The sequence below is a fragment of the Sylvia atricapilla genome, chromosome 1 (assembly GCF_009819655.1).
Source record: "Sylvia atricapilla isolate bSylAtr1 chromosome 1, bSylAtr1.pri, whole genome shotgun sequence".
Lineage (NCBI taxonomy): Eukaryota > Metazoa > Chordata > Aves > Passeriformes > Sylviidae > Sylvia > Sylvia atricapilla.
The window spans coordinates 16308874-16419981 of NC_089140.1; the positions used below are offsets into that span (position 1 = coordinate 16308874).

General features: G+C 44.0%; 4 protein-coding genes across 5 annotated transcripts; 2 read left to right on the top strand and 2 right to left on the bottom strand.

Moving 5' to 3' along the window:
• Positions 1-25119: 25119 nt before the first annotated feature.
• On the top strand, positions 25120-30612 carry LOC136359265 (patched domain-containing protein 3-like). The gene is made up of 4 exons (XM_066315731.1): positions 25120-25851; positions 26085-26206; positions 26607-26752; positions 28711-30612. Exons 1-4 carry the CDS (start codon positions 25120-25122, stop codon positions 30288-30290), a joined length of 2580 nt encoding a protein of 859 aa, XP_066171828.1. The 3' UTR covers positions 30291-30612.
• Positions 30613-33807: 3195 nt separating this feature from the next.
• On the bottom strand, positions 33808-52267 carry YME1L1 (YME1 like 1 ATPase). Its single transcript, XM_066315744.1, has 19 exons — positions 52078-52267; positions 50385-50516; positions 49395-49560; positions 48374-48472; positions 46828-46937; positions 45672-45822; positions 45472-45579; positions 44587-44669; positions 43651-43741; positions 42672-42824; positions 41215-41347; positions 40671-40733; positions 40076-40188; positions 39583-39738; positions 38704-38855; positions 37666-37792; positions 37489-37562; positions 36765-36851; positions 33808-35590 (listed from the first exon to the last, which is right to left on the bottom strand). The coding sequence occupies exons 1-19, from the start codon at positions 52105-52107 to the stop codon at positions 35447-35449; spliced, it is 2172 nt and encodes a 723-aa protein (XP_066171841.1). The 5' UTR covers positions 52108-52267; the 3' UTR covers positions 33808-35446.
• A 2708-nt stretch (positions 52268-54975) lies between these two features.
• MASTL (microtubule associated serine/threonine kinase like) lies at positions 54976-72161 on the top strand. Its single transcript, XM_066315757.1, has 12 exons — positions 54976-55176; positions 55865-56002; positions 57525-57664; positions 58357-58445; positions 59335-59441; positions 59756-59891; positions 60489-60661; positions 61850-63070; positions 63853-63991; positions 67263-67376; positions 67462-67563; positions 68999-72161. Exons 1-12 carry the CDS (start codon positions 54982-54984, stop codon positions 69154-69156), a joined length of 2712 nt encoding a protein of 903 aa, XP_066171854.1. The 5' UTR covers positions 54976-54981; the 3' UTR covers positions 69157-72161.
• A 1046-nt stretch (positions 72162-73207) lies between these two features.
• On the bottom strand, positions 73208-103487 carry ACBD5 (acyl-CoA binding domain containing 5). Of its 2 annotated transcripts, XM_066315769.1 has the most exons (13): positions 103223-103487; positions 101958-102078; positions 100448-100520; positions 96666-96777; positions 96510-96542; positions 85969-86106; positions 85028-85228; positions 84199-84305; positions 81926-82202; positions 80509-80708; positions 78923-78973; positions 78526-78635; positions 73208-75158 (listed from the first exon to the last, which is right to left on the bottom strand). In XM_066315769.1, exons 1-13 carry the CDS (start codon positions 103296-103298, stop codon positions 75146-75148), a joined length of 1512 nt encoding a protein of 503 aa, XP_066171866.1. In that variant the 5' UTR covers positions 103299-103487; the 3' UTR covers positions 73208-75145. The 2 variants fall into 2 exon arrangements, with proteins under 2 accessions (XP_066171866.1, XP_066171877.1); XM_066315780.1 differs by lacking the exon at positions 96510-96542 and having other exon boundaries at positions 103223-103482.
• Positions 103488-111108: the final 7621 nt, after the last annotated feature.

Genomic DNA, 111108 nt, shown 5'->3' on the forward strand with positions numbered 1-111108 from the left:
TTTGTCTGCCCCCCGCACTGTCCCCTTGTGGTGTGGGTGACAGGGCCTTGTCACCGAGGGACGGCTGAGCACACTGGAAAGGGCTGGGAGAGGACGGTGTGCCCGGGAGGATGCCGCCTCCCGACGGGCCCACATCCCCTGGCAGGGTGCTGGGGAAAGATCAGACCTCTGCGCCTCAGTCCTGGGACAGCTCTGCCCGCCCGGCTCAGGGCCTTGGTGCCTTTTTCCCCCCCGCCAGGGAGATGCGGCGTGCCTTGACCCCCTTGTGTTCCCGCATCGCCCTGCACCTGCTCAGCCTGCTCATTGGGAAGCAGCCACGCTGGGACCTGCCTGCCCTGGCCTTCTTTGTGGAGGTGAGCCCGAGGGCCGGCGCTGCCTGCCTGAGCTGCCTCCCAGCTCTCTGGCCTCTCGCGGCTGCAGCCGCCCGGGACGGTGCCCAGCGCCCGGTGCTGCTGCCCGGCCCCGTGTGGCTCCGGGCTCCTGCCGGCCGGGTGCCCGTCACTGCCCTGTGTCTTTCAGGTCCTGGAGTGTCTGGACTTGAGCACGCACGGTCACAGCGCCCTGATGGTCATGTCCAGGCACCTGCCCAGCGAGTGCAGGGACAGGCTGCGCCTGGAGCTCAGAGGCCTCGTGGTGCTCAGCAAGGAGCCCTCGCTGGTGAGAAGGGGGCAGCGGCCAAAGCCGGGCTGGCAGCGTGGCGCTGGGGAAGGCAGCCCCTTGGGCTCGGCTGGGCTTCAGGAGCTGCGGCAGCTGCTCCCAGCTCTCCTGCCTCCCGCTTCAGCTGCCCCAGTGCCTCGGCACAGGCCTTCGGCCGCTGGGCCCTGCGGCAGCTGGGGTGGGGTTGAAGGGCCAGGGCGCTGTTGCTGCTGCTGCTGCTGCTGCAGCCTTTCAGGGCTTCACAGCACAACCTTGTGCTGCTCACAGGGCAGAGGAATACGCGGGGTATTTCACCACCTGGTGGAGCAGCTGGCTGATCCAGATGGAGAGATGGTGGGGATGACCCTCAACATCCTCCACAACGTGCTCCATGAGAAAGACCTCAGGATCCCCAGCGTCACCGCCCTGAAGCTGGCTGAGCCACTCCTGCCACACTTTGACAACGTAAGGCTCTGTGCCCCCGGCCACGGGCACCGGACGCTGCCCGGAAACTTTGTGCCCTGTGCAGGTCGGGGCCTTCGCCCCCGTGGGCCAGGAGCAGTTGGTGCTGAGCTCTTCTCCTTCCCTCCAGGACAACAGCCACGTGCAGCTGCTGTCCATCCGGCTCTTCAGCAAGGTGATGGAGCTGGTAGCAGAAGAGAGGGAAAACCCTCTCACAAGAATTGTGAGCCAGAGCCTGCTCCCACTCTTCTTGCACTGGCACGATGAGAACCGGCGCGTGGCAGAGGTGAGGTTTTGTGCGATGCTGCTGCATCCCTGGCACGGAGCTCGGCCGCCTCCGGCCCTGGCGCCCCGCGGGCCCCGGCCTCTCGCCGGCCGCGGCACCGGGACATGGCTCCTGTGGCCTGGGCTCCGGTGCCAGCTCCGACTCCCTGCTGCTCTCCAGGCCTCTCGCGAAGCACTGCTTGGTGCGGCACGCTTCCTGAGGAGGAGGGATCTCCAGGAGCTGCTGACCGCGGAGCAGCGGATCAAGTTCCTCGGGTGCCTGGTAAGGACAGCCTGCAAGCCGCAGCCTGGAGAAGCCTCTTGGCCCCGGTGCCGGGCGTGTGGGGCTGGCAGCTGTGCCTCTGCCCCCGGCAAAGCCCGGCCGAGGGGCAGGCAGTGCCCGCGCCGAGCCTTCCCTCCTGGCGCTCTCCGCAGCTGCTGGACGACGAGAGCCGAGCGGCCGAGCACCTGCGCCGGGCCCTGCCGTGCCTGCAGAGCCCGCAGAAGCCCCTGCGACAGGCGGCCCTCAGCTGCATCGGTGAGCCACGAGCCCGGCGTCCCCGCCCGCCTCCCCGCCCGGCTGCTGCCCCCGCAGCGGGAGCCGGGCCCGGGGCGCTGCCGCCGCCCTCCCGCAGGCCCCGGCCCTTCCTCGGCCGGAGCGTGCGGCAGGGCCCGGGCCCGGCCCCGCCGGGGAACGAGGGCGTGCGGCCACAGGGCCGGCAGCGCCCGTGTGGGGCAGCTGTGCCGCCTGGGGCCGCGACGTGCTCTGTGTTGCCAGGGCTCGCCGGAGTGCTCGCCATGGGGCAGAAGGAGGAGCTCCAGGTCCTCAGCGAGGGTGAGCGAGGGCAGCCGTGCGCCAGCGGCCGGGGGCGGCTTCGCATCCCGGGCACGGCGCTTCGATCCCTGCCCGGGCTGCGGAGGGCTCCGCTCCGCTCCCTGTGCGGACCGGGGCCGGTGTGGGCAGAGCACGGAGGGCTTTCAGGGACACGGCGGCGATCCGTGGCCAGCACCTTCCGGCCCGTGCCCTTGTCTCCCGCTCCCTCCCGGCCGTGGCAAGGGCTGCGTGGGATGGCCCCGGCAGGAGGGTTTCCTTGGATTCCCGCAATCCGGCCTCTGACCGTGGCTCTGTTCTCTCCTGCAGCCCTTCAGGCCCTGAGGGAATACGAGAGCCCCTCCTTCTTCAGCCAGTTGATCCAGCTGAAGTTCCAGCGGAGATTTGCCGAGCTTCGTCTGCTGGATCAGAAGAACTGGTGTCGTTCAGTGACCGCCGAGTTCCCACCGGCAGAGCAGAGGGGACCAGCCCGAGCTCCAGGCAGAGCTGTTGCTGGTCACAGCTGAGCCCGTGGCAAGCTCCAGGAGCTCCTGCCCTCCTTCCTCCCTGCTGGCAGCTCCCTTCCTCCCTCCCTGCAGCCCTCAGAGCCTTGTTTGCCCATCCCGTGTTTTGCCTCCCAGCTCACCCCTTCGCTTCGCCTTCCCCCAATAAACAGTTTGCTTTCTTCACTTTACACACGTCTCTGCGGGAGCTGAAGCGGCGCAAAGTCCGAGACACACACGGGGCCCTGCTGCCGTTCTCTTCCTCCCTGTGTTCTGTGCAGAGAGGAGCAAGGGCGGCTCAGGCTGTAAAGGTCCCTGTCCTGCAGCTGCTGCTGCACAACATTGTGCGCTTCAAGGCCGTGCTGAGCACACTGAAAGGGGACAAGGAGCCGAGCTTTTAGAAAAGCCAACTTGAGTGTGCTCTGGAGCCAGCCGTGAGGGCTTCCACGGCAAGCATCCAAAGAGGACAAAGGAGCTCGCAATGCTGGAAGTTTTCACCAAGAGCTTCCTGAAAGCACAGCAATGCTCCAGCCCTACTACACGGGGACAGGAGGAGGGCAGAGCCAGAGGCCGTGGTGGCCTACCGGTGAGCTTTGGCTGTGCCTCAAAGCAAACGAAGCAGCAGCAGCCGAGCGGCTGAGACTCAGGGGCGCGACCACGGCAGCGGACGGAGCGCTGTCAGGCAGCGCCCGCACGCCGGCTGCGCTTCTGGCGCTGCTGCTGCGAGCAATGGCAGCCCCTGCCTCAGAGCCAGTCAGAAACGCAGCCAAGGGAGACCAGAGGCGGGGGACCCTTGCCATCTCTCTTGGGCACGGCTGCAGAACAGCCGCTGTGTCTCCCTGCGCCTCTGGGCTCTGCTGAGCCCGGAGCCAGCCGGCTTGTGCTCTGTCGTCCCTAGAGCGTCGTGGGCGGGCAGGGGAAGGGCTGGGCGCACAGCGGAGCGTCCTGGAAGGTGCTCCGAGAGCCTCCTGCGGGAACAGGCCTCTGCTCTCTGGCTGCCAACAGCCCGGTTTGGCTGCCGAGGCCGCAGGCAGGAGCTCAGGCACGGGAAGTGGCAGCGGGCAGCTCATCTTGGGTAGGGGGCTCGGGGCTGCGGCCCGAAGCCACAGGTGGAAACACCCTCGGGAGAAGGAAGAGGAGCTGGAGCTGGAGGCCTGTGCTGCAGGGACCAGAAGTAATTCAGCTTTGCCAGAGTTTCTCCAAGTGTGTGTTGGTGTTCCCCAGGAAATGTACAAACTTGGGGAAATGCCCTGGAGGAGAGGGGCTTGCTTCTCCCAGAAAGTTCCTCCCCAAGGAGCCCCCAGTGTGAGGGACGTGCAGCTGTGTCCCTCGGCCTCCCTGTGCTCCTTTCAGTCCTTGAAAGCACCTTGCACTTGGCAGAGGGGTGTGGGAAGGTAGAAGGCTGTGAAGAGCAGCTTTGGCACCTGCCTGGGCCTGCGGACACCAACCCAAGCACCCGCAGCAGGGCGTGTTCCCCCGCTCTGAGCACAGGTCTGAGCCCGATCATCTCTGTCCAGCTGAGAGCCCCAAAGCACTCTCCGAGAGCTGTGAATTAAAAAGGCCTTTATGCACACACAAATGCCATCTTCCTTATCAGGTGTGTTTTAACACTTGGCAAGACGCCTTTGCCTCTTGCTTGCTGGAAGCTCTTCTGCTCCAGGGCCAGCACCGAGCTGGGCTGTGTGGGCCAGGCACCATGGAGAGCCCTTCCCTGAGCACTTGGCCGCTCCTGGTGTGTGCCGGGCTGTCTTGGGCACTGGGGGCAAGGGATTCCTTCCGACCTGGGCCGCGCTGGGCAGGACGGGGGCGGCCCCAGGGCACGTGGCGGCGTGTCCGAAGGCCCTTTGTGACACGGCGCAGCACGGTCACCGGGGCGCAGGGTGTCCGAGCAACCCTTTGTGACACGCGCTGACACAGGCGCTGGCAGTGAGGCGGCCGCGCCACAGTGCTCGGTGCACGCGACGGGACAGGAGGTGAGAGAGCGGCGCGGTGAGGATTGCCCGTGCAGCCAGCGCCTTCCTCGCTGACCCGGAGCTGTTCCCAGGCATTACTCCTGCGGCTGGCCTCGCGGCCACACTGCAGGACTTGGGGACCTCAATTGTCACGAGGAGTCTCCTGTCATTGTGGCAGGAGCCCTCGGGACCAGAGCGCAGGACTTGCTGTCCTGCTGCCTTCCTGAGGCTTCTGTGTCGCAGGTGCCTTCGAGGCGCCACTGCGGCACTCCTTGACCGGGACCTTTCCCGAGGCACCCGTCTCCAAGGTGCCCTCGAGGGCAGACAGCGGGATGGCGGGCAGAGTGCTCAGCCTGTCCAAGCTGTTTCGGGGCAGAAACAACAACGGCCCTGAAGCTGCCCCGGCGCAGCAGCCTGAAGAGCTGGAGCAGCTGCAGCCGCTGCATGACGGTGAGTGGCAGAGCCGGGCCGCAGGGCCGGTGCCTGCGGCCAGCCTGGCCCCATCCCATCCCAGCCCCTGTGCACCTGCCCACGGACAGGACACAACAGGGGCTGGGGCTGCCCCCCCAGTGGCCGTGCTCCGTCCCCTGGCCAGCCGGGGGCTGCCCCGTGTCCTCCGGCCTCTCCCGCGGCCCCTCAGCTCTGGCCGCGCTCCGTCTTTGCCAGATGCAGCCGTGGAACGGACACAAGAGCAGGACCCCGCCCGTGGCCGCCTCCACAGAGCAGCGCAGGTACCTGCGGCCAGCCCCACCTGGGCTGGGCCTGCTGCCCCTGCTCGGCCGAGCGCCGCGCTCGGAGCACAGCATGGAACGTTCCTCTCTTCCCACCCTTCCTTCTGCTGCAGATCTTGCGGAGGCTCCTGGGCCTGCGGCGTAGGATGAGCACCCGCCGCAGCAACCCAGGCCACAGCCCGGCCCGACTCCAGGCTGACCCAGCTGCGGGCAAAGCCTGGTGCCAGCAAAGCATCCATGGAGGGCGCAGCAAACTCCACCAGGGCGACGGCTGAGCGCAGGGCGAAGGCCGCCACCGGCAGCCGCACGCGCGGCATCTCGAAGGCGGACATCGTACCCATTCGGGTAATTCCAGCGCTCCCGCTGGAGGTTTTGAAGGTGGGTGGTTCCTACCAGCAGCAGCTAAGCAGCCTGGGGCCAGGGCTGAAGGGCTCCCAGGATCGTGTGGCCCCCTCAAGCCACGTTCTCTTGGCTCTCTCAGCCTTTGAGGCCAGCACAAAGGGCTGGGACGGCAAGTGCTTCTTGGGGCAAGCTGAGGAACTTGCTCCCTTGGACAGCACTCCGAGTCTTCCCCATGCCTCCTCCAGGTGCCAGCCATAGTGAGGGACATTCACCAGAGCCTCATGTCCCGTGTCACTGTGGATGCCAGGCTGAAACTGGACATTCTGAGACTGGCTGAAGAACACCCGGCTCACCTGGTGATAAGCCTCCTGCGCTGTGCCCCGCTGTGTGACAGGTGCGGGGCACAACCGCCTCGAGAGCTCAGGGCTCTCGGGCCTGTAGGGCCCATCGCCCTGTAGAGCCTGTCCAGTGGGGTCTGCCGGACAGGCAGAGAGCTCCAGGACCCTCGGGCCCCTCCGCTTCCTGAGCCTGCTGCCACGCTCCCTGCCTGCCCCTCAGGCCACCGGGGCTCTGGGCCCAGGCCCCGCGCAGCTGCACGGGGCGCGGTGGTGACGCACAGCTCCGCTCCCACAGAGGTGCCGCGCTGGTGTGGAGAACCATCGGCTCGTCCAATCGAGCGGTGGAGAAGGTGCTTCCAGCCCTGCTCTCGGTGATGCAGGACGGGCCGCTGCACAGCGTCTTCCTCTGCAGAGAGGACAACGAGGCCGTCTTTGCCCTGGCTGTGAGTCTCTGGGGCTGGCCTTTGCTCGCCCTCCGGTCACCTCTCCAGCAGCTCTCCGTGCCCTCCCCGCCCCGCAGCTCCCTGCCTCAGGGCCCAAAGCTGGGCCAGGGGAAGGCTCGGGGGCAGCAGGCCGGCTGCTCCCCCAGCATCTCCCCTCGGGCCCTGCCACGCGGACGCCTCGGCACTGAGCGCTGCCTCGGGCTGCTTTGTCTTTTGCAGGCAACTGTGGTGCTGTGGTGGCTGATTGCCCACATGCCCGAGGCCGTCATCCTGCATTCTGCCCACCTGTTTGTGGCTCTGCTCTTCCAAATTTTCAGCACCACGCAGCAGATGCCACAGGACGTTGAGCACTTCTGGAGAGCGTGCCGGGAGAAACACTGCCTTCCCGCCAACGCCAACAGGTCCCAGCCTTCCTGTCCTTCCCGTCCTTGCGGCCAGGGCCAGCGCTCCCAGCGTGACCCGGCCTTGTCTCTGCACACAGGTTTGCAGTGCAGGCCATGAAGGCTCTGCTGTGCCGACACGGCTGGCGCAACGGGCTGGTGGCCCTGGAGCGCAAGCGCGTCTGGGACACCCTGCTCTGTGCCGACACCCGGCACTATGCAGCGGGGCTGCTGGCCAGGTGAGAGCCCTTCTCTCCGCTGCCGCCGGCAGCCTTTGTGCCCTGCGCCCCCCGCACTGTCCCCTTGTGGTTGTGGGTGACAGGGCCTTGTCACCGAGGGACGGCTGAGCACACTGGAAAGGGCTGGGAGAGGACGGTGTGCCCGGGAGGATGCCGCCTCCCGACGGGCCCACATCCCCTGGCAGGGTGCTGGGGAAAGATCAGACCTCTGCGCCTCAGTCCTGGGACAGCTCTGCCCGCCCGGCTCAGGGCCTTGGTGCCTTTTTCCCCCCGCCAGGGAGATGCGGCGTGCCTTGACCCCCTTGTGTTCCCGCATCGCCCTGCACCTGCTCAGCCTGCTCATTGGGAAGCAGCCACGCTGGGACCTGCCTGCCCTGGCCTTCTTTGTGGAGGTGAGCCCGAGGGCCGGCGCTGCCTGCCTGAGCTGCCTCCCAGCTCTCTGGCCTCTCGCGGCTGCAGCCGCCCGGGACGGTGCCCGCGCCCGGTGCTGCTGCCCGGCCCCGTGTGGCTCCGGGCTCCTGCCGGCCGGGTGCCCGTCACTGCCCTGTGTCTTTCAGGTCCTGGAGTGTCTGGACTTGAGCACGCACGGTCACAGCGCCCTGATGGTCATGTCCAGGCACCTGCCCAGCGAGTGCAGGGACAGGCTGCGCCTGGAGCTCAGAGGCCTCGTGGTGCTCAGCAAGGAGCCCTCGCTGGTGAGAAGGGGGCAGCGGCCAAAGCCGGGCTGGCAGCGTGGCGCTGGGGAAGGCAGCCCCTTGGGCTCGGCTGGGCTTCAGGAGCTGCGGCAGCTGCTCCCAGCTCTCCTGCCTCCCGCTTCAGCTGCCCCAGTGCCTCGGCACAGGCCTTCGGCCGCTGGGCCCTGCGGCAGCTGGGGTGGGGTTGAAGGGCCAGGGCGCTGTTGCTGCTGCTGCTGCTGCTGCAGCCTTTCAGGGCTTCACAGCACAACCTTGTGCTGCTCACAGGGCAGAGGAATACGCGGGGTATTTCACCACCTGGTGGAGCAGCTGGCTGATCCAGATGGAGAGATGGTGGGGATGACCCTCAACATCCTCCACAACGTGCTCCATGAGAAAGACCTCAGGATCCCCAGCGTCACCGCCCTGAAGCTGGCTGAGCCACTCCTGCCACACTTTGACAACGTAAGGCTCTGTGCCCCCGGCCACGGGCACCGGACGCTGCCCGGAAACTTTGTGCCCTGTGCAGGTCGGGGCCTTCGCCCCCGTGGGCCAGGAGCAGTTGGTGCTGAGCTCTTCTCCTTCCCTCCAGGACAACAGCCACGTGCAGCTGCTGTCCATCCGGCTCTTCAGCAAGGTGATGGAGCTGGTAGCAGAAGAGAGGGAAAACCCTCTCACAAGAATTGTGAGCCAGAGCCTGCTCCCACTCTTCTTGCACTGGCACGATGAGAACCGGCGCGTGGCAGAGGTGAGGTTTTGTGCGATGCTGCTGCATCCCTGGCACGGAGCTCGGCCGCCTCCGGCCCTGGCGCCCCGCGGGCCCCGGCCTCTCGCCGGCCGCGGCACCGGGACATGGCTCCTGTGGCCTGGGCTCCGGTGCCAGCTCCGACTCCCTGCTGCTCTCCAGGCCTCTCGCGAAGCACTGCTTGGTGCGGCACGCTTCCTGAGGAGGAGGGATCTCCAGGAGCTGCTGACCGCGGAGCAGCGGATCAAGTTCCTCGGGTGCCTGGTAAGGACAGCCTGCAAGCCGCAGCCTGGAGAAGCCTCTTGGCCCCGGTGCCGGGCGTGTGGGGCTGGCAGCTGTGCCTCTGCCCCCGGCAAAGCCCGGCCGAGGGGCAGGCAGTGCCCGCGCCGAGCCTTCCCTCCTGGCGCTCTCCGCAGCTGCTGGACGACGAGAGCCGAGCGGCCGAGCACCTGCGCCGGGCCCTGCCGTGCCTGCAGAGCCCGCAGAAGCCCCTGCGACAGGCGGCCCTCAGCTGCATCGGTGAGCCACGAGCCCGGCGTCCCCGCCCGCCTCCCCGCCCGGCTGCTGCCCCCGCAGCGGGAGCCGGGCCCGGGGCGCTGCCGCCGCCCTCCCGCAGGCCCCGGCCCTTCCTCGGCCGGAGCGTGCGGCAGGGCCCGGGCCCGGCCCCGCCGGGGAACGAGGGCGTGCGGCCACAGGGCCGGCAGCGCCCGTGTGGGGCAGCTGTGCCGCCTGGGGCCGCGACGTGCTCTGTGTTGCCAGGGCTCGCCGGAGTGCTCGCCATGGGGCAGAAGGAGGAGCTCCAGGTCCTCAGCGAGGGTGAGCGAGGGCAGCCGTGCGCCAGCGGCCGGGGGCGGCTTCGCATCCCGGGCACGGCGCTTCGATCCCTGCCCGGGCTGCGGAGGGCTCCGCTCCGCTCCCTGTGCGGACCGGGGCCGGTGTGGGCAGAGCACGGAGGGCTTTCAGGGACACGGCGGCGATCCGTGGCCAGCACCTTCCGGCCCGTGCCCTTGTCTCCCGCTCCCTCCCGGCCGTGGCAAGGGCTGCGTGGGATGGCCCCGGCAGGAGGGTTTCCTTGGATTCCCGCAATCCGGCCTCTGACCGTGGCTCTGTTCTCTCCTGCAGCCCTTCAGGCCCTGAGGGAATACGAGAGCCCCTCCTTCTTCAGCCAGTTGATCCAGCTGAAGTTCCAGCGGAGATTTGCCGAGCTTCGTCTGCTGGATCAGAAGAACTGGTGTCGTTCAGTGACCGCCGAGTTCCCACCGGCAGAGCAGAGGGGACCAGCCCGAGCTCCAGGCAGAGCTGTTGCTGGTCACAGCTGAGCCCGTGGCAAGCTCCAGGAGCTCCTGCCCTCCTTCCTCCCTGCTGGCAGCTCCCTTCCTCCCTCCCTGCAGCCCTCAGAGCCTTGTTTGCCCATCCCGTGTTTTGCCTCCCAGCTCACCCCTTCGCTTCGCCTTCCCCCAATAAACAGTTTGCTTTCTTCACTTTACACACGTCTCTGCGGGAGCTGAAGCGGCGCAAAGTCCGAGACACACACGGGGCCCTGCTGCCGTTCTCTTCCTCCCTGTGTTCTGTGCAGAGAGGAGCAAGGGCGGCTCAGGCTGTAAAGGTCCCTGTCCTGCAGCTGCTGCTGCACAACATTGTGCGCTTCAAGGCCGTGCTGAGCACACTGAAAGGGGACAAGGAGCCGAGCTTTTAGAAAAGCCAACTTGAGTGTGCTCTGGAGCCAGCCGTGAGGGCTTCCACGGCAAGCATCCAAAGAGGACAAAGGAGCTCGCAATGCTGGAAGTTTTCACCAAGAGCTTCCTGAAAGCACAGCAATGCTCCAGCCCTACTACACGGGGACAGGAGGAGGGCAGAGCCAGAGGCCGTGGTGGCCTACCGGTGAGCTTTGGCTGTGCCTCAAAGCAAACGAAGCAGCAGCAGCCGAGCGGCTGAGACTCAGGGGCGCGACCACGGCAGCGGACGGAGCGCTGTCAGGCAGCGCCCGCACGCCGGCTGCGCTTCTGGCGCTGCTGCTGCGAGCAATGGCAGCCCCTGCCTCAGAGCCAGTCAGAAACGCAGCCAAGGGAGACCAGAGGCGGGGGACCCTTGCCATCTCTCTTGGGCACGGCTGCAGAACAGCCGCTGTGTCTCCCTGCGCCTCTGGGCTCTGCTGAGCCCGGAGCCAGCCGGCTTGTGCTCTGTCGTCCCTAGAGCGTCGTGGGCGGGCAGGGGAAGGGCTGGGCGCACAGCGGAGCGTCCTGGAAGGTGCTCCGAGAGCCTCCTGCGGGAACAGGCCTCTGCTCTCTGGCTGCCAACAGCCCGGTTTGGCTGCCGAGGCCGCAGGCAGGAGCTCAGGCACGGGAAGTGGCAGCGGGCAGCTCATCTTGGGTAGGGGGCTCGGGGCTGCGGCCCGAAGCCACAGGTGGAAACACCCTCGGGAGAAGGAAGAGGAGCTGGAGCTGGAGGCCTGTGCTGCAGGGACCAGAAGTAATTCAGCTTTGCCAGAGTTTCTCCAAGTGTGTGTTGGTGTTCCCCAGGAAATGTACAAACTTGGGGAAATGCCCTGGAGGAGAGGGGCTTGCTTCTCCCAGAAAGTTCCTCCCCAAGGAGCCCCCAGTGTGAGGGACGTGCAGCTGTGTCCCTCGGCCTCCCTGTGCTCCTTTCAGTCCTTGAAAGCACCTTGCACTTGGCAGAGGGGTGTGGGAAGGTAGAAGGCTGTGAAGAGCAGCTTTGGCACCTGCCTGGGCCTGCGGACACCAACCCAAGCACCCGCAGCAGGGCGTGTTCCCCCGCTCTGAGCACAGGTCTGAGCCCGATCATCTCTGTCCAGCTGAGAGCCCCAAAGCACTCTCCGAGAGCTGTGAATTAAAAAGGCCTTTATGCACACACAAATGCCATCTTCCTTATCAGGTGTGTTTTAACACTTGGCAAGACGCCTTTGCCTCTTGCTTGCTGGAAGCTCTTCTGCTCCAGGGCCAGCACCGAGCTGGGCTGTGTGGGCCAGGCACCATGGAGAGCCCTTCCCTGAGCACTTGGCCGCTCCTGGTGTGTGCCGGGCTGTCTTGGGCACTGGGGGCAAGGGATTCCTTCCGACCTGGGCCGCGCTGGGCAGGACGGGGGCGGCCCCAGGGCACGTGGCGGCGTGTCCGAAGGCCCTTTGTGACACGGCGCAGCACGGTCACCGGGGCGCAGGGTGTCCGAGCAACCCTTTGTGACACGCGCTGACACAGGCGCTGGCAGTGAGGCGGCCGCGCCACAGTGCTCGGTGCACGCGACGGGACAGGAGGTGAGAGAGCGGCGCGGTGAGGATTGCCCGTGCAGCCAGCGCCTTCCTCGCTGACCCGGAGCTGTTCCCAGGCATTACTCCTGCGGCTGGCCTCGCGGCCACACTGCAGGACTTGGGGACCTCAATTGTCACGAGGAGTCTCCTGTCATTGTGGCAGGAGCCCTCGGGACCAGAGCGCAGGACTTGCTGTCCTGCTGCCTTCCTGAGGCTTCTGTGTCGCAGGTGCCTTCGAGGCGCCACTGCGGCACTCCTTGACCGGGACCTTTCCCGAGGCACCCGTCTCCAAGGTGCCCTCGAGGGCAGACAGCGGGATGGCGGGCAGAGTGCTCAGCCTGTCCAAGCTGTTTCGGGGCAGAAACAACAACGGCCCTGAAGCTGCCCCGGCGCAGCAGCCTGAAGAGCTGGAGCAGCTGCAGCCGCTGCATGACGGTGAGTGGCAGAGCCGGGCCGCAGGGCCGGTGCCTGCGGCCAGCCTGGCCCCATCCCATCCCAGCCCCTGTGCACCTGCCCACGGACAGGACACAACAGGGGCTGGGGCTGCCCCCCCAGTGGCCGTGCTCCGTCCCCTGGCCAGCCGGGGGCTGCCCCGTGTCCTCCGGCCTCTCCCGCGGCCCCTCAGCTCTGGCCGCGCTCCGTCTTTGCCAGATGCAGCCGTGGAACGGACACAAGAGCAGGACCCCGCCCGTGGCCGCCTCCACAGAGCAGCGCAGGTACCTGCGGCCAGCCCCACCTGGGCTGGGCCTGCTGCCCCTGCTCGGCCGAGCGCCGCGCTCGGAGCACAGCATGGAACGTTCCTCTCTTCCCACCCTTCCTTCTGCTGCAGATCTTGCGGAGGCTCCTGGGCCTGCGGCGTAGGATGAGCACCGCCGCAGCAACCCAGGCCACAGCCCGGCCCGACTCCAGGCTGACCCAGCTGCGGGCAAAGCCTGGTGCCAGCAAAGCATCCATGGAGGGCGCAGCAAACTCCACCAGGGCGACGGCTGAGCGCAGGGCGAAGGCCGCCACCGGCAGCCGCACGCGCGGCATCTCGAAGGCGGACATCGTACCCATTCGGGTAATTCCAGCGCTCCCGCTGGAGGTTTTGAAGGTGGGTGGTTCCTACCAGCAGCAGCTAAGCAGCCTGGGGCCAGGGCTGAAGGGCTCCCAGGATCGTGTGGCCCCCTCAAGCCACGTTCTCTTGGCTCTCTCAGCCTTTGAGGCCAGCACAAAGGGCTGGGACGGCAAGTGCTTCTTGGGGCAAGCTGAGGAACTTGCTCCCTTGGACAGCACTCCGAGTCTTCCCCATGCCTCCTCCAGGTGCCAGCCATAGTGAGGGACATTCACCAGAGCCTCATGTCCCGTGTCACTGTGGATGCCAGGCTGAAACTGGACATTCTGAGACTGGCTGAAGAACACCCGGCTCACCTGGTGATAAGCCTCCTGCGCTGTGCCCCGCTGTGTGACAGGTGCGGGGCACAACCGCCTCGAGAGCTCAGGGCTCTCGGGCCTGTAGGGCCCATCGCCCTGTAGAGCCTGTCCAGTGGGGTCTGCCGGACAGGCAGAGAGCTCCAGGACCCTCGGGCCCCTCCGCTTCCTGAGCCTGCTGCCACGCTCCCTGCCTGCCCCTCAGGCCACCGGGGCTCTGGGCCCAGGCCCCGCGCAGCTGCACGGGGCGCGGTGGTGACGCACAGCTCCGCTCCCACAGAGGTGCCGCGCTGGTGTGGAGAACCATCGGCTCGTCCAATCGAGCGGTGGAGAAGGTGCTTCCAGCCCTGCTCTCGGTGATGCAGGACGGGCCGCTGCACAGCGTCTTCCTCTGCAGAGAGGACAACGAGGCCGTCTTTGCCCTGGCTGTGAGTCTCTGGGGCTGGCCTTTGCTCGCCCTCCGGTCACCTCTCCAGCAGCTCTCCGTGCCCTCCCCGCCCCGCAGCTCCCTGCCTCAGGGCCCAAAGCTGGGCCAGGGGAAGGCTCGGGGGCAGCAGGCCGGCTGCTCCCCCAGCATCTCCCCTCGGGCCCTGCCACGCGGACGCCTCGGCACTGAGCGCTGCCTCGGGCTGCTTTGTCTTTTGCAGGCAACTGTGGTGCTGTGGTGGCTGATTGCCCACATGCCCGAGGCCGTCATCCTGCATTCTGCCCACCTGTTTGTGGCTCTGCTCTTCCAAATTTTCAGCACCACGCAGCAGATGCCACAGGACGTTGAGCACTTCTGGAGAGCGTGCCGGGAGAAACACTGCCTTCCCGCCAACGCCAACAGGTCCCAGCCTTCCTGTCCTTCCCGTCCTTGCGGCCAGGGCCAGCGCTCCCAGCGTGACCCGGCCTTGTCTCTGCACACAGGTTTGCAGTGCAGGCCATGAAGGCTCTGCTGTGCCGACACGGCTGGCGCAACGGGCTGGTGGCCCTGGAGCGCAAGCGCGTCTGGGACACCCTGCTCTGTGCCGACACCCGGCACTATGCAGCGGGGCTGCTGGCCAGGTGAGAGCCCTTCTCTCCGCTGCCGCCGGCAGCCTTTGTGCCCTGCGCCCCCCGCACTGTCCCCTTGTGGTTGTGGGTGACAGGGCCTTGTCACCGAGGGACGGCTGAGCACACTGGAAAGGGCTGGGAGAGGACGGTGTGCCCGGGAGGATGCCGCCTCCCGACGGGCCCACATCCCCTGGCAGGGTGCTGGGGAAAGATCAGACCTCTGCGCCTCAGTCCTGGGACAGCTCTGCCCGCCCGGCTCAGGGCCTTGGTGCCTTTTTCCCCCCGCCAGGGAGATGCGGCGTGCCTTGACCCCCTTGTGTTCCCGCATCGCCCTGCACCTGCTCAGCCTGCTCATTGGGAAGCAGCCACGCTGGGACCTGCCTGCCCTGGCCTTCTTTGTGGAGGTGAGCCCGAGGGCCGGCGCTGCCTGCCTGAGCTGCCTCCCAGCTCTCTGGCCTCTCGCGGCTGCAGCCGCCCGGGACGGTGCCCGCGCCCGGTGCTGCTGCCCGGCCCCGTGTGGCTCCGGGCTCCTGCCGGCCGGGTGCCCGTCACTGCCCTGTGTCTTTCAGGTCCTGGAGTGTCTGGACTTGAGCACGCACGGTCACAGCGCCCTGATGGTCATGTCCAGGCACCTGCCCAGCGAGTGCAGGGACAGGCTGCGCCTGGAGCTCAGAGGCCTCGTGGTGCTCAGCAAGGAGCCCTCGCTGGTGAGAAGGGGGCAGCGGCCAAAGCCGGGCTGGCAGCGTGGCGCTGGGGAAGGCAGCCCCTTGGGCTCGGCTGGGCTTCAGGAGCTGCGGCAGCTGCTCCCAGCTCTCCTGCCTCCCGCTTCAGCTGCCCCAGTGCCTCGGCACAGGCCTTCGGCCGCTGGGCCCTGCGGCAGCTGGGGTGGGGTTGAAGGGCCAGGGCGCTGTTGCTGCTGCTGCTGCTGCTGCAGCCTTTCAGGGCTTCACAGCACAACCTTGTGCTGCTCACAGGGCAGAGGAATACGCGGGGTATTTCACCACCTGGTGGAGCAGCTGGCTGATCCAGATGGAGAGATGGTGGGGATGACCCTCAACATCCTCCACAACGTGCTCCATGAGAAAGACCTCAGGATCCCCAGCGTCACCGCCCTGAAGCTGGCTGAGCCACTCCTGCCACACTTTGACAACGTAAGGCTCTGTGCCCCCGGCCACGGGCACCGGACGCTGCCCGGAAACTTTGTGCCCTGTGCAGGTCGGGGCCTTCGCCCCCGTGGGCCAGGAGCAGTTGGTGCTGAGCTCTTCTCCTTCCCTCCAGGACAACAGCCACGTGCAGCTGCTGTCCATCCGGCTCTTCAGCAAGGTGATGGAGCTGGTAGCAGAAGAGAGGGAAAACCCTCTCACAAGAATTGTGAGCCAGAGCCTGCTCCCACTCTTCTTGCACTGGCACGATGAGAACCGGCGCGTGGCAGAGGTGAGGTTTTGTGCGATGCTGCTGCATCCCTGGCACGGAGCTCGGCCGCCTCCGGCCCTGGCGCCCCGCGGGCCCCGGCCTCTCGCCGGCCGCGGCACCGGGACATGGCTCCTGTGGCCTGGGCTCCGGTGCCAGCTCCGACTCCCTGCTGCTCTCCAGGCCTCTCGCGAAGCACTGCTTGGTGCGGCACGCTTCCTGAGGAGGAGGGATCTCCAGGAGCTGCTGACCGCGGAGCAGCGGATCAAGTTCCTCGGGTGCCTGGTAAGGACAGCCTGCAAGCCGCAGCCTGGAGAAGCCTCTTGGCCCCGGTGCCGGGCGTGTGGGGCTGGCAGCTGTGCCTCTGCCCCCGGCAAAGCCCGGCCGAGGGGCAGGCAGTGCCCGCGCCGAGCCTTCCCTCCTGGCGCTCTCCGCAGCTGCTGGACGACGAGAGCCGAGCGGCCGAGCACCTGCGCCGGGCCCTGCCGTGCCTGCAGAGCCCGCAGAAGCCCCTGCGACAGGCGGCCCTCAGCTGCATCGGTGAGCCACGAGCCCGGCGTCCCCGCCCGCCTCCCCGCCCGGCTGCTGCCCCCGCAGCGGGAGCCGGGCCCGGGGCGCTGCCGCCGCCCTCCCGCAGGCCCCGGCCCTTCCTCGGCCGGAGCGTGCGGCAGGGCCCGGGCCCGGCCCCGCCGGGGAACGAGGGCGTGCGGCCACAGGGCCGGCAGCGCCCGTGTGGGGCAGCTGTGCCGCCTGGGGCCGCGACGTGCTCTGTGTTGCCAGGGCTCGCCGGAGTGCTCGCCATGGGGCAGAAGGAGGAGCTCCAGGTCCTCAGCGAGGGTGAGCGAGGGCAGCCGTGCGCCAGCGGCCGGGGGCGGCTTCGCATCCCGGGCACGGCGCTTCGATCCCTGCCCGGGCTGCGGAGGGCTCCGCTCCGCTCCCTGTGCGGACCGGGGCCGGTGTGGGCAGAGCACGGAGGGCTTTCAGGGACACGGCGGCGATCCGTGGCCAGCACCTTCCGGCCCGTGCCCTTGTCTCCCGCTCCCTCCCGGCCGTGGCAAGGGCTGCGTGGGATGGCCCCGGCAGGAGGGTTTCCTTGGATTCCCGCAATCCGGCCTCTGACCGTGGCTCTGTTCTCTCCTGCAGCCCTTCAGGCCCTGAGGGAATACGAGAGCCCCTCCTTCTTCAGCCAGTTGATCCAGCTGAAGTTCCAGCGGAGATTTGCCGAGCTTCGTCTGCTGGATCAGAAGAACTGGTGTCGTTCAGTGACCGCCGAGTTCCCACCGGCAGAGCAGAGGGGACCAGCCCGAGCTCCAGGCAGAGCTGTTGCTGGTCACAGCTGAGCCCGTGGCAAGCTCCAGGAGCTCCTGCCCTCCTTCCTCCCTGCTGGCAGCTCCCTTCCTCCCTCCCTGCAGCCCTCAGAGCCTTGTTTGCCCATCCCGTGTTTTGCCTCCCAGCTCACCCCTTCGCTTCGCCTTCCCCCAATAAACAGTTTGCTTTCTTCACTTTACACACGTCTCTGCGGGAGCTGAAGCGGCGCAAAGTCCGAGACACACACGGGGCCCTGCTGCCGTTCTCTTCCTCCCTGTGTTCTGTGCAGAGAGGAGCAAGGGCGGCTCAGGCTGTAAAGGTCCCTGTCCTGCAGCTGCTGCTGCACAACATTGTGCGCTTCAAGGCCGTGCTGAGCACACTGAAAGGGGACAAGGAGCCGAGCTTTTAGAAAAGCCAACTTGAGTGTGCTCTGGAGCCAGCCGTGAGGGCTTCCACGGCAAGCATCCAAAGAGGACAAAGGAGCTCGCAATGCTGGAAGTTTTCACCAAGAGCTTCCTGAAAGCACAGCAATGCTCCAGCCCTACTACACGGGGACAGGAGGAGGGCAGAGCCAGAGGCCGTGGTGGCCTACCGGTGAGCTTTGGCTGTGCCTCAGTTATGGACTCTCTATAAGGATGTAAAAATACAAAAGTTGATTAGATTCTTCAGTAGAATGATGTTCATGTTACATCATGTCATCACGTTCCAGGGTGTTATGCAGTCTTCTTCGGAAACCTCATGATTATGAAATCACTGTGGAGTCAGGAATTTTTCTTTGAGGCAGCTTGGAAAGAAACATTCCCCAGAATTAAAGTAATAAAATACTGCAGCTCACCTTGCCTTTTTGGTATGCTACACTGATAAGCTGAAATTCTGTTCACCACGATAATGTTCAATTGAAACAGACAGTTTCTATCCACAGTATCACCCAGACAGTTAAAACATTTAGGTACCTTTATTCTTCCCAAAAACAAAAATGAGAAATCAAATGAACACAGTCTCATCATGCAGCAGAGAAGTCACCCATCCTGCCAGCACCCAGCATGTGACAATTTCACAGTGTCACTGTGCACTCACAGAGGAAAGGAAAAGCAGCTCCTCAACATGAATAAACACCTGTTAGTTCTGGGTCCTGGTGCCAGAATAACTTCTGGGGGTTCTTTGGAATCTTATATTCTAGACAGACCAGCCACCCGAGAGGAAACCAGGAATTCACCTCCCATTCTGCTGCCCCCATCACCTGCCCACCCTATCATTCCTTTGTGGGCATTTTCCTGAAGCCAAGGGACAAGTGATCCTTTCTTGCACGCTGGCTGGTGAAGGCACAGAGGGCACACACACATCTCCCACTGGCAGCCCCCAGCTTGACAATTAAACTGCTCCCTTTAGACACAGGGCTTTGAGGTGCTGCATTTCCCACATGCATGGAAAGAATAGGATAGCTTAGTATAGGATATAATTTCTCTGTCAGATGCTGTGGGGGGCACTGTAAAGATCAAGTCCATTAAATTTCCTTTAGAAATGGCACTGGCATAATTATGCTGCATCGTGGTCGAAGAAATGGGATAGAGGATTCCTTGATGTCACTTCGTTTTACTCCAGTGTCCAGTGTGTCTCACACAATGTGCAAAGTACTTTCCAAGGGCAGACTGGATGCATTTGGAAATGCCCCTCTGGTATTCCAAAGAGAGGGTCACAAATAAGCCATCTATGCTCTGACTGAGAAAGTGGAACTACAAACATCCATTCATGATGTAAGAACACTGCTCTGCATTTTGAAATTAAAATACACCATGCTTTCTGAGACTTTGTTGCATGGCACTTCACCACAGTCTACCACTGAGCTCAAAGACTTTATGTAAATAGACAAACAAGACTAATTCAGTCCTTAGCTTCTTGAGAGCTGCACTGGTGTTCACAGCTGATTTTACAACTTTTCCAGAGTACCTCTATAGTAAGAATCAAACCAAGACCTTTTTACAGTGAGGATTCTCAGGTACTGCAACAGGTTGCTCAGACAAGTTGTGGAGGATCCACCATTGAAGATGTTCAAAACTGGACTGGACAACATCCCAGCAACCTGCTCCAGTTGACCTTTCAGCAGGGCAGGGTGGACTAGATCTCTAGACAGTTCTTCAACTGGAACTATTCTGTGAAATTTATTTTGCTGTACAAAATTTTAATTACAACATATTTATTTCCTGTGTTTTCATCAAAGCAGACAGCTAAGAAATAAAAAAATAGCTTAAGAACAGTATTAACATAACTTGAAACAAAGCACGGAAAATTTGTCATTTCTCCTGTGCAAATAAAACATTCCAAACAAGAGAACATACAAGCTAGAATTCCTGATGAAGTTTTCAAGAAATTGGGAAAACTTATATGAAATGCTACCTCATGGCATTTTATTTCAAATAACATGACTGCAAAAGATCTTTTCAGTTGTATAAGGAAATTACTTTAGGCTAAAGGGATTTATTGAAAGGATAGAAATCACAAAGATATTTTCTACCTATGAAACACAGAGCAGACAGGGATTTTCATTAATGCATGCTTGGAAATAAATACTCATGGAGCTGAGAAACTAAAAAGTGCTAATTTTCTTGACATCCCTCCCTCCTTATTTCATAAGAGTTTACACGTCACCGTTTTATTTTAAGACTACATTCACCACCCACACAACTAAGCATGAGTTAGTTGTGTAGGCACATGAATCAACAACACAACCTTGTGGTGGCGACAGCCAACCACACTGGGGGCTGCATTAGCAAGAGTGTAGGCAGCACTTCAAGGAAAGTAATTATCTTCCTCCATTCAGCACAAGGCCCCATCATCACTGTGGTGCTCAGGGCAGGCTCCCCAGCACAAGAGAGATATCACCTCACTGGAGTGACACCAGTGAAGGGGCACCAGGATGGTTGGGTTGTGGAGCACCAAAGGGGGCAGGGCACAGGACCTAGATCTTGTCTGGAGATGACCCTGGCTAAAGAACATCTTCTTGCTGTCTTCAGACATCTGATGGGAAGGTACAGGGAAGAACACAGCCAAGCTGCTCTCAGAGGTGTCTTAGAAAAGGACAAAGACTAACTGTCAAAAATTCTATCAGAGAAATTTCCATTAGATATTGTCATTGGCAAAAACTGATTCCTCCTTCAGGGAATTTCCATGAATTTAATTTATTTGCCAATTAACAATTTATTAATTACATATTACAGGTATGAAGAGAGACTGAAAAACCCAAACAACCCTCAGGAAAATTCTTGCTTTCCTTCATACACTTCTTCCTCCCCACTCAGGCCTTTTGCTCCTCAGTGCCCTGATCCTAGGCCATGTTCAGCTCTTTTGCTGAGGCAGTGGCCAGCATAGGAGCCTGGGACCAGTGCACACTGGGCTGGTTCCTTCACTGGCAGCAGCTTCTCAAGGCTGCAGCTTTCAGCTCCGGTTCTGACAAAACCTTGGACCCAACCCTTGCCCAGGTATCCTGTTCTCTCTTCCTTCCTCCTACTCTGTTGTGGACTTCTTTTGAAGAGTTTTCAAACAAAAAAGGCAGGGAGTGAAACAGGGAGCCTCACCAGCCAGACACATGTTGATTCTTAATTTCTAACACTGTGCAGAAAGTCACACATGCAAGAAACTGCATTTGCTCTCCCTACCCCAGTGTCTCTTCAGCTAGGAGCTGGCTCAGGCCTGGAGCCATTGTGACACTCAGGCCACAACCAAAGTCATGTCTGCATTTGCAAGCTTGCCTGGGATGGCCCTGAAAGACACTTGGGCTGAATTATTCTTCTTGATTCTGGCTTCTGGCAGGGTAAAAAATGCTCCAGAGACAGATGGTGGACCCTGCTGTGGAAGAAAGAAGGTCCTGGCACTGCAGTTGCAGGGTAGGGTTGAACCTAGGTCTCCTGCTCTCTTGAGAAATTATCTGACTATAAGCTGTGCAACAGGGACACAACTCAGCCACCTGAATGGGATCTGCTTGTTCTTTTGTTTATCAGGATTTTTCTTATAGCTGTTCTTGACTGGTTCATGTGGACTTCAAGTGGACAGTGTTGGGCATATTCTGAAACCACCTAGAGATGAGGCTACTGGGGATATTAGAAATTAATTGATTGTATGGCTGCGTCCCCACAGCCTCAAGATCCCCACAGATCTTGAAAAGAGGCAAATACAATCTGCTTAAATGTGGGACACCAGCTATCCCTCTCAGCTCTCTTAGGCATGTCAAGTATCTATCAGATTGTTTGACCATACAAATAAAATGTCCCACCAATGGAGTTCCCCATCTTTCTTTACTTGCACCATCACCCTGTGGATTTCTTCCACATGATGATGAACTGCAATCAGTCTTTTGTCCTTTTTCTTGTGCTTGCTTCAGTAGGAGCTTTCTCATCAAGGTGAGATTGATTCCAGTAGGGGTAGGCTGCATAATTATCTTATATATAATTAAATCATAACAATAGATAAGTGCATAATTTAATCATAAAAATAGATAGATATAATGGGAGCCGAATACTTTAATCACATCTTATAATTTCAACAACGTTACGCACACAAATATAATGGTGATTACTTGAATCTATCATAAGGTTGTCTACAAGTACAAAGTCACAATAGGTTCTCATACAGGTACATCCATTTCCCCAGGCTCATACTCTGTACTCCAGGGGTTAGGATGCAGCTCTGTTGTGATTTAATTCTGACACAATGATTTGGTATATAGTATATATTACAGCATTGTGCATTGTTAAAACAAAAACTGTGCCCTTACTGCTGATTGCATTATAAGTGAAATTAACTAGTTAACATCAAGAGTGGAATTTGCTTTTAAATCTACTTGCATTATCTAAGGTTACCTTTTGAATTTCAGTGGACAAATTGCTTTAATCTCCTTTATAATTTCTGCCACAGTAAATTGCACCCACAACTGAGAAGCATGTGTGGTGCAGAATGTACTAGAGTTGCCATACTGATTAGCACAAATAAAGAAGTAAGGGTGCTGCATTCCAGTGTGGGAAACTGAGGAGTTCTTTTAAAAGTAGACGGTCAAGAACAAAATTAAGCCAAATCAGGCAAACATTTTATCTGAGAACCATCTATTAGTAACAAAAGAGAAAAGTAAAAAGGAGTTACCCTACTTAAGAGGGCTAGAGAGGACAGAGCAAAAGGAAAAAAAATGGGAGGGAGAGACAGAAAGAGGGAGAGATTGAAAGACATCACAGTGGTGGCAGGCTCAGAGGTGGGCAGGGTTGGATGCAGGGGGCTCAGGCAGGGATGCAGAGATGAAGCAGGCAGGGTGTTGGTCAGGGACACAGGGAGGCAGGACAGACTGAAGAGCAAGCAAGGGCCAGTGAGGGCAGGAGAACCAAAATGCAGGACTCCAAAGGCAAGTTCAGAAAGCCCCAATTCCTGGGGAGAGAAAACAGGACAAGTCCTGGAGGGGTTAGTCCAGACAGTGGCTCAAGTTGCTTAACAGCTCGGGCTAGTGACAAATGTCCTTTTTCCCACTCAGGATATCTCTGTTCTGTCTCTTTAAATGCAGCTGAATTGAATAGTAGAGATCTCTTTAGTCCGTCAGGGACAGTTTGGCCTTGACATTTCTCAGGTAGAATCTCAAGTTTCAATTCATGACATGCTTGCCATACTACTATTGCTGCTTCCTCCACCTTTTTGGTTCACGGCTCCTGCGATTAGAGTTGCCCCCCATGACTTGGATGCTCTCTGAATTTGCCTTACCAGTTTTGCAAAATTTAGCACAGCAGCGGTTAGAGGCACGGAATATCAAAACCCAGAATGTTTTCAATACGAATTTTAATTGCAGAGTGAGAAGCTGACATCCGCTTCTCAACACCTCCTGCTCTCCTCTGTTTCCCGATCGCGCTCCGCAAGCATTGTCCCGGCCGGCAGCAAATTGTCCCTTTCCCGACCCTGCTGAGCTGCGAGCAGCCCCTGTGCCTGCAGCCTCTTGGAGGGCTCCAAGCAACGCCTCTCTTCCTTTTCCTGACGGCGCTCCTCAGCGAGCAGCCTGCAGCCTGCTTTCCCTTTCACTACCGAGATCGGCAGCAACACTTGCTACTTGAAGCCTATTTCCTCTCTCATTTAACAGATCCTGCAGTCCTTTCACCAAACCCTGCAGAGATCCAACCATTTCTCCCCCTGCCTGTTCGTTGGCATACCTTTTGGGCAAAAACTAACAGATAAAACTGATTTGCTTTTCCCCTTCTATGCCTTTTGTTCGCTTAATACCACATTTCTCCATTTAAGCCCTGCCTCAGGGCTATTGAAGTTTCCATTTGCCCATTCTGTGCCCGTGGGAGTTGGGCACACCTTATATTCTTCCCATCACTACCCGTCTGGAATTCATGGGTGATATCCCAAATGGACCCCTTTAACCACAGCATCCTGTCCGTGATGCCAAAAAAGGGATGCCACACCCTTAAAAGAGAAAGGAGCAGCCAAGATTCATAAATGCTCATGGTTGAAAATACAACAAAAGTTAGAGGGTCTGCAAAAAATCACAAAGTTTTATTATACACTTGGTGTGGAAATTGGAGTGTTAGTGCTTTACCTACTATACAAGTGGAAAGAAGGAAGGAAGGCGAAACATTATTTCACTAGAATCTCATTTTGAAACTTCCAGCAAATGCAACATAACAACAAAGGGAGAGATTGTGCCTTCATCCAAAAAATACCAGAAATACTGACTTGCTGGAAGTGCTATGACCAGTTCTTGGTCCTGCCCCAAGGACCATATTTTATCTTATTACAACTCAATATAAAGTGCATGAGTAGCCCAGGGAACAAGGACAAGCATTCAGATTCTAGGAGAAGACTGGCATGCACAACCTGCTTGAACACCACTGAACTGAGAGTTGGTGGAGCCATCTTTCCATGCTGCAAGGCAGACTCCCAAACCTCAGAGTTAACCTAAAGGCACTGGCCTGTGCCCAGTGGGTACCCTGACTGGGTAGCTACTACCACCAGGTAGTACTACCACTACTTCCTAGGTTTCAACAACTCAGGAGCTACAGGAAATAGCTTCTAAGTGCCTGTCTGCCATACCTGTCTCAAAACACCTGTGCACAGAAAAGGGAACCACCAGGATCCAACCTGCCCTAGGTGCTCAGTGCAGCATTAGGTACATAACCTTGCTCAGAGCCTGCCTGGCTATTTTACACTCACAGGTGCCAAGCCTGTCTTTGCTAGATGAGAAAGAATAAATACCTACAGCTTTTCTGCAAGTACTGGCAGGAGAGGAGAGTTGCTTCTCTCAAAGGCAAGGAGAAGTGGCTGCCTGGGAGATATTGTCTGGACACTTCTTTAGCACTGTCACATCTGAGCTTAATGTTCTTCTCAGCCGGAAACCACCCAAATTGCTGTCGCTAGTTTCAAGAACACCAGGCTTCAGGATAGTTGCTGGACTTGGAAAGATCCTTTCTATTATTATTATTAGTTATTATCTTATTATTAGTTATTGCTACTGCATGAAGCTCTGGTATATCACACTGGTGATATTCTTGTGACTTGCCAGTTGGAGTTGCTAACCCTTGTTTCAAAGTCTTTTATTTCTTCCACCGTCCCTTTCCCTTTTTCTAAACCAGTACACTGGGAAAAGAAACACTTCAAAATGTGAAACATCACTGTCAGTGTTTTGCTCTCAGATGGAAGAATAATGCAGAGTAGTGAAGCAGCGACTGCATCAGCTTCGGGGAAAACACTAAAAAAGCGATGACGCCTAGAGGATGAAATGTAGCCGTGGGGCCGTGCCGGGAAGCGGCAGGGTCAGCACGGAGCTAAAGCCGGGCTCCGGGCAGCGGCTCAGCACGGCGGGAGCTGCAAACGCGCTGCACTCCGCTGAGACAGGGGGGAGATGGAGGGCAGGGGGAACACGAACCCGGGGCGGGGCGCGGCGGGGGGAGCCTGGTCTGCCCGCCCGGCCTCCACTGCCAGTCCCAGAGAGGCAGAGGAAGCCCCGCTGAGTCACGGCGGGGGCGGTTCTGCCCGCTGAAAAAGCCCGTCCGAGGTCCCGACGGGAAGAGGATGCCCTGAACTCCTCTCCCTCTTTCTCTCCTGTCCCTCTCCTCTCCTCCGGCGCCGGCACAGACCGCACCGTCGGGCCCGGCGTGGGACGCGCCCGCGGCAGGAGCTGCGGCCGGCAGCCCGTGCCCGCCTGGCCCATGGCGGGGCCGCGGGACCCCGCCGAGCGCTGCTCCTGCCGCAACACCAACTGCGTGGAGCGGCCGCTGCGCCGGCTCTTCGAAGGGCTGGCGAGAGCGGTGGCCGCCTGCCCCTGGCCCTTCGTGCTGCTGCCGCTGCTGCTGTCGGGCGGGCTGGGCGCCGGCTTCCTCTTCCTGCCGCGGCGGGAGGCGAACGACATCGAGGAGCAGTTCACGCCGACCTGGGGGCCCGCCAAGGCCGAGCGCGATTTCGTGCGCCGCCGCTTCCCCACCAACGACTCGCAGCGCTTCTCCGCCCAGCGGCTGCCCACCGAGGGCGCCTACGCCGCGCTCATCGCCGTGGCGACGGGCGGCACCTCGGTCCTGGAGCCGGCGGCGTGGGCGGAGGTGCGGCGGCTGAACGCCACCGTGCACGACGCCGAGTACGAGCGGCTCTGCGCCCGCACCGCCCACGGCTGCGACAGCCCCAACCCGCTGATGTCGCGGCTGGGCGATGCGGGACGGCCCGACTTGGAGAACATCAGCTTCCCCCTCAACGACGGCGTCTTCCTGGGGACCGCGCTGGGCGGCGTGGAGACGGAGGGCGGGCGGCTGCTCGGGGCGCGGGCCCTGAAGCTGGTGTATTACCTGCGGGAGGACGGCCCCGAGGCGCAGGACAGCCGGCGGTGGCTGGAGCGCTTCCTGCGGGACATCTCGTCCAAAGTGGCGGACTTGCGCCTCAGCTCCATTCAGGTAACGCTGGGGCGGGTTCGGCCGTGCGGAGCCGCCGAGCCCGAAGCGTCCGGGCAGCCCCGCCGCGGAATGGAAAGGAAAGGAGACGGTGGCGGGAGAAGGCGGGCGGGCTGCGAGGGCCGGGGCAATGCTCCTCTGCAACGGGATGTTTGGCCTTGCCCTGTGCGTGTGTACAAAGACCAAGAAGAGGAGGAAAAGCGCTTGAGCGTTTCTTGATCGTTGTTTTACGGCAGGTGACTTACTTTACCTCGCTGTCCAGACAAGAGGAGTTTGAAGGAAATACCAGCAGTGTGATCCCGCTCTTCTCCGTAACATATTTCCTGACAATAACCTTTGCAGTCGTCTCTTGCCTAAGGTAAAGTGTCTCGAAGCTGTGGCTGAACGAGCTGTGATCTTTGCTCTTCTTTACCTTCCTCAGCTGGTTTCTGCTCTTGCCGAGTGAAGGTGCTCTTGAAGCTGCAGACTTCTGGTGACATTTAATCAGAGGGAAAATGTATTTCTTTGCCTTTTCTTGTCTATCTGTGTGTATTTCCCAGCTGCTTAGACGGGGTTTGTGGTAAGTACCAGACGAATACCTGTACAAATGTTCAGTGGAGACATGACCGACTTGAATGCTCACCTGCTAGAGAAATTAACCTTGTCCAGTTCTGGCTGCTGGAATCTCTCATAACATCATTCATCAGGTGTTCTCTTCAGATAGGATACTGTCTGTGAAATATTTGACAAATAACTGATATTCCTTGAAATATTTTCAGACTGAGCTGTATAAGAAATAATATCTGGCTTGCATGCTGTGGAGTGCTTTCTTCTGGCTTAGCTGTATTAAGTGGCTTTGGATTGATGCTCTTCTGTGGAGTGCCGTTTGTGGTCACTGTAGCAAATGCACCATTCCTGATTCTGGGTAAGTAGAAAAAGTGAGTTGTATTGAGATACAAAGATCAGAGTGATCTTTTATGATGTGAAAGTCAGACAATATAACATTTTCTCCTGGAATGAGTGGAGGAGATACCCAGAGGTGCAGCCCCCTCAGAGCACCTACAGGTGGGCAAGTCCCTCAGCTCAGCCCAGCTCAGCTCAGCTGACCTCAGCTCAGTGTGCCCACAGTGGGACTGTGGGTGATGGGTTCTGGTGCAAGGGCAGCTTTTCCCAGGAGACAAGGCCTGAGCTAGATCCACTGCTACAGCAGGAAGACTGTAAAAGAGAGTGGCATGTTAGCACTCTTGGCATTGTTGTAGCGTCCCTGGAAATGTGGCCAGATGGTTAATCCTCTGCAATATAACATCTGTGTACTAACCAGTGTCGTTCAGCTGCACAACTGAAGAGGTGCACCATTTGTGCAAGCAGCTCCCCCAAAAACCTAAGGAAGTTGGTATCATTGCATCCTTGTTACACAGAGTGCTTACCAGCCAGTGCTGAACTTTCCAAATACTGTTAGATAATGATGCTGCAAACAAATGACTGCTTTTAAAATCCTTACTGGTCTCCTATATGATACATTCATCTGAAGTTTTCTTGGGCTTGGTCTCGTGCTAAGGTAAACACATGGAGCTCCCAGGTTGACAGAGGTTGTGCATCATCCTAAGCCGTCCAATGTAAATGTTCCTTTGGGCTGGCATTGTTTTTTTGTTTTCTGCAAAATTCCAATGCATTTTTATTTACTTTTGTTTGCTCATCAGTTGCAGTGGCTCTGACTATCAAAAAGACCCTTTTGTATCCTTGGGAAAGGGTTTAAGCTAGTCTCTTCTGATCGTCAGAAATAACACACAGCCTTCTGACTTCCTTGCATTGAACAAACAAACTCAGTACATCAGAGGATTTGTTTTGAAGGCTGCTTGGTTTCTGAAGCAGCCAGGCTCACTGCCATCCAGTAGTACCTTTTGACTTGCTGCCTAATTCATCTTTGCACGTTTACTGGCAACTGCCAGTTCAGGTAGCAGGTGATTAGGTTGTTTTAACATGATTTCATCTCTCCTTCTGTGCTTGGCTAAATCTCACTCCACTGTTGGCGCAGCCTTGCTTTCCCTCTTGTGTGATTAATTTTCAGTGAATAGAAGAGCCCTTGACAACTTGGCAAAATACTGAAAGGTGTGAGATAATAATCTTGAGAGTTAGCAGAGGTGAGAGAAGCCCATTGGCCCTTCATTTCTGAACTTCAGTTCACTTACTGTGGCATCTTAGCAAAAAACCCAAAGCCAGGATCCAGTCGTCCTGGTGGGTTTTTCCAGGGACCCAGCCCATAATATTTGTGAGTGCATCAGTATGAATGTGAACAAAAATGAATAACAAATTGTGAATAAGTGCTGGAAGATAAACTGGAGAGAAGTGGAGGGTAAAGAGCATAAAAAAAGTAGGGCAGTGGAAAACTGGAAGCACTCTTCTCCCATATGGTAGCAACTGCTCTTCCTGCCTTCTGAAGGCAGAACCAGAAATTATTGTTCCAAGTTGCTGCAGTGCTGAAGAAAAGATTCTAGAGACAATGAGGGATGCTTCCAGGAATAGTTGAGCATCAGAATATGTGATGCTTTGAAATCTGTGTCATCTGCATCAGGGGACACGTGGACATCAGCTACAAGACACTTGTCAGAGATATAGGAGGTGTGCTCAGTCCTTCAGCAGAGTCAGTGAGGGGCCAACAACCCATCAGGCCACCAGGAGGTGCTGGAAGGTAATACATTCAGCTACACACACAAAGGATCTGTTTTCCTCATTCTCTTGTAACTTGCATTAGCACTAGAACAGTGTTAGTAGCCCAACATAATTTTTCAAGATTTTATGTGGAATGAAATGTGATCAATATTGTTGTTTTCTTGGGTGGAAGCTGCCATTTGCAGTGCAGCGTTAACAGTCTCTCCTTTGCAGGGGTTGGCGTTGATGACATGTTCATCATGATTGCTTCCTGGGAACAAAGTTTAAGGAAGAAAGAGAAATCCAATGTTAAATCTCTGCTGGCTGAGACTTACGCAGAGGCAGCGCTTTCTGTGACCATCACCACTCTCACGGATGTTTTGGCCTTCTTCATTGGCACCTGGACTGCTTTTCCATCCGTGAGGTCTTTTTGCCTCTATACAGGCACAGCTTTTGTCTTCTGCTATGTATATACCATGACCTTCTTTGGGGCAGTTCTGGTATTAAATCACAAAAGGGAGCAAGGGAACCGACACTGGCTGACTTGTATGCGTGTGGATGTAGGTAAAGATGAGGCTGAGAACTCCTGCTTGTACAATGCTTGCTGTATTGGCAGCTGTTCTAGGCAGCCATCTCAGCCAGAAGGTGAGCATCCAATGAGCGTATTCTTTAAAAAGTATTACGGCCCTTTTGTTACGAACAAATGGGTCAAGCTGCTCATGGTGTTGCTGTACGGAGCATATTTGGGTGGCAGCATTTATGGGTGTACTCAGATCAGGGAGGGCATTGATCTCCGAAATCTGGCAAGTGATGACTCCTACGTTATTCCATACTATGATGATGATGAGAAATACTTCTCCACATATGGACCCAGGGTCATGGTTGTCATTACTGAGAGTGTAGAATACTGGAATGAGTCAGTGCATCTTGGCATTGAGAGCTGTGCACAGAGTTTAGAGAACATTTCCTATGTAGATAAGAACTACTCAGAATCATGGCTGAGAGTATACACAGAACTTGCCCAAAGGGTTTCAATAAATATAAACAGTAAGACTGACTTCTTAAGTGGCTTAAATACACTGTTTGAAATCGTTCCCAGTTTTGAGTGGGACATAAACAGGACTCAGGATGAAATAGAAGCTTCACGTTTCTTCGTCCAGACAGTGAACGTGACATCAGCCGTGGATGAGAAGAATCTGGTCAATCAGTTAAGAGAGGCAGCCAAGCAGTGCAGCATTCCACTGCAGGTGTATCACGCAGCCTTCATCTACTACGACCAGTACCTGGTGATAGTGCAGAACACTGTCCAGAACGTTGTGGTTGCTGCCGGGGCCATGCTCGTTGTCTCCCTTCTGCTCATTCCCAACCCGCTGTGCTGCCTGTGGGTGACTTTTGCTATAGCCTCTGTTATAGTTGGCGTTGCTGGTTTCATGACGTTCTGGAGCGTCAATCTGGATTCCATATCCATGATCAACCTGGTCATTTGCATTGGCTTTTCAGTGGATTTTTCTGCTCATATTTCCTATGCCTTTGTTACGAGTGGAGAGTCCTCAGCCAATAAAAGGGCAATTGAAGCTCTGTCCCTGCTGGGTTACCCAGTACTACAAGGTGCAGTTTCTACAATATTAGGAGTAGTTGTCCTGGCTGCAGCCAACACCTACATCTTCAGGACATTCTTCAAGATCATGTTCCTTGTAATTTTGTTTGGGGCTCTTCATGGTCTTGTTTTTATTCCGGTCTTTTTAACATTTTTTGGAAACTTTGGCAGATCACCCAATACCAAATCTAAGAAACTTGAACTTGAGAAATTTTAAAGGTTGTTTGTGACTAAGTTTAATGTGTTATAATTTATATTTATTGTATTTTATTTGTAGGTTTATATGTATTGCATTTTATTGTAATTTATATGTAGGTTCAAATGCAGGGACTGTCAGGGAATATAACATATGAAGAAAATGAAAGGCAAGAAAGAGAAATACAACAGGGGAGCAAGGCTTCAGAAAAACCAGGCAAGAAAAATAACAGAAGAAATTAAAACTTAGAAATTGCATTTGCATTTCTCATTTTTGTGTCAAAATTCTAATGTTAAATATTTTTTTGTGTTTACTGAATGTATTAAAGTTGTTTAAACACTGATTACTGTGTCAGCTTAATGGACTACATTACATGTTTGTCAGGGCATGTTCACAATGGGGAAGGGTAACTTCTACTGGACTGCATTTTCCACCTGTTTGCCTTGGTGCTGTAATTCATCCCAGCACTGAGCTGGAAAACAAATTTTGCCCAAGAGGCTCAAATCCGGATATTCCACGGAAAAATTACAAGAGGACAGAACTGTCTCAGACTGCAATAACTCATTAGCCTTCAGGAGACAAAATGTGCTTAGGTTACTAATGCAACACAAGAAGCCCTTGGGGAAGACTCACCCTAAGCTGATTCCCATTTTCTATTTAAAGCCTTTTCTTGGTGTCCTGTTTTCTAGCTAATGTTGAATATCTGGTACTCTTAAGAAGTTTGTTTGTAGCTTCCCTTGGCTGCAGTTTGCAGAGGGATGTGCAGTAGGTTATTGACCTCCTGAGAACCACCCTGGGAGATGCTGTGCCATGGTGTGGCAGGGCAAGGATTCACTAGAGAGAATCGCACCCTGATTCGAGACAAAGTGAAAAAGAAGCCCAAGTTTAAGTAGATCAGTCCTAAAACTGTAAACCCATAAATTCCATTCTTTTTGTCCTATGATCTGTTGATAGAGCAAAGGAGTTTTCACTGAATAAGAGCTAAGAGTATATGAAGTGGCCTTCTAATTCTAGGGACAAGATAGTAGGTAAAAGTCTATTCATTTTGTTGTTAATTTTTTGCCAATATCACCAACGACCCATTGGAAATAAAGTGAATTATGGTAACTGATGTAATTCTGGAAAAAGTGGCATAGAAGTTATTAAACCATTCAGTCCAAATCTGATCTCATGGAGGGTTTCTTCTGACTGAGCAAATGTGACAAGGTCTGCCTGTTTCCTGTGACTTCTGGCCCATTTCATGAGATGCAATAGACAGGGCAGGATCCTTCTGTTTCCTCCTGAACAGTTTTTGAAAGAGTCGTGAAAGACTGAAAACTCATCTTAATCTCAGAACAAATCTGTTCCTGAGGTCTAAGTCAAAACCCTGTGCTGAATCTCAGAATTACAGCTAGCAGCATTAAGTTTCCAGGACAGGGCAATAACCACAAAGCTAGATTTGGCAAAAAACAAATGCACTAGAGTGCACAAGCCCATGCACTGTAGTCCCCACTTCTCCCATTAAATGTTTCACAGTCCATACTAGTGCTCTAATGGCAAATGTTCCAGCCATTTATGCACTGATGGTGCTGTGGAAGGAGCAGATGATGCTCTCACATTGGCCAATGCCAGAGGAAGGCCTCTTAATAAACATATGTGAGTCATGGATTTGGAAAAAGGGAAATTTTCTGAGAGGAGATAACCCATTAAAAGCAGGTACTCTCACCTCTCTTTGTATTGTTTGGCCATGTTTTAGAAGCAAGAACTTCTAGCTAGCCAAAGTGTCTAAGCAGATCAATAGAGCAGAAAGTTAGGAATGGCTTGATTGTCTAACTTCACAGCCAGTTTAAAGGATTAAGATTTAGAAAACTCTTCTGACATTTCAGCTGACTCAGATCATCAGAATAGGAAGGAGCCGGCCACAACTTACACTGGAAGTTTCCATTTGTTTTGTATTAAGCTTGCTGGTAGAATTCTGGCATGCCAGTCTCAGGAATACAGAAAGTTCAGAATTATGTCCACGTTTGAATTTCATTTTGATGTGCCAGCCTGCTTGTGACCACTTCAGAGTTATTTGAAAAAGTAAAAGTGTATCTAAGTTCTGCCTCGTTTTCAACAGGACACTCTTCTACTTAAAGGGAATGGAGGTTATGTTATTCTCACCCTCCGATTTCTGGAAGCTGCTTTTGTGGTTGTGATGTGTTGACCCTGACTGGACATCAGGAGCCCACCAAAGCAAATTTCTCATTCCTTAACTAGACAGGGAAGAGAAAACATGGCAAAAGCCTGTGGGTTAAGATGAAAGCAGGGAGAGATCTCAACACTTACCATCATGGGAAAAACAGTTCTGAGTCATGAAAATTAGTTCAGTGCCAGTCAAATTAGAAATAAAACCAAATCTTAATACCACCTTCCTGTTTCCAACTTCATTTCTGCTTTATCTCCTCCCCATCAAGCAGTAAGAGCAGGGTGGGGGTAGGACAGGAACTGGGGTTGTGGTCAGCTCATCACAGGTTGGCTCTGCCACTCCTCCATCCCTAGAGCAAGGAGGACTCTCACTGTAACCCTGGTACATCTCCTTCACTGACCTTAGTGTCTGCAGAGCTGTTTCTCTCACATACTCACTCCTCTCTCTCTGGCTGCAGCTGCTCTAGGGCAGAGCTTCTTCCCTTTAAGTGTGTTGTCTCAGAGGCTTTATCACGGGGGCTGATGGGTTCAGCCTTGGACAGGAGCAGGTTCTCCTAGAGCTGTCTGGCAGTGCTCTATTGGACATAGGTAAGCTTCTGGCATCTTCTCCCTGATGTCATCCAGGTAGCCTCCTCACTACAACAACCCTGTCACACAAACCCAATCCAGTACTCTCCTCTCTCTGCCCAATAATTACGAAAGGACAAATTCTAGCTTCCTAGGTGCTCCCAAAAAGAGCACCAGTGATCAAATCTAATGCCTCAACAGACAACTTTCCTGGAAACTTCACATATATTACACACACAAAACCAACTAGGAACGACAGTAAACTCTTCAGTAACACTTATGCTGCTAAACGGGCCAGAAGGCAAAGATTGCCTTTGCACTTCATGGCTAATCTTGTAATAATCTTTAATGACCCGGTGATATATCACTTTTTTTTTTCCCCCTTTTTGACACTATCCTATGCATATAGCAAGGAGCTTTTGAATAAGTTCTGAGCTTTTGAGAAGTTTTGAGTAAGAAAAGTTGGACTTCAAGGAATTACGTCCTCAAACAAGATCATTCAATACAGATTTTAGTAACTTCAAATAAGAAAAAGGGGTTTTTGCTTCTCTTTCTAAATGCAAATTCACATTATTTAGCTGGAAAAGATCTCTTTCAAGCCCCATTACTGAAGCAGAAATTGAAAAAAAAGTATGAATTTCTAGGGAGAACTTTCCCTAGAAATCTCATTTAGAGAGAGTGCAATTTTGCCATAATTCTTAAATTTATTTACAATTTTAAATGTTTTATACACCTCAATTTACATACTAGGGAACTTAGTATTACATTTTATAGCAATTTACAATGAATAAGAAGAAAACCAATGTGCATAATTAAAATTAACCTTTATTACTCCAAAAACAGATGCCAAATATGCAGTATATTTCTGTTTCTGTTGGTGTATTTCTGAAATACATGTACATCTGTAACTAGTCAGCCTAGACATTTCCTATGCTGTTTTATAACATTTGGAAGTTCTCCCACGCTGAGAGGGATGCCACTAGAGTAAGCTGACAAAAACTGGCAAAAAGAAAGTTGATTTTGTTTTGAAACGGGGGAAAAAACCCCATGTGCTCTTAAAAAAAACACCTAGGTTATAATCAAGCATTACAGTCAGAAAATTCAAACACATTGTATTACTAATTTTAGGTGTAGCTACCAGTTTCCATTCACATTTATTTGCACCAGCCCAACTATTTTAATGTCCAAGTGTGGCAACCCTCAACATTAATATGCTAACACATGCCCTCTCTGCAACAGAAGCATGTAATCCCACAATGCTATAACTGATTGTGCAGAAGGATTATGACCAAGATGTGTTATTCCTAAAAAAACAGTTGAGATCAGAGGAATACTGGCATATAATTGCTAGCCATCACTTCCACTTGATTGGAAACTGCTCGTTTTCAAAACCTTTTTTGTATTTTCTTCAAATTTCCTAAGGTTTCTGTAAGGATTGAAAGAAAAGATTTTATTTCCCTACTTCTACCATAGAATAGAACTGGGAATGTTGTTTGAAACAACACATGCTTCAAACATTTTCTGAATTACTCTTCAGTGAGCAATGTTGTCCTTTTCAAAGACATTATCTGTTGGATTATCAAACGCCTGTACACAGTATTAATAGAAACTAGTTCTGTAGAATTTCTAGCAGTGTAAAAGCACTGTCAAAGCACTGTCATCTGTCTACTGCAGTAATAAAAATTTTAAGAAACTTGTCAGCAGCCCATCAGAGGTCACAGGTATTTCTCTTACCCCTGCTATGGTTCTACCCTAAACATGGTCCAAAGAGGCTCAGACATATTTAGGCTGTTGTTTTTGCATTAAAAGTTCTCTCCCAGCCATACACGTGTGTATTTTAACCCCAACAGTACTGGAAACATGACCAGTAACATTTTTGTCAAGCAGGGTGCTCTCACAATGTAGCTTGTTCTGTCTTTGAGATGTTTTGTTACATTTCTAAATAAGAAGTCTCTTACAGTGGTCTCTAACCTCAGAGTATGAGCAATAGCTACACAGCATACTACTGCTTTACATCTCAGTCTGTCACTCTCCATAGCACATTCTAGAGCACAGATTGTGGGGTATCACTTCAAACACACATGCAGCAGCACAGCCCAGGAAACTGTGCCAACACACACCAGCATAATCTGCATGTTTTTCCTCTCAGCTTCAACACATCTGATTGCATCAAAATGCTGAATACAACCCTGAGATTTATCCTTCTCAATAACTTCTTGTGCGAAGAGTATAAGGAGCAGAGGATGAGGAATTTGCTTTATTTTGTGTCTTATTCTGATGAGACACAACAAATAGATGAGTAACAGGAGCTCACAAGAGACAGACTAATATTAAAGTGACACTAATGCCATACACACATCAGGAAGAGGAAGAAAGGCTGCATAAGACTACTGCATTGCTAGATGTACATTCTTCAAATTATCAGTTACATATCCCAGAAGTTATCATCTTACTTCTAGTTTTTTCCCCTCCAGAACAACTTGGATTTCTTTGGCATCCAAAGTCTCATATTTCAATAAAGCTTCTGCTAAATTCTTGTGTTCTTTTGCATGAATCTTCAGGATGTTCTTAGCTCGCTCATAGGACTCCTAATTTGAAGGACAGGTAGAAGGAGATTTTAAGATGTTACAACAAAAACAACAGCAAGATTCCACTTTAAAAATTGTTTCCAGGTAAATACAACTTCAGACAAACATTTAAAGTTGTGCCTTACATTTCAAAGCTAGCACAGCTCCTGACTCACAAAGCTTTAAAATACAGTTGTCACAATTAATGAAAAACAACCAAACACTGTATGTCACCTTTGCATTTTGCAAAAGTAGGGCTAAAAACAAAATCCTGAGGCAAACCTTACTATTGCTACATATGACTTAGAAGACTTACTAGATTTGAAAGTTTCCTCATTTTTCTAACAATTTTTTTTGCACTATGAGCAAAGTTACAGCATTCACAGATTGTTCCTCAAAGACTAGCCTTTTTTAATATTTATAAAACTCAAAATACTATGCAGTTTTAGAAAGCTGAAAGCTGCTAGCTACTGAAAGTCACCAGTTGCTCCAAGTAGATGCACATTGTGAGCATTACCAGCTTCAACTTTTAGTTCTAACCTGGTAGTTCTCACAAGGCCAAGTCAGTCCAAAAACAACTACAGCAAAAGCGTTACTCATTTAAATGTTATAAATAATTCTCCTACTTGTACCAAACTAAGTCAGATTACCAGAACAGTGATCATGGAATTCAATGATTATCAAATGTTCCAAATTTCCCTAAGCATCTGACACTGATTACTGTGATGAACAGGATACTAAAGGCACCACTCTGATCTGATACAGTTATTTCTGTGATTTAATACAGAATTACTTATCTTGGGAGTTATGAAATGTCAAAGTAACATAAAACATCCACATCTGTTCTAAAAAATTTGTAGCCATACTTTCCCTGTGAATTGAATAGGAAAAATACAAATCGTGACCAAATACAGGAGAAGTGTTAAAGCATATATCATAAAGCTCAACACCACCAACCTGAGTCACACTACTTATGCATGACAATCACCAACAAGTTTTGATATGCAGAGATTCAAAGTTGGAGCTACATTAAATACCTGAGAATACTTCCATTCCTTTGTGTATTTTCACCAGTATAGGTTACTTAAATGAATTAAGCAAGCAAGCAGGTGTTCAATTCACCTCCTTGTGAACTGTATGCATGAAATACGTGAAGTATTGTGAAGTATGAGAGTAGAAGTGGAGAGGCTCTTACCCGCAGAAGTGTCCTCACTTCCTGTTCAATTGCAGACTGGGTTTCAGGGCTGACTTTCCCTGTATCGGTGTAGGTCATAACACCAAGCTAAACAATAACAAAAGTATCTTTATCTTGCCCTGTTGCAGGAATATACATAAAACACTCTACAGTTTCAGCACCTATTGCTTCTGCATGCAAACAAAATCATGAGTCAAATGCCTCCCGAAGTGCTTTAAACAGCAGCAAAACAAAACTATTCATCCACTATGTAGTTACTGCAGAATTCTGTTTCAATAGGTCACAGTACAGATCCTAATTTGGCACTTTCTTACTTTAAAACCAAAACAAAATGCCTAGACTACTAATACTTGATGGACAATCAACACAACTAAAGCTTCTAAAGAAAGTCTAGAAAACTTACTGTTGTTACCCTCTTTGTCCTCCCAGACTCAGAATTATCCTAAATTCCAAAATGTCTGGCTTTATTATAACTATTTCCTGAAGATATTAGAAATTTTCAAGGCAATGTTGAAGAGAAAATCCCGTGAGGTAGTTTTTTAAACTGTCAAATATACAGGTTTTCTAGCTGAGCTCTCTATAGAGGACCAGGTCAAAAGGCTTGATCTTTTTGTGAAAACTACTTACCCTAATCTCAGAGATCACTGACAAAACAAATAGGCTTTAGCTACAGAACAGAACCCGGATTTGCTCCATATAAATATTAAAGGAATGATGATACTACCTTCTCACTCATTCCAAATCGAGTCACCATCAGTTTTGCAATTTTAGTAGCATTGTCAAAATCACTGGAAGCACCTAGAGAGCAAAGAGATCTAAGTTACATTACTGATACCACATTAAACATGCCAGGCCATAGCCTTGATCAAAAACTCTTTTAACTACCAATCAATTGGCTGACCTGTTGTGATGTGATCACTTCCAAATATGAGCTCTTCTGCTACTCTTCCTCCCATACAGACATCCATCTGTGCGAGCAACTGGGATCTAGTTTCACTCCATCTGTCATTTTCTGGGAGCAAAGATACCTGTAAGATACAGAACTGTGGTCAGGTAACAAAAACTGAAGTAATCTCAAAAATAACCTTGTTTTTATCTGAAGCAGATAAAGATTTTATGCAACATTTCACATTCCCTGGCCTGCCTCTAGTATATGCATTCATGAGGATTGCTTGGAGGTGCTCAGTTGAACCACTGAAACAGCCTCCTCAGTCCCTGACCACTCCATCAATGTGAGCAACTTACACCTACTGCCAGAAGAAACAGAACAATCCATTCTATCAATTGCCCCTTATTTCTTACACTTGGACTGAGTACAAATCAACTTGCCCAGAGGATTCAGACCAGTGGTTTTCATTAAGTGAACACATTAACTTGAAGGTCAACAAGAAGAGACATAATAGAAGTATTTTTGTGTTCAAATGCTTGGTAGATAAAGGCAGAACAGAAAAATTTATGGATATCAGTGCAAAAAACAAGGCACGTAACCAACGAAGTTTAAAAAAGCCAAACTGGACAAAGAACAATCTGATAAAAGATGTCTGCGTTAAAAGTACAGTTGAGCTTTTATGTAACAGTTCCTTTAGATGTTCTTCAAAATTTTGCTATTGGGTGCTACTTCAACTGCAGCAGAATCATACTTACTTATATTTCTCTTTCATTGTAATGTGAATTGTTTTACTAGTGCACGGTAATGTATTACAAAATGAAGAAAGCAAGCTTTTTATCACACAGAAAAGATGACCTTGGGTTTTTCAAGAGATAGCTCATAACTGAGTATTTCAACAGACTAAAATATTCATTAACAATCACAGTAATAACATTGATACAAATTCCTCTACACCACCAAACCAATGTAAAAATAAAACTAAATAAAGAAATACTAAGAAATTAAATAAAATTAAAAAATACTAAAAAAGCCGGATGAAGAAACACTGACATGTCCCAGTGTTGTTCCTCGTGTCATGATTGTGGCCTTGTTGATTGGCATTGCATCCTTGGTGTAATAGGCAATGATTGCATGTCCAGACTCATGGTAAGCTGTGATGGTTTTGTTCTTCTCATCAATTTCTACACTTCTACGCTCAGGTCCTTAAACAGAGGAACATTAAATTAACCTTTTTGTCCACCACAATCCACACATTACATACCCACAGAGCTGAAGAACAGCACGCGATCAAAGGGAACTAATACTTAAGTGCAAAATGTTCACAAGTCAGATTTTAATGCCTAAAAATGGACCCAAACATATTCTACAGACAAGCTGCTCTTAAAGTACTAGATTTAAAATGCAGTCTAAGCACCTGAGAAAACTGCATTTCTTCTCTCAAGCGTGGGCAGACCAAATTTATAGTGGTTATGTCTAAGACTTGTGCTGCCACATGAGAAGCAAAACAGAAGTTCCAGGTTTCTGGTCAAAGGTAGAGGCAGGATAAGAAATCAAGCCAGTGCCTCCCTCCAGGCTGAAGTACGACACGCAGCATTTTTAACTTTAGCAATGGTATGAACTTCTAAAGAATGTATTCCACACTAGATTTTACATACTACTCTGTTTGCAAAAGGTTCTATTCAGAAATAACTAATAGAAAACTTTATTTGTTAAAAAAACCCCCCACAACAACCAAAAGTCCTCCCTGAACCCCACGATAAAAAAACCAAACCAAACAAAAACAACAACAAAACAAACAAAACCCACAGCGCAACAATTCAAAAAACACCACCACAAAAACCTTATCTATTTCCCTATAAATGTCTTCATCACACAAGAAAAGCTCTGCGTATTGTAATATACACGCATGTCTTTTGTATAAAATCCTACCCATTAGAATTTTGTCCTTGGAGAATTCTAGTTCTTTCATGGTTACCATATCTTTTCCATCAACAGCTGCCTTTAAGGCAGCTTGATTTACAAGGTTTTCAAGCTCTGCTCCAGAAAATCCTACTGTGCCTCGTGCAATTATTTCTGGATCAACAGCTGTAGAGGAAGAAAAAAACCAAAACAAAACCATTTCGTTTATTAGAGTCCATACTGTTCCTGAAATTTTAAGAAAGAATCATACTCTATTAAAAATTATGCATTAAACAAAACACACAAAACACAGCAAACAAACAAATCAGTTTAAAGAAATTAAGCCTAATTCTCAAGACACTATGAACTCGTAGGGACTAGCGAACAACACTACACAATTTTTCTGTTCTTTAGTGACACAGGAAAGCTACAACTGCCAATGGAATAAAGGACTAATACGAAGGGGCTGTTCCAGTATAAGAACAGTTCCATAAAAAGATACTACAGTACAATATTTACTTACATGGGTCATACTTGATCTTATTAAGGTACCACTTCAGAATTTCTGTGCGACCTCTTACATCAGGCTTGGGAACAGTAACTTGCATATCAAAGCGACCAGGACGTATTAGAGCACTAAAGGAAATGACAATTTAGTACATTGATACAAAAATGCTCCAGTAAACTTGCTAATGTATATCAAGGAACAAAAATCCATTCCTGTTTCTGAAGATACTACATAGATTATTGTCTTGTGCACAATGCAAAGAATGTTTTTCTTATCTGCTTGTTAAAAGATATGTCAAAGATATTTATTGACAACTCATTTTAAAGGGCTTTTTGCATTTGAAAACTTTGCACTGTGAAGAAGCAATGAAGCTAATCAATTTAGCTGAAAAACTCACAGAAATTTCAAATGCTTAAAAAACATATTATTTCTCCATATTTAACTCTGCAACCTATTAAATGCCAAAACCTGGTCAATAAAAATCCTTTTTAAGCTGGAAAACTCCAGTTATGACACTGTAATACTTAAAGATTATCATGAACAACTTTCGTTTTGTTGCAGGTTTTTTTTTACGACACAATCTGTAAAACAAACAATGCATTATACTCACTTGTCTAATGCTTCAGGGAAGTTTGTTGCACCAATAATAACAACACCTTCATTTGGTTTAAAGCTGTGTGGAAAACAAGGTGTGAATTTTTTCTTTTTTCTAGACACAGAATTTACAAATTTGTCAGTAACTACTGCTACTGACCTCACTGGCCAGTCAAAAACATGCTTTCACACTACAACATTGTGATCCAAGAACGACCATGTTTAACCAGGCAACTGTTTAAAAACATGGTCTAATCTCAGTATTGAGTTTCTTCCTTTAGATATACAACAAGGCTAAAAAACCTGAGAAATTATTTAAAATAAACAGCAGCTATTGTCCAAATACAACTCAAAAGCTTCTATATTCTTTACAACAAGTCCATTAATGCTACTGTAGACAGTACTAGGAAATAGCCATAAAAGCATATTAAATATGTATCTTTAAAAGCATTACCAAGAAGTTACACCAAACTTCACAGCTGTCAAGAGAAAGTTCACCCACATATCCAAAATACCAGTCAATGAAGCACCTTCTGTGCCTTCAGAAACCATATATTTACCCATCCATTTCAGCAAGGAGTTGATTAATGGTCTGTCTTGAATAGGGGTGCATTGGAGATTCAATTCTTTTCCCACCAACAGAGTCCAATTCATCAATGAAAATAACACAAGGTGCATTTGCTTTTGCTTCCCCTGACAAAAGGAAAATAGCAGAAGGAGCCTTGAACCACACAAAGAACAGACATTGTATCAGGTAGTTTAGGATTCTACTGTTTCTTTTATTCTTGGATTATAAAGTGTTCTATTAGACATCACCAAAACTGTTTTGCCTAAAAAAAGGGAAACAGACTCTTGATTCTCTTTATCTCACCATTTCAAAAATGTATCTCCTCATCAGCTTATTCTTATCATGCTACAAGAAATCACTAGTAAAATAAACAATGAAATTGTCGTATTTTGTATGAGCTTCCTACAAGACTTTATTTTATAGGCTTGGGTAGAGAATAGTTGCCTATTAAATAAAAGACAATATGAAATGTGGTGGGTCTCAACATTAACTTACTTTAATAGAACTTACTTGTCATTTTACAGTGAAGGGTTCACATTCAAGTTAACAGGTATTAAAACACAAAATAAAAATGCAGTAATAAATGTGAAGACCATCAACTGGTACATGCATACCAGGATGCAATTCATCTCATCCCTCTGACATATCTAATATTATTATTAATGGACAAGTCAGGCATCTACACTTCTGTAGTCAACAGAAGGAAATGCATTTTTAAGGTACTATATGTATTATATTTTGTATCCCATCCATGTGAAGTCACTTTTCTTCTACAAATGCAAACCACTTTGTACATTGTATCTATCTGACCCTATTAATCTTCCATTTAAGAGAGAAGCTGGATTTTCTCCTCTCCAATAATATCTTCACACTTAAAATAGGAAGTCTCTTCTGTAAAACTAATGTTTAGATTTTCTAACTTTTAAAAGTTTTGTCCTTTATTCTGAGCCTGTTGATGGGGCTGAGAAAGAAAAATCTCAACTTATTACCATGCCACAATGCCATAAAGCTTTAATTTAGAGTAAAAAAAAAATCTAAACATGGGCAATAACTGAGATGCTTAACACAACTTTTTTATCTTAAATTTACAGTTCAAATTTACAGCAATTTACATATGACTAAGTAAGTTACAACTTCAAATATTCAATTTAGTTTACAGAACATTACAATTCTAATTAAGTTACTATTTCTCTCTGGGATCATCATAAAATCAGTTATAAGTTAAACTATAATTTCATGTGATGAATTTCATGTGATGGTTAAGAAGATTCTACAGTTAACTGATGTTCACAGAATTGGGACTTCTACCTACACAATTAAAGCTTTATTAGCCTCATACACTACTACTTTTACAGTAGCCAAAACTGTAAATAATCAAGCCATTTAAACAACACTGAATACTTAATCTTGCACATGAAAAGATTTCGAACCCATGAATATTTAACTTACTGAATAGGCTTCGGATGCGACTGGCTCCCACACCAACAAACATCTCATCGAACTCCGACCCAGATGCGTAATAAAATGGAACATCAGCTTCACCAGCCACAGCCCGTGCAAGAAGTGTCTTGCCAGTACCAGGTGGTCCAACTAACAAAATGCCTAAAAGACAAACAAAAAACCCCCAACAAAATCACCACAACCACACAGTCTTCTTATATGAGTAGTTTCTTCCATGCATTAGAAGAAATAATGTACACTTGTCTCCAAAAAGCTGTTAGATCCCATTTCAGGTATGGCTCATTACTGCCAGTCTGAAGGACCTTCCTCGCAATGAATCTTAAGATACAATTTGATCCATATTTAAATAACAACAAAGACTTGCAAGACCATCAAAACAGAAGCCTGAAGTATTCTGCAGATTTACTGTCGAGTTTAGCAGCTGAATCTCTAAAAGTGTTTGCTTCAAACTGACATTTTCCTGGCTGTTTCTGTGGAATCTTTTTTTTTTTAATTAAATCCTTCCAAGTAACTGTCTTTAAAAAGTATAGAGCACTAACAAGAAGCAGATTTCTCAGGTCTACACATTTCAGATTCACATGGATTTCCACTATGATCTTGATCTTTCTTTTACATGAAAACATTTGTTTCTGAACTATCTAAAGCAGTTAGGAAGGACTGAAAGTGCAAAAACAATAAGGATGAAATAAAGGCCTTTCAAGAGTGCAGTTAATAAACTCCCCTGCAGTACAGGAAAGTACTGCTTATTAGTTCAAAGTACTACTGTTCATTAGTTCAATACTAATTAGTTCAACAATAACTGAAGAAGGAAGGCACAGTAAATTTCTTCTAACCCCAAAATTTTAAATTGCATTAATACATGAAAAAATACTAAGAAACTAGGCTGTAAAATAGTCCCTCAGTACAGAACATGCCTCACAGCCATGGCTACACAAGTTTTTCATTTCTGCTGAGCAATGATTCTTACCTTTTGGAAGTTTACCTCCTAATACAGTAAATTTGTGAGGGTTTTTCAGAAATTCCACAACTTCTTGCAATTCCTGCTTAGCTTCTTCAACCTGTACATGAAAAACATGCCACGAATATAACTAAGCATTTAAAAAATATCGCACCTTTTTTTAGGTAGGTTTTGCATTACACATTAAGTCCTTAATTGTGTATTAATCAAAAATACAAATGTAAAAAGATTAAAGTCTACCACAGAATTTGTGTGGATACCAATATGTAGTTCAACCTATCCTAAAACTGCAGGTCTAAGTAAACAGTAAACTTAGTACCAGTGAAGGAACAACCAAACAGCTAAAGACCAGATCTGACTAAAGGAAATAAACACAAAATCAAAAACTCTACATCAAGATATTAGTTCTATTAATTAAAAAGAGATTAATTATATCTATTTCTCCAAGGGGAAGGAAAGGGGGAGGTCCTCATTTTGCCATTAACAGTTAAAGAACAACTGAACAGAAAAAATAGAGGTATCTCATCAGCAGTGACATGTCCACTCCTTTCCAGGAATCTTCCTATCTCCTGTCCCAATAGCACTGCCTGAGACAGTACTAAGAGAGAAAGCATCAAATGGCATTATCGTCTTTTTATAGCAATTAACTTCTGCAAAAGGTAGATTAACATTGATATTTGTGGCTGCCATTTGCTATTTTAGCCTTTAGAAATAGCATTCAGCAAGTGCAGAGTGCACCTTTTATAAGGTATTAAATGACACAAAAGTAGAAAAAGAGTGATTAAAACCTTCCTTCATCATGGAGTGGCCATATAGCCATAAATGCACATAAAGCTTCAGTTCATACAAAGAAATTTCTTGAACAGAGTAAGACATTCATAATGATTAGTTAAACATCAGACTCATAATAGTTACTTAACACATACATTTTACTTTTGATCTTACCCCTTTAACATGTTCGAAGGTGACATTTTTCAACTGGATTGGATCGACTGCTGCATCAAAGATACTTGATGTTCGAAAGCGTACTAAGAGCAAACAGTAGATGACGAACAACAAATTTACACACAATATCATTTCATTGCAAGACTGTGCTGCGCCTGAGCTCATGCCACTAAAACATTGACCTTACACCTGCCCTTTTGACAGGGCATGTGGTCATTTACAAGTGTCCAGCAGGAATAAAATTTATGTTTCAAAAAAAAATCTTTAAAATATTTGCAATTAATTCAGTGATATACTTTTTAGGCATGTGTAGTACAGAAAGCTCTTTATCCAGAAGCATATACACAAAGCCAGAACTTCTCCCTCAATGTTTCTATACATATCCTAACTTTCTTGAGACCCAGGTGGTAACTTAGCATCAAGTCGAATGTCTCCAGTTACATTAGCTCAGCCTTTTGATTGTTCCACTATTTCCAATAGATTTCTCAAGATGGCAATTTAGCAATCCAAGTTCCTAGTTGCTATAAACTAGGCTGTGAGTACAGATTGAAAAATGCAAACCATCTTGCTGATCTAGATAATACATCATCTAAATTAAAAGTCAAATACATAATTGGTGACAAGTCTGACTTCTCTAGTTCCATGTAACTGCTTCACCAAAAGAAATGAAGTAATTATACTGATACAGAACATTGTAGTCTTCATAAACATTTTTGTCACACTGTCACCTGAAAGGCTGTAGCCAGAAGCAGTAAATAACTCTTAGGATAACTTTTCAGTGTACTAATAAAACCACATCATAATGTCAAAACATATTTAATTTATGCTAAACCTGCTGGAAGAAACAATGCAAGCAAAATAGTGTGGGGAAAAAAGTTAACTAACCAGCATCAGAAAATGAACCTTTCCCAGGTAAAAATGATGAATATATAGCAAGATAAAAACAAAGAACAACGAGAAAGAAAGAAACCAAACGTGATCTTCTTAAGGAATCTGTAAAAGAAAATAAAAACTTATTTAACATGAGAAAAAATTAACTACTTTCTGATTGCAGAGACAAAAACATGTAAATTAAAACAACTTACCAAGTGTCTTTTGTAGGAATACCTGTGCTTTCAAAAAGCCTTCTGCAAAACCAGTTTTAAAAGCATCCTGGTGTGCCTCCGGTATGTTTTTTGTTTTCATTAGTGCATCTAAGTTTTCAACATCAATTCGTCGCTTTCTCAGGATAAAACCCTGCAATATTTTCCAAAGTAGTGTTAGTATACACCAAGTTTTCATTAACAGTTAACCTACCACCTGGCTAACATGGGTGATAGGAAAAAAAAGAAAATTACAACAGCATGTAATTTGTGTGCTATTGGGTTAGTTAGAGGGTACCGGCCAGTAGCTCCAGTGTGGAATCCCCATGGTTTGAGCATGGGTGTTCCCATTTTTGCTGAGTTATTCAGTTTTGGAGCCCTCCTGGATCCAAGTTCCAAACTGAAACACAGCCTAAGACAGATCTGTACATAGCCAGCTGAGCGGCTTTGTTCACTGTATTCAGTGGGACTTACTAGCTTAAGCTTCTTGCTTTATTTCCAATTGCAAAATATCTTTTCAAGTATCATTTTGATGGAGCTTAAGCAAATACATCTCATATGCCCTGTCAAATTTCAGAGCAGCACTGCATGGGGCTAGCTCTGGTTTATCTTCATGCACAGTACACCTAGTCCATAGATGAAATAAACCACATATGCCTAGAAGAAGTGAAGAGTTCAAATATTTACACACAGTAAAATGAAAAGTCTTAATTAGCCTGACTTCTGTACAACCAATTAGAATCACAGCATACCCAGGTTAACTTGGTTTCGTTAGTGCTTTGGATAATTATCTGCTGACTAGAAAATATACATTCTTGTGTGTTAAACTAGTTGCATTTCTGCTTAAAGAAATAAACCTTTTCATTTGGGAGTTATTTTTAGAAACAGAATATAAAGAATTTAATTTCTAGAGTTAAACCCATAGTTATATGCTGAAACTGCTATCCTAAAAATTCAAATAATCTCATTATTGGTAACATATGAAGCAAATCTATGCATTAATAAGATAAAACAATACATTGCCATTTGCTCAAGTTTAAGAATTAAGAAATCTTTTCAAGCTAGTGGAAGAAAACACCCCAGTAAATTTTGAAGATTTATTTATGAGAAACAGATGGTCTGAGTAAGCCCCAGACAATTTCATGTTACTCATATTTACCTTCAAAATTGAAGAAAGTGAACTTTTTGTTTCTGTGAATTGATCAGATGTTGACTGCAGACGTCTTGCTCTTGATCTCAGTGTCTTAAAGTTCCGTGTCTGTATGTAGACTTCACACAGTAAGAATAAACAGAAGTTAAAACCTAATCATTATACCACTACAAAAAATAAGTCTTAAGAAATTTCAGAAACTATAACATGAAAGAATATGTAATATAATCTTCCCAACATATCCACTGTATTGTGAATGGATAAGTACGTGATCACAAACCGTATTTGTAGTCTGACCTTGCAAGCAAGCTACTGTTTCATATGAAATTTCATGTTAAAATAATCAGGGTTCATGTTGTAAATTACAGCTAATTGGCCAGCTTGGGGAAGAGGAGCCATTCAGACAATTAAATCCAGGCAGGCTGACAAACACAAAACATTCAGAAGCAAATCGAGAAGGATGGCAATAATGCTTTGTGAGCTCTGCTGACAAGGTGCCCTGAGGAGATCTGGAATGGCTTCAGCGTGCTTATAATTATGGAAGTGACAAAAGAAATGAGACCATTTAATCACAGTGAGCTTATGGCACTCTAAGTCATCTACGACCATATCAGAAACCTTGTGATGGACCTTTTACCATATGCAAAGAATATTTTTCTTCTTTCACTACTGTATTTTAAAATAAACACCAATTAGATTGGTTTCACTAAGCTCTTTGTTATTCAAAATTAACTCCTGCAGCTGACCCTTGAGCCCTGCACAAAAAGGTCTAACATTCGATCAGGTAGCTCTGGACCTTGTCCAGCTCAGTTTGGAAAATCTCCAAGGATTAAGATAACCAAACTTCTATAGACAATCTGTTTCAGAACTTAGCCAGTCTCATTGCGAAAATTTTCCAACAGGTTTTATTTTATATGCTTTTACTTGTGGTTGTTGCCTCTTCTTTGAGGTGTATGTGAGAAGGGTAACTGATATGACTCCAACAGCAATTGGATCAACTCCTTGCCTTCTGATCTGCTAAGACTTCAGATCCTTCAGCTCTCCCCCTATATAAAATGTTTAAAAATCTGCACCCTTCCTTGTGACCCATCACTGGGCTATTGCCATGTTGTCAGCATTTCTCTACAAACATAGATATACCTAGAGGTAGCAACAGAAGAACTGAATTTAGGACAATACTTGAACATCCTGAACTGTTGATTGTGTTTCCACTAATGCTGCCAGTCACCAAACCCCTCAGAAAATTCAACTGGATGAGTACTGAATTCAACATATTTATTGATTCAAAAAATAGTCACTCCATCTGTGGTCTTTCAAGATTGTGATCCACAAATACTGACATCTTGAAACAATATGGTGTTTACCAAATCTGGGAAACACAATACTCAAGTGCAAAAAATAACTTCATGATTTAAAGTGTTAATATAGGCATAAGTTTCTCCTGGAAGCTTACTGGTATTTCCTGAGTGATGCCTCTACAACAAATGCAAAAATACTTTTCCAGAATAAACAAATTCTATGGATACTAAAACCAGTGTAGTTTAATGCTTTATACCTGGCCAGCTCCGAACATCTGAACAGAAATTTTGGAGGGGATTAGGATGTTGTCCATACAAACAAGATGAGCGTAAAGCACTGAAAACATCCACAAAACCTGCAAAAAGATACAACAAAGTGTAAATACACCCCATCTTAAATAGCATCTCAACATTACCTCTTGCACAGAAGTTTTTTTAGTTTTCTAAATATTAATTCTATTTTACTACAGTACTCCAGGCATCTTTAATTAAACAAATCACCAGAACATCTATCAAAGCTTCAAAGCATTTCCAACAATTTGTTTGCTTTCAGGCAATTGTCATTGAGCAATTTTTTTGTATCTCACAACACAATGCAATTTAATATTTTTTCTCTAACAGCAGCCCTGCAGCATTATTCTTAACACTCCTTCTCTCTACTGCAATACTATAGAGGCACTATCTCAAATGCCAGCTCTTTACTTCTTTCTAATACATTTTTAACCATCTACAATGGTCTTACTTCTTTCATTTTAGACTAATTCCAACAAAATATCTTCACCTGCAAGGAACTACTTTTGTTTATTTCAGCAATGAAATACTCTACATGGAATGCTCACAGCTTGCCACCTTGAATTCCTTTCTAATTAATATCTTCACATAACACTGCTTCAAGCAAAAAAGTGATAAAAAGGCAAACTGGAGATGTCTGTGACATAAGCAGATTAGCAAAATCTAATGTCTTGGTGAAACAAATGGGTGGAAAACTTAACAGCTCAGGCTCATCATTAGGAGAAATGCACTTGTACTACAGCTGAGCTCAGAAACATTTAACAGCAACCAACTTGAAATCAGAAGAAACAATTTGTTGAATTTTCTAAATTTCCCAAGTTTACAGAGACAAGCTATATACAATAAAAACATATTAATACTCTTGTGCTGTAGATAATTTGTAGTTAAATGTATTTAATAAAAAGAGTATTAAACTAAAGAATAACTGTATTCACCTTTATAATTTAACTCTCACTAACTCTCCTAAAACACTCACTCAAAACATACCATGCTTGTTTTCAAAGAAGGACTGAGCAGAGATGTATGATGTGTGCCACTGTGAGGAGACTTTGCTTTCTGCACAGTAGCCAGGAAGTAGCCTGTTCACCAACTCTCTGAACTGGTTAGCTTTCAAGTCAGACAGTCCCAGTTCTCTTAAATTTCTAAATACAGACTGAAAAATAGAAATAAATGTTCAAAATTTACATATGATTACTCTAGGGGAAAATTTCCCAGTAGCATCAGAAGCAAATACAGACTGAAAAAAAACCAAACCAACCAAACCAAAAGACCCCACAAAAACCCAACAATGGAATCACAACACAGTGGTGAGCAGTACAACCCATGCTGATTGCCACGGTTCCACAGTTACTGAGAGATTACCTGGTTTTCCTCCCAAAAAAGTGCTTAGTTACCAAACTTGTAAGAAATAAATTGAAAGAGAAGTGGCAATACCTAATACTACTTGGCACTGTGTTTTAACTTTCAATGTCAAAAGCAAGAAATACCTAACGATAACAAAGGATAATTTAACAGAAAAATAAAACTGAACATGAAAATATGCCATTTAATCTCTCAAAAGCCTTCAACACATCTTAAGTTATAGTCCCCAATTCCTCACAAGCAATAATTAAGCACACTTTGCTAGAACTCAGAAGAAAAAGATAATATAGGGTTTATTAATAGAAAACTTATTGCTACTTTATATAAAGAATGATTAAACTGGAAATGAAAACAAATCCCGTCCCCATTTGCAAAGTATTACTGAGACAAGTATCAGCTTTTTTTAAAAAAATAAAATACCGTAGTTTTGTAGAATCCTAACTGGCAAAACACTGACTGCAGTACTGCCAAAAAGATACATTCTACATGTTAACACTCTGTTTTGTTTAGTCACATAACACTATTTTATAGACCAGTCAAATATTACATTAATTTAAACTATATCTACAGTTTAATATCAGTAAAACCATCACATTTTGAAAAGATTTTTTGTACCTCACTCCTCTGAGGCTCATGCTCTGGGGAGCTGTCTCTCTGGATAGGCTGTATAGATGCTTTGCTGGCAGAAGCTGTGGAGCTTTTTGGTGAATGAAAGGCATTGATAAGGTGACTCAGAGGAACAGTAGCCTGGAAAAAAATTAGATAAAGACTTAAGCTTGCTTAAACTATTTAAACATACTTCTGTTCCAAACGCTAACTTATAATTTTATATCTTGTACTTTGGCTTTTAACTGAGGACTTGATTATAAACCATATGCTCTTCAACTCCACAGTGTTAGCTGATACCTAGTTTTAAAGAGAAAAAAAAGAGAAAGTTTAAGCATGTATGACAGACTAGAAACTCCTATTTTTATCTCTAAAGCAATACTTTTATAACTTGAATTATCTAAACCTTTCTTGCATTATTATAAGCTATTCCCAAATGTTGCCTTTATGTTTTCTTCCTTTCACACTTTCAGCTTAACAATCAAAACGAAACTACACAAAGGACAAGCCAAATCTGCAGTTCAGCAACATTCAGCCAACTCCACCTCATGAAACAGTACAGAAGCCCAGGTGCACCAGGTATCAGGGCTCCTCCTCTTAACACATGACTACATCTCTTGTGAACGTATGGGACAAAGAACCCCAGCAGTTCCAAACCTCCTCAGACTCAGTACACGTCACTAGGAAGGAGCTGGGACACAACCAGCTGAAATGATCCCTGATTGCAATACCTGATTGAAGCATGATTGGGATGTCTGTAAATGTCCTTCGGATAGGACTACCATCTTTGCATTGACTAGACAGAAGATCAAAAAGAGACAATGCTGTGAGACATGAAAACTGCCTCATAATCAATTGTCCAAAGTTGTAATTAGACTCAGAATTTGTGGTAAAACCATAAAGACTCTAGAGGTCAAAGCCAACATCCCAACCACTAACCAAACTTTCCGTCTGCATTTCCCACTCTGGTTAAATGACAGGTTCCTAGAACTGTACAAATTCTTTCATTTCACTGCTCTAAAGAAAGCTTTAAATACAATCTCCACATATGGAATGAACAATCAAATCCCATTGTGGAATCAGACTATCACACACTAATACAAAACACATAAATAAAACCAAAACTACTGGTTCAGATCAAAGTCCGTAAAACTCACCAGTCCCATCAGACTCATTGTCTAAATAACGACGCCTTCCCGATTGCGTTCTGACTGTTCTGTACAACAAGTTACCGACAGTTTTCCCTCCACCAACTCTTCTAAGTAATTTCCTTTTGGCTTTCACAACAACCCGTTAAAATTAACAGCATAGTTTAACTGTAGCAACACACGTCACCACCTCTTGCTTCTACTACAAAAACAGACACTAAAAAGCGCCATCTAAGATTATTTCGTCGCTTCAGAATGCTTTTACGCTTTACGGGCTTTTACCGTACCATCCCCTCTCCTCCCTTTATGTATCTTTTTTCTCGATGCAGACCCCACACAGCCGTAGCCCCCCACCCGCTCCTCTCCCCTCCGCGGCCCCGCTGACGCCCAAAGCCCCGGGAACGTGGCAGGCAGGAACTGGGCTCCTCCCGCCGCAACCCGCAAGCCCCGGGCCTTCCAAGCGCCTCCACCCGGAGCGAGCCCCCGCCGGCGAGCGGGCCCGGGGCGCGGAGAACCGCGCACAGCACCGCCGGAGCGCCCCGCCAGCCCCTCACCTGCGGCTGCACGGTAGAGAAGGAAAACATCCTCCCGGCGGAGCGGAGGGCGGCCGCAGGCGCCCCTTCCGCCTCCCAGCCCAGCCGCAGGAGGCCGCCCGCTGTAGCCGCCGGCGGCTGAGGCCCCGCGGCTCCGCTCCGGGAAATGTCCGCCCCGCGGCCGCGCCGACCGGGCCGAGCCGCCCCGGAAGCGGCGGGAGCCCAAAGCGCTTCCGGGCCGCCGTCACCGCCCCGCGCGGCCGCCGCCTCGAGGCGGACGCGGAAGAGAGGAGCGGGCGCGGCCGGGGGCCCCGGGCGGAGGGCGGGCAGGGCCCCGCGGGGACCCGCTCCCACCCGGGGGTGGTACAGCTGCCAAAGGCACCTGCCCTTGCCCGGTGTCATCGCCCCCGGGTGTTTTCCGCAACGCGGGCTCGTTAACCGGCCCGCGGCGCTAATTCACACACCCAGGCGAGGTATTTCTGATTTTTATTCTAGTTTGCACAAAGCAGGGACATAGGCGGTGACCCACGAAAGGCTAGCTTACCAATCATAAAACTTAACACTATACATTTGAACAACGGCATTAACATTCACTGGTTACCAGTTACATAATTAGACTTCAACCCGTATTTGCTAGCTGTAGATCTTGCTTCTCGCGCTAATGAGTCTGTAGGTGCAGTTCTTCCTTCCATTTGAGTCTGGGGTCCGTTTTGAGTAGGTGGTCTGTGAGTTGGGGGTTAGGGTTTCCCATGCCAGAATTACCTTTTTCCAGTTACTGTTCAGTCCTGACTTCATTCCTGGTGGGTCTTGCCCAAACATCCTGTTTGTCTTGGGATTGTCTTTGCTTGTCCTTAAAACAAAAGATCAGCCAAGTGTATGATTTTTCTAAAGCAGTGGAGGATAGGGAGGTGAGTTGAGACAGCCAGCACAGCTCCACTACGGGAAAATCCTCTCCAACCTACCTAGTGGCCTTCTGTGATGGAGTAATTGTATCAGTGGATAAGGGAAGGGCTATGGATGTCATTTATCTGGACTTCCATAAAGCCGATTTTTGGGGGGGTTATTAGCATTTTCTTTCTTTGATCCGATCACTGCTTTTTCACTGAAAGTGCTACCCTACACCAACTTACACTGCTCTGGATGAGCACAGCCCCACTGCTGCCTCCCCCTACCTTTCTGTACATCTCTTGTTTTCCACTAGCACTCTCATGATCAAAGTCATGTAGCTCAGCTTGCTGATTTGGCAGAAACCTCACCTGACAACAGCAAAAAAAAAAAAAAAAAGGTGATGAATGTTTACCGGGATCCACTCCACGAAGCAGTTTTTCAGCTAGCTGTACAACAGCTCATACTGCCTCGAGGCAAGAAGGTGTTACCCTCTCTCCGGTGGGCTCAGGCTGTAGCGGGGTACTCGCTCCTGATCCACTGTCATTGCTGCCATAACCTGATGTCTGCCCAGGGTGCCAGCACAAGAAGCAACCTCCCCCCTTCTCTCAAGCTGCATTCTTCTACCGGCAATGCAGCCGGTAAGACACCCCTAAACTAAGGTTGCAGAGTTAAATGACAGACAATGATATTTATTGTATTTAATATCATTACGAAAAGCTAATTTGAAACACGTTTTCTGCATTTGCTCATTAAATTGCACATAGCATCTGTGTGATAGCAGCTCTCCTTCACAAGTCACAAGCAAGGCCTCTCTGATTAGGGTCAAAATGTAAGTGATGCATTTGGAGCAAAACAAGAGCCTAATGACTAATCTGCTGTGTGAAAGGAGACCCACTGTTGTGCACTGACCTCTGCAGCGATAGCTCTTTGCTGATGCACAGACTGCAATAGAACAATTACTATCAGTGTGAACAAAACATGAACAGCAAAGTATATGTGAAACAAACATAAAAGCAGTAAGGCAAGGGTTAAAAAAGTGACCTAGAACACAGCTGAGAGCAGTAAAACTGGTAAACACTGAGGGCTGTGCAGGGTAAATAGAGCAGAAGGCCTGTGTGCTGGGAACAGGAGGATGGCAGCTAGGTCAACACACTAAATGCCATCCCTGACCCTGCTGTCACAAGAGGGAGGTAGAGTAGCCATAGAGATACCCAAATTAAGGAAACAAATTGTGGAACAACCCTGCCTGAGATAAATAGCCTATGAAGTAATCAAGAATGGGTGGGAAGCAACCGATTACGTTAATCTCAACTCCTGATCAGTAGAGACCCGCCCAGGGAGCGGTTTGCCATCACTAGCCCAGAGAATGCCAAGAGACAGTGAGCGACGAACGGCAGTAGTGAGAACTGGACAGGGCATGTTCTCTGGCACACAAGCCCTCCTGCCTGTGCCATTTAGACACAGGTTTTTGAACCATCAAGTATGCAAGTGTGTGAAAACTGTAGAAAAATAGAACACCCTTGAGTTGGAAAAGACACATCAGGACCATCAGGTCCAGCTCCTGTCCCTGAAAAGGGCACCACAGCAATCACACCATGTGCCCCAGAGTGTTGTTCAAACGTATCTTGAACTTAGATGGGAGTGAAGCATGAGAAAACTACGTGGGCCCAAAGCGGTGTTTCATTCTAAACAAGTATCTTCCAGTTCCTTTATGTCTCACACCAAGCTCTCTTGAATTCTTCCACCTTCAGGCCTCTCATGGGAATGGGTTGTAACTGCTCCTAGCAAGTTACAGCCTAGAGCCAAGCAGGAAGAGCTGGATGCCCGGCCGAGCAGCGATCGGGCAGCTCTGAGGTGACTGCTCGTCACGGGCATGTTCTGAGGGCGGCACCGCACGGGAGCGGCCACCGCTGCGCTGCGCCAGGCCCGGCGCCTCCCGCCGCCGCGCGGGGTCTCGCGAGAGCTCCGCTGCCGTTGGTGCGGGCGGGGCGGGGCGGGGCCGCTTTGAACCGCGGCGGGCCCGGGGCCGGGTGCGCCATGGCACCCGAGCGGCCCGGGGGCGAGCGGGACGATGCTGCCGGCCCCAGCGCCGCCACAGCTGCCGGCCCAACGCGCGTCGAGGTCCCCCGGCCCCCCTCCATCGAGGAGTTCACCATCGTGAAGCCCATCAGCCGCGGCGCCTTCGGGAAGGTGTACCTGGGCCGTAAGGCTGGCCGGCTCTATGCCGTGAAGGTGAGGCGTCACCGGGGTCGCGGCGCTGCCGTCTCCGCCGCCGAGCAGCCCCGAGGGGAGGCGAGGCCCCGGAGTGAGCCTCTGGCCCTCGGGGAGCGGCCGCTGCTCGGGCACACTCGGTGCCTGGGGGGTGTGCTCTCCGGACGGCCGTGCCGCGCTCTCGCCTCGCTCGAGTCCTGGAGGGTTTGCTCGGGGGGCCTCTGATAACGACAGCTGCTTTTATAAGTACTTTAAGTAAGGGGAAATAACGACAAAAACCTTGCCAAGCGCCAAAGCGCTGTTAGCCTCTCGCATGTAAACAGTTAGTGGAACTGAGCGCCCTCAGCTCCTGCGCCTGCCGGGGGACTAATGCACCTCCTCTGAGAGGCAAGACGAGAATAAATTATAAACGGCGTTCTTGCTGAGTAAGTATTAAAAAAAACCCAACAAAAACCTGTTACCTTTTCTATGTTGTTGCACAGATGACTAAAATCTAGATTTGTCGTTAGTAGAGACTTTACCAATTATTTGTGTAAACTTGACTTAGTGACTAAAAGGATTATAACAAGCTACATAGTACACAAAGAATAGGAAACATAAAAACAGTCATGCAAAATACGCGTTGCTCTGCAGAGCTACATATCTCTTCACGATTTTATTATGAGCATTTTGAGGTTAAATAATTTGTGTGGTCTGTTTTGTTTTTCAGGTGATGAAAAAAGCAGATATGATTAACAAAAATATGGTTCACCAGGTGCAGGCAGAGAGGGATGCATTGGCTCTCAGTAAAAGTCCTTTCATCGTGCACTTGTACTACTCGCTTCAGTCAGCAAACAACGTCTATTTAGTGAGTAAAAACACGGCTGTGGTGTTTTATGGTAGTCTTGGAAATTGTGTGTGAACTGTAGTGATATCTCAAAACATTTTTGTAATGCTATTCCTTAGTCACTTTTACGTCTTTCTCAGAATGGTTAAACTAGTAAAATATTTCTCTTCCTCTGGTGTTTTTGGACTCTTAGCATTCATGTTCCCCTCTGTTACAGAACAAACTTTTGTAGTAGCTACTCTGTCTTAGAAATACGTAGAAATCTTAGGGAAAGCATGAACTCATTCTATCCAAGCATAAGCCAAGACTGGAAGATACTCCATGGCTCACTTAAAGGAAATCTATTTTACTTATTGCCAGTGCTCAAGTTTTGTTGCAGTTGTTGGCCTATGTGACAAGATGATAACTGTGTGGCAAAACTGAATGCTGGTCCCCATGGAGCACTGTGGAGCACAGCAGGACTTGTGTATGGGTTTATATACTGCCTCTACATAAGGATTCAGACTGTCTGTAAAGGATTTGGCACAATTTGTGTAGATTGCTGTAAGCACACAGAGGGAGCAGCTTGATGAAATTCTGAGACAAGGTTTCTATGCACTCCTCCAATGCATTTTGAGTGTAAACAAAAGGTTCTTTTTCTGGAGTTTCTGAACTGCTGCATGGAGTAGAGGACTTCAGCATGAAGGATTTGTAAAGAAGATACTAGAATCATGTCTGAGTATATGTGTGTGTTAAGATTATTGTGTATTGGAATGTAAGTACTGGTGAGATTTCTTGACCAAAACCCTATAAATGCTTTCTTAACGTCAAAGAGTGAGTTTCAGAAGCCCTGCTGACGTCTATTTTATTTTGAATATGACATGGGCCATCATAATGTGTCTGCACGATGATTTACTGGGTGTGTGTATTTTTTTGTAATCTTTTTCATGTGTCTTAAATGTACAGTAACTCTCACTGTTTGCATTTTTGACAATTTGTACTTATTCCACAAAGCTCAGGTCTGAATTTAATATTGTGTGTAAATGATTGCAAGATAAAGTATTGGGATACTTTGATTTGTATAGAACAGGTGATCTTTGGCTTCAGGCCTTGAGTTTCACAGGAATGCTTTGCACTTAATTTTCTATTTTATGGAAATATATGATATAAAGCTAAATATAGATTAATATATGAATATAAATATAGGCTAGAATAAGTAATATTCCATATAGAAATATATAGTATGTATAATATAGAAAATTTTCTGTGGTTAACTCTCAAAAGCTGTAGTCAGCTTTTTAATTAGCTTCTAAGAGTAATCTAGGCAAATAAAATAAATGAATGGTCTACAGAAAGAAAATGTTCCATGTTTGCTGTTACATGAAACTTTAATTATTTTATCCAAGTGAAAAATACTGTGTGGGAAATGAGGTTTGCATAAAGGTACTTCTATCTGCTTCTGCTCCTTGAAATGATATTTTTCTAGGAGTGAAAGTTATTTTGTATTTTCCTTGCAATTTAGAAATGTGTTTTAAATAAAAAAATTAAAATGCTTGAATGACAGGTGATGGAGTACCTTATTGGTGGAGATGTCAAATCTCTTCTCCATATTTATGGATATTTTGATGAAGAAATGGCTGTTAAATATATTTCTGAAGCAGCATTGGCTCTTGACTATCTTCATAGGCATGGAATAATCCACAGGTGAGTTTTTTTTTCTTACAAATAAGTATTTGGTAGTTTGGTTTTTTTTATTTTTTTCACTCTAACACATGACCATCACAGGCCATTCATTTGCTGGAGCTCCTGGAAGCTCTTTTTGCACATGTGCACTGCAGTAATGTTGTGAAACAATGGCTAAAATCCGATCTGTCTGTGTGTGCTGAGCACACAAACCCACGCTGTTTTCCCTGCCACCTCTTTCCTGCTCCAGTGCTGTATTAGCAGCTGTGATGGTTCAGGAGCCCTCTGGGCACTACACACAGACTGTAGGACAAAGGGACACTGACTACCCTGATGCTCCCCTGCACTGAGAGTTCTTTTTGCCTTCAGCATTGCTACAGAGAGCACAAATGACAGTTCCTACTGAAGGCTTGCTTGTCACCTGTAGTAGCTGCACTTTAGTGAATGTTATGATGGTGCCACTTGTGAAGGATGCTCGTTGAGCCTGCTCAAGCATGAAATATGGAACTCTTGACATGCATGCTGATTTTTACAAGCCTGAGACATTTGTGCCATATTTAATGCTAAATATATTTAATTCTTGTGTGTTCTTCGAACTGGACTCTTCTGCTGGCTAAGAGATGTTACTGTTAAACACATCTAATCAATGTTTTGTATTGAATGTTTCTTCCTGTTCCTCTTTTTGTTGACTTCACCTATATTCATATTTTCAGAGATTTGAAGCCAGACAATATGCTTATTTCTAATCAGGGACATATAAAATTGACAGACTTTGGGCTTTCCAAAGTTACTCTGAACAGAGGTAAGAGTTGTTTCTATTCTTTTAGTTGTATTAAAATGTATTTTTGCATCACATTTCCATATTCTTGAGTATTTCAAATCCTTGTAAAGGACACCTTTCAATTAAATAAGTTGCAGTAATACCTGATTTCTATTAGGTAAGGACTGATTAGCTATATGCTAGTAAGGGGTCTGCTCTTTGCATTGCACTTCAAAAGGTAAAATATTTATTCTTTGGGACAAGGGTGTATGAAATATGATCTAGAGCCCTTTCTTAGAAGAGATATGGATTTGAAAGTTTTCTGAAGTCCACTAAGAGATTTCAGTGGGTGAATTCTGCCTTGTTTCTGTTTCTCTGGCTATTTCTGCCCTTCAGTTCATGTGTCATCCCTATTTAAATTAATTTCCAATACTATTGTGTGTAGTTGAACATTATATGGACGCTTTAAAGCTACTTAGTGCTGGTGAGCAAAAAACAAGTATCTAAGGTTGAATTTTCACCTATGAAAAATTCTTGTGTAGCTTTTCTGAGATGTCTTTTGGATTGATGGTGGGTTTGGAATCAAATTTAGTATCTTACTCCACAAGCCACAAGCTGTAACTGCTGCCTAAAAACCAAAGCTGATGTCAAATTAGAAAAGATAGTGCTTTTAGCATATAGTATATTGGAAAAGAAATTTGAGTTCCACAACTTCTGTGAATGTGTAAGAAAAACCACCTTGTGTTAAATAAGAATGTACAGGTAAGTCTTCAATTGGTCTTTGTGGCTTCATTTGTATATTTGTTGAGTATGTGACTAAAATTTTTCTTCCTCTTCTGGAACTTAAGTAAATGTCTGCAACTTTGCCTTTGTTTAATATCAAAATGAAAACCTGAACAAATTGATTTTGATTTTTTTTTTTCTTCTGTAGAGATAAATATGATAGATATCCTTACTACCCCATCAATGGCAAAGCCAAAACAGGACTACTCACGTACTCCAGGACAGTTGTTGTCTCTTATCAGTTCTCTGGGCTTTGTAAGTAATTTTCACTGTCTTTGAAGTACTTAATCCTTTAGATTTATTTACTATCTTAAATTCAATAGTTGGCATTATAAGGCTAGTCTTGCATGTATTCTGCCAGCTTATGGAGTGACTTAAAATATGTTTAGAATACTTTGAAGTTCTGATGTGATTACCTTGGACTGTGTTTTGAATTGCTGACTCTAATGGGCATGGCCAAGCTCCAATGCAAACATCATAAAGAATGGGTGAAGTTACACTCTCAGTCCTGGATTGAGAATTCGTTCAGACTCCATTAATTTTTAACTGTGCTTCTTTCTGCTTGTTAGTATACTCCTCCTGTAGGAATGAAAGTGCCAGGGCATAAACCAAGTCAATCACCTGACAGTCCGCATGGAGTGGTTTCTCCTGTACCTATGGCCCAAAAGGAAAATACCCCTCTTTCAACTAAATTATTCAAAACATGTGAGTATACCAGGCCTTGTGCTGAGGAATACTCTGGCTGTAAGGTTGTGGTCTTTTAATATGAGTAAACTATATGTTGGACCCACTTCATAAAAGATGTGATTTTACTGGTGTCTTGCTCTCCACCATTCCTCCAGTGCTTTACATCTGACATGTTTTCACCTACACTACTTATGTCATCTTCTAAAGTGGTTTTGTTCGATTGGTTTTTTTCAAATTGTGACCCCTGAATTCAAAATCATCCTTTAACATTTTACAGAAACATTGTCAGTTCTTGACACACTATCACTGAAAAGATTGTTAAATATAGCTATATATGTTTTCTTTTAAATTGTCTTATCTCTCTGCTTTCTCATTTCTAACCTGAAATGAGAACGAAAGCAACTAGGTTGCTAATGTTTGTACTGCTTTTACATTCCTTGCAAGTTCCTAATTCAAAAATGCATGAATTGACTGTGCAGGAAAGTTGACAAGAGAAATTGTTGTCACACATAGCTTTCCTTAGCTTCTTTTGATGTACAAACTTAACATAGCATGAAGTCAGTCAGTACATGTTGCCTATTTGTATCGACATTTGAATTTTTCTTTTCTTTTAAGATCTGGATAATTCTCAATTAACACCTGTGATGCCAGCGAGGAGTTTAACTCCTTCTCTGCTTCAGTCAAGGAGCAGGTTTGGTACCTCCAGTGTCCCTGGGCAGTCTCACACATGCCTGTCCAGTGTGGAGTCAGAGAACCAGAGCAGCCCCAGGTGCGGGAACGATGTAGAGGTCAGGACTGTTTCATCTTCCACTCTAAATTAAAAGTAGTTTGTATTGTGTATGCAGTGTTGCAAATGTCTTCTACTTACTTACTTGGCTCAGTTATTTCAAGCGTTGGGAAACTTTCTACTACAGTAGCAGGAGCAGGGGTTGTAATTTGTGTTGAGTAGGATTTTGGATCAAACCAATATAACCTTTTTCTTCAAACAAGTATTAGTCATGTGCAATATAACTGGAGAAGCAGATGCTATTGAACCTGCAGCAAAGGAGTGAAAGAGAAGGCTTCACTGACCATTGCTAGTTTAGCCCTATCCTGCACAAGGAGGAGAGAGCACTGCTGGGAGCTGTGGCTTTTTGGAAGCTGACCTTATCCCTATAGCTTTATTTGCTCATTGCGGGCAAAAGAATTTCTTTAAAAGACAGAACTTGAGAAAAGAATAAAATCCACTTCAAACTTATACTAGCTGTTAAACTGAAAATTTTAAGGCTTTTATTACTGAAGGGCTTTGTATGAACTAACCTAACACAAATAATTACTGCTGATAATATTTTATCCTAAAATATTTTATCGTATTTTAATGTGTTAGTGAAATTCTGCGGAAACACAAACCTAAAAGTGAATGCTGCTGTGCTATGTAGTTCCTTGCCATGGTTCCTATTTAGAGCATACAGAACAACTTATATTTAAAACATTTGATTATTCTGTATCTATCTCTTTCTTAGGCCTTGGTTTTAGTATTGTATTATCAATCAGCAATATCAGTAATATCAGATTTTCCTTTTCCTCATCTCTGAAGTGTGATATACCACAGGGTACTGTGGTGGGGTTCTTTCCTTTGAACTTTCTTGGAAACTGAAAATTTCTGAAGCTTAACTTTTTCAAATAAAATCACAAATACAGCTTCAATTGCTCTATTTTTTGTCCTTTGGCATTTAAAAATATGACATTTTCTATTGTTTACTAGCAAGCTTATTTTATGTTTTTAAAATAAGTCAAATTATCATGTTACCCTTAATTTGGTTTTGTGTTTTGGTTTTTTGAAGTATGATTTTTCATTAGTAGTAGTTAGAATGAGTAATGCTTGCAAATCTGCATTTCATTATGGAGGTTGTAATAAAGTATTTCAAATTTAACATTTCTGTAATGCTGTAACCATATTTTTCTTGATACTCAAAACTTAACGTGCTTTTTTGCAGCAAAGTGAAGATGAACCTTGTTCTACAACATGCAAGACCAGTAACAGTGGGTCAGCTCTCCTTTCAAATGTGTTGGCAAATAGCCAAGGTATTGAAGTCTTAAAGAAAGAAGAACTTGAATCTGCCATTTCTCCCATTGCCAGCAATGATTCTGGCAGTTGGCAGAATTTGGATATAACAGACACTCCTGTGAACGCTCTGGATGTGAAAAGTGTAGTAAGAAAGTGTATTTCTGAAAATAAGATTTGGAGAGAAAAAGGCTTCTTAAATAAAAGAGACATGACTTATGAAACAGCAGAGTCTTCCAGACTACAGCAGTCACATTCAAGGCAGAATGAGCCTGTCAAAGAGGAAGAAATGTTTGAAAAGCCGGGTGTAAAAAGAAGCTTTGAATCAGTTGACACTAGTCCTTGTCAGGAACTTTACTGTGTTAAAAAAAGCAATGCAGAATATAAGCGTGGCTGTCAGATCTCAGAATTTCCAGCAAACAAAGGGACAGGTTTGACAACAGAAATTCAGTCTTTAATGCTTTGTAATGATGGATGCCTATGTGACACCTGCAAAAGCAAGGAAGAAGTTAAGGGTTTTATTAGTAACCAGGAAACAGCAGAAAGGTTGCTTACTCCAACTGTAGCTAAAAATCTTATGTGTGATCTGGATGCAGACTGTGGAAAGGATGATGAAAAGGAGTACATGAACTCGAGTTTTTTAGGCATTGATGATGAAAAACCTTTAGATGTCTTCAGTGCAGATTCTGACTTACTTCCTGAAGTGTCTGTTACAGAAAGTCATCTAGAAAAACAGCTTTTAGATTTGGACAGAAGTGTTAAAGACCTCTCCTTTGAGGAACCAAAACCTGAAGGTGTGCTAATAACATCACCAGAGTCCCAAGATGCCTCAACAAATGTAGAGGAGGCACATACAGTCCAGGACTGCAAGCCATTACATCAGAAAAAGAATAATGACCAGAAACACGTGGAAGAAACTTACCTTAACAACACAGTATCCTCTCCTTCAGAAAAGATGATGGAAGCACTGAGTCTCTTAAAAAAAAATGCTGTTGTTTTTCGGAGTTATAACAGTCCAATCAATGCATCCAATATATCTGAGCCGTGCAGCATGGCTTCTTTAGATGTAATGGATCTTTCACCTGCTTGCAGTGGCTCTTACCCAACAGCTCTCACTCCATTACAGAAAGGAAGACCATATCTGGCCTACCAGGTAGGTAAAGGAGGCAGATAGAAACTGTGCATCCAATGGACATTAGAGACCTGAAATTATTTCAGGTAAATATTTCCCTGGTAAATTTAGGGAAAACTCAAGGTTTGAGCTAGTCTGTCAGAATGACCTTTGCTGACAGGGTTTCACTTGCTGCACTTGTGTGGCCAAAATTATAATTTCTGCAAGAATTTAGCAGTAGCTTTATGTTAATTGGTTTGCCTTTGGCTCAACATGCGTTGACTGTCCATCTCTGAGAAATTTTTGCTGTTACAGTGAACTGATTAAAAAAAAAAGCCTGTGCTGTGTTGTCTTGTTCTGCTCCTAGTGCAATGTTGTATTTTCTGTGAGCAGTTATAGGTTTCCTAATGTAATGGGTAGTCTTTGTTCTTCTTGTTATCCTGCACCCTTCCCAAGACAGTCTGTGAATGCTGTTCAGCTGCTGGTAACTGCCATTGTACCTCCTACTAGTTTTCTTGAATCCTGGTAAAAGTGATGGTGTAATGTATTCTGTCAAGCGCCAGTTACAAGCCTATTACAAAGATTGATGTAAACAGTGATTGCTGCTGGATGTGACACTGTAGGAAGAATTTAGGGAAAAGTTTCTCAAAGAGTAGGCATCTTTATGCTTCAAGATAAAGCAATGGAAGCTTTTCAGGGCGTGTTTTGGGACTAGTTTTGACTTGAACTTAAGTATCAACTATTACATCCACGATTAAACCTGGAGGTGGGAATTTCTGAGCTGGTTTTGTTTGACACCTGAAGTCCTTGTCCCATCTTTTCAGACCCCTCATCGAGGGGATGCTGGCACACCCTACAGGACACCAAAGAGTGTCCGAAGAGGAGCTGCCCCTGTAGAAGGTGAACGCATCCTGGGGACCCCAGACTACCTGGCACCTGAGCTGCTTTTGATCCAGCCTCATGGTAAGACACACCACCCATCTGTCAGTACTTGAAAGGTGGCATCTTTACATTTCTAAATGTCTTAAGAACTGTAAACTCTTCAAGCAATAAGATTGGGAATTCTTCAGAAATAGCTAGTGCTAAGCTTTTGCCATTATGGATGGCTGTGTTTGCTTCAGCTGCTCCTGTTCATTTACTGCTTGCTTAGAGGTTTTGGTTGTTCATCACAGTCATGCTTGCTGCCAATCAGCATTGGAAGCTGCTTTGGCAGCCTGAGACATATGTGTGGCTTAGGAGTAACAACTTTGGTCATCCTGAGTGTCCTTAAAGAATCTTGGGATGGAAAAGGGGGGGCGGAATTTAGTTAAATTTTACAGTGAAAGGCCTAAGCCTCCAATTATTTTTAGAATGTCTTCTGTGTTTATTAATATTAAAGTGTTATGTGAAGACAGAAGATTTTATTAAGTTATCTTAAAATCAGTTATTGTGTTGAGTGAACTCATGAAACACTTCAGACATCTTGCAGATTCTTCTGTATAAGGGTGCAGTAATAGCCATCAGATTTTTGGAGGTTAGTTTTTTGGGATTGTTTGTTTTCAAAATACTGCACTAAAATAGCACAACTCTGAGGGGCATAAATTTCTTTGTTGCAGATTCTAAGATCCACTGAGATTAACAAAAAGTCTGAAATAGTTTTCTGCTAACTTGTAAGAAGCATCAACAAAAACTAAATGCAACGTATCTATCTCTAACACAGTTGTTGATGTATAATTGCATTTTATTCCCATCTCAAGAGTATACTACTATTTTGTAGAGCTGCAAGTCTTGGGAAAATTGCATGAGAGAGACACCTTAATTGAGAGGTAGTGATTACTATCCTGTGGAACAATAAAGTTCTGCTAATATAAATTAACTAAAACTCATTGAAGAGATTTAACAATTTAAACGTAAAAACTGATAATACTAAACATGTGTTGTTGTTTTGCACTTCCATTTAGGATTCCTGGTTATCTGGCAGATGTTAAAACTGGATAATATTTTGGAAATTTAATCAGTGCTACTTAAACAATGTGAAACTTGGTCACAAGGTGATTTCTCTGTGGTTACTGGATTTTCAGGACTTCAGTGAAACCTTGTAGAGTCTGGGGTTTGTGTCAGGAAATTACAAATCTCCCAGTACTTTCATTGAAGCTGGGGTTTTTGGAACTCCAAATTTTCCCCTTACTAAATATTTCATGTGTTGAGCTGCTTGTAAATGTAGTTTTAACCCTAAATAAATCATGTTACAAAACTATTTTATTTTTGTTTCTAACTTAGATTTAACATAGCCAATTTTCTTAATTGTGGAATACTACATTAGGAAAAAATCTTCATTCCTATGCCTTCAGAGAATCATACTTCATATTCAATGTCCATATTTGTTATTGTTTTTTTGGCAATAATTGTAATATTTTTACTTCATTGTCTTTTCATATGCAGGGACTCTGATCTCTGGTGAGTTTTCTATATTCTGTGCAGAACTGAAGTGTTCAGCATAACTGAACAGTCAAAGTATAACCAGATCACAGTTTCTGAGAACATTGTTTGGGTGAACAATGTTTCTATACAAAAAGCCATGTCCAATATGCCTCCACATAAAAATGTGTAATGCTCACAGAGTCAGGAAACATCATATTGGTATGAGTAAGCTATCAGAAATCACACATAAAAACATATACTTCAGAAGGAAAGTCAGCATTCTTAAATTGTGTGACAGAAGGTAAAGCCAGAGACACTTTTTCTCATTGTTGCCTTTCACTTTATTGCAATCAGTCTGATTTACTTTGCCTGTGGGTGAAGAAGGTTCAGGTGCTCAAGACCTGGTGTTACTGTTTCTTGCTTCAAATCACAGAATCATAGAATATCCCAAGTTGGGATATTTGGGACCCAAAAAGGATCGAATCCAACTTCTGCCCCTGCACAGGACAGCCCCAAGAGTCACACCATGTCCCTGAGAGCATTGTCCAAACACTTCTTGATCCCTTGCCAGGCTTAGTGCTGTGACCGCTGCTCTGGGGAGCCTGTTCCAGTGCCCAACCATCCTCTGGGTGAAAAAGCTTTCCTCAGTACCCCACCTAAACCTCCCTAGCATAGCTTCATGCTGTCCTTGGGTCCTGTTTAGCAGGGATGTGGTAGGAGTTAATCGAATTTTAGTTAGACTTTGTGTGGGAAAAATTGCTACTGAAACCTGATTATTACGTTGTTCAGGTGATCTTATTAGACTTTGACTGGAGCTGGGAGTATTTTACTGAACATCCAGGTACTCTAACAGTGGATGTGAACTCACTGCTTTGATGTGCTTAGCTTGGTGGGGCACTCTTACTGCTGTTGGGAGTTGCTAAAAAGTGTGTTCAATTACTGGTTAAACACTTTGGTTTTCAGCATTTCTAAACTTAACAGTAGTCTTGGTGAAATGGCTCAAAACATTTGTTTGCTTGGAGGTGTCTTAGGTTTTTCTATATGCCAAAAATGCCAAGAACAATTAGATTTTTTTCTTTCAAAGTTGTTTTTTTAATAGTAATTGTGGTATCTATTCTTCATATAGTGAATTGGGCATGGCTCGAAGATGCAGCAAGCTTAGAATGCATGCAGTGGTGTCTGGGATTGCTTTGCCTGCTGGTTTTGATGTAGATTGACTGGAGATATTGGCAAAAAGACATTTCCCATAATGTGGAAAACCAGAACTATTTAATAACAGAGCAGAGATAGCTAATAACTACACATTGCCCCAGTCAATTCAGTATAGTGGAAGGTAATGCCAGCCTCATGTGTGCTGGCTAATTTCTGCAAGGTGTCTTCATGATGTTCACCATAATTTAGACAAATAAAAATTAGGTCCAGTAGTCTGAGGTTTTGGGCACTTTTTAAAGAAGTGAGAGAAGGGCGCAGGCAGCAACATGGAGAGCTTGTCTGGGCTCTAGTCATGAGGCATCTATTTCTTATCACAAAATAATCTCTTGGAGAAGTCAGCTCCTGAGTGCTCTGTGATTGGAGTTGATAATCAGATTGTTACTAAGAGTCCCCTTGGTTTTATCAATAAACCCCAGTGTTACCTATAATGAATTAAGAAGCAGAGTGGCCTTAAAAAACCCTTTTAATATATTTTTTTATCTGCATGAATATTAAATACAACTTGTGTCTTCGTAATTTTCAAGAAACTTGCAGAATCTAAACACTCTTCAGTTTCTGCTAATCTTTAAGTCTTTGCAGGTATTATCTGGGTAAGTGTAATGATGTAGATTTATTTTACCAGGTTCTGCTGTAGACTGGTGGGCCCTTGGAGTTTGTCTGTTTGAGTTTCTAACTGGAATTCCACCTTTTAATGATGAAACACCAACACAGGTCTTCCAAAATATTTTGAAAAGAGGTAATCTGTTTCAGTTAATCAGTATGTATTTCCAATATTTGTTTTATAGTTTGAGTTACCAACTCAATTGCATCTTTGTCTGTAGATATTCCCTGGCCTGAGGGTGAAGAAAAGCTGTCTGATAATGCCCAGAATGCAATAGATACTCTTCTAACAATTGACACTACTAAGAGGGCTGGACTGAAGGGTTAGTATTAAAATTAGTCTTTGCAATTAATTGCAAATTTTTAAGTGGTGATCTCCTCCTGAAACTTAGACTAATAAACTTCTGTGCCTCACTAGGTTCCATGTATAGTACCACAGCACTTAACAACTTGTGGTATTTTCTGTATTTCTTGTGGGGTTTTTCCTTTCTGAACAAGGTAATTCTGGGGCTGGGTTGTTTTGTTGGTTTTTGATTAATTTTTTTAATTGAACTTCTGTTCTGCTATGCACTTTTAGTCTGACATCTAATGTACCAAAGTTCTCTCTTATCTAATGGATATTTGGAATTTTTAACCTAAATGACATGGGGAACCTTGATTAAAAGATGATAGTTTGGGATCTTCTACAACAAACAGTTAATTTCGAGAGAGCAGTTTTTTCTTAGGAACCAGCTTGTCTTTGCTGAATGCATAGGAGAATACAAAGTTGGACAATATATACTCTTACAAAGTCTACTTTATTTTTTTCCTTGTAGAAGGGCATAAATATTTGCTATTGTTAACACTGACTATGTTTTATTTAAAAAAGTTGATAATGGAAAGAAATTTATAGCGAGATACTTCGGAAATAGAGCAAGAAATCTTATGAGAACTGCTTAAGAGATCACTAGAGAAGGAAATTACTATGGAAAGGCTTAGACACAAAGAGACTAAATGCTAGAAGCTGAAATCAAGCCAAATTGAAATAGAGAAGGTGCAAGATTATGAATGAAGATTATTATGTCAACAGAAAATCCTATGGCTTTGATATTTCCCAAAAAGCAATTCAAAGGTATTTTAGTTAAACACAAGTTACTGTCTTTATTTCTGGATTTTAGAGTGAAATCTAATTGCCTGTCAAGGGCAGAATTTTAAAATAGATGACATAATGGTTTCTTCCTATCTGAGCTTCTCCAAAATTCATTCTTTGTCAAGACTTAAAGCTCTATCTGACCTCATTGTCCAGTTTTTAGTCCACTGAAGTGAAGTTGGATGAGTAGTTTTCAGGACAACCATCAAATTTTTCTTGTTATATCTAAGTTTCCATCATCTTCTCTCCCCTCTCCAAAATTTGTGCTCTCCCTTTTATTGGTATATCATGAAGCCTTTTGTGCTGGGAAATCCCAGTTTTGTTGTTGTAGTGCTGTGCTTCTCTAAATTCAATCTTTTTGGGTAAGAGCAGCTTTAAAGCTGCTTTTGGCTCAGTGAAACTGTGTGGAACAGGTACCCTGGATGGGGAGGTGGCAGCTACTTGTCCTGCCAACAGTTTGAGCCTAATAAAGTTTGGGGTAATCAAAGCCTAATTGCAATTTGCACTTTCATGAACCTTTAAAAAGGAATATAGAGCAAATCTACTGACAGTTATAGATGAGGGAACAAAGTGATTATGGGGCTTGGATATAAGAAAGTTTATAATGCTAATGTGAATTTCTGTTTCAGAACTGAAAAATCACCCTCTCTTTCACGGGGTGGACTGGGAAAATCTGCAGAATCAAACTATGCCATTTATACCTCAGCCAGATGATGAGACTGACACCTCATACTTTGAAGCTAGAAACAATGCTCAGCACCTGACTGTGTCTGGATTTAGCTTATAGCATCAAGATAAGTGAACATTCTCCATGATTTTGCACACTTACAGGTTGTCTTGTAACCCTAGTTTGGTCTTGACTAAGTTTCATTGCTGAATTTAGTGTGTTTCAAGTTACCAGCCTATTTTTATTATAGCCTCCTTTATTCTAAAGTGAAACTACTGTATGAAACTGGTATCAAGTGCCTTTGTGCTACTTTTTATGTCACTGCACCTTAGTAAGAGGCCAGAGCATTGCATTTCTTGGAGCTAATAACTCTTGGCAATAATGGGGCTTTTTAATAGCAATGAATTATTCCAGTTAGGAAGTGTGGTGTTATTTCCCAGCTAAACGTAGTAGGGAAAGGATATAAAGGAATTGTAGTTGTATCTAATTAATAGCTTACCTATTGGTGGTTCAGTGTGGTGGCAAGCTGGTTTGGGAGCAGTCATTTCTGACCAGTGTGAATATATATCCACTGTGCAAAACTGGTCATTTCTATTCAAAGTGGAAAATTGAAATCTTAATACAGCATTGAAATGCCTTGTCTTCTGTTTGCTTATTCCCAAGAAGGGATGAGAGGATACGTGTTCCAAGTTAGTTAGGGCAGAAGTGGCACGTGAGACTGGCAGGAGCTCCTCTGGTTATTATCCTGTCCTAGAGAAATGGGGCAGGGAGAGGATACTGGGGACAAGGCTGTTAAATGCTCTGCTCAAGTCATTGTGTTGTAACCACTTGGGCTGTAGGAAGCTGGACTGATCATACAGTTACTGGTCTTACATAGAAAATGCCCGGTGTGTGTGTGCTCACTTGTGTCAGATGACAAGGGACAGGTGATTTTTTGTTTTCTAGCAAGTAGTATTCATACTGAAGCTGCCAAATATTAAGGACCGTAATATATTGTAGGCGAATAGACTGTTCTGTAAACTCACAGGCAGAGCTTGGATTTTGACTAGAATATAAGATAGAAGTGTATATTCTGTATAAACCTGAATTAGGGGGAAGTATATTTAAATTCATATTTAAATGCAATACAAAACTTGTCTGCTAGGTTTTAGAGATTTATTTGTAGATAATCCTGTTTACATAATCTTCAGTGTTTTTCTTGCATAGGTATCTCTAACTTAAAGATTTTAATTTTTCAGGTTAATACATATTAGATAAAGATCATTTGTGCTAGCTGATGCTGCCAGCCAAGGGCTACCTGCCAAAAGCCAAGCATTTTGCCAGTGATTTTTGCCAAGTGCCTTTGGTTTCATGAACTGACTCTTTGTAGCAGTAGCAAGTTGTCCCTTCATTACCCTGCTTCCTGGAAGACAAGATTTATTGATAGAATTCTGAGCAAATAGTGTCTGCCAGGCTTCCTGCTGTCCTCTCAGCTTACTGGGAAAGGAATGGGAATGGTGAAGAAAAAGGAAGTTTCCTAGAAAGACCTAAAGAGAGCTGATTCTTAATAGCTCAGAATGACCAATCCCAGCTCTTGGTGTGGTAACTCAAATTTGTGATACAGAATCTTGACAAATTGCAAAACATAAAGTGAATCTCACTCCCTTTGCAAAGGACTGCAGTTACAGAAAGCTTCTAAACTGTTCAGTCTCACTGCGATTGTTACATGATGGAAAAGGTGCAAACTAATTAATGCACTACTGAAGCAGTATTCATAGACAACATTCTCTGAAAGTGATGAGAAATTCTTTAGTGATTTTCCTGTGTACAGTTAAAATACATAAACTGGGGTAGGAGGGTACCTTAATCACTGGTATTTTATGCAATTTATTCTTCCATTTCTAGTAATACAGTTTAAGAAAGCAAGTCTTACAAGAATTAACTATGATTACATGTCGAAGAAATAATATAAACTAAACACCACAACAGCTCTTTGTCTTCAGTGCTTTACAAATGGTTACCCTTGTTCCTGTTTGGCAGTGTAAAACATTCCCATCAAGGTGGAAGAAACTTGCACTGGTAATCTTTTCTAACCCATTGAAAGAGTTCTTAATCATCTACAAGGGTCAAGTAAGCTTCTATAAAAAACTTATCGTAAAAGAAAATCGTGGAGTTTTTACCAGTTGATTAATGCAATACAAAAACATAATCTGCAGAACAGTAAATAGGCCAGTTGACAAATCTGAATATTTAATATGAAGTTATCACTACACTGCTGTCCAAAATTTAAATTTCACACAATTAGCCCTGAAAATATTGCAATACCCTGTTCTCTTCATTATCTTGCTTTATCCTGGTTAGAACAAACACAGAGTTGAATGTCAGATGTTGATTGTTGAGATGTGTGGTTTTGTTTGTTGTGGGGTGTTTTGGTTGGTGGGGCATTTAGCTTTTGTAAAGAAGGTGAATCCTAGCTTTATTGTTCAATGTAGAGTTCATTGTCAACTCAATCCCATTGGTTTTGCCCCATGTGCTGCTTGACTTGGGATACTACAGGTAAAAGTTTAAAAGGTGTAATGTACTTGCTGGAAGAGATGTAGTGTTTCTTCTCATTAGTAATGATCTACAAATAATTGTGTAGGCTGGCAAAAGTTTCTGATCTTCAGAAGCTGTGGACTACCACTTGGCAAGTACTCCAGCTGTTACATGGTGCTCCCTGAAGGCCTAAACTTATTGTGCATAACCTACATATAAGCTTTGTAGCTTCCAGGTTATCTTGGGAGACAGTTTATCACCATTAGCACAGTCCATCTGAAAACTACTGGAGAGATCAGTGTTGCACTTTGTTACACAGAAGCAGCAGTCTTGGACAGTTATGCCCAGCCTTATGTGCTGTGGGGCTCACCTGCACATGGGGCAGTGTCTGGGGGCCAAGGTGCTAAGTGCTGCCATGTGTTGTTGAGCTCAGAGGTTCCAGTTTCAGCATGACTGGGTTTACCATGGTGACTGGCAATAAAATGCATTCTTTTTCCTCTCTACTGCATTCTCCAAAAGTTCACTTTGCACTTATTCATGTTTCAAAAATTCACTTTACTTTTGTGTAAATATATAAAATAAAATAGTGAAGTTGTGCTGCTACTTCTGCATATTGTTTTGGTTGGTGGTTTTTTTTTTGTTTTTGTTTGTTTGTTTTTTGTTTGTTTGTTTTTGTGGGTTTTTTTTAAATTGGGATACTTTTTCCCCTGCTGGGAGTGTGGCAAATGGATTTAACACAAAGAAACCCTGAGTGCTTCCCACCACCTCAGCAAAGGCAGGGATTTTAAGTAAGAAAATGCCTAATACTTTCAGTACAGGTGTGTATGCCCTTCACCTAGTTCATAACTTGCTAGCCCGTGCCTGGAGGCTTTAGTACCAGCTACATTTGTGTGCTGAAATGGCAAGAGAGCAAAGGCCTGGGCAGGCCTGTAACTCATGCAGAGGAGGGGACTTGCACCTTGCAGAACTCAAATGAGCCAAGCTCATGGTGGCTCCATTTCCTCAGCACCTGCTGTGCTGCCACAGCACCAGAACAGAAGATTCAGAGCCCTGAGGATGGAACAGCTGCACCATGCACACACTTAGACCTGGCTCTGCTTCTGTGCTTTCAGCCGAGCAGCTCTGATGGGGTGGAGTGTCTAATCTGGTTTGATACAGAGCAAGCTTCTCCCTTTCAGGTGAGGCTTGATTTGCTGCAGGAAACCAGCTTGATGTTTGCTTCATAAATGCAGTTTGGGGCTGGGGCTGGCCCTTTCCAGTGCTATGGGGAACTGATTTGGCTCCCAGCCCTCCTGATGAGAGCACAGGCTGAAGCTATGTATCCCAGGTCAGAGCTCCAGCCATCTGCTTATGCTACTGCCTCCACATCAAAGCTGTGTCTCTTTGCACCTGGGCAAATGATAAAAAAACAAACCTACCACTTTTCCTTACCTTTAAGCTGAAATACTTGCCAACCTGTTCAAATTATCCTATGATACTATGAGAGAGGCCCAGTTCTGAGTTACAAGTGAATTCTTACTCAAGTGATGTTGTTTTGTATTACAACTTTCAGGTTGGGACTGATTCTTCATGATACAGCCCAGCAGGCTCTTGTATACAGTCACAGCATCTGATGTACAGCTTTTAGTAAATATTAAATTCAAGATAAAATACAAACTATTAAGGGATTGATTTATTGAAATATGAATAAATAACAAGGATAGTACAAGCCTCCCTTTATTTCAGGGGAAGGTTAACATTTAAGTACCTTTGGGAATGTTTGTCCCATCTCTAAGAGCTTGACTACTACAGGTGCCACTGTTCTGAGCTGTGGGAGGCACTCCAGGGTGGTTTGTCCTGGCAGAAGACATGCTGCTTCAGGAGGCTGTGGTTTTCATGTGATCTTCAAGCTCGAGTGTCCTTCCTGTATGATTTCTATCCCTTATGATAAGAAATCAATCACTTCAGGGATTTTATGATCAGGTATAACAGCTTCAGGTCCCAGCATAACTTTCCTTCCAGGATAAGCTTTGTTCAAACTGTATTTTCAGTACATCTCATACCAAAACTCATCTCTGGCACATGAAACCATCTGCTTCTTACAGCTGTCTTCAAAGAGGTTACAGCTATTTTATTTTTTAATTCAGATTTACAGTAAGAAAATCAGAGGAGGGGAAAAGTAACAAAAAAAAATCTGCATGTAACTAAAAAACAAGATTAAAATTTCTCTGGTAAAGCCAACATTAAATTCTGTGATTATATTTTTAAACAGTATAGCTTATATGAAAAATGTTTTCCAAACTATAAAAGATTTTCAGGAAGGACCAAAAAAACTTTCCTTAAAAATTATTTGTAGGATGTAGTCCTGGTGGAAAATGAAAGCACATCAATAATGGTGAATTTTCTGAAGATTCAGAGCTTCATGGATTATGTTGTGATATAATTCTTCATAGCAAACTGTAAATTTCCTGTCAAACCTAATTTTAGTGCATTTACATTTTCCAGAAATTTAGACAGCTTATATATTAATTTATTTTAAAATTAAGTGTAAAGCATGCTTTTGTCAAGCAAACTTCACGAGGTTGTACCTCTATCTGTATATAGATTAATAAATATTCTGTGGAGAAAAGAAAAAATATCAGCTCCAAAATTAGCTGAAAAGGATTTTTTTCTGAGAGGAAGTAGAAGGATAAGAGAGACATACCAGAATTGATATGTTTCATTTGGGGAAAATCCACAATAGATTAACTGCCAACAAAAAACTTACAGTGCACTGAGCTTTTTAAAAGCTTAGAGCTAGATTTACTGAGCTAGTTTTCATCTCATTTTAAAGCACCTTGTGCCTAAACTATGCATTTCAGTTAAAATAAGCTGTTGTCAACAAGAATACAGTTATGAAAGTTAAAAAGATAAGGTGCAGTCTCTTTACATGATCCCTTGTACCACATGCTGTTTCCAAACTTGGATTTGACAGTGTCCCTGTTATTAATGGCTCTAACTTTCAGGATATATACAAATTCCCAAATCTTCTTTACAATTTTACACAGTAAGTGAAGGATTCAACTTTATTTCTGACCAATTTATATGGAAATTGCCCCACACTAGTTTAGCAGCAAAAATAACAAGTTGAATTCCTCAGAGCTATATTGTATTTTTCCAACAGGTTACAATGTATTAAATTTATACTTTTTTAGAGCTTTCACCTGGTAGTACATAATGCTGTGAAAAAACAGGCAGGGATCTTGAGATTGTAAGATTATTTCAATGTTAAAGTGACAGTTTTACATATTTTTCACTTATTCTTTTACAGAGATGTTATTCTCTTCATCAACTGACATCAGCAAGGTCAGTAATTACTGAAGGCCCATCCATAAGCACATTCCAAAATAATTATTGTTCATATGGTTCTGAGGATGGAATTATTAAATTTATTTGTAACCTAGGAGCTGTGAATCATTCAAGTTTCAATAATATTAGTCCTTAAACTTTTAGCTCAAAGGTAGTACAAAATACTACTGTAACATAAGGAAGATCGTCCAAATTCTGAGATTCTATGAGAATTCAGACTTCCTTTGTTTTCTGGGGCCATCTTCTTGAAGTCCTTAGTCTTGACTTCTCAGTTCAGTTTTCTAGAAGAGGAAACAGATAAATTAGTTTAATGTACCTTCACATATAAGATGATTTTTCATTTGTCTAAACAAACAAATTAATTAAGGTTACATGTGAAAGGTTCCCATTCCAGTAAACCACAACGGGGCTTCACGATACCTGAAAATTTCTCTTCTTACACCAAGGAGGAGAAAATTCACTAAGAATTTGGAACTGCAGATGCAATTCCTCAGAGAAATCCCTGACCCTGTGTCAGTGGTATGCTGGCTCAGCAGAGCAACTGTTAAAAGCTGTTTTCCCCAAGACTCCATTAAACTTAAAATTAGAGGGTTCTAAAAGCATAAACTGACTCTGGACAACTTTTACTATTATGAAAATATATTTCTATCTGGATTTAGGGCCCTTAGGATTCAGGTTTTCAAGCCTTCTTGGTGAAGGCTCCAGTACAAGCACCCAGATTTCAGCATTAAGTTCCCCATACAGGAACAGGGGACAGGTTAAGAGGTGCTGGGATGGAGCTGAGCTACTACCCCTGCCCCGGGGCAAGAGCTAAACACAAAGCTCTTGGTTATAGAAGGCTGTCCCTCCACCAGTTACATGGAATTTGCTACACTGTTCAGAAGAGTTTAGAAGTCATGTCTCCACAGCTGCAGCATGGGACAACTTTGCATGGTAGCAGAGACGTTGTGGTTTCTGCTGCAGGGACAGTTAATGTAATTTAAAATTAAAACGGACAAAGTCAATGCAGACACTGTGAACAGCTATTGCCTAAGAGCTCACACACCTTAACAGCATAAGCTGAAACTGGCCACGGAACAGGAGAGAAGGACTCGTTTTGCAATTCTGTTTTCTCACTGAGTGTACTTGATCAGCTTCCTACACATCCTTAAAGGAGATAGAACTTTCCAGACAGAAATGTGCTATAGAAGCACGTAGTCTTTAAACTCTGCCTATGAGAAGACTTCTTCAAAAACAGAGAAAATCTCAAGAACACAGAAAATTCTTTAGTTGTTTCTGGTATTGAAGTTCATTTCAAAACAATACATGAATGAGTAAACAAAACATGGGGCTATGCTATCTCTGTATTTCGTACTGACACAGGTATTACCACTGATACAAATCCTGATGTCCAAAACTCAAAAAGAATGTTGAAAAACTGAAGCATTTGGCAATGAGTCACAAGAATCATTCTAAGACTGGAAAACAATTTTAAAATGAGATTCCAGTTGCTCCATTTGTTTTGTTTAAGCAAGAGATTATGAGATGACCTCATGATAGCAAATAAGTAACCATGGAAAACACATCACAGGCTCTTTGTCAACTGCATTAAGATACAGGAAAATCCAACAGAGGCAAACCGAAGCCAGACAAATCCAAACTAAAAGTAATGTACCATGTATTTATTCATCAAAGCACTGAATCACTAGGACAATATACTAGAAAAATTGCTGGAAAGGGTACTTTTCTAAAAACTGATTTCTGTCTGAACCTGTGGCTGAATTGAGGGTGCTGCAGAGGTCAGAAGAGATGATCAAAAAAGATTTTCAAGAACAGCACATTGTTCAGAGAGAGGCAGAGAACACAGCCATGGCAAGAGCAATTAGGAGAACACTGAAGTTCATAGAAGCTTCAAGTAAAATACTAAAAAAATAGTTTTGATTTAAAACACCCCAACTTTGTCCTTGCTGTCAAGGGGCAATTTCTATTTGCCCAGTGCAAAGAATGAGCAAAATGTGCATAACTGCCTGAAAGCCTCAGTACTGCAATCTCTGGTTTCATCAGACAGTGCCGCAACACCAACGCTGCTGCTGACAGCTCTGAGCCAGGGGAGCTCCCTGGCAGATTTGCAGCCTTTGTGGGCGCTGTATTGTTTACAAAGCCATGGGCTGGGCCCAAAGAGCAGTGATCAGTGACACGAGTGTAGTTGGAGGCCAGTAATTAGTGGTGAATGCCAGGGGTCCCTACTGGGGCCAATCCTGTTTAACAGCAGCGTGCACCCTCAGCAAAGCTGCAGATTACACAAAACTGGGAGTGGCTGATATGCCAGAGGGTGGTGCTGCCATCCAGAGGGACTACAGCTGGCTGGAAAAATGGGCTGACAGGAACTTTATGAAATAAACCAGGGGAAGTGCTTAGTCTGGCACTGTTTGGAGAAATGACTCCAGGCATCAGTATATGCCAGCTGGGAGGCAGCTTGGCAGAAAAGGGTCTTGGCATCCTGGTGGACACCACGTTGAACATGAGCCAGCAACATGCCTTTGCAACAAAGGCCAGTGATGTTAAAGGCTTCCCTTCCAATGTTATCCCTTCCTGCATTATCCCTTCCAACTGTGTGAGCCAGGTGATCCTTCCTCTCTATTCAGCACTGGAGAGGCCACACCTGGAGTGCTCTGTCGAATTCCGGCTAAATGAGACATGGACAAACTGGAGAGAGTCCAACAAAGGCCACAAAGATGATTAAAGTACTCGAGCATTTCTGAGGAGAGATAAATGCTGGCACAGGTTGCCCAGGAAGGTGATGGAGTTTTCTTCCTTAGAGATAATCAAAAGCTGCCTGTACACAGTCCTGGGCAATTGGCATCTAAGTGTCCCTGGCTAAGCAAGGATATTGGACCAGATGATCTGCAGAGCCTTCCTTCAACCTTAACCACTCTGTGTTTCTGTGATTTACCACAAGAGAGAAAACTATACCATGAAAACTAGCAAACATTACAAAGCTAGAGCAAATTCAGCTATTCTCCTAAGATCCACACACATGCAAACTGCAGTCTGACAGAGGAGAAAATGTAAAAGCCAAGAAGAGCGTACTAAGCTAACAAAATCCAGTGTGAAGCAGAAGTAAGCAGACAGTATCTAGAGAACACTCATTTCATCTTGTGATGCTTAGAGAGCTGAGAAAAGGCAAGATCAGAGTACAACTGTCCTTCAGCTGAAGGAAGTCAAGGTAGATGTTACAAAAATATCATAGTAAAAGTGCTAGTGGATGTTAAATATAGGTGACAGATGGCACTCTACAAAGGATGTGATAGGAAAAAAAATTCTCATGGCACAATGGGACTAAGAAGTCTAGAAACAGTGAAAATGGCTTAAGAGAATATGAGGAGTGAGAGGATCAAAGAATGTTATGGAAATGCTTCCAAGCTATCCAGCCTCACCCACTTGTGTATGCTCGAAATTATTTATCCTGTATCACATTTCATAGATTTAACATAAATTGCCACATATAAAGCCTACTACATATAAAGCCAAATTAACCAATACTTTCTCATACTGACAAACTTTCAAGGCAAAGAATTTTCTGTCCTGTCTAAATAACATGATAATATTATCTATTGGTTTAAACAGGTGATACACAGTGTATGTGTTCAATTGAATGCACATCTTTACCTTCTCTTTCTTTGGTGATACACATGTACCAACCACTGGGCAATAAACGGCCATACAATAGCAAAAGTTAAAATACCAGGAGAAATTTCAAAGGGCCACCATGATGGTTTCTAAGGAAAACAGAAAAAAAAAACCCAGTCAGCAATCTGTGTGCACATACTGAATACCACCTGTAAACTTCTCATCACTTCAAATGCTACAGTACCAAAGAAAATAATAGTAAGACTAGAAGAAAAGATTAATCTATCAAGTAATTTTCTCAGACAGATTATTTTTTATCTCCTAGTCAAAGAAGAGACAATACAAAAGGCACATACCAAGATCTAGAGCTAAAATATTCAAATTCATCTTTTTTCACAGTTCACACATTTTGCACATCATGAAAACAGTATTTTACCTTGACAGAGGAGGCGGGCTGGTAATTTGACTGTAGTGTTGCAGATTTTGCCTTTAAATACAAACAAAGGCTGGTAAGTATAGAAAAGGAAACTTAAATTAAATTTTTTCATCCTCACAAAACAAGAGTATGAGTTTTTTTCATCTTGTGATGGCGTTTCAATCTGTATGTATCACAGTTTAATGCACAGAACCACCCCCATGTGACCACACATAGCTGCTAACTTACCCCTCATGTTTCCACTACTCTTTATAGTAATTTTATCACTTCTCTGTGTCTTAGAAAATGCATCAGTGCCACTTACTGGACCTCTTTACAGTTTTTGAAGGCTCCCCTGCTCAACCTGTCACTGCAACTTTCTCAACTGTGGTCTAGTCCCAGTCCCAACTCGGAGCAGAAAGTGCAGCAGCTTAATTTGCCTGCTTGCACGTCTTAACACCAGTCTCTACTAAGGTCAAAAATGCTGTTTTAGTTTGCCATGGGCTACAGCTACAGGCATGTCTAATACCATAAAGGAAAGAGAATACTCTGTTCCATGTCTTCCAGGCAATCCTGAAAATGAAGTACCAGAATCTTTTCAAGACTATTCCCATACACTATTGTGGTGCTTCCACAAAAGCAAATCAGCTGGTTTTCTAGATCTTTCTTAATTTATGTAAGCATGAAAGAGAAGCTTCTGTTTCTCCTTAGGTAAGGACAGCAAGCACAGCATGAACTGCTGGAGAAGAATCTTTTACTACTTCTTGTATTGCTCAGGCAAAAATAGAAAATCAATCTATTTAACCAAACATTAGACTCTTGAATATCTGTGATGCAGCAAAATTATGGTTTTAACAAATCCTTTTCTGTGGTTGCCTTAGATTTGGAGTATGTGCATCCCATAGTATACTGCTTGTACAGCTTGCTGATTTTCACACAGATCAAAATATATCAGCAAGTCAAACAAAACCAAACATTTCCAGGTTGCTGGTTCAACTATACTCACAACATGTTCTATTGAAACAGAAGGGAAAAGAAACACTGTATGAATAATGCCCGCACTTGCTTAAGAGTTCTACTGGGTGGATGAGGACATGATGTACAATTCCAATAAGGCTGGATTCCTTCACAAGGAAAGAAAGCTATGAACAATCAAGTCTTTTACTAAGTGAAAAATGGAATCTGAAGTTCTGCCTGTGAACATTTACCATCTGAAATAATAAGATAATTTCTCATTTCTTTTGAGAATGCTTCGAATTCTCTGGGATTGTGCACTACTGACATTAACTGTGAACTCTCCCTATAGAGCTCATTTAATGTGTATCAATAACTATGGCTAAGATCAGTCTGATGGAAAATCAGTGAAATAACATATGGCTAACTTCTAGGTCAAAAATGCACGGTTTTGCTTACATGTACCAGAATTCTGAATTGTGCTCCTGAGAGTAGGTACCTGTAGGAAATTTTAAGTTGGACTCAACTATAGAATGTAACTGAAATATCTTTACAGCTGAAGAAAATACTTCAAAAATTTTAATCTGAAAAAGCACAAAAAATATCCAAGGACATTTAATAAAAGGTGATCAAATAACTCCAAAGAATAGTACCTGTGATGCTGCAACAGCCTCCAGCATATGCAGCCTCTGCAGGACGTTCTGCATGTCCTCCTGCAGCCGCATCAGCACCACTGCAATCTGCTCATTGAGGCTTCCCCGGGGGCCTCTGTCGGAGCCCCAGCGCTCGCCGTCCCCTCCACTGCCCATCTGGCCACCCTGGGAACCGTCCCCTAAAGGCTGAAGTCTGTGCCCTGTTGTGAGGGAGGGGAAACAGAAACACAAAGCAGAATGGGCTACAGCTCTACTGAAAATGTTTAACAGTTCCGTTTTCTCCCTCGGTTTTCACCCAGGAGTGAGTTACTCCTCATCACAACCTATATTCAGACAGTTCAGCAGCACTGGGAGGTCACTGAAATGTCACCTGAGATGCTTCCCTACAGCCTTAGAGTGACAGTATCATTCAAATTCCTAGAACTGCAAGAACATTCAGAAAAAGCTGTTAATACACAACCAGTCAAGTTCAGCAGTAAATTCTGCCCTAGCAGAAAGTAAGATCTGTCTTAGTATGTGCTTTAAGTTTGGCAAAGTCTCCAGCTGGAAAACGAAGATCACTAGAATACAGTGATGAGAAAAGATAATTATTTGAAATCTATAATACTCCCTTAAATTAGATACAACTATCGCTAGCCTGTCATGTTTCTGCCTGTAAGTAGCAAACTTCAATAACACAAGAAGAGAGAGGAGATAGTTAACTATAGTATGTTCTTTATAATAATTGTTTTCAACATAAATGTTTTATTTTGATTTTAATTTTTCCCTCTGATTACTTATAGGTGCTATACAAAAAGGCATGCTAGATATAAATAGAATACTTTCTGCCTTTTTTTTTGTTGGTAGAAGAAAAATTGATTTTATCCTTGACATTACAGATCATTCCACTGGAATATAATGCTGCTAATAGGTGACAGTATTAGAAGTATTATGGAATTAAAATGCACAGCATTCCAACTTAAAATGAACATCTGGGCTATTATGTGATTAAGAACCATTAAGTTTTCAGAATCATAATGGATAGTATCAGAATCACTCAAAGGTGTGGCTAACACTCCCATTATATACAAAACAATATGTCACTGATATCATTCCATGGCATTCCATGGTTTCAAATAAACCACCACAGAGATATAAATGCATAGGTATTTAACAGTAAGTATGTAACTTCTAAGGAAACTCCTCTCAGGCACAGACTAGTCTGAGGATTACATTTCTAAAAACCCAAGTACCATAAGCAGCAGCTGGAGTGTAAGTTACCCACTGTAATAGGCATTTTGTTGTCTATTTTTATTGTGAAGAGCAGAAGCACTATGCACATGACTGCCTCACTGGGCAGTGCTGACAGGTGCTTCTCAGACACCAGTAATTTATGGTAGTGAGGAGAGTGGGGAACACAAATGCAGGGTCACAGTACCTCTCCCTCTTCTGAGACTGTAGAAATCTGCTTTTTCTCCACCTTTTTTCTCCTTGTGAGGACCCCCATTACTGGCTTTGCCATCTTCTCCTCCACATTTGACTTCACCTTGTTCTTCAGCTACTCCCTCTCCAGTACTTCCAGGTTGGAGATTCCCGTAAGTCGTGCCAGTGCGCCTTGGAAAATCCGTATTTTCTAACAGAAGACTGTGATCTACATCCAAGAAATGGGATGAATGCTTTAAAGATCCTTTAGCTGATGTGATGATCTCCAAGGGCTACAAATTAACATTAGCAAGTAATTAAATTCTGTAAAATGTGACAGTTAAACATTAAAAAGGAAAAAAAAATCATCTTTACTTTCACATTAAGAAAATACTTTGCTAAGAATTAAGACTTTTCTTTTAAGGGGAGCGGTTGTTTGCCTGTAGAATATACTTACTATTGTCTAAATGTCATTTCCTGATTGAGAAGGCATTTCAGGCAAATCTCACAGCAGTGATACCATAGGAATTTCTTTAGACATTTCCAAAATACACTAATACTCAATAATTACCAAAATAGAACATTAAGGTCTAAAACCATTCAGTTTTCCCCTGTTAAACTGGCTTTGCTTCCCAGACAGTGAAATGGTCTCTTCCCTTGAATTTGGGAGCCACAGTCAGAAGGCCCATGCTGTCAGCAGCCTTGGGTAGGCAGTGTTTACACTCATAGCACAGGGAGCACACAGCTCATCATCAGCCTGCTCCAAGCAGCCTGGCTGCACCTGTACCTCACACCAAACAAAGGAAAGGCAGAGGATTCTATCAGCTGCTCACTCAAAGCTGGTGGTGCTGCAGGAGGACAGTAAAAAAGAATGATGCAGGTGTTCAGGTTCTGCACTGGGACTGTCTTGGTGGGTGGTTCAAGCAGCCCTTGGCACAGGGCAAGGACAGGCCCTTGCACAAGGATATGCTGAAGCAAACTGGGGACCTCAGCTGAAAAAAAACTTCAGGGAGAAGCCAAAATAACCAAATGGAGGAGAAGAGAAATGGAAATTGCTGCCCAAATTTGTCAAACAGCAGTCCTAGATCATCAGAACTGAAGGGCAGAGTGCTGGCTACATCTTTTCCAAGAAACAGCTGTATTTACTTCTTTAGGTGAACCTCTTCTAGTTTGGACTTACTCACCTGTAGTTCTACTTGTGTATTCATTTACATATACCTTAACATTTGTTCTTTTGTGCAAAGCTAGAACTTTCCTCATGAAGGTTGGGAAACTGACAAATTATCCACCCACTTCAATTAAAGAATGTCAAATAAGCTTGAATGACACACAAGATTGGGAAATCAGTTAGATAAGACAGCTTGCAGCACTTCTATCAAATTACACTTCCCAACATGCCTCATTACTGGGCAGAATTTTGATTTGTTAGAACTAATTCCCTACATACTCAGGAAAGATGTAGACAAGAGAATGATGCAATATTCAAGTGCTTACTGGCCTTTCTGATCCCAAGCACCACTCACACATTTCTCTCCAGAATCAGGAAACAAGGAGTCCAAGTACAACCTACAGAGCCCACACTTAAACTGGGCCTCTGAAGGAGATCTAAGCCAGAAAGCCCACAAAGTCTACAGTTATGAGTAGTAATCAGCAGGAGCACAAATCCAGTCAAAACTACGGCAGCACTGTTCGTGCTCACCTTTTTATAGGGAAGTCAGAGGTGTACACTATGACTGAAGAGAATACAAGAGAACACAGAAATCCTTGTAATTCCCCACTTCTTTAGACCTAGGCCACTTGCAGGCACTGGCCGACAGGCCACCTGCTAATGCTTATTCTTTATTTATTCTAAGAAACACATTCAGAAGTCATCAGGCCAGAAAAAAACCAAGCAAAAAGTGAATTGTTACAAAGACACTTCTCATTTCTTAAAAATAGCTGAATTCTGGTCCCTACATGTTATGAGACCCTACATTAATTTGTGGACAAAGACCTTAGTTTCCTTATAGTGTTTTTCCTTTTTTGACAATTGTTTCTTTGTACTGTTATTTTTGAAGCCTTCACCTCACATAAAGTCTCTGAGGGCTTCAAGGCTTTTAGATCAGCAGTAACCAAGTTGTAAAATGGTGACAATGAAAGGAAAAAATCCCTATAGTTCAAATAGAAGGACAGCATGCATGAGCCGCATCATTCACCTCTGCATGTCCATGTTCATTTGACTGAGAGGAACCTACTGAAAATAAGCTGCACACCAGCTTCAAAATACACCCAGGAATACTAACCCCCTACCTCTTCTAGTCCAAGCTGCTCCATAGAGTCACAATAAACTTCACTGTCTGAATCACTGGTTAAGTGCTGAGCTGCTGAGATCTCTTCAGTAGTCTCTTCACTTGCACCTGCAGGGAAAGAGGGATAGCACACAAGCTTTGTAAATGTGAGCCAGTTGAGCCAAACCTGGCAATAATAAACAAGAGCAATAAGTTAAAATGTGTAGGTAAGCATCAATTCATGATTCTTCTATCTACAACGGTCATCCTCAACTTAGATTCTGAATAAAGACGTTATATTAATTTAGGAATTACAGAAAACCTTTACGAGTGGGAAAACTATACTCCATATTGACATTTCTGCATTATAAATTTTAATTTTACCTTTTTTATTACAGTGTCTTTCCTAAACTCAGTATAAAGCAGTTTTGCCTAAAGTTACACTAGTATTAAAAGTATATATTCAGATCCCAGTTTCAACAAACTGGCATTTATAAAATGTTCAGCTTTTCAGAATGATAAACCAGATATAAGTGATTTTTGTTTTACTACAAATTCACTTCCAGAAGCAAATAATATTTGCATAGGTAGCATAATGATATTACAAGAAAACACTTCTATTTCTGTCTGTTAAGGACTCTCTGTCTCTGAATTTATCTCTCTTTCTGTAGGAGAAACTAAAAGAAAGCCGTATTTTTAACTGGAATTAATTAGTTTTAGTATTCTGTCCTCAGATTTCTGCTGAAAGACACCATTGCTAGTATCTGAATCCCTGGATTAAGCTTTCAAGAAAAGAGTATTTTTCATGAAAAACATGTGCAAATGAAAACATGGTCTTGGAAGGACAATACCTTGGTGAGCAGAGTTATGAGCTATTTCTAGGCTTGGCTCCATTTTATTTGTTTCCTCCTCTGGGTTCAAGCCATTCAAGGCAGATTTGGTCTGGATGCCATTCTGCATATCTGGGATAAGGCTGTCCTTATAACAGCCATTACTAACAATACCTTCCAAATCCTTAGCAGCTGCTGATTCAGGTTTCACATTCTTATAATCTGTAGAAGAAAAGAAAACTGCAGAGAGAAAGGTCCATACCTAATAGTTGCAACATATTTCTTCAAGCAGCTACCTTGCTAATGGACGGTATGTACAATGTATCTGCAGAACAAAACATGTAAATTTTTGTGTGGATTGTTCTGTTCTTGTAAAAAGCATGAAGAGCAGATACTTGAAACATAAATAAGTAAATCCGAAGTAGGTGTCTCTTCTAAACTAAATAATAAGCTTAATGTCCTTGGAGGACATCTGAATAGAATTCTAAATATGTCATTTCACTTTGGTTTTCACTAGATGCTGTTATTTCAGCATCCATTTCTTTATGGACCCTCTAAATGAATCTCACTGAAAGTTCTGTTTTATTCTTTCAGGAAGGAAAAAAAAAAAAAAAGAAAAAAAAAGTAATTTGGAATTCTATTCTATTCTTATGGGCCATGTGGCCATTCACAGCTCTTACAAAAAAGCAGTGGCAACAAAACCCAAAACAATGCAGGATATAAATATTTAGATAACTTTTCAACAGAACTTGCTAGGCAAGTTATATGGCATAGCTTGCAAATTTGTACTGGTTTTAATTCTTACAGCCTAGGTTGAAACACAGACGTCTTTCATATATGCATTCACATGTATTTACATCTAATTCCCTTGAAAAAGTACAGCATTCATGATACTTTGGTATTTTCTGCTACTTAGGTGGCTAAGAACAAATGTGGGGGACACAATGGTCCAGAAATCTTACCCTTTCCATTTATCTGCAGCTCTTTTTCTTCCTCTTCATGAAGCCCTTCTTCTTCTGATTCCGCTCCACTATCGCTGCTTTCAGCTTTTCCATTTACAGCTTTTATATTTGGAGTGGAATTCATAACATTACTAAGGTCTAAGAAAAAAAGCGAAGAAAAAAAATGTATTTTAAAGGAAACATATACCACCACTACCACCCCCAAAACTATCAGTCACAGATCTACAAAAGCATGTCCATATTAGAAGATGTACCATATAATGGCAGCTTATTTCTGTAAGCTCTTTATTAATTGGTTTAATGTTTCTCTTTTGTGGCCCATCACTGAGTGCCTGACTGCTGGTACAGATATTCTCAATGACTCTGAGGCACCCCCAGGGAAGAGACTGCAGCCACTTTTAGAAGGAGTCTCAGACCAAGCCTATTGCTGTATTTAGGTTACATCTGAGCTGGGACTGATGTGGCCATGTTCTTTTGAAACCAGAAGTCACTGTTTTAACAGAATTTCCCTTTTGGGCAGAAATGTTTCAAACCTGCTCACAGTTCAAAGGCAAATCTTGAAACATTATATTCAATTATATATGAACAGAACAGCAGAATTCTGAATAAAGTAAATACAATATTCCACACATCATCTGCTGTAATTTAGGCAGATGCAAAATATGGTAAGAAGACTCATGTTTATACAGATTTTTACCTAAAAAATGACACATAGAAATAAGTTCTCTGATTTCAGTGAAAAAGTTGATGAAATTAGTATATACACTGAGCCTTTTTTTTTTCATAAATATTTAAAGAAACAAATATTGAAATAGATAAAGTAACTACCAAATCACTGTTTTCCACATCTTTGATGTGGATCACAATTTACTGTAACTGTACAAAAACATGAAAGGTTAAGATTTAAAAATATGAAGTATATAAAGGACAATTCTACCACCTCCTGTAAAAAAAAGTTATGGTCAAATACATCCTGATGATCATTTAAGCCTCCTGTGTTAGGACAGAATACAAAGGTACAAAGAGGGGACGGTTTCTGTGAGACACTTGCAGTTTACATGTTGGCTCCAAGGCTGAAATCTGACTGTTTTAATTGTAATCACAGCATTTCATTTGCATAATTTCTACATTCCCTTGTAAGAACCTTGAAAGATTTATTCCTACGTTTAGGCTTAACATTAAACAGCAGAATAATATCCAATTACACTGGAGTTGCCAAACCAGCTTCACTACTTCCTCTTGCTGCATGGTAATTTAAAGCCAAGGCCTTTTTCTACTTTAACCTTCCAATGAAGAACCTTCCCACATTTCTCTAGTTTCCACGCTTATCCACAGCACTTCAAAAAAAGAAAAAAAAGGTAAAATAACTTATTGTATAGTAACAATGAACATGTTAAGTGTTAAGTTTACCTTAGTTTCATTGCAAGGTAAAGTTTCTGTGGGCACCCTGCATCACTGCTTTGGATTGATTTAATCCATCTCTTATCTGAACATTAAAAAACCCCCTACATTACTGTAAAATGAGAATCAGAAAAGCAATTGTCTGTCTTGTACACTACAAGAATAAAGGCACCTGGTCATTTTCTCCTTGTAGAAGGACACTACTTATTTGCATGGAAATTTGCTTCACAAAAAAGAAATCCCAACGTAGTCCCATTTTTTTTCCTCACAAGTGTGTTTCATGGATTGTGAATCCCAGTTCTCAAGATGTTTTTCTGAGAAGCAGCAGCATAAGAAGGATAAGGCAGCAGTTCTGTCCTCACAGCATGAGCATTAGGCACAGACACAGCCCCCTTGGCAACATGGAAGGCACACATCACCCTTCCCTTTAACAACAAGGGGGTGAAGACACAACCATCCATGCATCCTACCCAGCCATGGGAGTAAACAGGAAAGGCAAGACCAGGAGGAACACTGAGCTGTGATGGCAAATTAAAACTGCAAAGCTCCTCACCCTATCAAAGATATTGCAAAAAGCCCCATCAACACCATACAATCTTTCCTAAGATTTACATATTTTCTTTCTGAAAAGAATGTTTTTGAACATTCCAGCATGTTCTTTCTTCACTTCCTTGCAATAAGGAGATTATTCATTTGGGAAGCTTCTAAGTGATATATCACAAATTAAGAGGAGAAACTGGGAGAATGCATCAACAGTTACAGATTTATGGTATCTTATTACAGGACACCTGAATAACTGAAACTCATCAGGATCATATTTCTTCCACAAAGTCATTCTTGCAATAGAGCTCCCGAAGACCATAAAGAGGCATTGCATTGATGCAGACTCTAAGAACACAACCCTGTATAGAATTTGGCAACCTGAAATGCCAGGCCTAATTGTGTGCTTTCCCTCAGAACCCTTACACTGCTATCCTCAGGTCCATCCCCCAATGGCTTTTACTACACGGTAAACCCATTCTTGTTGCTCTGAGCATCTGCTAAGGAACCAGTCATGACGGTCAATCATCAATTTAATCCTGGGGGTGACAGGTTTACAGATTAAGCAGAGCTAACTAGCAGTGACTTCTACATCCCCTGCTAGTAGGTTAATGGCTGCTCCCTGAGGAATGTATATCCTCAGTGTGAATGACACAAGTTAAGCAAGCTTTTAAAACCTTACTTGGTTTGTGCTAATCTCAGCCAGCCACCCCTCACCCCTTTATTGAATGTGCTCACTTCAACTGCATGCAAAATATTACCAGCTTTTTCTGTTGCCCTACTTTAGATAATATAGAATTCCTCTTGGCTTATTATTTTCATCTCACTACATACAACATCAAACTGTGAGATTTGTGACAATTTTTTAAATCAAAGATGTACTTCTTTTTAGCCATAGAAGGACTTCTATTCTGTAAAAGCCTGGGGTGTGGGCTCAGGGTTTTTAATGCTAAATAGTAGGAGCTGTATAACAGTAACAACTTAAAATAGAAAGAAGAATTTGACCAAAACAAACAAACAAACAATTCCCTCCCCCCCCCCCCCCCCCCAAAAAAAAAAAAAAACCCACCAAAAAAGGCTGGGTGGAAAGAATGTAAAGAAAGACCTGCAGCTTCCCTACAAGCTTTCACTAGATGTTTATTTTCTAGTGTCAGCTCTCTTAAGGGATTTCCTACAAGCCATTCTAAATATATTTTTTCAAAGGCAACACTAAAATTCTCCTCATTATCCCCTGTATAATGGGGATAAAGTTCTCAAAAGTAAGTATATGATTTTTAACTCCACATATTTCAGGGCCGTTTTTGTTACCCAGGTGGGAGTTCAGAGCCTAAATGCCTCTGTAGATCTGCCCCAGCTTGAAGGTCATTTTACAAAAAGAACCTTGCCTAGCAGGTTTTTCTCAACTGCCTTGTATTTTTGTTTTACGAACAGCCATGTAATTCTTACACAAAATTAACATGCACTGCTGGAGCTGTACTGATGGTTAGCCCAGTACACCACAGTGTCATCCTCACACAAGTTCTACAGCCTCTCTCATGCTTTGAAAATACCAGTGATCGGGAGCCAGTCTACAACAGCTCATGAAAGATGTGATAAAACATTTAGCTAGCTGTGTACACCCTGTTTAATAAAAATTACCTGTTTTCATGAAATACCATAACTTTATCATCTGCTCAACAGCAGCAAAATCTTAACCCCTAGAATATTATTTCCATGACCTACACTTGCATCATCTTGTATAGGGATCTCCTTGCACACCTGTGTTTATGTTAAGTCTCAAGGAATCTATATGCTGTACAAAATTGTTTTCATCATCACGTAACTGTAATTATTTTCTAGCCATCACCCCTTGATGTTTCATGCTTGTTACTGATCCAAGTAAGCTCCCTGCTTCAAATCCAAGTTTGTGCAACCATGTTCTGCTGTTTCCAATACACTTGGTTACACAAATCCCCACCTCATTTTGAAAGTGATGTACTAAAATACTGCAAGGAGTGACTCCATGAGACATGAGGGTTACATGCAAGCATCTGGGAGCAATAAGCTCTTCAGCTAGAACAAGAGTTTCTTTCCCTCATTTCCTTGCATTCTTTTTAATATAGGACAGTACAAACAAAATTTCCAAGGGCCCAGTCTGCTCTATAACATCTGTTCTATACTACTCAAACAAGCAGCCATCACAAATAAAATGAGATTTTAGAAGAGTCTGTCAGAACTAGAGACCGAAAAGTCTAAAAATCATTACTTTAACTATCATAGTTTTATTTCTTTTTTCTCTGAAAAATGTACACCCTAAGCACACATACTGGGCCAGACATATCTTCCTCTATATAGTTTTTCTTTTTTTTTTTTTTGTGGTTTGGTCTTCCTAAACCTTATTATAACAGGAAAAGCTTCTCCTTAGTTTTATTTTTCTTTTAATATACTCCCAAGGACTACAGCCTTCACTATTTAATAAAACAATTTAATCAACAATTCTCATTTCTTTATTTACCATTTTCTCACAACTGTGTTTCATGAATTTAATAAGCATTAAAACAATAATCTGTGGATAAGAGCAAACACAGAAAACAGCAACTTCTCAGACATTTACATTCACTTGCAAGTACAGTATTTAGGACTACTGACTAACCATCCCAGACCTTTACACTTTTCAGTATCTAAGGAGTTTCTCATCTCCATCCATATCGCCAGTACCTTCTCCCAAGGATTTTCAGAATATGTGCCAAAAAAATAAGGATACCAAGTTTTGGGTTTGACTTGGACACATTTCCCTCCTCCCTGATGATTCCTCAGCCTTCTGCAGTAGACACAATGTGCCTGGGATTTCCTGGCAAGAGAGAAGCCCGGGTAGAACAGCAGCTGCTCCACAGGCATTCCCAGCAGTGGCAGGGAGCTCCACAAAGGACCCCAGATGTCCAGGGCCACCAAGCACACCCAGCTCGGTTACATGGTGCGTGTGCAGCAGGAGCAAAATGGATCCAAGCTTTGCCAGCTTTGTGTCAGCACCTCAGCCAACATGTGAGAATGAACATGAAGAACAGCTGCTTCTTAGATGTTGGAACTTGAATGCATAGTAACATCATTCCAGGATCCAGGATATCCGCAGGCCTGGTACTACTTCCTTCTGGGAGGAGCAAAACTTGCTAAGCTCTTTTCTCTGCAGATGAGATAAAGTCATCATTTGGAACTTTCATTTTGCATGGCAACTAGGAAGGAGCATTATTACACTCTTGAGTTTTGTCCCAGAAAATACAAAACGTGACCACAGTGAACTCAGACCCCTATAAAGAAAACTGAATTATGCTTGAAAACAACACAAGGCCACACAGTTGAGTTGCACATTGTAGCCTGAATCAAAAATGTTTTGCACTGTACCAGAAAAAAACCCAACGAAATAACATTAAGGCCATATTCTCTTGCCATTTGCTCCAAGTTTACCATCTGAACTGCCTTTTACAAAGACTGTATCAAACACAACATCAGAGGTAAAACAAATGGCTTTTCCATGCATCTTAAAGGCTATAATTAATTATTTTTGCTATACAAAGTTAAATGTGAAACACCAGTCTGTGTCCACTGGGCACCTTTCTGACAAGCAATCACGACACAACTACCCACATCTGTTCTTTCCCAGCCTCCCACACCTCTATCCACTGCTTCTTTGTAGCTTGTCTTTGTAGAACAGAGCTCTGAGAAATACAGATTCCAGTTCTTTCATCACAAGATCTTTACAGTAAGACAGCTAAAATATAAGATACCAGAATTTTATAGCAAGTGGGTACATCTTCTAAATTATGAGACCTGAAGAGCTTTTGACATTTACTATCATTTAATGCAGGCAAATCTTGTCTGGCTGGAGGAAAAAAATCCAAGTTCAACCAACCAATTACGTACCAAAATTGTTACTGTTGACTCAACCCAGCATGAATCACAATACAGATAGACTTTTTTTTCCATGGAAGAATCTTCTCATAGGTCCCTCCACTTAGAAAGAAACTATTTTTAATGTTACATTTTCATATTTGGATACTTTGCTGCTCACCCAGTGGCAATGTATTTTCTGATCACCCTGTATGAGAGGAGAGTTGTAGAAATGCTCAAGGCTTAGAGCTACACTGATGCTTTGCCCTGATTTCCAGCACTGTCAGACAGCACTGACATAAAGCCATCAGCTTGAAGTAGAGTCACAAAGGAGGCTGAGATTTGGTGTGTAAAGCCTGAAGCAGGCATGGACTGCAACAGGACAAGCCATGGCTTGTTGAGACACTGATTCCACATCTCACTGAGACTCTCCACTGACTGGCACTTGCTGGCCCAGCCCTTAATCTTCTCTAATAATCCCATCCTGCAGCAAATGCTGGAGAGAATGTTCTAGAAACTTCTGAAAGCTAAACTACTGAGATTTTAACAAAAAATATTTGTATAGAAAGTTTCTCACTAGCCTTTCTGAGTATCATTTGTAACCTTGACTATACCTCTTAATTTATAATTAGAAACTAGAAGGGGAGAAAAGTTTTAAGGATGGGATTTTAAAAACCTCACTCACCCACACACCCAGCAGCTCCTCCTGCCTCAATGCAACTCCTCATTGCGGTGCAGCCACTAACAGAACCTAATAATGCACTGCAGTTCAGAGCAACATAGATTTCTGCTTTTCCCTTTTCTTATGAATGACTAAGAAGATTCAACAACATTGAGTTCTGTAAAAAATCCTAGTGAAGAAAGGTGGAAGCAAAGGGAAGGAAATCTGTTTTGCAAATATCTTTGAAGTCAAACAGCCATGAAAAAAGTGAGCTTTTGAGGCAAACAGAGGGTGTTTCCGAGCAAAGGCTCACACACAAGCAGAAAGAGCCACCATATGCCAACTTAGAAAGCAAAGATGTTGGAAAAAACCTGAGGTCTTTGAGAAAACAAAACTGTTTGAAAAGATAAACTAGTCATATGCAATCTAAAGAAACACAGTTGGAAAATATATTGTATTTTAAGAGTAAGAAAAGTATTTCTACCTAGAAAAGAGTAATTAGGAACAGGCTCACTTTTTTCAAAGCTGATCTATGTCCTGTACTAACTACTCCCTTTGAAATACAAATGTTTACATGTATTTGTTTGTTCTAAAAGCACACAAACCTCATTGAGTATGGTCTTTTAAACCTAGATCCCATATCAAATGCAAGACACCACGACGAATGCAAGCAAACTGTTAAACAGCTGTGTCTGCCTGTGAGCCGGGCCAGCTTCTGCCATTCACACAAACTGTGCCCTGCACAGGTTCCTCCTTAACAGCCTGTGCTGCCATCAGCACTGCCCCGCAACAGCATACGCAGCACTACACAGCACCTTGCTTCAACAGATCTTCATCTGGTGTAACTGCAACACAGCTGGGAGAAAAGCTTTTGGGACAGAAACGCTCCTTAGGAAGCCAAGATTTAAAAGAATTATAATGCTGAAATTTCCTACAGCCTCTGCAGTACCTAACTTCTTGTTATTGGAGGTGACATTTGGTTTCACAAAGGTGTACTAACACCACTAGTACTCAGCATGCAAGCAAACGGTCATCTTTATTTGGTAGGATTTTTGAACACATTAAATGCCTTATCACAAAGCAAGAAGATTATATAGCAAAATTCTACTGAACAACTTGTAAACAATTTCCTAATACTTTGCTTGGTTGTTCAGATACCTTAACTTAGTGCAGGAGCCTTTCAGAGAAGGATTTCCTTGCCTCCTTTGGATTCACTCTCATTCCAAAAAAAGAAAACATCCATAAACATTCTCAGGGAAACATTCTGAAGGATGAATTGATTCTGAAACTCTCAATATTCTCCACCCCCTTTCAGATCACTAGGGTGCCAATCCTAGCCCACCTTTAGCTTCTTCAGCTATTACACAAGAAAGCTTGAATGCCCATTCTAAAAAATTCACATTTACTGAGCAATGGTGTTTGAAGATTCTTTGACTTTTTAACATTGACTTAGACATAAGATTTCTTGTGCAATTACTAGCAAGTGCAAAAAAGTTAAAATGCTGCTCTTCTAATGCACCCATCCATCTTATGTGTCCCTCTACTCTTCCAGCAGCTACAAACAAGAATCTTTCTATAATGCTGCAAGGGTTGCCTCTTCCCTTCTGCAGCACTGTCAGCTAAGAGCCCACTTTCTTCTTTGATGTCAAGTATTTCATGTACCCAAAAATAATTTGTCAATGACTTTGTCTGTAAAGAAGCACTTCATACCTGTCAGAAAGAGACTACTGATATAGCTTTCCAGAGAAGTGAAGCATTTCACACAGCTGCAGGGTGACCTTTCCAAACACAACCCAGGTTACATGCTTTCAAAATAACTCTTAGATTTGCTCAGCCTACTGGAGTGAATCCTCTGTTTTTCCCTCTTTACCAACACATTCAAGTCTGGATATTTGTAACCCATGGATCCAGTAAGTTTGTCCTCGTTTTCTAATAGATGCTACAAGTAATTTATTTCGAGGCTAGCATGTCAGACTTCTGTGTTCTTTATTACAGAGCCACAGGCTCTATTGATTCAGGAATGCAGTATTTCAATGGTTTGTATTAAACATTTTCAAAGAAACCACAAAGACTAGAAATGCAATTATAAAAGGCTATACTTCTCTGTTGAGGCCAATCTGCTAGAGACAATAAACAAGCCATAACTGATGTACACTGAGCTTATAGACAATTCTCTTCCACTAATTCAAGAAACTGTTGATTTTGAGGCAATGGCATACAATTCTTAAACAATTAGATAATGATCTGCATACAGATTAAAGTTTGATGGAAGAATGGAAGGCAAACTCAAAACAGAAAGGACCAGAAGATGGGGGTACAACACGAAGCTAGGCAGCCAAGGAGAAGGGTCCCAGAACATACCAGGTTTTCAGAGCATACCAACTGCTTTCCCCTGAAAAACATACCTTCCACAACAGAATTTACAGACTGTAGGGACTTGGCAGGGAGGAAAGAAACAGGACTGGATAAATTCACACAATCCAAACATAACAGTGTGTCAATTTTTAACTGTATTGTCACCAGTGTCTACATCATCTTAGACACAGGTTTGGGCACATTGGTTCTGTTCTTCAGTGTGTATCTGAAAGACTGAAGGTAATCATTCTTCTATACTTCTGTGAAATATTTTGATATCTGCACTGTGAACAACAATAATTATTTCCAGCTTCATTTTTGATCAGGGAAGTGCTAAGAGCACCAAAGAAAGGGCTTCAAAATCTTAAATGCAATGGTAAAGTTGTAACATACAAGGGACTTTGTGAAAATTCTGTCCTAGTTCATTGTGGAATAATCAGATGTTGCACCTGTAAGCTGTATGAATGATGACATATCACCAGAATTATTGCAACAATGACAGAACAAGGTAAAGCTGAAATCTGCTAGTCTCTTTAACTTACACTGCCTTATGTTTAAATTGTCTTTTTAAAAAGCAAGTATGCTACATTTCTTATGGAAACTGGTACAGTTTAACTTCCACAATTCTCTGTGTATCTATTTAAGTAATTTTTTCAAGAAGTAGCTTCTGGCACTGTGCCACGGACACCAAGTGTAATTAAATCCTTATTACACAGATCACTGACCTGAATCTACTGATACCTGCCCATCAACCCAGCTGTCAGGCAAACCTATTGCATCCCACACATGAAGTATACACAACTTCAGTTGTGAAAAAAGTCACACCCACTTGCAAAATGGCCATGTAAAAACTTCTACCACTTCATTGTTTTCCCTAAAAACAATGAAAAATTATTTCTGTTTCTCTGAGGCTTGATAATAAAACCATATTCCTTTAAGGTAGGGGGAAAAAAAGCCACATACAAAAGGCAACTTAAGCAGCTGACTCATACTTGTTAAAGATATTAACCAATTTATTTGTGGATTGGATTTGGTTTTTAAAAACAGTTTCAAGTTCTGCCCTGTTGCATTTCAGTTTTTAAATGTAGGTTTAAGACAGATTTAAACAACTGTAAGACTTACACAACAACCTTATGAACACATTACCTTTAACATAATAACTGGTATGATCAAAACATTCTCACAATGGTATTGGTAAATAAAAATCAACACACTGATTTTTATGCAGCTCTGTCACCACTAGGTTTGCCACCTGTCAGTAATTTAAAATGTTTAAATATTCCCTTCATGAACTTGAGCCTCAGGAAAACTTGTATGTATTAGAGAAGCCATTGCTAATTTTTTTTTTTTCATTTTAGATTAGATGACAGAGCTGGATTACCAGAACTGTATTCAGTTTGACAAGCCACATCTCCATCAGAATGTATGAACAACACATTAGTTGTTCATTTTCTTAATGGAAAGGCACAAACTAGATTTGGCTGGAAGAGTTGTTTAATTTTAAATACTCTCCTTTCTTCAGGCTTCCTTCAACAGCTCAAAAAGCCCATCAATAAGGACTAAATATGCAGCTTCCTGGACCTAATCACCTCAAAAGTAAAATAAAACAAAACCCAGCCTAATGAGGTGGCAAGCCCAGAAGTCACAAGTGTTAGCAGGAAGTTCCTACAGCACCAAAACAATGGAAATGATGGATTTACACATAATTTATCATTCCTACCTTCCAAATACTTAGAGACTTTCTCCATTCGAACTGCCATATGGTAAAGAGAATGAACAGAGAGATGCAACATTTAGCTTTTAAATCATTTACAGAAAACAACCCCCCAAAAACAGAGTTATGATTATTAGTACAAAGAAAGTTATTCATCCGAACCTGATGTTAGGTCAGATCCTCTGTTCTTTTTATCTTCTACTATTTCATAGAATGGGCCTATTACTTGTAGTAACTCTTCAACTTTGTCCGTCATTGGCATACTCTCAAGAATCTGCACAAGTCCAAAACATGAAACATCTTATGAAACAGCATTTCAATGATTCAGTCATTCATTTCAACTGATTTTAGAAATTGGTGGTCATTGTAAAACTCAGTAACATTTCACTAATTCACTAAACTTGTTATTCTGATTATTTAACTTTTTTTTTTTTTTTTAATTACAGGGAAACAACATAAAGTAAGTTATTGGACAAGAATCTTACAATTATATTAATTTTTTTCAGGTGAAGATGAGATGACACAGCTAATGCATTTGCCAACACTAAAACACAGCCTTGACACAGTATTTATTAGTAGACCTTGGAATACATTATTTCTGCAATTTCAAACTAAACCATCACAAAGTTCAATAGGCTGCTGTTAGCCAATATAATTATTTTACTGACAAGTCTTTCTGCAGAGAAAATGAAACTGAGATCCTTTTCTTGTCTTAGAGGATTCTTCGTACTGTCAAATCCTCCCACCTTCAGTGGAATGTAAGGAGCAGATCAGAAGTGCTCTACTAAGTCTTTCTAAGCCCAAACGAAAAAAAGGACACAATACAGCAAAACTGAGACAGCACAAAGACCCACTTAGAAGAAGAATAAACCAGAACCAAGTTCTGCTCTTGAAGTCATTTGGAGCATTTCTTTATTTTAAGTTACAAACCCAATACCTTTGATCATATGATAGGAATGCAAAATCTTAAATATAAAATAAATTAAACAGAAGAGATTCAATAGTTGATACTATTTTAAAAGCACATGGTATTATTGTCCAATTCTAGTTTAAGTCCTTTCAAACAAGCCAATAGCTTTGCTCCTCTTTCATCCTCTGCTTTTTTAGTTACCGTATTTTAAAAGTGGCAATAGCTATAGGTAAAAATACAGGCTGAAGCAAACTAACAGTTACAGTGCACCTCCTCCTCCTGAAGGGCACTAAGAAAGCAAAAGATAAAGGTACACACTGCCACGGAACATGCTACTCAAAGGCACCAAGCACATCAGCAAGCAGTAGAAGCAAAACCTGCAGAAAAAAAAAGCAAAAGAGCAGGAGCTCCAGGCAGGCTAACACCTAGCAAGTCAACACTTGCAAACCAGGCAAGGATAGCAAGAGACAACAATTCTATTGACCTGCAGTTTCATTGCCACTTCTCTGATCTGTTCAGCGTATGTAATTCATTCTGTCTTTGTTAGGGAGAAACACTCAGATACACAGAGTTGGATATGAAACAGAGATTGAACAGTTTTGTGATTGCTGATTTTTGTATTTCAGTAACATTGAGAGAAACAAGAAGCTTAATCTAGAATAAGGCTTTTCAAATAAGGTATTTGTTATGTATTTATTTCTATAGTCAGCTCTGTAAGCTGTTTCACACGTGTATTTCTGTGATGTCTGCACATTACTGCTCTTCATGTATTCTAAACAGACCCCAATACACTCTGTGCTCCTTAGAGCAATTCTTAGAACTTTTTCTAACTGCTAGCTTTTAGGTGAGCATGAAAAGAGAAAATACTTCCACCAGCAAAAGTAACTGCTTGCTTATTATAGCCACTAGGCTTAATAAGCAATCTCAAAAGTGAGAAGTAAGTTATTATGTATCCTGATTTACTGTTTTCCTTGAATGTCACACAATTCATATATACTCATGTTTTAAATTAGAATCATCATGTAGTGTTAACGCTTCATGCTAAGATATCACTTATTTGTAATATATAACAAAACAATATCTCTGAAATGTAAACAAATTAGTTTAAACAGCACTGCAAAATAAATTTCAGAAATGCCACCTGAAACAAACTACCCTTGAATCCGAGCTTGGGTCCATTTTGTTTATTTTTACTAAAAAAAAAGATATTTGATCATCTCTTACCAGTATATCAAAACCTCACCCAGATACATTCCTCAACTGTGATTTTCAAGGTTACCACATTAAGGAGGGGAAAAAAAACCCAAAACAAATTTCGAATTTTGTGACAGGGTCATTGTCCAGGCCAAACACATTGTGCAAATGTCAGGGAATGCCCCAGGCCTGGGAGAACATGGCAATCTTACACACAGTCCTGGGATATGGGCATACAAGTGGGTTTTTGCCCCCTCAGATGGATACCTACACAGCAACAGCAGACTGCCCACAGTAAGTCCATGAGGATTAAGGCAGTATGTGCTGATAGAACAACCTAGTGGATCCATTTGAAATGCACTTCCATTGACATTGCAAGTAGAATCAATTGGGATGGAAAAGCTGAAACTAGTATTCCAAATGTGAGAGCTGAAACAGCACCAAAGCAGGGTAAACAGATTCCCCAGTTTCAAAGCTGGGCAAGGCAGGAAGTCATTTGCTCTCCAATCCCTACATATAATCTGCACAGAAGCAGAATATTTGTGGCTTATTAGGGTCAAGGAAGCAGACTTCCTCACAGAACATTTACTAGAGTTTTTGTAGAACAAACATTGCCGTTTCACTTGGTTTTAGTGTCCTGTCCAAATCAGTTACTGCATTGAAAAAAAAAAAAAAAAAAAAGGTAATCTACTGAAATATCAACATATATTGAATACAAAATTTGAAAAGAAGCACTAAACCTTGTGGCACACTTCAAGGGAATTACTAAAATTTAGTGGGATTTTTAATCAAACAAACAATATTTGGCCTTCTGTGTTTTCTGGAGCTGCTTATTTTTCATTTTAGAGCAGGTACAGTAATAGCAGAACTAAATTACCAAAACTACAGACAGGAAAAAAGAACAGTAAATGGGACTCCAGCTCCTTGCCTAGTAAAAATTTTTGTTGTATCACCCATTAAACAGATTCAGAGTTTGATGACAAGATAGTGGCCTAGGAAAAAAGCAAGTGTATTTGGAGTAGAACTTCTTCCCCTTGACTCAAACCTCATTATAATAATAGATTACAATTATACTTTTATTAGATTGTCAGCAAATAATCTTTAAACTGGAAAAGCCATCTTTACAAGTTTCAGTGAAAAGACTGCAGTGAAAAGTGCTAGTTAAGAAAAGACATGAAACTTTTAACTCTGTTTAGTTAATAAGGCAATTTCTGCTTAATACTGTAACTGTTTACAAGTTACACATCTTTTTGAAAACAGAGCACATTACTCAATGCTAATAGTTTCACTGCAACTATAATACTATAATACTATGGAATATTTTCATAACAAGTACAGAAAATTCAGGTTGCTGAGTCCTTCCTGAAAAATCAAAAATTATTTGGTTTACATATTTGATTATGATAATGTCTCCAGTCATAAGAGTGAGATCTTTTGTCCTAAAGTCCTTCTGGAAAGTTGTTTTAGTCTCTTTTCCAGGATAAGGATCACTTACCTCTCTCAGTCCTAAGAACTGAGGCAATGTGCGGTACCGTTTTTTTTTCTTTAATGTCCCCATTACCATGATTTTAATACTTCTCTTTCTTTAGCTCTATCCTTTAAGCTTCATATCAGCTAGAGCTCTCACATTTCTCTGAAAACAACACAAATTCTGTAACTTTTGAAGGAATTTTGTAATCTTCTTCTCCCCACAGGCCAAACAGCATAGTACTGAAATGTAACAGTTTACATAGGGGACAACTCATTTGGAGCTCCGGCAGGAGTAGTCAGCACGACCTGCCTCACATTCCTCTATTTCTGGAACATTTGTTCTAGAAAATCCCTTCGTTAGTAAACATACCTTTTTCATTTCATCAACATAGGCTATCATGGCTTCTTCTTTGGACATGTTCCCCAAGGCACTCCAAGCATCCCTAGGAAAGAAAGTCACATATACTTTCAGTGTCTTCAGGGCATACTGGATTTTTTTCAACTTGGCCTTAAATAGGTCAGTTATGTAATGTCCAAAGTTCCTCTGATACAAGTAAAATGCAAGAATGATTCACATTATTTTTAAGTACAAATATATAATTTGCTAGGATAATCACACAGTGGAAGAAGAAACAACAAACTGAACAGACTGGGGACTGAAGAGTTTCTCACTGACTTCCTATGATTTTGTACCCAGTAAGCTGCAAATAAGCCCATACACGAGACACCCACATTACCCTTCTGACTGAGCTTAAGATCCTCTGCTGTACAAAACAAACAGGCCCAGACACTTAAGCCAGCACTTACAAACAGCTATCACTCAGGTAGCACAAGCTACAAGAAAAATCTGTGTTTTTTGAGTTTAGCAACTGGGAAAAGACACATCAGTCTAGCAGGCAAATAGTAAACACAGCAGCTACTTATGACCTAAATATAATCTTCCCCTCTCCAACTCTGCAAGACAAAACTCTAACCAAATTTATCAGTATTGCACAAGTAATCAGTCAGAACACAAACTGCAATAAAGCATTTCCTCAGTCTTGCACATGACTTGACATTTAAGAATATTTGTCCCACTCATAGAAAACCACCAAGGTTGGTGGCTTACATTTCAGCTACAACTAACCAGGTGGATGAAAGCTCACTGCCCTAGTCTGTGCCCTGTACTCTGTCTTGAGGAGGCTGAGGAGGAAGGAAGGAGGGAAAAAAAAAAACATTGGAATCATTTCACAGATTCCCAAGACCAGCATGACCACAAAGACAGCAATAATATTTGTTCTTCAGGACAAATAATCATTAAAATATAAGCAAAACATTCACATTGGCTTTTCAAAGTGAACTTAGCAATTTGGTGAATCAGAAGCCTTGCCAGGCCAAGGCAAACACAGATAGTGGGAAGCCCTGCAACTGAGCAGACAAACCAGAAAGACATAAACCCAACCTCCCCACAAAGAGCTCAAAGCTGTATTAGTGGTCGCCAGTGAGCATTTATTTACTTCAGGCTCAGATCACACATGAAAACTCTAGAAGGAAGAACTCCAGACATTCATATACATCACTCATTCTTCACAGCACCTAAAACTTCATTTTACAACATGGGATAAACACTGCAGAAGTACCATGATGGTGGTTGCCCAAGAAAAACCTGCCCACCTACACAAGGGTAATGTTTCCATGTGCAACTCTGAGAAGTTACAAATTATCTGAGTTAGAAAGTTAGAATACAACAGAAAACTAATTCAAGCATCAAAGGTTATAAATGTTCTTTTCATTTAAAAAGAGAGAGTTTAGACAGTTTCTTTCTCCAAGTGCTACCCTTCTAAACATCTCCACTCCAAGCACTAAAACAATCCCCAAAACAACAACGCAGGAAAAGTTACCATTTGTATCTACCAATTGGATCCCAAAATCCAGGTCGAGGAATGTTACAGGGTCCTTGGGTTGCTTGCTTATAAAAGCTATAGAACTTGAGCATCATTTCATTCGTTGGCTGGAATGAACCTAGTGAAAGCATTTTAAAATACAATTAAATTGACATCAAGAATATTAGTGAGTATTTTACAAGCCTAATGGTTCTGTGAGAAGACAGCCTGCAGCCTGTTAACAGCCTGATTCACAGCACTACAATAAAAGTCAACAGAAAACCTCTTCACCTCATCTACTGAAAACCAACACCACTGAAAATATTTACTGTGCAAACAGCAAGTTTCAAATGGAGTTTAAACCTTTACTGCTGTTAAGGTCAGACTCCACTATTAGAATTAAAAAAGGTAATAAGTAACATAAAGTCGATGTCCTTTCACTCAGTTTAAAGGGACAGGTTTAGCTCTCAGTAAATAAAGTATCTTGCAAGTCACTTTACTATTAACAAATGATAACTCGCTGATAGTCTCCAAAACTCAAAAACAAAAACAAACCCCACCAAACCAACACAATTAACCCAAAACACAGCCTTCTGCAGCGTTTTTGTTTACTTTAGGTATCTGACAACACTTTCAGTAACAGTTTCACCATACCTCCCGATTTGGTTTTCTCTTCTTCCTTTGTGGAACACACTTTTGCAGAGGTAGAAAATGTAAGTATAAAACTCTAACAGCTGGCAGGGAAGATTCATAAGCAATCCATTAAATCAAGTAGCTTGAGGTTGGATTCTAATCATCAGAAGTTTATAGTGACCTTTACTTCAGAACCTCAAAACCATCCGATTTTACCTTACACTAGAATTAAAGATGTCTATAATAAACAACTTTTTTACAAAAAAACATCATAACTCTTATCAAAAAGATACGTTCTGATTTTCTTTTGTTTGGTTGGTTGGTTTGGGGTTTTTGTTGTTTTTCCATTTTGTTAGCTCTTTCAAGCAGAGGGGAACTCACGGTAACAGCTTTGTTTAAGCCACTTTAGGATATCAGGGAGGCTGAAATCGCGAGGAGGTGACAGATCCTGGTCCAGGCTCCCGACTGAGGGGCTCCTGGCCGGGCTCGGAAGCCTCCCGTGCCGGCGCTTCCCCCGGGAGGCGGGGAGCCGCACTGGTGCCGAGCTTCCAGCGCTTCTGCAGCCGCTGCCCCGATCCCCCCGGGCCGAGCCCCGGAGCCCGCCCGGCCCCGACAGCGCCGCTGCCGCCGGAGCCCCGCGCCGCACTCACCATTTTTGGGCAGGCTCTGGATCACCTTCACGGCCGCCTCGAACCTGGTGGCGTGCAGAGAGCCGGTCTCGGCCATGGCCCCGGCCCCTCACCGCCTCCTGCTCGGCTGCCGGGCCGCGTCCGGCGGGGCAGGCTCGGCTCAGCTCGGCGCCCCCGCCGCAGCCGCCTGTAGGGGAGCGGTGCCGGCAGGCGCAGGGCCGTGCCCAGCCCCAGCCCCGTTCCCGGCCTCGGCTCCCGCCCCGCGCCCTCCCCTCCGGCGGGGCCGGGACAGCCCCGCCAGCACTTGGGACCGGCCTGGCCCCGCTCCCCCGCCCGGCCCCGCGCTCAGCCCACCCCGACCTCCGCCCCGGCCTCAGGCGCCCATGTTACGTCTCTCACAGCGGCTCCCTGCCCTTCCCTCCTCCCGCACCGCCCCGAGGCCGCGGGGGCACGCCGGGAAACGTAGTTCCTTTCCCTCGCCTTCCTCTTCCTGCCCTTTCTCTCCCCTGCTTGTATTGCTACAGTGCAGGAAAATGAAAATTTCTAAACGAGCCATAATCCACCCGTTTTACGGACCTCCGTTGTCTTCAGGACACCTACCACTTTGCAGCCTACTGTGGCTGCCGCCTCCCCTCCTCACAGCCATCCTCATACCCCCACCTAGTCCACACAATTCACCTAAATTACCACTGTAGACACATTTTTTGAAATAGTTTTAATGACTCCTATTTACATTAAAATTTTAGGCATGCCTAGAACCCAGGGAGCAACTATTTCCATGGTATCCAGAGATGTGGGTGAATACCAGCACAGTACTACCAGTTAGCTCGGTAGCTAAATAAATGAATGGCCTTATTCAAAAGCGCTGCGCATCCAGCACTCTGCAAAGTCAAACAAAAGTATGCTAAACCAACTGCTTTTGTAGCAAATGGAATAATTTACCCAGTGAGCAACAGGATGAATTAACAGTTCCATTGAATGGACTTGAGTACAAAAACTCAGCATTCAAGTCAGTTCATTTATCTAGCACACAATATATATTTTAAATTCCTCTGAGGGCAGTTGTGTGCTCACAGTGTATGCCCTCTGGTGGGAAAGAAAAGCTCCAGAGAGAGGGAATTGGAGCAGATCAGCCCCAGCTCTGCTGAGCTAGTACATTCCACAAGGTCAGCAGCCAGCTGGCCTGGGGAGAGCTTTGCTGGAGAGAAGCTGACTCTTCCAGAGGTGTTCGGATAGGACTCCCCACACTGGGCAAATGATGAGCCCGTGTTATGAGCACTGCTCCACTCCTGACTGTTACAGAATAATTTCTCTGCATTTTTCATTTTGAGTGCTAGATTTCTAAAGTACTTAGGACCTTCATGCTAAGATCTCTCATCTTTTTTTTTTTTAACCTTTGAGGTAGGAATGACAGAAGCTCAGATCAAAGGAAAGTGCTTTTTGAAGATAAATGGATCTCTGTATTCTTTGAGCATGCAAGGAGTTAATTTCAAAAGTAATATAAAAATTAGGAGCCTTTTGTGAAGCCAGCTGATGTGTAAGTTCTGTTTATCCAAGACAATCTATAATGATGTTTGCCTTTTAATTGATTTAAGAGAAATGCAGTCGGCATTTTTATAATGCAAGTTTCCAGACATTCACTGGAAGTAGGCTTTAGAAGAGATGCAAATGACAACCTATTTAATGGCTGTGTGCAGAAACAGAAGCTGCCCTCTTTGAACTGAAGATGTGTGAGGGTGTAAGATCTGCATATCCAGAATGAGGTAATTGAAGTAACCCAAAATAATCAGTATCATCATGCTGTGACACAAGCATGAAATAGTAAATGAGATGCAAATTTTGAGCACTGATGAACATTTTGTAAGAATATGTCACAAATAACTAGTTCATTTTAATGATCATATTTAATATCAATAAGCATTGTTAATATATGTTTTTATGTATATTTTGCCTTCTCAGTGCTGTGACTTCCATGAAGAGTTAACAATAATTAAATGTGGAGTACAGGTAATAAAGGAGACCCTCTCATCTCTCACAGACAGCCAGGAATGGATCTGCAGCTTTATCTCAAGGAGGACCTAGGCTCCATTCTTTAGGGAACAAAATTATATTACATTCTTGCAAAATCTAATTATGATGTATGTGTTAAACTGGGCTGTGTTCCTATTGCTCCACAAGAGCAGTTTCCAAAGTGATTGTAAGTATCCTATCCTTATTTTTTTTATGACCCAATGTATGAGAAGCCAAACTTTGGGAATTGTGATAGAAAGAGTGACCAATGATGCCCATCAGTTGGGATGCAAGAGAAGAGAGACCAGGGTGCTCTGCTACCAGCATGATTTGGCAGTGAGTGCAATGCACGACACTTGACATGTCTGGGTGATTTTCAGTCCTCACACTCCTCTTCACTTGGCGTTTCATGAACTACTTATGGAAAGCCTGTGAATCACTAATATGAGGCACTCCAGGCAGCATTGAGACACATCAGATCTTGTATGGAAGCATGCTGTTGTGGCTGCTGAAGGAATACATTTAGGGGATCTCTGAAGAAAAGGCAGACAAGCATGATTTTGAGTGTATCCTTGGACCTGTCCTTCACAGATGCAATAGGCAAGCTTATTGAGTTCAGTGTTATTATGCCACACACCATCAAAGTCTATCGAAGTTTGATATGTGGACCTACCTTGCAATCCTCATTTTGTGCTGTTTGTGTGCTGCCACTGTCCCTTCATATCATTTTCATTGGTATCCTACTGCATTAGTTTTCTAGCAGTTGCTTCCAGTGCTGAGCTATACCCCAGTTCAGCTAGAAGAGCACCTTCATTTTACTTGAGGGACAAAGGAGTCAGTTAAATTATGCAAGTGAAAAGCTGAAACTGGAACCAATTATGCCTATTGCTCCCTCAAGGGTCTGAATCACAGCAGTGTATTTTATAGAATTCTTTCAAAATGGTTCTCAAGAAAGTGGACCATAGTCTCATATGCATTATGAGCAAGTTCTGTAAGCTATCAGATCCAAGAGCATGTAATTTTAGCAAGGCTTACTTTTTGAAGTATGTAATCCAGAGGAAAGGAAAAATGAATTATTTAAAACCTAATAGTCATAATTATGAAGAACTAAATTAGCATTACAATTTCTCAGTCAAATCTACATGCTGATGAAGAATGGAAAGATGTCTAAGAAGGGAAGAGTTTTTTGTAAGAAGCAACTTTCTATACTGTTTACAGTAGAAAGGCTAATATTTCAAATAACATTTACTTAGAGGATTTTTAAATTAAATCATGAAGGATGTTTGTGTCAAAAACCAACAGCTCTGGAGAAAGATAACTATTTGCTTACCATGAATATGGCAAAAACAACGGCTGAAATTTGTTCACTTATGTAGGTCAATCCCTACATCCCTTTTCCTCAGGAAAAGCCCTTTGGGCAAAGGACTATTTTGACACAAACAAGAATGCTTTTGGGGATAGAAGTTTCCTTGTGAGGTTCAGTTACACCCTTTAATAACTCAACTAGAAATACTCATCATTTCACAGTTGGGGATTAAGTAATGGAATTATTTTTAACCATTATTAACGGCAGCTTCTTTGCCTAAGGATTAGCCTCCTTCTTTTCAAAGGCACTTGAAGGTACCAGATCCTATTTCAAATCTCTTTTGAGCTATTCAATTCAGGTATCTCAGGTCTTTCAGTGATCAATATTTCAACCTGCATTTTTGTTTTCCACCATTTTCTCCCCCTTCACACATATTTCAAAAAAAGTAGATGGAGTACCAAGAGTATAAGCTTAGATCTGTTTCATAAAATGCTCTTTGAAGAACAAAATATGGTCATATTTCCAAAGACATTCAGCAGCATTTGACTGCATTGAAGTATACAGCACTTATGAAGTCAAAACCCTTTACAGGTTTATATCTTTGTAGGTTCTAAAGCATAATGCAGTGCCATATTGTGTCTTAAGCCCCTCTTTTTTTTTCTCTCCAAGCCTACTATTCATCTCTTTGATGAAATTTTTAATAAAGTTCAGTTTTTCTTACTGCCTCAAGGTATTATTCTTGTAGAGCCAGCAGATAGTTATATGAGAATTGTTCAGATTTTGCATATTCTAGAAAGAACATTCTAAAAATCCCATTCCCTTACAGAGCCATAAACTGAGCTTTGAAAAGTATGTGGTTTCATCTTGCAGCAATGACAAACTGTGTCTTATTATAAACATCAGAAGACAGCTCATAATAAATACTTAATCCTTTCCCTTCAATAAAATACACGATTTCTGGAGGTTGAATTATGCTGTCATATACAGTGATATAAATTTGGAATAATTTGATTGATTTGCAATTATTTATGCTGTTCCACATTTTCATAATGCAAATTAGTAAGAATTTGACTCTGAAAAATCTAACTGTGTCTGGTATATTTTTTTCTGTTTTGACATTTGTGCTTCTTGCTAAAGTTTTAGCAGCCTATCCCTGTGTAATTTGCCTCTTGGGAATAGCAAACAAAATACTGTGACTGTATCATATTAATATGCTTATGCAATGGCATATTTATAGCCAGACAGCTCTTGTGATATTTTCTTTTCAGTATCTGGAAAGGGAACTTTATGCATGTTCTTTTAAAATTCTAGCAAAAGAATTTTATTATTCTTTCTAGCAAGTCTGAAAAATGACTTTGTGAAAATTTGATGACTTTAATGACATTTTTCATGAAACACATTTACAAGTGTGCAGAGCCTGGAATATAACTGGCAAACATCTCAAGTATTTTCAGGCCTGTGTTTATCATTGTGGATGTTTATACAGGCAGAAAATATACCACTGCGGTTTTGGTCAATGGGTTTAAGCAACCTAATTCAATGGATTGGTGAATTACTGGAGTGAGGAGTGAGTCCTTCAACAAGCTCTCAGAAGGATTTGAGTTTAATTTGGTATCTCAGCACAGGACCCCCATATCATTGCAATAAGCACCCAGATCTTTTTCTGTACCAGTCATAGTAAAGATAAGACTTCTGTAGAAATCAGTGTCAGCTAGACAGTCTCCAGTTATGAACCACAGATTTTTCACTCTCATATTCAGATCACGTTTGCAGCAAGACATTTCTAACAAAATTTATCTGGGAAGCTTTATTGAGAAGGAAGTTTGACATTCAGGAGCTATTTCAGTTTATACTGTTAGATCATTTCTGCTCAACTGAAATAAAGGCATTTTCTTTGCTTCACAGTTTTGGGGTGATAAGGCCCGTCCAGTTCACTTAGGTGGGGTAGATGGGTGAACTACAACAATGTACAACATCTCAAGATCAGAACCTCATGGGTTTGCCATTTAAAATAAAAAAATTAATTATTAGACTCGGTATTCTAAAGCAGAAAAATACTGTATGAATAAATAGGATGGGTAAAAAGTGAGGAAATCAAGTGTATTAAGTGGTCTTTTTTATTTTCTTTGCAGTAAAGTATTCCGATCACTATAACATATGTTCAGCATGAGAAACTTAATATCAAAGCTTCTGTAAATGATAGGTTAATGAGGAAAGATCACCATGAGTTTTTGTTTCCCAAAAACTAGGAAAAAATCAAAGAACTTACTGAAGAAATTTCTAAGTAAATTACTGTTGGTTTTTAAAAATAGTCCAAGAAAAAGAGACAATTTAGCTATACAAAATGAAAATTATCTTTGAATCCACTGAAGTCTTTGAATGCACCTAAAGAGAGGTGTTTAAAGGTCTGCTGCAGATAAAGACACAAATGCAGCCATAAAGTAAGAGGGGAGCTGGGTGGCCATGTCACTGTGACATCAATTACATTGGAACCTGTCACGCTGAGTTATCTCACAGAGGGCAGAGGGCAGTTTTGGGAGGCATTATAAGTCTCCAACCAAAGATGTACCCGTTAAGAGCCCAAGTCTTCAGTGTCATAGAGATTACTTTAACACATCCTGAAATCAAATATCAATACTATATTTTGCCACACGAAAGAAACACAACAGTAAAATATGCCCTGCATATTATTAAAATGCCATGCAAAAATTATTAAAAATATCAGTTTTTAATCCTTATGCAGCCATGTCTACTAGATTACTAAGCTCCCTATTGTCCTCCTGAAGGGTTCTCCTACAATCCTATAAACCTGTATAAATAGAAATCAAGCAGCTCCTGGATTTCTTTTATTTAGAATTGAATTCAACAATGTTTTCACTCCAGTGAATTCATTGTTTCGCTACTATGGCTTTCCAATATTTTAACATCTTTTATGAAAACTGATACTACTACTAGGTACTTGTATTAATGTCAGAGGCAATAGAAGACTGGTTATTGCCTTCTCCAAACTCAATATTCTCACTCTTATGCCCAGAATTCATTGGCCCTTTTGGTTATAAAGGTGGGTGAAGGCCTCAAAGCACAGGATCTTCTTACCCAACTTGTAGTCAGGGACCCCCGTTACACGTGTGTACTCTTAAAGCTTTTGTTCGGAGTGGTGGGGACAAGACTGGGTTGCAATCAGCTTTGCTCTTTGTGAAGCTAGCTTATCAGATTGTTCTGTCATGTCAGTCTGTTCTTTTAATTATTTGTCTCTGTCTTTATCACTGTCCTCTGTGGGAATTTTATCAGCAGTGATTTTACTGTTTTCTTGGAGGCTAATCAAAATGAGTTAACCAACAAGGAGTCAAGATCAATATACCCTCTATGACCACTTTTGAAGTCTATCAGCCTTTTTAAAATTTAATATGCACCATATTGATTTTCTATTAAAGTAATTATTTATTTTTAATATTTAATTGTAGTTTCTCAAAGTTTTGTTTGGATATTTTACAGAATGTAAATACATTTCTACAACACATTTATCTATTCAATTTGTATTCTCACACAAAAGGATATTGACTTATCCTGAGAAGATGTATACTTCTCCATATGTTTCTATTCATTTGCATTAATTAAATTGATCTTCTTCAATCTTTTCTTAGTGGAATCTCCTGTTAGTCATTCTGCCATATACTTGGGATCAATATTAAGTTGATAGGACTATAATACCTACATATCTCTTTTCAATATTGGCACAATTTTTGCTTTTTTTCAGTGCTCTGGAACTTCTCCAATGTTTGAAAACTGTCTGAGAATGAATATTAATAGTCCATAACACTCTTTGTTGGCTCATTTAAAATTCTTGGATGTGATTAAACTGTATGTGCTTATTTAAGAAGATCTAATTTTAGAAGATGCAGATAACTAGATTTCCCTTGTTTTTCCTTTTAATGTAAATAAAAATGTGGGTTTAAAAGACTCTGATTAAAGCTTTTGATTAGTAGTGTTCTCTATTCCAGAGTCTATGTCATCATAAATACACTGCAGACCTTATTTATTCACTTTCTTTTTCAAAAAGTTTTAAATTAGTTAAATATTTGGAGAATGTATTTGTAGTTTATAATAGAAGGAACAGTGCAATGACAACTATATATATGTGTATTTCTACATACATGATACAGGATAAAGTAGCAATGTTCTATATGAAATTGATGAGTAAATTATGAGCTATTGGTAAAATCACAGAATCATAGAAAAGTTTGAATTGTAAGAGATCTTTAAATGTCGTCTTGTCCAAACCCACTGCAATGAATGGGCTGGCACATCTGCAACTAGATCAGGTTGCTCCAAGCCCTATCCAACCTAATCTCCAATGTTTTCAGGGTTGGAGCAGCTATCAGCTCTCTGGGCAGCCTGTTCCCATGTTTCACCATTCTCATTGTAAAAAATGCCTTTCTTGTATCTAGTCCAAATCTGCCAAGTTTTTGTTTAAAAAGTGTCCCTTGTCCTATTGCAACAGGCCTTGATAAAATATTTCTCCCTTTTAAGTATGGAAAGACCACAACAAGGTCTCCCTGGAGCCTTCTTTTCACCAGGCTGAACAACCCCA

Excerpts from the sequence above, each read along its gene's own strand:
- LOC136359265 (XM_066315731.1), top strand. The coding sequence starts at position 25,120 with ATGGCGGGGCCGCGGGACCCCGCCGAGCGCTGCTCCTGCCGCAACACC. Across the intron at positions 25,852-26,084 it reads TGCGCCTCAGCTCCATTCAG|GTGACTTACTTTACCTCGCT; the intron begins GTAACGCTGGGG and ends GTTTTACGGCAG. Across the intron at positions 26,753-28,710 it reads TGCACCATTCCTGATTCTGG|GGGTTGGCGTTGATGACATG; the intron begins GTAAGTAGAAAA and ends TCTCCTTTGCAG.
- YME1L1 (XM_066315744.1), bottom strand. The coding sequence starts at position 52,107 with ATGTTTTCCTTCTCTACCGTGCAGCCGCAG. Across the intron at positions 37,793-38,703 it reads GAGGAACAACACTGGGACAT|GTATCTTTGCTCCCAGAAAA; the intron begins GTCAGTGTTTCT and ends TGTATCTTACAG. Across the intron at positions 35,591-36,764 it reads AAGTGAGGACACTTCTGCGG|GAGTCCTATGAGCGAGCTAA; the intron begins GTAAGAGCCTCT and ends CCTTCAAATTAG.
- MASTL (XM_066315757.1), top strand. The coding sequence starts at position 54,982 with ATGGCACCCGAGCGGCCCGGGGGCGAGCGGGACGATGCTGCCGGCCCC. Across the intron at positions 63,071-63,852 it reads GACCATATCTGGCCTACCAG|ACCCCTCATCGAGGGGATGC; the intron begins GTAGGTAAAGGA and ends CCATCTTTTCAG. Across the intron at positions 63,992-67,262 it reads GCTTTTGATCCAGCCTCATG|GTTCTGCTGTAGACTGGTGG; the intron begins GTAAGACACACC and ends TTATTTTACCAG.
- ACBD5 (XM_066315769.1), bottom strand. The coding sequence starts at position 103,298 with ATGGCCGAGACCGGCTCTCTGCACGCCACCAGGTTCGAGGCGGCCGTG. Across the intron at positions 84,306-85,027 it reads TCATAACTCTGCTCACCAAG|GTGCAAGTGAAGAGACTACT; the intron begins GTATTGTCCTTC and ends CTTTCCCTGCAG. Across the intron at positions 78,636-78,922 it reads AGCCCGCCTCCTCTGTCAAG|AAACCATCATGGTGGCCCTT; the intron begins GTAAAATACTGT and ends TGTTTTCCTTAG.